This window comes from Alosa pseudoharengus, unplaced genomic scaffold, assembly GCF_046254945.1.
Source record: "Alosa pseudoharengus isolate Yale_2024_CS ecotype anadromous, Long Island Sound unplaced genomic scaffold, YU_APseudo_1.1 YU_APseudo_1.1_scf_3, whole genome shotgun sequence".
Taxonomy (NCBI): domain Eukaryota; kingdom Metazoa; phylum Chordata; class Actinopteri; order Clupeiformes; family Clupeidae; genus Alosa; species Alosa pseudoharengus.
This window is the reverse complement of record NW_027468718.1, coordinates 9,129,867-9,274,045: the sequence shown is the minus strand read 5'-3', so window position 1 is coordinate 9,274,045 and position 144,179 is coordinate 9,129,867. Positions and strand designations below refer to the sequence as shown.

General features: G+C 40.7%; 2 protein-coding genes and 1 long non-coding RNA gene across 12 annotated transcripts; 1 reads left to right on the top strand and 2 right to left on the bottom strand.

Moving 5' to 3' along the window:
- The first annotated feature begins 31,378 nt into the window (after positions 1 to 31,378).
- Positions 31,379 to 88,686, top strand: LOC143100150 (nectin 1a-like). Of its 8 annotated transcripts, none has more exons than XR_012981854.1 (13): positions 36,171 to 38,445; positions 38,984 to 39,074; positions 39,222 to 39,425; positions 53,134 to 53,213; positions 56,284 to 56,625; positions 65,630 to 65,929; positions 66,424 to 66,532; positions 74,632 to 74,789; positions 79,196 to 79,268; positions 79,624 to 79,651; positions 79,841 to 79,900; positions 82,033 to 82,440; positions 88,262 to 88,339. XR_012981854.1 is itself a non-coding variant. In XM_076263104.1 (13 exons), the coding sequence occupies exons 5-13, from the start codon at positions 53,171 to 53,173 to the stop codon at positions 88,331 to 88,333; spliced, it is 1,185 nt and encodes a 394-aa protein (XP_076119219.1). In that variant the 5' UTR covers positions 36,171 to 37,241; positions 38,253 to 38,445; positions 38,984 to 39,074; positions 39,222 to 39,425; positions 53,134 to 53,170; the 3' UTR covers positions 88,334 to 88,686. The 8 variants fall into 8 exon arrangements, 7 of the variants coding, with proteins under 7 accessions (XP_076119221.1, XP_076119223.1, XP_076119222.1 ...); XM_076263104.1 differs by lacking the exon at positions 82,033 to 82,440 and having other exon boundaries at positions 36,171 to 37,241; positions 38,253 to 38,445; positions 88,262 to 88,686; XM_076263103.1 differs by lacking the exon at positions 82,033 to 82,440 and having other exon boundaries at positions 88,262 to 88,686.
- A 9,479-nt stretch (positions 88,687 to 98,165) lies between these two features.
- Positions 98,166 to 109,412, bottom strand: LOC143100149 (uncharacterized). Of its 3 annotated transcripts, none has more exons than XR_012981853.1 (6): positions 109,245 to 109,412; positions 108,813 to 109,124; positions 107,877 to 108,022; positions 107,541 to 107,640; positions 98,769 to 98,814; positions 98,166 to 98,545 (listed from the first exon to the last, which is right to left on the bottom strand). XR_012981853.1 is itself a non-coding variant. In XM_076263100.1 (6 exons), the coding sequence occupies exons 1-6, from the start codon at positions 109,306 to 109,308 to the stop codon at positions 98,441 to 98,443; spliced, it is 711 nt and encodes a 236-aa protein (XP_076119215.1). In that variant the 5' UTR covers positions 109,309 to 109,411; the 3' UTR covers positions 98,166 to 98,440. The 3 variants fall into 3 exon arrangements, 2 of the variants coding, with proteins under 2 accessions (XP_076119215.1, XP_076119216.1); XM_076263100.1 differs by having other exon boundaries at positions 107,952 to 108,035; positions 109,245 to 109,411; XM_076263101.1 differs by lacking the exon at positions 107,877 to 108,022 and having other exon boundaries at positions 109,245 to 109,409.
- A 7,615-nt stretch (positions 109,413 to 117,027) lies between these two features.
- LOC143099599 (uncharacterized) lies at positions 117,028 to 120,039 on the bottom strand. The gene is made up of 2 exons (XR_012981688.1): positions 118,655 to 120,039; positions 117,028 to 117,821 (listed from the first exon to the last, which is right to left on the bottom strand). It is a non-coding gene; the product is annotated as an uncharacterized LOC143099599 (long non-coding RNA).
- Between the last annotated feature and the right edge of the window lie 24,140 nt (positions 120,040 to 144,179).

Here is a 144,179-nt window from a genome sequence, read left to right as displayed (position 1 = left end):
TAGTATATATTGAAACTGAATTCATTAGATTGGAACTGAATCTCAGTCAACTTGAAATTGAATATAATATTTTGAAATTGAACTAATTTGCTCTGATACATAAATTATCCTGACTGAAAATGTCGCTCTTGGAACTTTCACATTCAGTTCTCAAAATTCAGTTTCAAAACGTGAAATTCAATTTCAGTCTACCGAGACAAAAACAGCTGGTAGCTAAGGAAGAGCAATCGAGTGCAGAGCTATTGTGATCGCGTGACAAGTGCCGAGCGCGAAGCAAAGAGCATAGCACCCTCTTAGCAAGCTGTCTCCTGAACCTCCTTACAGTGTCGAACAGAGAAAGAAGAGATGGAAGCGACTGGCACATCAGAAAACGTCCAAGTAAGTTGATATCATATGTCATGTCTGTTAACGTTACTTTGTATATAATGTACATTATATGCTAGCGCTGGCTGGCTAGCCAGCATAGTTTCATCGACTAAGTTAAAGTTTTTTCCATAATTCAGAACCAGTTAGACCAGTGTTTCTCAAACTTTTTCAGACCAAGGACCACTTAATCAATAAAAATAGCCTCACGGACCACCTAGCTAAAAAAAAAAACTATAACGTTACTCTTTGATAGAACAATATGATTGGTCATTGTCATATCATTGTGCCTTTTAGGCCTGTAAGAACACGTTACAATCTCAGGTTAAACAGTATCATTCATGGAAAACTGGATATGTCCCCCTAGTTAAGCTTTTTTCATCGTTGTGTTGTCTGTTAGCTAAGGCTACGTGGGGCAATTTTTTCGTGCCGTGATGTTGCCAGACAACTGGATTGCGATAACTTTGTTAGCAAATGGTAACTAGCTAGCTTCTAAGAGTTTCAAACTGAATATGTTCTATATCGATAATATGATCAAGACTCAAGAGACCCTAGTTTAACAGTATTTCTACAGGCTGATTTATGCTTCTTCATCGACTCCATGCAGATTTTGTAAAAGTTATTGAGAAATAGACACAGTATATTACAATAACCTAATTATTATACTTTAACTGTGTGTTGTCTTGATACTTCTGTTTCAGTAATGTGTGTGTAGATTGCAAATAATGTGTTGTATGACGATAGAAATGTCCTTGGTTCTTAATTAACTCATTGTATTGACCAAGTCGTGTGTGTGCAGAGAAGGTGTAATGATATTTATTATGATGTATACGATCCAAGGTATGAATGTGTGTGTGAGAAACAACTGATTGTCTCTTAGGTGCACAGACTTGTGTATCCTGATTGCCTGATGCTTATGAGACCTCTTTGCGCAGAGATGAATAAACAATTAACGAGAAAGACTCACAGTAGACCTTTAAGCTAAACACTGATTGTTTGTTGGTTTTATTTTCATAGGTTGAGAGGCCTCAATGAACAGTGGACAGTGAGATAGACTGAGGACAATGGACTGGCACCGATCAGACATGGACACCGAAGCTTGATTTCTCTTAATAAATATCTTTGCAAGATGCAACACATATTGTAAAACCCTTTACACACTAATAAACATGTCCACTGTTGTTTTCTCTGGAATTGATTTGTTTGCCATTGGTGGTGATGGATTTCCAAATGGATTTCCAAATGTATGGGCAATCTAAATTTTAGTTTATGTGTGTAATCAGCTGATATTAGATATGATATGATGCAATTGCAAAATCATGTAGGTTTATCCTTTGCAACATAAGGAAGAACAGACCTTATCTGACACAGGATTCCACACAACTTCTTGTTCAGGCCATGGTCATCTCCAAGCTGGACTATTGTAATTTACTATTAGCTGGTTTACCTGCTTGTGTAGTAAGATTGTTACAGCTGATTCAGAATGCTGCCGCACGCCTGGTCTTTAATCAGCCAAAGACATATGTAACTCCTCTCCTAGTTACTCTCCATTGGCTCCCTATTAGGCAGAATTAAATTTAAATCTCTCACTTTGGCCTATAGGACACTGACCGGATCTGCTCCTTGTTATTTTAATTCAATGATCAAGACGTACATCCCCAACTGCCCACTGCGGTCTTCTGAAGAGTGTCTGTTGTGTCGACCAGACATAGGTCAAATTCAAGACTTTTCCTCAGTGGTTCCATGTTGGTGGAATGAGTTGCCCAGTGCTCTCTGTTCCTGTGATAGTTTTGGGTCTTTTAACAGGGGTCTAAAGACGTATCTGTTCAACATGCACTTGAATTAACACTTATGGTTTGTATAGTATTGTTTCATTTTCATTAGGCTGTTGATTAATTTGACATTGTTGTTTATTATTGATATTCTCCATAATGTAGTCTTACCATGCTATTGTTATTTTTATTATATTATTGACTGAATGTACATTATTGTTTATTATTACTATTTTCCCTTTTTTCTCATTGTTTATGTCATTAGGCTATTGATTGAATTGACATGGTTGTTTATTATTGCTATTCTCTTTATTATAGTCTGACCAACATCTTCATTTGTTCCCTGTTCAATTTTAAGTATTATATTGTTTTGTATTTATGTTGCTTTGGACAAAAGCGTAACCATAACCATATGTAATTGGAAGCAAATAAAGGTAGCCTACACATCATAGTATTACAAGAGTGGCTTTAAACGTAAGAAAACGGTAATGATTTGTCCTTTTTTGGTCATTCAAACATGTAGATTTTTATTCACATAATTACTAGGTTGTTGCCTTTTCTATCCAGTAGGTGGCAGTCCAGGATAAGAAATAGAGCAGTAGTTGAGTAGGAAAAACGAAAACGAGAGAAAGTTATGCCCATGACATTTTAAAGAATGACAGGCTAGAAGTTTGCAATTGGTAGACAGTACATTGATGTTTGATGGCTAGCTGAGTAGTTCTGTATGGACTGACAGGCTGGAAGTTTGAAATGTAATACTGTAAAAAATGTTTTAGCCTATTTAAAATTACAAAAACGGTAGGTAAGACCATACATCGATGTTTGATGGCTAGCTGGGTAGTTCTGTACTTCAAGGATTAACAGGCTAGAAGTTTTAGATGTAATACTGCAAAAACATTTTTATTTGTTTAAAATTACAAAAACGGTAGGTAAGTAGGCCTAGGTTACATCGATGTTTGATGGCTGGGTAGCCTAGGCTAGTTCTGTATTTCAAGGATTGACAAGCTAGAAGTTTGAAATAATACTGCAACAAATGTTTTATTTGTTTAAAATTACATAAACGGTAGGTGAGACAGTAGGCCTACAATCGGAATGTGTTTTATGAATCGTGTGTGCAGATCTAATAAGCATGCAAACCAAGTGCCCACACTATGCTCTGCTTCGCGCTCGGCACTAGTCACGCGATCACAATAGCTCTGCACTCGATTGCTCTTCCTTAGCTACCAGCTGTTTTTGTCTCGGTAGACTGAAATTGAATTTCACGTTTTGAAACTGAATTTTGAGAACTGAATGTGAAAGTTCCAAGAGCGAAATTTTCAGTCAGGATAATTTATATATCAGAGCAAATGAGTTCAATTTCAAAATATTATATTCAATTTCAAGTTGACTGAGATTCAGTTACAATCTAATGAATTCAGTTTCAACATATACTATTCAAATTCGGTTTTCCAATACAATTGTTCAAATTCAGCAATTCAAATGCAAATACAACATATTCAAATTCGGTTTAAGGTGGCACAAGTTTTACTCCATACTCCTCCTTCTCGCCACTATTGACATATTCATTCATCATAAATACTACATGATCTGAGTGGGTACTCAAGGTCATAGGTTCAAAGGTCAAGATCATCTTCTGTCCAGGGCATATGGCGTTAGCAGGCAGAGGCATGCCAACCAGCGCTTGGCATCAAGTTTGATCTCATCACCCCTAAAATCCAACTTTAAATAATTACCAAAATGGTGTTACAAAAAAATGCTAATTGAAACTGTCCATTTTTCCAATCTAAGGAGCACTTATACACTTGTATTGTGTCACAGTGGAGCAGCTGGCTTTATTCTGTGAAGACATACTGTACATTAGACGGGTCCAGCTGCTAAAGATACTGGACCACTGCCAGAGTGGTAGTTCTCGGTTGGGCTGGAATGTTAAGAGGCCGGGCTGATTACTGAGATCTTAAAAAGGACATGACATCACTGTTTGCTTAAGTTCTTTGCTGCCCCTGATCGCAGACCCTCACTCCCACTCCCCGAGGCCCCTCCCCACAGCCCTGGTAATAACGTAGTACAATTATGATGACCTGACGAACAGGTATGCACAGAGCCCAGGTGGTGTCATTGCAAGATATTAAAACGTGCACACGATTTACTAAATAGTGCAATCATTTTACTAAATTGTGCTCTCAATTTAGTAAAACGTCCACAATTTAGTTAATTGTGTGCACGTTTTACTATATTGTGCACAAGTTTTACTAAATTGTGCGCTTAATTTACAACAATTAAAATGAGTGCACAATTTAGTAAAATGAGCGCATGATTTAGTAAAATGTGCACACAATTTAGTAAAATGAGCGCACATTTTCTGGATATATACCAAAAAATATCTTGCAATGACCTCTCTGTTCCGTAGGTATGAGATGGGTACAGATTACTGAACATCAGCAGCCGCAGCATGTTTTAAGTAGCCCCTGTTTTCCCCCAATAGGAATCATGTCAAGTTGGGTCATACTCCCATCAACACCTGGTGTCACGACCCCCTGTGCCCCCTCTGGGCCTCTCTCTGTCAGTACACGGGCAGGTAGGACCTGATTAGTTTAATTAGTTGATTGCATACACCTGCACCAGGGTGTGGGTATATAAGGGGTTCTCCTTTAGGCTCTTTTCTTCTCTCTTGTAGGCACCCATTTTGATTTTCCTATGCACTGGAACTTTATTTTCTCTCCCTTTATCTCTCTTTGTCTACCATTTATCCATCTTACATACTGCCACTGCCACTGCATTCACACATACAGTACACACACGCCAACACTAATCTCCCCCAAGACACCTTATGTTTGGTATTATTACTATTTTTGCTTAATCTTAATAAAATATAAATCTGAACCTTGTTGTCCGTCTCCCTTTATGTTGTGGTCTGTTAACGAGCCGGCCATTACACTGGACACACTCCATCCACTTGTGTTATAAGCCATGTCATCTCGCTTGTGTTATAAGCCATGTCATCTCGCAGATGTCTGGATTTTTGTTTTGCCTTTAACTCAAGCCAGTTGTGGCACTGTGTCTATATACAGGTCATTGCATTTTCTCAATCATTTTCTTCAAACCCCAAGTCTGGGAACAAAGTGTTTATTATTGTTGACAACACATTTGACATCATGCTTTAGTTGAGCTTCATATGTGAAAGATTTAACAATGAGGTGCTTGTGTATGCAAAATATTGTACTTAGCAACAGAAGATGCATTCCAAGTGGTGAGCCATGACTTACATTTTGTCAAACCCTGTAAAACAAAGAATGTGCGCATTATGTTATATGTAGTATATGTATATATGAGAGGTGCTACCTATCATATCAATTACATTTGTTTAAGGTGTCTGGGCGGACTGCATACATTCAGAGAATGACAATACAACACTTCATGGACTTTGGAAGGGAGACAAGACTGGGTTTGGCTACGCACACCTTTTCCCCAGTGGGAAGACTACATGTAGCCCGAGTAAAGGGTGCGACCAGTTGTCTCTGTTCTCTTCATTTATTTTATTTTATTTTCTATTTGGCTGACGCTTTATGCACATAGACACTCCCTCCATGCATTCCCATGTTGTGTGTTGAAGCTGGCATTGGTGACATTCTTCCTGACACTCCCACCCCATGTGTCCTGTGGTGGATGTGGTGACCCTACACCAGATGGCACCATATGGTAGGGAGTCTTTGAATTCCACTCACTCCACCTCCACACAATAAATCTCCTGGCATCGCCATTTTGAGTGATGACATGTGGTTCCCGTCCATGCCTTGCCCTTGAGACTCAATGACAGACCCAACATCTGAAATGGATATCTGAATGCTGATCTCCTCTCTCACGTTAAATCATTTATTTATCCATGAAAATCCAAGTGGTGAAACAGTGTCAAAATTGGAATTATTTGTGTATAGGTCAATGGCCAAAAACTGTACCTTTGGCAGTTTTACTGAACTTTTATAGTACAGGGTGTATGTAAAAAAGGTCCAATTCTTTCATAAAAGCATGGAACTTGGTGAACTTCTACAGTTTGGAGCCCTGAACATTTTCAGATATAAAACCATTATCAAAAAACCCTAATAGCAACCATTAAATGTTCCACTATATCTGAATTAAGCCTATATTTTGCATCAGTGAAGTGACCTTAACCTGCTCAATGTCTCTTCCAACTCCAATGTGCTTCAGGTAAGTATAAGTCGAGGTGATGAAAACGTGCCGAGGGCAGCCAGGTATTTTTTACTTAAACATATTTCATAAAATATTATTTTATAAATTAATATTAAATGTTCAAGGATAATTGTGCAAATTGTGAAAAAGGCCAGAAGTATAGGCCTTCTCAAATGCGCACTTTGGACATTCCTGTTCTTAAGACCACTTCCCTAACTGTTTCCATTGACCACTATGTGCCATAATAAAGATAACCCTGCACCTGTCCAAGGCCGTAGCCAGGATTTTTCAAATACCGAGGTCAGGGGCGTCGCTAGAAAGGCTAGGAGCCCCCCCCCCCCATTTTGCCAACAACCATATATTTGTTCAGATTATAACATGTTTTGTTTATAACTTGAACCAACACACTTTTCCACAATATTTTTTTTTTAGATGCACCTGTATCTGAGTCTTTTCCCAAATTGGCTTTGGATATTTATACTGGACCCTGCTCCATCTGTTATTAAGAATTAGCTGCTTCTTCTCATCAGAGTAGCAAATGTTGCATAATTTGCAGGGTCATAGGCTGCAGATCTTGTAGGCTACCTTCTGACACAGTGAGTGACACATCTTGACTCTCACTTAGGAGGGCCCTTCACCTATCATTTCCCTCTTCTCCTCTTTCTTCTCAACTGCCTGATTTCTATCCCCTGTCTCCTGTGTTGGATTTCTTAAAACAACAAGTCTCTAAATTACTGAACAATAATATAATTGATATAATTTGACAATAGGTAATATTTGTGCCATGAGATAATATCCTTCACAACATTATCCATCCTATATAACATTGATATAGCTTCGGTTTTAATGCAGGTTAGCTAACTGCATCTCCACTGAATTTCAACATACATTTTCATTATTTAGCATCTCATTGGTAGCCGCATCTAGTTATTGTATTCAACCAATTAGGCCTACATTTCTCACCTTCCCTCCTTCTCTGTCTGCTCTTCTGCTGGCTTTCCAAACGTTAACTTTGTGACAGCCTTTGTTCAGGTCAGGTGAATTAAGATTAGCCTACTGGCAGAAATTAACAAGACGTCAAGTTTATTTTGAAGTTTATTTTTAAACTATGTGAGCTGCGTTGCGTTCGTTAATTAGTTTAGGACACACTCCGCGATAGCCGACTCGACTCTACTTTCGTTTTGACATGTCAGAGGTAGGCTATCACGTGACGGTCCGTTGATGCAAAGATAATTGTCTCGTCGGCTAGGCCTATTTGTAGCCTACTTAATAAATGAAACGAAACTTGAAGAAAAAAATACCGAGGACATGACCTCGGTGTCCTCTATGGTAGCTACGGCCATGCACCTGTCTACAGTTAAGGCAGGTGTTAATATAATGGTAGCCCTGTAGGGAGTTTCCCACACGAGTGCTATCTTTTTATGGTCTTTGTTAGTTTCACTCCATTTGTTCTCTGTATTCTCAAATTACCCTCCTCAAGGGTATTAATCTCCTACAGGTTTCTGCATTTTCTCATTTATGTAGTTAAGAGAGGCAGCAGGTGAGTGGGAGAGAGAGATGGGATGGGATCGGGAAATGGCCACAGAATCGATCCGGGGTGCCCGTGGACCTGTATGTGCGTGTCTCTCCACTCTTACATGTAGCCTATGTATGCAGGTTGATCCAACACTGTTCCACTGCTTATGGCTGCATATCAAATGAAAACAAGGCTTTGCATCATCATCTTTCTTATTGCTGAATATGGTGTTTCCATTGACCATTATGTACCATAATAAAGATAACAATATATATAAAAATAAAATATATAGCATCCGACCAAAAGCCAGAGTTCGGTTAACGAGTTTATTAACACAAAGCACCAATGCATAGAACACAGCGGGCCGTGTCAGGCCCAGAACCGAAAAGAGGCAGAACTTCCTTGAACCGTAGCCTATATTCCTCGGGGGGTCCCGCCCCCCTCTCGCCAGGCTGCCAACCATGAGCGTGCCCGGGGTTACGCATAGCACGGTCGCTACATTACCCCCCCGCATCAAAGTTCCTCGACCCTGAGGGAACAACAAATACACACAACATAACACAACACAACACAACAACTTTAAACAAAGTCTCTCAGATGGGCCGGCGGTTTTCTTCGCCTCTGAGGCCGAGCAGGCACCGCCATGTCACGGGTGGGAGAGAGTGGCACTGGGGAGAGGGGTGAGGTGGGAATGTCTGAATGTGTGTCTGTGTGCCCATTTGTGGGCGTGTGCGGGGCCCGGTGCCCATCCCGCTGAGGGGGTGCAGGGTGAGTAGTGTTTGGGAGGGGGCTGTTAAGGGGGGTCTGTGAGGGCCTGTGTGGGAGCTGGGGGTTAGCATCTCCGTGGTAGGGGGCCAACCTGTCTCTATGTATGGCCACTCGTCTGCCACTTGGGGGTAGCTGTACTCTGTACACCACCTCCCCTAGACGCTCCAACACTCTACAGGGGCCTACCCAGTCACTGTCCAGCTTAGGGCAGCGACCTTTTTTCCTCTGCGGGCTGTGGACCCACACCAGCTCCCCTGGTTCCAGGTGGCGGCCTTTGTAGTGTAGATCGTAGTTTCTGCGCTGCCTCGTCCCTGCGACTTGCAGCTGTACGCGTGCGAAGTCGTGGGCTGTCTCTAGGCGGTCCTGCAGTCTCCTGGCATACTCTCGTCCTGGGGGCACAGCTGGGGTGTCAGGGGGGAGGCCAAAGGCCATTGCTGGTGGGGTGCGGAGCTCTCTACCCAGCATGAGCAGGGCTGGTGTGCAGGCTGTAGATTCTTGGACGGCGGACCGACAGGCCATCAGCACGAGCGGGAGGCGCTTGTCCCAGTCGCGTTGATGTTTAGCAGTGATGATGGCCAGTTGCTGGATCAGGGTCCTGTTGAAGCGTTCTACTAAGCCATCGCTCTGCGGGTGTAGGGGGGTGGTGCGAGTTTTGTTTACACCCAGTCTATGACACAGGTCGGCGAATACTCGTGACTCGAAGTTCCGCCCCTGGTCACTGTGTATGGTTTGGGGCGTCCCAAAACGGCAGACCATGCCCTCCAGTAGAGCCTCAGCCACAGTCTCTGCCTCCTGGTTAGGGAGGGCATAAGCCTCGGGCCACTTAGTGAAGTAGTCCATTACTGACAGCACGTACCTGTTCCCGCTGTCAGTGACCGGGAGTGGACCGACTATGTCCACCCCGACTCTTTCCATGGGCGCGCCGACTGGAAACTGTTGGAGCTGTGCATGGGACTGTTCAGAGGGGCCCTTCTTTGCCGTGCAGCGGTCACACCTCCTGCAGAAGTCCTCTACGTCCCTCCTGGACTGCCCCCAGTAGAAGCTCTGACGTAGGCGACGGAGAGTTTTGGTGACCCCGAAGTGACCGGCCCCCATGGCCCCATGCACTGCTTTCAGCACGGTGAGTCTCTCTGCTCTGGGGACCACCAACTGCCACCTCAGCTCTCCCGTCGCTGGGTCCTTCCAGGCCTGCTGTAGCACCCCATCAGTGAGCCGCAGGCCCTGGAACTTTGCCCACAGCCCTTTCGTCGCTGTGGAGAGTGGTGCCACCTCCTTCCATGGTGGCCGTGTCTGCATCTCCACCCACTGGAGCACTGGCTGTATGTCCAAATCGGCCTCCTGCTGTTGTCTCCACTGCATCGCTGACATTTCCGTGAGCTCACAGCACACCGCCACCGCGGCCCTGCTGACGACGGCTGCCTCCTGGCCCTGTAGCTCCCTGTCTCGTGTCTCCCTCCTGTCGCAGTGGCGGCACCCTTCCTCAGCGCAGGGTCGGCGGGACAGGGCGTCGGCGTTGGAATGGCGAGCTCCCGCTCTATGCACCACTTTAAAGTCATAAGACTGTAGCTCCTCCATCCAGCGTGCTACCTGGCCCTCCGGCTCTTTAAAGGACATGAGCCACTGGAGGGCAGAGTGGTCCGTCCTGACGGTGAATGGTAGCCCACAGAGGTAATATTTGAAGTGGCGGATGGATGATAACACAGCTAGGAGTTCTCTGCGTGTGACACAGTAACGACGTTCGTGCTTGTTAAAAGTCTTACTGTAATACGCCACCACTCTCTCTCCCTCTGGGCTTAGCTGTGCCAGCACCCCGCCCACTCCCTGGCCACTCGCGTCACAGTCCAGGATGAACGGGAGGGAGGGGTCAGCCAGAGCCAACACGGGAGCCTCCCCCAGCGCCTTCTGTAGCGAGGTGAATGCTGTTTGACACTCACCGGTCCACACTAAGTCTTGGTCTTTGTGCAGTAGCCTGAACAGCGGTGCAGCCACACAGGAGAACCCCCTCACGAACCTCCTGTAATAAGAGGCTAAGCCCAGGAAGCTTTTCAGCTGTTGCTGGTCCGTTGGTGTGGGCCAGTCTCTGACCGCTCGTACCTTTTTATCCATTGTGCCAATGCCCTCTCTGCCCAGCCTGTGCCCAAGGAATGACACCTCTCTCTGCATGAAGTGGCACTTTTCCGGGTGCAGTTTGAGACCCGCTGCTGCTATACGCTCCAAGACATGCCGTAAAGACTGGAGAGCTGCCTGGAAAGTGGGACCATGGGCGAGAATGTCGTCCAGGTACACCACGCACTCACGCCGAGGACTCCTGACAACACTTTGTCCATCAGTCTTTCGAATGAGGCTGGTGAATTGCAAAGGCCAAATGGGAGAACTTTGAACTGCCAGAGGCCACGGCTTGTGCAGAAAGCAGTCTTTGGTTTGGCAGAGGGGGAGAGGGGCACCTGCCAGTATCCAGATCTCAGGTCCAGTGACGTGAACCAGGCCGAACCCGCTACCTGGTCCAGAGCCTCGTCCACCCGTGGCAGGGGGTAGGAGTCCTTCCTTGTCACCCCGTTGAGCCGTCTGTAGTCCACACAGAACCTCCACTGACCGTTCTTCTTTGGGACCATGACGACAGGAGCGGCCCACGGGCTGTCAGACGGCTCCACAATGCCCGCCTGCTGCATCTCCCATAACACCTTGTCTGCTGCTTCCTGGCGTGCCAGTGGGAGGCGACGTGGGCGTAACTTGATAGGCGGGCTGTCACCCGTATCTATGTCGTGCTGTATTAGGTGTGTGCGCCCCACGTCACCTTCTTTGAATGCAAAAATGTCCTTGAAATGCGACAATAGTTGCCACAATTCTTCACCCTGTTGGGGGTCTAGATGAGAACAGTTCCGTCGCCATACACCCCGTACTGCCGACACGACACTTCCCTCCTCCGTTTGGGGGAGCTGGGCTGCCAATGGTTCAGGTGTCCAGCTCTTAGGGGTCTGTATAGTGTGTGCAGGCTGTGGCGCAGGTGAGGCGGCTGGGTGAGGTGAATGGGGTAGTGGGGGAGGCGGCTGGTGTGTTCTGAGCAGCGGGGGCTGCAACATGCCTCTGCTCAGCCGTGAGTGGGGGGGTGGGGGGCTACAGGGGTCTCGAGGAGTGGGCCTCCCGGTCCCTACAACAGGGTCATTGTTGGCTTCAGCGGTGTTTGCTGACACAGTGGTTACCTGGGGTGTTGTAGGGTTGAAGCCCAGGGGGGGTGGAGCCATGTTGACAGGCCGTTCCCCCGGAAAGCACAGGGTGGCCTCTGCAAGATCCAGCCGGCAGCCCGTGTTCTTCAAAAAGTCCAGTCCGAGAATGCAGGGGTCCTGGGCTGACGCCACCCACACCGGGTGGCGCACTGTTTTACCGCCCACAACAAATGTCAGTGTCCCTTTGCCTTTCATGGGTGACAATTCCCCCGTCACCGTCCGCAGGTGGACTGCTGTTGGCTCCAACACAGTTCGCCTGGGGAGCACATCGGGCCGCACTAATGTCACTGTAGAGCCGGTGTCAACCAGCGCCACACACGTTACTCCCTCCACAGTGACTGGAATGTGGCAGAGGTCCCCAATTGAAGTCCGGCCCACTACCGCCACCGCCATCGGGCCAGCCGCGCCCGAGGGTGTATGTGAGGGCTTGTGGTTCGTGGTCCGCGTTGCCCCCTCTATGCGGACCCGGGGTCGTTTCCCTGGTGCCTGGGTGCTTTTGGGCATGAGCGTACCAGGTGACCGGGTTTTCCACAGCCCCAGCACAGTCTAATAGTGCGGTCCGGGCGCTGCTGAGTGCCCAAGGAGGCTGCCCGCACTAGCTCTGTCAGTTCCGCTGCCCATGTTGGTGTTTGCGGAACCTCTGCTGCTGCTCTGACCTGGGGGCTGTTGTGTTCCTGTGTGGGCATTGTGATGTAGGCGCGGGCCGTCTCTCTCTCCGACGCCCTCTCCAACGCCTCCTGCAGGGACCGTGGGTGTGTCAGCTGCACCTCCACACGCAGTTCGGGTGGTGAGAGGGCTTGCATGAACCGGTCGCGGGCTAGCTCGCTTTGTACCGCCGGGGGCATGCTGCTATATGCTCTGCGGGTAAGGCTCTCAATGTCATTGGCTAATTGCCGTAGCGGCTCGCCCTGTCTTCTGTATCTGTTATTTAGTTCATTGCGGAGGAGCCCCGCTCCTGTAAAGTTCCCGAACCGTCGCTGGAGAGCCCCCACCAGTGCGCCGTAGCTCCCTCTGTCACCCACGTCTAAGAGTAGCAAGCATGCTAAAGCCTCATCCGTAAGGCACATCGCCAATTGTAACGCTTTAGTCTCTTGCGACCAGTTCAGTGAGTTAGCAAGCAGTTCGAATTGCGCATGAAAAGCTTCCCAGCTCACCTTCCCGTTGTATTTTGGAGTTTTCACGGAGCTAGCCGCTACCGCTGTTATTGTGGACTGGGCGCCGCCATTGTTGTTTACATCTGAGCTTCCCGCGCCGGAGGTGACGTTAGTGTCTGCGTCCCCCTCCAGCTTTGGCTTGCAGGTCGCAAAAGGTGCACCCCCTCGTCCATCAAAGCCAGTCTCCGAGGCCATCGCTTCCATCGTGCCCCTAAGGAGGTCTCTGCTGTCCTCCAGCCGTCTCAGCTCCCTTTGTAGATGACCAAACATCCATTCTGCGGCTCTGGCTCCTACTCCGTCACTCATCTCCCCACGCACACTGTGGCTACACGGTCTTGCTGACGCTAACTAAACTAAACTTGGTGACTAACTAATCGTGCAGGGTGCACCCTCGGTCTTCCCTAATCACTCCTTCGATAATTTTTACTTCTGACACCAGTGTAGCATCCGACCAAAAGCCAGAGTTCGGTTAACGAGTTTATTAACACAAAGCACCAATGCATAGAACACAGCGGGCCGTGTCAGGCCCAGAACCGAAAAGAGGCAGAACTTCCTTGAACCGTAGCCTATATTCCTCGGGGGGTCCCGCCCCCCCTCTCGCCAGGCTGCCAACCATGAGCGCGCCCGGGGTTACGCATAGCACGGTCGCTACATTATATATACAGTATCTACCATACTGAAACATCAAGCATTCCAAAGATAAGTAGGAGTGTGCAGCAGTATAGAAGGGAGGGTTGTAATTGGTTTCTATCCACCCATCCACCCACACAACACTAACAAAAAACAAGTTTTACCTAGCCTGTTTATATAGTGACTAACTGATAAGGAAACACCTGTCATGGAGGCTGGCCCAACAGTGATGCATGGCTGGGTTCAGGTTGTCAGTTAAACGAGTTCCCCCTTACTGAGCCTTATCCTCCATGCAGCCAACCGCCACTCACCAACGACCAAACAAACTTGACTCCAAGGGTAACGCCACTACAACCCATTCCTGTCTGGGTTCCTGTCTCGCAACAGTCTTTCTAAGCCCCAACTGACTTGATAAGAAAATGAATGAATAGTGGCACCAGGCAGAAACACACAGAGCCAACAATGAGGTACTTTGTTGAACTGGACAAGATTAATGGCAGTTTTGTTGGATCTCAGATTGCCTGAATGCAAAGGGCTTTGGATAGAGACCCCCCCCCCCCCCCCCCGTTTAATCCTACACAGTTGAAACAGTAACTGAAATCCAAGCATACTGATACTATGCTAAGCGGCTTTGCTGCTATCTGACTGTTGTCTAAGTTAGTCTATCAAGTCAGTTGATTTCTTTTCATAATTTAAGTTTTGCAGCTACTTGCAATATGTGTCAAGAGATGGCAGTAGTTACAGGTACATAGAACAATGATCCCTGTCTCATACACAGCTTATTGATTAAACATCCCATTGCCCCTAGCCATGTTGTAAAAGCTTGTTGGAAGGTTTGGGTAATTTCATCCTCTTAAGCCAATGACATGACAATGAAATAAGCCCAAACCCCACCCAAGAAGAAGTGTACTTTATTTTATCTTTCCACGCAATGATCTCATGCTTTTCTCCCCATCCCTTAACCATTTGCCTCCCTGAAATAGGGAAGTTTGATGATTAATTAAAAAAAATATTTCAGATGATAAAGTTTCAATTTTCATTTGGGACCAAAATTACGTCAGTTTTGGCGTGGCGTGTTTTGAGTAAGACCAGAATATGTATTTCAATTAACAAACGTAACTTTCTTTACATGACCAATTGTAAACTTTGGCCAAAGTTTTCAGAAATAATGGTTTTCAGTGATAAAACCTCATTGAAATAATATGCATTTTTCCATATGGGGTCTTAGAAGCCATCTGTCTCCTTCTAGCCACAGCCTTTTTGTTGCAAACAAAATCAACCTAAGCGTGCTCAGATGACGTGATAGACGAGGCGCTGTTGCTCACCTGGTTCTTTTAAAGTTGATTGTATGCACATCCCACCTCACTGAGGCCAGGTGCAGGACAAAAAAAATATCAAGGAAAGAAGAGTAGTTGTCCGCACACTGAAATCTCCCAGAAGAACTAAATTTATTGAGTTAAAAACATAACGCAACGTTTGACCCACCATTGCGTTATGTTTTTAACTCAATAAATGTAGTTCTTCTGGGAGATTGCAGTGTGCGGACAACTACTCTTCTTTCGCTGTTGCTCACCTGTCCATCATCATAAAGCCTGATTTGATTGGTCCAAACAGCTCTGGACTGAGCATAGTTGCTCCACAACGGGGCAATGCCAGACCGAACTTCCCAACCACAAATGTTGTGGGCGGGGCCAGGTTCGGCTAGCACCCAGGCTAGTCTTCTGCTCCACTATGTCTACAGTACATTTGTAGCTAATTGCTAGTGGGAAGTTCAAAGACGACTAAAGACTAAAAGATGGTTACACAGGTGCAATTTTCTGACATCCTATGGGTGTAATACAATCAAACAATACAATTATCTACACAGTAGCAAAATAGGCCAAATAATGTAATTGGCACACGCACACCCACACCACACCCATAACCACACACTCACACCCACGCACGCACACACCCACTGTTAAGAGGAAATTGGAGTTTTAGTCTACTTAGCTTTTAAGGAACCTGATGCAACACACCTAGATGTACGATAGGTGGGATAGTTGCATATGATTTTATATGAGCGGCTGCAAAATGCTTTAATCCCTGGATTTCCCCCTTAAAATATGAATCAGGGTCTCACTCCCATCAACACCACTGACTGGACACACTCTGTGCGTGATGAGCCATACATTTCTGCATTTTTGTTCCGCCTGTGACTCTGGCACTGTGTCTATATCGGACTTTGTGGAAGTATTATGTTTGTGGCACAAACCTCCCCCAACCAAGCTTGGGTATCACATGAATCTGAGTCGAATGAAGTCATTGCATTTCTTTCAGGCTCCAAATCTGTTAAAGCGATGGTTCGGAGTAATTTCACCCTAGGGTCCTTTGCACCATGACCCCGAGCCAAACACCCTCCCAGAACCTTTTTTCCCTTGGTCGAACCCTGGTTGAGTAGCGCTGTCAGAAACGAATAACGTTCTGCAGTCGTAATGGAACCAACTTTTATCTCGTAAATTACCCCATTAATAATGCCCTGAATGGTACGAAACTTCTACAGTAGTACAACTATGACCTTTAGTCTAATAACGAGGCATTAGAAAGTTTGTAAGTGCACCAGGAGTTTTAATGAGTTTATTTAAATAACACTTGCCTGATTATCTGCTATACCGCTGCGTCAACGTTTCTTCCGTGATTTGGGAAAAGCCCGTAGAAGTCCTGGCAGGAAGCATGCATAAGGATGTAGATCCAGGAATGCACTAATATTTTGTTCGTAGTCCAGTTTGCAACAATTATTAAGTTGTAAACACTTCGGAAAAAAAATATTAAAAACTGGATATACCAAAATGTTGATGTAAACACACATTGTCAACATCACATGCATCAGTTGAATGTCAAGTGAATACAAGTACTGTGTTGTGTGTGAAAAAATGTAATGTATGACAAGTGGTCTGCTGTTGTGGATCTCGAGGGTGATTCGATATGGCCATAAGCAGATCTTTACTATTTTGGAGCTTTATAATTGTATGAAACTGTGGAATTATGAAGCTGTTCTTACACCTATGTTGTTCTATACATGCAGTATTTATGAGGGCACAGTCCAGGGAACTTGGAAACACCCTTCCATTCCTCTATACTACACCAATGGTATGTTGGAATGGAATCTGAGATGTAGTGGTAAAATAAGAAGTGGGTAAACTATGAATTCTGTGATCACAGTGAGATGGACTGCGCCATGCGGTATCAGATTTTTTAAAAAGGCATTCAGAACATGTTTGATGATGGTGGAGGTTATTGTGTTGTTTAATGTTTATAACAATACCATTGGTACTAAATGCTTCGTGGAGTGAGTGTACATATTGTAAATGTGGATAATACAGTGTGATTTTAATTTAAAAAGTTGAGGTGGATAAACTCTTAAATTTCAGAGACTGAAACTGTGTTCACTTGTGTTTAGCCTCCGCTACATCCCAGAATGGAATGGAAAATGACAGGACAGGTTGCTTGCCTTTTGCCAGTTAGTTTAGATGATAAAATCATTACTTGTGGCTTCCAGGAACTAAAAATGGCCAAATGAATCTGATTGTCTTGATTTGTAAATGTTTTTGGGTGAACATAATGTTTTTAAGGCTGACTGATGTGTTGCTTTACTTATAGTTACTGAGTCTTACTAGTAAGTTGAAAGTTCTCATGAAAGGTGAATGGCCATTATTTCCTATTCTAAGTGAGATGAAATTCACAGCCTAATTTATATGTAGCAGGTTGGAATAGCGCACCTGTGCCTTTAAGGCCGTTCATCTCCAGTCACTCAGACCGGAGTTTCTTAGTTTCTCTTAATTTGTTCCCCATCTTCTGTGCTTAAATAAAAACAGTTTACTTTGTGGAATTCTGTCTCCGTCTCATGCCTGAACCTGTAAGCATGGGCGGATTATGAACTTTCAGGTCCCTGGGCCCAGATGTATTAAGGGCCCCCCACTAATTGTTATATATGTGGGAGGGGGGTTTGGGGGTCCTCCCCCAGAAAAAAAAAAAATTGTTTGATGTGATTTCCTGTATTCTGGTGCATTTTGGGGATGGCCAATACTAAATTCAATCAGATTCATAGCCTACATCCTGATTTGTTGATACTGAGGCAATGATTCCATGCAAAGGCTTGGGCTTCAGGGCCCCCTGACCCCTTGGGCCCCTGGGCCTGGGCCCGGTAGGCCCGTGCAGTAATCCATCCCTGCCTGTGAGCCTGTTGAGTCTTGGTTAACAGAAACCTATTCCCTGGTTTTGATACTATTGGGTGGCGTAGTCAGCTACTAAATTAAACTTCTTTAGTTCTTGGCAATGCCACATTTGCAAGTGTCATCCACTTCCATGAGTTACACAAACAGGATTATGAAACACAACTGTCAAAACACAACTGTAAGTTCTGCAAGCCATTTCATGTGAAAGATCACATGAAGAAATGATATTAAGTAATGCCCTTCAGTCTCAGAGGGGAATTACTGCTGCAGACATTGTACGCCATGTCACCACACTAGAAAAAAACAAAGTGTACACACATCCTCACAGTGGAAGTGCATTAGTGAGCACTGGAGCGGTTTTCCATGTGGATACGGACACAACCCAGAAGCCCAGCCCCAGCCTAATTTAAGTTGGCAAGGCAAAATGGGTGCAATATACTATGAAGACATCAACAAGGTTACAGAACTTTGACCATGAGTCAAAGGATTCTGGCCTCTCCAGGTCTAAAAAAGGACTTACACACACACACACACACACACACACACATACATATGTGTGTGCGTGTGTGTGAATGTCTTGACTTGACTATATATCATGTGACAGACAGGGTGGGAACTGCAGTAACTCCTTTCATGGATTTCAAAGATTAATTTCAATCTTCAATCTTTCTAGTTCACATGAAATGTCTGAGTCTGTTAAGCTAAACAACGGGAGCCAGCGATTATTATAGTTTTAATTACTATTTTAGATCACCTCCCACACTGTGATGGAATGAAGTCTGTAAACAGAATCTTGTTAGATGTATACTGTACCAACTCAATACTTTCATAGCTGTCATATTAGTAAAAATTCCAGGATATAAACATTTTATACTGTAAATGTGTATCATTAATGTTAATGTAATTTTAAATGTTCCAGAATTTTCTTCATAAATAAAATTAATTAAAGTAAATTAATTAAACTAAGTAATGTATGAATTCCCATTTGATGTTCTGTCAGGAACAACAAAGCTACAGAATGTTCAGGTGTCACAGGTATGCATCAGTATTGATAGATCCAATTCTGCCTATTATACATCTGTGTATCATCAAATGTTTAGAAGCCATGAATTAAAAGAAAGAAAAATGCATGTGCTGTGCTGGTTTTAAAAGTGCTCAGTGCTCCTTGCCATGCTTTGACATGCTATCCTTGCATCACGCTAATCTGAGTTCAAACAAGGATTAGACGTTTTTTTCTACTGCATCCTACAGCTTGCTTGGTTTGATTGTTACCACATCTCCCATTTTTGTTGTGTCGCAACCTTTAGGAAATCACTGCCACACCATGACAGAAATGGAAAGAAATGAGGGGAAAACTGAGGCAGGCTCAAGACATGGGAAGCAGGGAACCTTTTATACATGCAATGAATGTTACAGATTGAACCTGATTTACCAATATTATGAAGAGATACTCTCAAAGGAGAAATGGTTTTAATCCCCTGCCACTGTTGACTAAACAAAGCTGGTTTTATGGTGTTCGGTTGTGCTTATTATACTGCTCAAAAAATCAAGGGAACACTTACAGTTTTCCACAATTGTTAAAACACATTTTTTGAAACCTTTTCTCCATTCTCAAACAGAATGTCTGACAGTTCTTGCAAAATAAAACACTCGCCTCAAAAGTTTTACTTGTGCTCAGAGCCAAACAGTGTCACATCCAGTGTATGATTGAAGTGTTCCATTACTTTTTTTGAGCAGTATATTTATGATTACTTTACTTGAAGGTATCTACATAAGAGTGACATGACACTGTCATGAACATATCATATACATTATAAACAAGTCATAAATGTTTAACGACTTTGTGCTTTGTGATGAAAAGTTAGGGTTAGGGTTCATGTGTCATGACAGTGTCATGTCATTTTTATGCAGATACCTTTAAGTAAAGTGTTACGTTATTTACACAAAAGGGAGCACCCACCTTTCATAATTTGCCTTTATCTCTTCTGTTGAGGGGACTCCTCATTGATGCAACAGTCTCCTACATAGCAAGATTTCCGTTTTGATTTTCTGATCAGTTCATTTAAGTGATATTTGACATTTAACAAACGTATTAGTTAAACTGTGATATTCATTGTGCGGTGTGCTGTGTGTGTATGCATTGTGATCTGGGGCTAATCAATGCAGTAGGTTATAACCATAATAACAAATCATCATATTAATGCATCAGAGTGCATCACTCTGTTTTGCTTATTGCATTTTCAATTTGCCTTATACTACCAGAGAGGACTGAGTGAACTGAGTCACTTTCATACAACTGCGCTATATTTGGTACATCGTCAAAATTTAATCAACATTCCGACGATGATAGCAGCTTAATGGCACATGAATTTAAGCATGAAACAATCCAGGGAGTAGCTGAGAAATGTTCTCGATTCGGCCTGTGATCCATAACAAAATAGCTATGAAAGCATCCTAAATGTGCTGAATACAGTAGTTTACAATTGCTGGATGGAAATGCAAAACACAACACTTCTTTGTTTTGTCATCAATGGTAATCAGGAGGGAATCGGCTGACTCAGATGTATGAGAGTTAAGTCAACCAGCTGTTGTTTTGAATGCCCTTGGCCCCGAATGTTAGATTTCTTACATGGCACCATCACAGGTAGGTCTGAGACTTATTAGTGGGATTGCATCACTCATCTTGACAAAACAATTGGAGTACTGCTATGCAGGGGCGCAGGAGATATTTTCAAAGTGAGGGGGACCAAATTGTGAACACAAACCCATAGTGAGATCAGACTTCCAGATATCGGATCGCCACCTCTGACCCACTTTCGACCATCATATTTTAAACTTAAAATTTTTTAATAGTCAAAACTGTGAGATGAGCACAACGCCATATCTGCCCTCAGACCAGCTTCTTGCTATGTGGGAGGTCTCAGCTTTTAAGATTATGCAATTCTACTTTATTAATTTTCATTTATTTCATTCATTTAGATTTATTTCACACTGCTTGGGCCGATTGTACTCTAAAAGCAACATGGGATTTTGATATTTTATGAATCCATGAATAAACCAAAAGTTCATCATGCCTATGATCCAAACACATGATCAAATAGTTAGTCTTTTTAAATTGTCTGGTATAAACCAAATCAACATGCAGTCTCCACTGTGTATGTCAACTTACAACGTTTGCCTTCTGGAAAAAATATGTGATGCATTTTTATTTTTTTTTGCTGGATTCATTGTGATTCTCCTTGTCCCAAGCTTCAAAGAACACCGTAACAAACAAAGTAACAGTAAATTCTCAGCTTGTTAAGGACCCCACACTGAACGCGTAAGAATGCTAGTAGGCCTATCACTCTGTGTGGTACTGGGATTTATGCACCAAGGTAACTGAAGCAGCCTAAATATATTTGTGTAAATTAATTTATTTTAAATTATGTTTGAAATAAATGTCATAGAACAAAAACATTGCATAGGATCTTTTCTATACTTTATAAATTAGTGAAAACGAGTTGATAGCAGTAGGCTGAGTTTGTTAATATCAATAAACATTACAGCTAATGTCAGGATGAGCAGGAGACTATCCCATAAATCCTCAAATTATGGCCAGGCCTCGGATAATAGCCGGGGCCGTGGTTGATTCGGACAAATCGGTCCCCAAATACAAGCAATTGCCTACCAGTAGGGCTCTAGAGCACTAGAATACATTCTTTCGATTTAACTCAATGAAATAAGACCTCTTCTTAATATTTTATTTTGTTGGTTGGATTAATAGGCTACTGTTGCCAAAGAAAAGTCGTTTTCCTACACCATGGGATCACCATGGGAACACGTCGCCCTCAAGCTCAGTCGCTTGCTGCCTTGCCAGAGCTTGCCAGAGGCTGAATCACGCTAGGCCTACTACATTTAAACACAATTGTTGCCACGACTCGAGGCATTCCAGCCTACGAATTTAATAAAAAGTAAATCATGCATAATTTAAAAATAACTCAATTTAGGCTACTTGGCTACGCAATAAGGTTTCCATTACAGCACAGCGCACGTTCAATGAACACATGAAAGCGGATGCTTTGTCTCCAAGCGGGTGGAAGTCCCGACACTCTTTCAACTACATGAAACGTAATCTTGAACCATCAAATACTCCCCAGATTTCAGTGCCCATCAGTCCCAACATTTAGCAATATAATCAAACAGTCCAAAAGTAAATTAAGTCCCAAACCAAACTGAACATCTTATGCTTTTGATAGCCTACCGGTATGCCGCTCCAAGAAACGCATGTCTCAAAATAAAACTACCGTAAGAAATAAAGGGCTGCCTCAAATACAAGCCTGCCCCAAATAAAGGCGTGTGCTTTGTCTTAAGACCCCGGCCATAATTTGAGGACATTACGGTATCTAAGTAGATAAACTGGCTTCAGATATCCAACCAAGTGAATAAGAGATTGTGCAGTCTTAAATAGCTGTGGTTAGTGACGTGATGCTGTTAATGGGGAGTTTTACGTAGCCTAGCACAAACGTATAGGTTATTATTAGGGGTGTCAAAATAACTGATTCATTTCGATTAATTAATTTGAGAAAAAATAACTGATTAAAAAAATAGCGCAGATTAATCGATTCCGTATGACCTTTGACCCCGAGCCATTCTAGTCAGTAACCATTAGACTGTAAAATGAAGGAGAGAGAAGAAAATGGGATGCCTAGATCATTTACTTTTAAAAAACGGCCTGATGGTGTTGATAAAAATAAAGTGTTGATTAAAATAAAGTCACTAATGCTGATTATTCAATGATTAATTTTAATGTAAATATTTAAAATACTTTCACAGCAAAAATTATATATGCAATTTTTTAATCGATTGACAGCCCTAGTTATTATTTATTTGGTGTACCTATAAGGATTTTTTTCCTTATCAAAAGTGAGGGGGGCGACTGCCATCCCTTACAAAAATAAAATGTTTGCGGCAGATTTGCAGCAAACTTGTGGTTGATTTGTGGGAAACAAGTTTCCCAATGTTCCCAATGAGGCAATCTTCCAACAAAATTCTGGCAACAATGAGAAGTTTGCCACTAGTGGCAAATGTGTTCGCCAGTGATTTGCCACCACACTTAGCCAATAATGGCAAATTTCCAGTGAACTTCGGGTGACAAACCTAATTTGCATATCACATTGCTGCAAATTTGCTGCAACATTGGCAAAAGTTAACCGCAACTGTTTGCCAGAAACCTAATTTGCATGTGAAAATATGACCTTGCTGCAAATTTGCGGCAACTGTTCACCAGAAACCTCAAATTTCTGTAAGGGAAACGTATCCTCCAGGTCCCCCATGCCGCCGGTGCGGTTGCTGCTAAGATAATAATATCTGATATTGGCCAAATTGTTTATCAATTTTCAATTTCAATTTAATATCACTTATAGAGCACTAAAACATTGCACATGTGTCATGGTGCTTTGCAGAGTGTTAAACAATCAGAGAAGGCCCATGAGTAACAGGGGCGAGGAAAAACTCCCTAGAATTGGAGAAACATGTAGGAAGAAACCTCGAGCCGATCCACGACTCAAGGGCCTGACCCATCTGCCTAGGGTCAGTACAGAATAGTAAGGTCTGTTTACATGATGAATGAATGAATAAGTTAAAAAACATGGTGTTTAACACCACCTGAGGTGTATGTTACAAAGAGGTGGGATGGTTACATATTCAGTATGATAATGCATGAATCTTATTTAGTGTCAGAGTTCAAATAGTCCAGTGGAGGAAATTAATTGTCCAAGGGGATTAGGAGTTGTCGTAGGGCAAGTAGTGGGTCGCTAGGCTGCGCAGGCCAGGAATCTGGGCAGGGGGACAACAGTAGTATAGGCAATGATAGGGCAGTCGTAGGGATGGGACTTCAGGTGGCATGACTGAGATGAGGACCAAACACAAGGATGGCTGACATTCTCACCAACCTCATTCAGTAGTTTTAGACAACTCTTAACATTGTTGACATCTTTCAGTTGCCCGTTGTGAGCTACACAATGCTGCCCCGTGCCAGGACATAATTCAAACAGGACCTTTTTGGAGTTTTCAATCCATTCTGATCCAGAGTGAGGCACAGTCTTCGGTTTGACAGAAAGGAAACTTAACAGTTCATCTTCCACTATAGTTTTGCCATCAATAGTGGTGTGAATCTCAGGTTTAATCCTTTGTTTGATAACATGTCGTGCCGCTGTGTCATCGGTATCCATATGAATCAAAGTGGTTATCAATAAGTATATCATTGGTACTATATAGTGTTAGCCTGACAAGCCATACCCACATCAAGATGTAGGGCAGGGGTCTCAAATTTAAATGAGCTGGGGGCCACTTCTGCCAATGTCATCTGATTGGAGGGCCACATCAGTGTTAAAGAATAATACAAACTGTCTCTTTCCTCATGTGTCTGATCTTCACACACACACACACACACACACACACACACACACACACACACACACACACACACACACTCTTTTCACACTTTCATCAGTTGTATTCTGCAAGTTTCAGCGAGTGCAAATACAGATAATACTCCAGTGCTTCTAGACTTTTCGGTTAAACATTAGCTTTTGACATTGAAAGTAAATCTGGGTGGTTGAAGAGCAAAGGCACTGTGCAGACTGGGCCCAGGTTTGTTTAAGAAAATGTCTCATTTGCATGACTTTATATCTGGAGGGTTTCATATGCTTTTATTATACAGCTCCGCAGAATGCTGCAGAACATTGTACAACTGAATGTGCCTTCCCATTACCCTGGAAATTCAGAGTTCTCGCAAGAGTACAATTTGAATTTGCGCAGCGAGTTACTCTGGCGATGAGTAATGATGCTCATTACCTATGCCCATGGAGCTTAGGTTGCTCATTACCTATGCCCATAGAACTTGCGTTCAGAGGGTGCCAGAATGATCTTACACCTCCATTTTTGTGCAGTTTTGACCCTGCCAGCCAGTGATACCTGTTATTATACAACATCTCATGTCTGCTTTTTCATTTTTAACTACGTGGCACTATACATCAAATGAGTGGTTATGGAATGGGTTGACCCTTGAGCTGAACATACAAAACAAAATGTGGTCCTCTAGGCCCTACAGTTCTCGAGATATTCACAAAAAAACTGTATCCGGCCTACCCTCCTTTCGGGGGGTCCGGTCCGGCAGTGGGGCGACAGATCAACACGAAAAACAATGGTTCTATGTTATCCTTGTGGGGTTACATGCCCACCAAGTTTGTGCACATGCGACAATAATCCCTTATGCGACAATTAGTGGGGAGCCCTTAATACATCTGGGCCCAGGGGCCCGAAAGTTCATAATCCGTCCATGTCAGTGTTACAAGCCTTGTCTCGAAGGACCATGTTAAGAAAGATGTTGTCCTATGCTCTCACCATAGCGGAGCCCAGCTAATGTAAAATGTGTTACTTATGAGCTCAGAGTTCAAAGGGTTGAATCGCTCACAGCTGTCAGGACACACCCAAACAGATAAAGCAAGTGGGAGTTGCAAATAACAGATGTGTTTTTGTCTATGCTGTGGTGTTACAAGGAAGGCAGCTCTAAGAGTGACTGGCAGGGACAGTGAGGAAAGCTGGGTCTGTTGGCTTTCCTATGGCTTTGATAACCAGTACACTGCAAAAAAAAACTGCTTATCTAACCAAGTGTTTTTAATCTTATATGCCCACGGGGACCCATGTTCGAATCCGACCTGCGGTCATTTCCCGATTCCACCCCATCTCTCTCTCTCCCACTTGCTTCCTGTCTCACTCTCCACTGTCTTGTCCTTTTTAAAAAATATATATATTTAAAAAAAAAAAAAACAACTTGGTCCAGCCTTGTCCATAACAACTGTTCCTGCCAATCACCGACAAGATGCGTGTTTAGGAGAGTTTCAATTGCACAGGAGGGAGGGGGAGGGAGTATCGAGCTAGCTCTCTGTTTTGTTTGAGTTTGACTCATTTAAATTTATATAAGACGTCTTATCAAAAGACATTTGCACAAAAGACATTACACAAATAGATTGATTTGATTTGATCTGAAAACATGGGAATTTGGACAGGTCTAAGAGTGGTGATGATGGACAGTCTTGTGCTGGAAGGGCAGGTAGCCACACTTTCTACCTCAGGTGACAGCGGTTGCACTCTCATTGGCTCCTGGTTCTGTCCCTCCACTCCTCAGAGAGATATTATCCCAGTTCTGTTAGCAACAGAAAATCATTTGTTTTATTCCCCTACATTGAGCACTTTACTTCCTTTCAGCATGTGATCCTGACAACACACACATTGTCATTTGTCAACATCACATGCATCAGCTGATTGTCATGTGAATACAAGTACTGTGTTGTGTGTGGAAAAAATGTGATGTACGACAAGTGGTCTGCTGTTGTGGATCTCGAGGGTGATTCAATAGGGCCATAAGCAGTTCTTTACTCATTTTGGAGCTTTATAATAGTGACTGTGGAATTATGACATTGTTTCTACATTGTTCTATACACGCAGTATTTATGAGGGAACAGTCCAGGGAGCTTGGAAACACCCTTCCATTCCTCTATACTACACCAATGGTATCTCAAACTATACCAATGGTATATTGGAATGGAATGGAAAGGAAAATGACTGGACAGGTTGCTTGCCTTTTGCCAGTTAATTTAGATGATAAAATCATTATTTGTGGCTTCCAGGAACTAAAAAACGGCCAAATGAGTCTGATATTTGCAAATGTTTTTGGGAGAACATAATTTAGGGTGGGTGCTGGTGATGTGTTGTTCTACTTATAGTTACTGAGTCTTACTAGTAAGTTGAAAGGTCCATTGAAAGCTGAATTTTCCTAATCTAAGTGAGGTGAAATTCACAGCCTAATCCAAACAAGTGTCATCCACTCCCATGCGGTTACAGAGGACTTAGGCCTGATAAATGCATGCTTCAGATAAATGCATGCTTCAGTTAGGCCACATAAACTACAGGATGCACATGTTTGGCTTTTCAACAGACTTTTTTTTGAAGACAATTGATTTTTTTTTATACCATCCCCACTCATTTAGCTGGAAAGTGTTGTTAGGTTGGGAGGTTGGCAAAGCAAGTCTGTTTGCTGTCAGCACATTGCTGGTAGAAGTACAAATATTTTTAGACATCACCCAGTATCCAAGACTTCTGAAATGAAATGTCTTGGCTCAAAAAATGTATTTCCTTTGTCTCACAAGTAGCTCAACAGCACTGCTCTTGTTTCATGATCCCAAGTACAATGAGTTCAATGATTCTCAAAGTATTGTTTTTCTTCGCAATCTATTCTCTCTATTCTCTCACTTTATTCATCCTAAGGGGCCTTTAGGAGAAACAGGTGAGATCTCATTTTGATTTTTGCTTTCCTAAGGTTGTTATATGCACCACAAGTAATATCATAACAAGTTGGCCACTTTAGGTAATAATCTGCTGAATCTACCTTATTTGGGAAATGAATAAGATCCCACTTTACTCTCTCAGTGCTGTTCCATCTACCTCACAATTGCCCGACACAGCTACCCTTTACATTGACAGTAAAGCTGCTGACAGTGGCTGACACAGATGTACTTGAATCAACCTGTACCACTGACATGTCATTGCCACAGAGAGACAGTCATTGCCTGAGACAGACACATTTCCAAGGACCTTCCATGTCTCGAATCTGTATGAGACCTAACATTATACAGACACGGGTGTTGTTTTCAAATAATCCTTTCCACTGTAACACCCTCATCTCAGAAGTGTGTACACATCCTCACAGTGGTAGTGAGCACTGGAACAGTATTCCATGTGGAAATTAATGCAACCCAGTAGCCACAGACTTTAAGTTGGCAGGGCACAATGAGAATGCAATATACTATGAGGACATCAACAAGGTTACGAGACTTTGACAATGTGGTGATATTCTACATTCACACCGTTAGGACTCTGACCTCGCCGGGTCTAAAAAGGACTTAAATATAATAATAAAAATGGCAAAACATAACACAGAGTATTATTATCATCAGAAAACAATACAATTGTCTCTCTCTCTCTCTTCATGTGACAGACAGGGTGGGGACTGCACTTACTCATTTCAAGGATTTCTAAGATTAATTTAAATCCTCAAGCTTTCCAGTGTAGGCTGCTTATGAAATGTCTGTCTGTTTAGCTAAATGATGGGAGCCAGTGGTTATTACTATTTTCACCTCCCACATGGTCATTGGATGAAGTCTGTAAAAACAAGCTTGTTAGATGTATACCTACTCATTACTTTCATAGCTATCTGACTAGTAAAATGTCCAGGATATACAAATGGTATATATATACTGTAACTTATTATAATTGTTTAATATGTTAATGCCATATCAAATGTATCGTGTTCTTGATCATGATCATGTTCTGTCCAGAACAACAAAGCTACAGAATGCAATCTGTTATGCATCAGTATGGATAGATACATGTGCTGTACTGGCTTTAAAAGTGCTCGCCTTTTGTTCGCTTGTTACCCCATCTCCATTTTTTGTGGCAAAAACTCTTACGTTGCTGCTGTTGACAAAACAAAGCTGGTGTTATTGGTGTTCAGATGTGCTTACACAAAACAGAACACCCGCCTTTCATAATATGCCTTTACTTCTTCTGTTGAGGGGAGTCTTTATTGATGTAATAGTCTCCTTAATATCGGATCTCCCCCTATTACCACCAGTCCCGTGTTTCCGTCCTCTTGCGTATATGTGTCACTAACTATTCATTTCTATACAAACCAAGACGGTGGATCCCTAAAGAAACGCAAGCACCCACACCATTGGTGTATCTAAATTAGCTATGTACCAAAAATTACATTTTTGGGGGCAGCTGTGGCCTACTGGTTAGTGCTTTGGACTTGTAACCAGAGGGTTGCTGGTTCGAACCCCGACCAGTAGGAACGGCTGAAGTGCCCTTGAGCAAGGCACATAACCCCTCACTGCTCCCCGAGCGCCGCTGTAGCAGGCAGCTCACTGCGTCGGGATTAATGTGTGCTTCACCTCACTGTGTGTTCACTGTGTGCTGTGTGTTTCACTAATTCACGGATTGGGATAAATGCAGAGACCAAATTTCCCTCACGGGATCAAAAGAGTATATATACTTATACTTTTGTATGTATGTATGTATGTTTATATCTATCATATATATCACTTCCTGTAACATCCCGGCTCAAGGATGAGACAAAAACAAGGGCACACACAGAGAAAATTGACAATTTATTGAGAGCGTTTAACATACCAAACCAAACAATTAGAAAAACCCTGAGTATGTCACTAGAGTCTGTGGTATAGGAAAATGTATGGATGCATTGAGTAAATGTAGTGGTGCTAAATAAATTAAAGAAAACTCAGGTCTGCTGCAGCCACCAACAACCCTACGCTCTGCTGTCTGCTCTCTAACCCACAATGCATCTAAAATGCCTTTTAAAGACACCCTTGACACCAGGGGTCCTAACAATCAAATAATCAATTAGAGGTGCAGATGAGCAGGCCAAGCTGACGAGGACACCAAGCTGACGTGTACTCGTCACACTTCCTGAAAATTATTCATTTTCTCCAAGGGGAGTTTTATCCAAAAGTAACAGGGTTGACGACAACATGGGGACCAATGTAAAATGTTGATTTACATAATTTTAAAAACATTCCAAATAAAATTGTTTAATGATCCATTAACAAACACTTGAGGCTTTTTATATGTGTATTTATTTTTATGATAGTTTGACTTTTTTTTTAATCCTAAATAGCCAGTGATAGACATACCGAGGGATAAGCCATTTTTAAAGCTTTTGAAATATACCTGATACAAAAAGTGCTTAAAATCCTTTAAAAAAGGATTCATTCTTAAAAAGTAAATAATTTATTTTTTACCATTATTATATTTCCTAAAATATAAAATAATTATGAATAAAATATTGTTAATTCAGCTTTGCAAGACACTTTTGTTTGAGGGACATAAAATGGCACATTTTCGTAGAATGACCCATATCCGATTCATATGATGATATTCTCATGATATAGGCCTATTTTCACATGAATGAGGCCTGAAACCTATCTGGAAATATTGGAATCCAATGCGTTTTTTCCTGTTTTACACTTCCATGCTGCACATGGGAATTGTGCCACATTTAACTGATGGTTTAAGTGTTATGGGGCCGTAACTGTTATCTCCACCTGCTTGTTGATAAAAACAAAAGCCAGGTGCAGTTCCACACCCGAGAGGGCACCTAGATCTCAGAATTCCCCTCTTCTGCTGACGTGCAAATGAACAACAGACCAGAAAAATCAAGAAGAAAATATATTCACATATGCTGCTGCATCCAGATTGTATTTGAATAGATGGTTACAATATATTTATTAAATATATATAGTGCAACAATGTAAGTATGGAGCCCAAAATGGTTAATTATGCAATATGTATGGCCAATATAGAATATTTACTCATATTTTGAAATATAGGCCTATTGATACATATATATACTGTACTTTTTTAACATAGATGTGCACACTGAAATATGTCCAAGCTGCATATGTGGATGTTATTTCTATTTTTTCGCGGAAGCCTGCACGTAACCCTTTGTATCATCTGGCTGCACAGCTATAGTAAATTGCTGTTAAAGTTAACCGGTTTTGTTTTGTTTTTCTCAATAAAACGGAGGTGATGGTGACAAGGTTTATAAGGTGTAAAAACTTGCTGGCTGCGTAGCCTAGGCTAGGCTAAACGTGTTCTGCCCAAAAAGCTGTTGGGCCCGTGACTAAGGTTGCCAACCGTCCGAATTGTGCGGGACATTCCGTATTTTGGGTAGGCCTAATTTTGATTTGTCCCGTCGTCAGGGACAGCTCCATTCCCGATTTTCAATCACAGCTCATCGGCCTTGTTAACTTGTCAATATAGGCTACAGTAAACGCACCTGTAACAAAATGTCCAGTGCCGCCGCTACCACGCGCATCTCGCACTGTGCGCACGTCACCAAGGGACAGAAGGGGCATCACAATTTACCCAGAGAAGCTTTACTGCAAACTGCTTTTCACTCTTCTTAGAGAACGATTACAATGTCAAAATGCAGTAACAGCATCTTACATAAGGATGATACTTGTTGGGTCCTCAGTCTCCATTATAGGCTACAGCATATCTAACTTGAACGTTATGCTACTCGATTGAACAAGAGGGAGAGAGGTTGGAATATAAGACACCAATCAATTTAAGAAACTGTTAAAAGGAAATCATGAGAACAACAAAAACAACGCTAAGATATTGCGGGATTATCCGGTTCACATGCTACTGACCATTTATAAAATGTGGGGGCACTTTGATTTGGACTGTGATAGAATAGGCTATGAAGAGTGGTCTTAGCCTTTGTGTAATGGAATTGGTGAGTCTTTAAGTCTTCAATAATCCGTTTCCCTTAAAGGAAAATTATCCACCCTGAGAGGTGAAAAGGCGATTCAAAACGAGTCAGAAAAGTCGAGACAGGACCAATCGTCAAAATTTCGGTGTCCACCACTCTAGTTCATCCAAAACAAACCAGTAAAGGGCCTTAAAGTGCTAAAAACCGGAATTTCCCTTCACGTGACATCGAATTTAACAACTGTCTAACTGTAGCCACACCCCATACTAGTCCAGTAGTAGCATAAAAGGAAGCAAGCATCGGGTGAGTATGCTTAGTCAATTCTGTGTAAGTTATTTACTACTATCGCCATGATTGACTAACTTGACTTTCTTGTGTTGATGACTACTTCCATGACGTCAACAAAAAAACGCACCGCTGCTTCTTGGTAAAGCCAACGCACACCGGTAGATTACGGTTCGGTTCTATTTTTGCCAGGCATTTCTGCGAAGTGTGGCAAGTGACAGAAAACTCGTAAATATACGGAGCGAAAGTTGAGGCATTGTGCGTCACATTGGGATTAATTTCGGAAAAGTTGGTACAGTTTACGTTTTGTTAGGCTATTTAGACGAGAAACGTCGCAGTTTAAACACGTAGCCTAGTCCTAGGCTATTGTAGAATAGCGCAGCGAAATAGCCTAGCCTATTTGATGAAACAATGAAATGTGTCTGAGCCTAGGCTACCTCTGCACAGACGGACTCTGTTGCCATCTTCTGGTTTATCCTCGTCGTCCCTCCTGTGGGATAGGACTATAGGCTACTACGAAGCTCGATTAGTGGGTTAGCGTTAGCGAGGTAGGCCTATGATGTTCTCAAAGCTAGGGAGACACAAAAGTATATGTTGTAGCGTCGCTATATCACCATGGTGTCTTATACTGCCAACCAAACCTGGGGTAGGCTACCGCCGTCTCGCTATCCGGAGAAATAATCTTTGGTCACCGCTATTTACCGATTTCCGACTCCCATTGACTTCCATTGAACACAACACGTCAATTATGTGGCTAACTAACGCCGCTGACTTATGCCAGCAACCATTTCACTTTGATAATAAGCTACATTTTGGTGCAGCATATATAGAGCAGGAATAACAGAATTTGGCTTAAGCAGCGAGGAGACATTTTATGTAGGCAAAAGTGTCAGCCCCTAAGACTGTGCCCATTGCCTACATTTGTGGTCGTTTAATATCGAATGTCAGAGTAATTACATTCCAAAACGTAGCTTAATGATACTCCACAATTTATAAAGGAACGAAGTTTAAAAAGAAAAAACAATATATCAGAGGGATTACACGAATAATTGACGAGAAAGTACAAGACGTACGGTCGCTTCTTTTCTAATAAGTGTAATAGGCTAAATACATATTTCAGGCCACTAGATGGCGGTATTTCACTGCACTTCGGGCCTTTTTTGGATGGAAAAGCAAGCAGCGAAATGGCGTCATCTGGTGGCCGTGCAGCGCAAATAGCGCCATGAAATATTTAATTTACCAGGAAATTACGGTAGACATCTAGACGCGCCCCTAGCGGCAGCAAATTAGATTTGCTGCCAGGGCTAGTCTAGCAACTCTCCGTTGGCTTGTGAGCTCCAGAAATCGAAACTTATTCAGGCCAATGAAATTGTGTATAGAGTCGTTAGGTGGGCTTAACATTATGATTGATGGCAGAGTTGCAACGGTTTGGTTTGAATTCCCTGCTACTTGAAAACAAATAAGATGGATGTTGCTGCTGGCGAACAGTGTGACACGAGTTAAGCTTTTATTAAGTTGAATTAGCCAACTAGCTCCGCTGGTGGGAAACGCATGGGGATCATAGCGCTGCCGCTGTCCTATTGCGTGCAGAGGGAATTTGAAAGACAACTGATTATCCCGCCCCTCGGACTGAGCACTGCGAACGGTGAGTGCCCAGACCCTACATCTTGATGTGGGTCTGGTTCGCCAGGCTAGTAGAAATCTTGTTTTTTCTTACTAATGTGTTTTTCTTTTTAAACTTCGTTCATTTATTAATTGTGCTGTAATATGAAGTTATGTTTTTGAATGTAATTGACGTTTCGCGAAGTCCCGCCCCCCTAGGTCCTGGGTAAGATTTGTATGCACTTCATTTAGCAGAGAATATCTCAACTGTTATAGACTAATATGACCCCAATGAACAATGTGGGATGTGTGCCAAAATCTCTACCCGGGACGAAAGTCCTGAAAATTACCACAACAGATGACACTATTATCACACCACAGGTGAATGGGACTTTTTTTCCCTTTATAGATAGCGCATACATTTATACCAGATTAATCTTCATATTAAGAGAAATACTTTTTGTATTACACTTTGCCTAAAAAATTAAATAAAATATGCAAATGAGGCAATATCTCATTAAATATGTGTACATATAAATTCTTGAAGGTACAGATTTTATGAGGTGATCACAATGTTTACAATGACCATGTAGTGTATGTGTATGAATTCTGGTTTGATATTTTTAATTGTGTTTTGTGCTGTATTGAATGGAAAATGACCATGTTTATTCCATGTTTATTGTATCAGTACCACACTTTTCCATATTTTCTATGGAATTTCAAAGGTTAACGTTAGGAACCTTTTATTTTTTATCAACTGTGACTATTAGGTATACATTTATCAGTGTATTATCAACAACTTTTCATAACATATCAATGTAGGTGTCATAGGAAATGACAAAAAAACTGCAACATTGAACCATAATTGATTTGCATATGGCCATACCAAATATTCTAAGTAGGGAAGCACCTGTATGTGTGAAGTGCATGAGTGTGTTTCATGGAGTTTTATAGAATGGCATTACTATGGTTGAGTATGTGCCCTGACTATCATACCAACATCCATGGCTTTTTGATATTGCGGTGAAGCTGCAAACTTGCTACCCTGTACCCTGTAGCCCCAAGTTTGAGGCCTGACTGATCCCTCTATTTGCTATAGTGTAGGCCTACCCCCTGTGTTTCTCTTTGGAGACAAATTGCTTACTAAACTTTCAGAAAGTTAGGTGCAGGTAACTTGCATGAGTGTGCATCAGTATGCATACATATGCATTGGTGTAAGTGTGCAAACTCATGGATATGTATGTGTGGCTGGGTGTGTATGTATACTATACCGGAGAATGTTTGGGGAGATTTATGGAGCTTTTAACTAGTACATAACAGTGATTTTGATGATTTCCTATCTGTAAAATATTGATTTTCATTCCACAATGGTACAATGTTGCCTGGGGGAAAAAAACTAAGTTTATATCCAACCTTGCTATTATCATTGGAACGTTAAGTCCAGGTATGGGGATGATGACCTCATTTAGTGATAGGATTTTTACAACTATAGCCTCCCTTGCATTTGCAGTACTTGCAACAACGGATACCAGCTACCCGACAGGGACACCCATTCTTGTGTGCACACTTGCCACACGAGCAGGGATCAGGTTTTGAGATTACAATCTCAGGGACTAATAAACTGCCCTTTCTTACAAAACCATAAGCATCTGCATTTAAGATCAAGGTGGTGTCTGTAAATGGTGTTTGGACCCAAAGCTGCTGTAGAATAGGCTCTTTGTATATGTTTTCTTGCATTAGTTGAGGTGCAAGCGGCCCTCTCAAAGTCCATCTTAAGGGCATTACTATCGAATGCGCAGGTCGTCAAATGTCACCATGTCTGTTGATGGTTTGAGACATTTGACCAAGAATTTTTCTGCCATTTGTGTTGCACTCTGTTAGCTGTGGACAGTTCACATTGAGAACCAGAAAAAAGTTGTCTGGTTTGTGGACAGTGTTCAGAGCTACAAGTTTGGTTGATATTTTGCTGGTTGTATCACACCCAGTCAGCACATGTAGTGCTGGGAGACACTGTGTGAGCTATGCAGATATCATGAAGTGGTAATATTGATCTTTTCACTCCTGAGTTGCGGATTAGCCAGAACAATTGTTATGTGGTATAATAGGTACACAAAGACATCTGTGTCACCTGATGACAGTGTCAGTGATGTAGATCCATAAGTTGTTCTCTCACTTTCTCCAGATCTTTTGGAATTTGTAAAATAAGGTTTCAAATATGAGTAATTGGTATGTACCCACTTATCTGTTCTTTGTGAGGAATAACTTCATGACATGAAGACATTGTTACTTCATCAATTTGTCTGAGACAACCTGGTGATGACATGTTCCCCATTTTGCCAAAAAAAAAAAAAAAACACTAGCAGCTAGCTAGCTAGATACAATACACACCAATTTAAATATACAACTGATACAAATTCATTATAATTATTTAAATACACAAAACTACAACTGATAATGACACGTAAGAAGACACATGCCAACACAAAGAATAAAGAGTAGATTTCCTTACTTTTCTTGATCTAACAAGTCATCTTGCCTTACGGCCATGTGCTCTGCTATGACCTTAGGTCACTATGGCTGCCAAGTAAACTTTTGTTGGAGAAAAAAAAGTTGGAGGTGCTGGCGTGATGACAGCAATATTTAGAACAGGTAGGAAATGTAAGCTTTTAAAGTTTAGGTTAATACATAACTGGCAATTCATGTATGTCACTAGTTGTATGTAATAGGTTGACTGTTTTTTAGCCATTTTCTTTATATCAAATCAGAATGCTTACACTCTTCTAAGACCTTATAATTATGGTCACTGTGAACATTGTGATCACCTCAGAAAATCTGTAGCTTCAAGGGTTTATGTATGCACATTTAATGAGATATTGCCTCATTTGCATATTGCATTTTATTTTTTAGGCAAAGTGTAATACAAAAAGTTTTTCTCTTAATATGAAGATTAATCTGGTAGAATGTATGGGGATATCTATAAAGGGGAAAAAAAAGTCCCATTCACCTGTAGTGTGATAATAGTGTCATCTGTTGTGGTCATTTTCAGGACTTTCGTCCCGGGTAGAGATTTCGGCACACATCCCACGCTGTTCAGTGGGGTCATATTAGTCTATAACAGTTGAGATATTCTCCGCTAAATGAAGTGCATACAAATCTTACCCAGGACCTCTACTATTAATTACTGTTGCTAAGTCCGACAGAGTCTAGAGTGACTAGAACCAGAGACTTTCTAATGAGGAGACACAGCACTCAAAAAATCCTCCATAGAATCGATTTTGTAACGCCAGTTGTATATCACACCCTTTCTGCGGCAAAACGTCGACATGTGAATACATTGAGCCAATAATGTGGTGTGTTGAGAAGACATGTGCCAATCATGTGTTGTGATCTCGCCACTGGAGCAAGAGTGGTGTCGTGAAGCCTTGCGCACGCGCATTTCTGCCAAAACGGATGCCCAAAAAGCATTGCAATATGGCTGCCGAGTGGAGGGACTTGCCTAAAAGGACTTTGCTAGAACTTCAATGACAGCTGTAAGTCTGTCTGTAAAAGTTACAACCCAAGAGGCACTTTTACAGAGCCACGGACTCTGTAACAACTCCAGTATGACATGGAGACACGTATACAGATTAATATCTAGGTTTGTTGGGTGACAAACTTAGACGGGGGGCGAGTGGGACTCACTGATATTAATAGCCATGTCATGTAAGGCAGGGGTTCTCAAACTTTTGTGGGCGGGGACCCCTCATGGAGTGGAAAATTCTCCAAGGACCCCTCATAATCGCAACACATAAAACTTAAGCATCTAACAGAAAAAAAAGGCTATACAGCTACATGATTAACTTATGTTATATGTATTTTAAAAACATACACTGAAAAAAGTGATTTTGACATGTAGTAATTTTTTCTTAAATGAAACTGTATTTATATACTCAATTTGTTTGTGTTTTGCAAAAACTCATTTCAGATAAGTAATATCTGCAAGAAAAAAAGGGGTTTGCTTCAGATTTGTTTGTGTTTTACAAAAAACTAATTTCAGTTAAGTAATATCTGCAAGAAAAAAGGGTTTTGCTTCAGAGGCAGTGCTGCGCATGCGTTTATTTGGCTGCCAAAAGATGATTGTCCTCCATTTTGCAAACGGTTCCGTTGGCTTGAAGGGATCTGCACTTGAAATCTTCGCTTTTGACTTTTAACGGTAAGTGGTATATTATTAAACGTCATTTGACAGTCAGTTTACCATTACAAATTTGGAGTGTCTTTAATTGCCTTATTTGACACGATAGAGCTGTTTTCTTGAATATTTAAGAAATCGTCTAGCAAGCTAGCTAAAGTTAACTTCTACTCCAATATAATGTTAACTGGGCTAACAAGTTCATCTTAAAGTTTACTTTTATTACCTCCTCGACATAATTGATTGAATAACTTCAAAATGAATATATACCTTAATGTTAGACAATTTAGGTCGTTGAAACTCAGTGGACCCATTAAAGTTTGTACAGTTAACATTAGCTGCTAACTGAATTGGAACACAGATCTTGCCTGAAATATGGTTGACCTTAACGTTGCTAGTTAGCTAACCGAACACGTTATGCAGCAGACCAAACACGTTTTCACCGACCCCTGTGGAGTCAACTGACACTTAACTTGAGCAATGCCGAGTTTGCAAAATACATTTGTTTGGAGACTCAGAATGCAGGCCAAGGTATGTAAAAAGGAAAGAAATAGGACGCATGTTTTGTGAGTGATTAGGTCAGGTCATAACTCGGACAATGTTGGGCAAAAGCCACATTTACGCTAGGTTTAGAAACGTGTTTATTTATTCTGTCAGTAATGGAGTACCACTATTTCATGTCATCGCCAGCGCTGAATATGCATGGTGGTGGTGGTGGCATTTCTCAAACTCAACAGCAGTGCAAGATCTGGACAGGCTGATGCTACGCACCTGTTAAGCAGATATTGCTTGAACATTTTATTTGTTCCATGGTGTTGAAATTCGAAATGTTTTCCCTTCAAGGGGACAGTCAGACCAACAAGCAGGGCTGTGTAGCTATTGTTGGTAGATTGTAAGATAATGTGTCAAATGTCAATTAAATGAAGTGTCAAAATCGTTTGATTAACTAGTACCATTTGTGTATGTATTAAATAAGTATATTTCATAAATGTATACTTTATATTTATATTATAAATGTGTTTCTATCCTCTTTAGTTACAGGTATTGAGAAATGTCCTTGCTTGATGACTGGATCAGGAAATGCTTGGGTATTCAGGCAAGCTACAGGTCAAAGATGCGTAACCTTGGATGTCCAGTGACCGCCGTTTTCCAGAAGAAGAAGGTCATAAGTTCCAGAAGAAGGTTTAAAGGACATAAAATGACCAAACATTTGAGGATTTTGCAAGGTGTAAGTTTGTATTACTATTATTGTTTACTTCTCTTACATATTACATACAATGATCACATTGGATCTGTTTCTGCTATTTGCAACTGCCATCACTTATAGTCACCCTACTCACACATTGCTCTTATGTTCCTTATTACAACATAGCGACAGATAGAGGCATTATAATTTTGTGTCTAACTATAACTGGACTCCTCAGGGTTGATACGACTACATGAGTCGTCATACATTTACCCACTCACTCATTTTCCCGTTGCTCACATTGTTCCTTCCCCAACTGGTACACTCACTTATTAGCCTGATGTCGTTATACTCAATTCCTGTCAGAATTTAAGTCTGGCGCTGCTTCGTTGGGACGAGATTATGGGGTGTGTTTCAACCAATACAGGGGAAAGAAATGCTTGCCAAATGCCTGTTTTCTGTTGCAAAGCACTCTGAACTGAATCTTCCGTATTAAAAGTGCTTTATAAATAGAGGTTATTATTATTTAGAGTATTGATTGTATTTTCACAAAATAATTAATATCCCTGTATCTGAACAGACAGAGACTGTACATCTGAGGAGGGAGGCAGCCATCAAGACCCCGTGCCTTTATTTTGGTGAAGATGATGATTCTCTCATACATGTACATGGTAAGTAACACTAACCAAGGGCATGTTGAAATTGCAATAAAAATTGCATTTTTATGCCAATTTTTAAGCCAAAAACCTTTAAGCCAGCTCCCAGCTCGTACCTTTTCTCAAGCGTCAACCTAAAGCAGCTTTTTAAATTTTGTACAGGATATCCATGGCAAGGAGGTGTCAAGAGAAAACCACCCCTTGGAACATGAGGACATCGGCATCGTTGTGGATGGAGGCATCATTTTGGAGGAACCTTGGTCTGTTGCACAAGGCTGTGCAGTGAAGCCAGAGACTTTCTAATGAGGAGACACAGCACTCAAAAAATCCTCCAATCATGTGTTGTGAACTCGGTGCTGGAGTAAGGTTGGTGTCGTGAAGCCTTGCGCACGCGCATTTCTGCCAAATAGGATGCCCGATGAGTGCCAAAAAAGCATTGCATTATGGCTGCCGAGTGCAGGGACTTGCCTAAAAGGACTTTGGTGAAGCTAGAGGTCATATACACATTGAATCAATGTTGAACTCTTCAATACTATTACAAATTCATGCAAAAAGTTGTCATTCAGATGGATGGTGATAAGCTCCTACCCAAGGTTCTCAATCTTAAGAACCAAATCATTAGATGGGCAAGTGGGCCTCTTCTTTCTCTTCCCTGCTGTCTCTCTCTTTCTCTCTCTGTCTTTATCGTTCGTCCTCTCTCTCTCGGCACACTTTTACACACACACACAGTCATGATTGACTTGATTTGAAAGATTCAATAAATGGTTGTGAACCTTTCTTTCTTTCTCACTGTCTTTCTCTCATTCTTTCTTTCTCACTGTCTTTCTGTCATTCTATCTCGGCACATTTACTTACACACGCACGCACGCACACACACACACAATCACTCACTGGTAAGGTGTTTGGCTTTGGTCAAAGGTTCACAACCATTTATTGAATCTTTCTTTCTCTCTTTTGGTGCTCACACTCTCTCTCTTTGGCACTACTGCCTTTGCTTTTGCTTTGGTTTGAGAGCGGGAAAATTATTATTTTTTAGAGCAAAGGGTCACAATGTGTGTTCATATGTGTGTTTCTGTGTTGAACATTTGTTTTAATAAAGACAGTTATATCATTTCTGTTTGAGATTTAAGTTAATACTATTTAACCTGAATTTGAAGTTTAACTTAATTTTTACCAATGAAATTATATACAAATATTAAGCAAATTCAACTAAATCTATATGGCTGGATGTAGCTAAATTACATTGAGTGCAAATGGTTACCTAAAAAAAATTAAGTAATTCTTGCATTAGAGCATATTAAGCAAATTCAACTAAATCTATATGGCGGGATGTAGCTAAAAAAAATTGAGTGCAAATGGTTACCTAAAAAAAATTAAGTAATTCTTGCATTAGAGAATATTAAGCAAATTCAACTAAATCTATATGGCTGGATGTAGCTAAATTAAATTGTGTGCAAATGGTTACCTAATACTAATTTTTACTCAAAATATTTGATTGGAGTTTGCTTGGCTTGATTTAGTTGTAACTACTCAATTTAGTTTAGCTTTAATTGCAAGAAAATATTAAGCAAATTCAACTAAATCTATATGGCTGGATGTAGCTAAATTAAATTGAGTGCAAATGGTTACCTAAATAAAATTAAGTAATTCTTGCATGTCATTTTTTTCAGTGTAGAGTGCTAATACCACAATAGTCATGTTAGCAAACTTTGACAGTATGTAGGATTTTTTTAAAGGATTGTTGTTTCTTTGTCAAATGTAGGCCTATTGTGTTGAACACGTAGTGTTTGCTTCACATAACCTTTATTTTGTTGGCGGTTAATTAATAGTAAAGTGTTTTGACGTATTGATGTAATGTATCAGCAGATCAATTGGGCAAATACTGATACTGTAGCATTTTTCGCCATATAAGACAATTTCATATTTTGTAGCAAACTTTGTCAGGGACCCCCTGACAATGTGCTGCGGACCCCTGATGCACCCCCCCCAATGATGTAAGGAACATGGTACTGCAAATAAACGGAAACATAGTCTACGTTGCAGAGCGACTTCAACCTTATTCATTTATGGTGAATAAATGTTACACTACTGTGCACAGCCCCATGCTTGTCTGACGAGGGGATTCTAGCACGTTAACAACGGTTAGCTAACTATGCTAACGTTAGTTACCTACGAGTCTCCTCTAAGTGACAATCATATTATACATAATGCTGGCAGTGCTGAGAACAATAAACGACCTTGTTTATCTTACTTACATTGAGTTAACTGTTTGTCTTAATCCATAGATGTGGTGGAGCACTGTTTCATTGTGGTTTGCTAAGGAATAACCCTTTGCTTAAAATAGGGGAGAGCTGGGAGGAGCTAATTTAATCTAATTTAACATAATTACAAAAAAGCATAATCAAGATTGAAAGCCATTATTCTATGTATCGGTGTTGCGTTAATCCCACACATGCTGTTTGGCCGTCCTTTTTCAATTTACATCACATATACAATCCCATAAAACCGGAAAAAATCACGGCTCCCAATGCATTTCTGTATTGGTGAAGGTGAAGCTAACGGACTTTGTGTACATGTGCGGAGCTGCTGGACTGCCATTGGCTCATCCGCGTTCGATGGTCGGGTCTTGCGATAGGTCAATTACTCTGACAAGTGAGGGATAACGGCCGCCAGAGTAACCTGTTATACGTGACTCATGGGCAATAGACCTCTGAAGTTCGCCTTCAAAAAAGCAGCCATCTTTGACATCTGGTATCTGGCGATTTTTCCTATAAGAAAATAACATGGGGATTTTGAATTATCGCACCTCTGCCTTCGAGTGGATACTGTGATCTCCGGTACGTGAAGGCGGCACACTTAGATTTTTGCTACCCCAGAGCTAACTTGCAATGCAACTTGCCATAGGTGGTTAGCTTCAATTAACAACCGGATCTCCTTATATGGGCAAAGATGGCGTTTTGGTTCTTTTTTATAGGCGAACTTCAGAGGTCTATGGGAAATGCAAAGCACTCCCCGTCACGCAGCGACAATTTTCTTCATCCTGAGATTTCTCCACGTTGCTTGATCCAGATTCTGTTATTTTTGCTGTATATATGTTGTACGAAAATGTAGTTTCTTATCAAAGTGGAATGGTTGTCAGTCAGCGGCGTTAGTTTGAGCCATGACCGGATCTAGAATAGGGCTGGGAGGGCCAATGCCCCCCCCAAATATTTCTTCTGCCCCACCTAATTGGTCAATTTTATCGGAGCAACAGCGTTCCCCTACCATTCCACACTGTGTGCATCGCTTGCTGTTTCATACTTCAGTGGAGAGGGCTTAGCTGTCATATTTCCATAAAGGTTATAGGCTACTAGATGTAATATAGATTCTTGTTGCTGGTTTAAATAAAGACCTTTAACTGTAGTGTTTGTATTATTCTTGTTTTGAATAAGGTTAGTTTTTTTTAGCTAATGTGCATGTTAGCTTTCTAAGGTGATCTAGCCAGGTGGGAATTTTACGGCGGCCACGTCGTTGCCCCTTGCGTTGGCCGTGATGTCCCTTTGAAAATCGGAGGATCACAGGCCACTGTGGCCTTGGTGCCCTTTTCTTTCGATATTCTGCTTTGCATCCGACTAGCGATTTTTATTTAGCCTATGGCCTGTCAAATTAAGCTTAGGATTCACAGCGCAAATTAATTTAGCCTAAGTCTTTTACACAGTGGAGAATGTGACTGCACACGGCAAGAAAGTGTGTCCAAATTCACCCATTTTTTGCTGAACTAGCCTACTCCTGAAGTAGCCTACTCTTCACACAGATATCACATGTATCACATCACACGAAAGAGCTTTTTCTCAGCTTTTAAACGATGTTAGCCGCAAGTTGTTGTGGTAAACGGTTCGCGAGAAAAGTAACTTTAATTTAGTCATGTTACATTCTGCATTGCGTTACATTCTTGGTTCCTCTCCATCTTCAGCGAACTCCAGACAGTAAAAACTCTCAGGCTTGCGGCTTCAGGTTTTGCACTTCCGATATTCACTGTGCCCACCCCAAATTTCTATTTGCCCCCCCAATCTGAGCAGCCTAGATCTGGGCCTGGTTTGAGCACATAATTGAGGTTTTGTTCAATGGGAAGTCAATTCACGTGTGTTTAATGGAATTCAATGGGAGCCGCAAATCAGTAAATAGTGGTGACCAAAGAATATTTCTCCGGCTATCGTGACAGCAGTCTACACAACATAAACACACCCAACCACCTTTTGCTCCCGCATATTGGACTCGAGGTATCCCATTTGGGCAGACTGGTGTAGCCTAACAACTTGTAGGGTAGGCAAGGCCTCATTTAAAATGTTACATACCAAAATGTTATACGGCAACATGCTATAAAACGGCCATAGCCTATCATCCCTGATAGCAAGAGGCTGGCAGACCACTATTGGTCCACTGGAGGCCAAGGTCCGCCTACGACGGTCAGTAAGTCAGTCAGAGATAGCAACAGCACTGATGGGTATGGCGAGTGGTGGCGACCCACAAGGGAGGTCTCTTTAAGATTGCAAGTTTGGGAAAACTTCGGTTTCCCAGTCAGTTACAGTAGTACAGGCGAGAGAGTGGAGGATAAGACTGTGTCGGCATTGTTTCATCAGTTGTTGAGTATGTGAGTGGAAATACATTGAACATGCTAACGCACATATGACTCCATCACCCAGATGTAGGTCTACCAATCACTGGAACAAGACAAAAAACGTCTCCCTGCATTTCTTATCAGCCTTTAAATACACATACAAATAGGGCCAAAACCTAACGCTTAAAATTATTTTGTAATGATGGAAAGCGGTGTAAATCGTGGTGATCACCTTTATGTTAGGGTAACTTGTGTTGTGCTCTCACATGAAGAGCTGGCTGTAAGTGTCAACGCTAACTGGCTAATAAACAAACCATGCGAACAGTCAAGTCATGTGACTTTTAGTTAGTTAGTCCGTTTATAGAGCATCACAGTCCCGTCCACAGCCGAAATGCGGTTAGGTGCCGGAAGTAAGATTCCCATTCATTTGTCCCATTTACATCTGTATCTTGAGAGTTTTACAGCATGTCTTAGGCTAACCAGCTACGGCATAACTCATAAGTGTACAACATATAATTTCGAGTGAAAAAACGAAGAGAAAATACAAAAAAAATCGAAGGTACAAGACTGTGTACATATTTTCATTTCCGAGCGAAGGAACTACTCATCCCATAAACCACCGCGCCTCACTGAATAATATCAGAGCCCGTCTACGGAGAGCCTCCCCACTCTCTCTTAATCCCATACAAATCGAATTTGGCTGCAGTTCACCTAGATGGCGATTGCGGGCGAGTCCAAAATACATGGGGTCCTATGGAGCTACATGGCTACATTTATTGTTTTCACCTATTTAACAACTGAAACCCTCAGATTTTATTTTATTTTTCGCAAAATGGATATGGATTAGGCCTATCAATCAAAAGTGAAATAATCCGGGAGTCATGTCCTTTCGTTTTCTTACAGGTTGGGTCGTTGTTGCCCATAACACGCTAGCATTGATGCTATGCTATGCTATGATCATGCTAATGAATGACATCATTGACACGTTTGAAAAGCTTTTTAGAACAATTAAGTGACTTCAAAAAATATAATACTCAACCAAGTGTATTGTCTTTGTCTCCCCTTTCGAATACAATATTCAAATTACTCAAATCGCAAAACAATTATTTCCCGAGAAAAGTGGATTTTGAGGGGTACAGCTCCATAGACCTCCATTCATTCTGGACTCGCCCGCGAGCGCCCCTAGATGCAGTACCACACCGGAAGAGTTCCGAGAGTGAAGGTTCTCCCCTTATTAGACATTCTCTGATAATATATAAGCAAGGACGAACCAGAGCGAATTGCCCATTTGAACGACTTCCAACCGGCGACAGCACGCAAACCCTTTCCTCCAAACAGTGATTTTTATATAGTGAATGTGCAGTTAATAGCAGTTATTTCAGGAGTAATCGTGTAAATAATAGTGTTTTTATATTGAATTTTATATTTATCATCGTGTATTTTATATTGTGTGTGTGTGTGTGTGTGAAAGCGGTTAACGTTAACGTTAGCAACATGGTGCAGTGCTTCGTACCAGACTGTCATCACCGCTCAGTCGGGCTGATGCATGGACCGGTGCATGGTCTGCTCTTGGACCACCATATTAATTTTATTAACTTGCCGTGAATTATTACACAGAATGTTCATTAAATGCATAAAGAAGTATTCCTAGGTTAATGATTGATATGAATCATACAGTATGAAGGCTACAGTAGCCTAGCTAATGTTAACTAGCAGCATTAACGTTACCAACCTCCCTGCGAAACTCACCACAACTTTGTAGGTCTTGTCCCTCATGCTGGCCCTTACAAAACCCACAAGCTGACTCTCGAACACACAACAGTCAATAATGTGACCCGATTTAAAGTGGCTTTCACCCCTTTGGACACTCACTCAAACATAATATATTTCATACCTGTGTTGCAGCATGTAGGCTAATGTTAGCTGCATTATGTAATGGCATGCAATGTTGGAAATGCTAAAGGTTAGCCTGTCGGCTACCTGAAAAGTTTGAGTGTTTAAACTAACATTTACAGTGGTCTATTTGATAAGTGTATTGGCCCTGACTAAGTTTGTGTGATGTATAAACCACAATCCTTGTTGATACAAGGACCAATATTCGTCAAGAAAGTTTTTAATCACATTAAGATTTTCACAATAGGCAGTAAAAGACTCTGCCATCTTTGTCAATAATTTTCGCTGAGAAAGTTTCAAATTATGACCATAACGGCCTTTCCACCAATCAGAGGCATCACTGTGGGATTGTGGGATTGTTCAGGATTGTGGGTAATGAAGTACTTATCCAACACATTGCGAATAAAAGACATTTATTTCAAAACAAGGTTAGTGCCCCATGAACTTTTGGCGTCTATATGAGCATATACAATCGCTTAGTACAGCCGTAGCTGGTTTTAAGTCTACCATGTGCAGTTACGTTTTTATGGCTTATACCCCAATTGTCAATGGAGAAATTGTATTGAATTCTTACTTCCGGCATCGGCTGTGGGCGGTACTGTGATGCTCTATTTTTTAATGAAAGCAAAATAGTGTGACATTTTCACAGTTAGTAGATTATTACTGTATACACACTGAAAAATATTGAGGCAAACGGTAGACCCTTCCATATACAACCAAACACGAATGTTGAAAGTCTTGCCTAAGTGGATTTTTAAAAATCATTATTCTATGTAATTTGCACTTTCATAAATAAGAGATGCTGTAGGCCTATTTTCAGTTTTATAGCTGATTGTCTTATTTTGTTTACAAGTTACAGATTGAGTCTGTAGATGATGTGGGGTACTTGTTTACTGTTTACATCTTAGGCCTACTTTCCACACTTCAGGCTGTTGCAGCTAGCTCAGGGGAGAGATTTTATCACTAGGTAGTAGGTCCTACAGCCTGAGACATTCAAAATAAAAAAAAATGCCTTCTGCATTTTTTATTTGCTTTTTCCTCCATTGTACCGAACCGTGATGTCTCAACCGAGGTATGGACCGAACCGGGACTTCTGTGTACCGTTACACCCCTAGAGCATGGGATAAAATCTCTCTGCTGCGGTGGTGGTTAAAATTGATCAGCTTGTATGGAGATGATCAACACACAGCAAAATATAGCTGCGAGCAGCAATGAGGGGGCCCCAAACATAATTTCCTGTGTGTGTATGTCTCTATGTGATAGAATTATTATTTAATGCAAATAGTTCTAGCTGGCTCAGCCATAGTTAATCAGATGGCGGCTTAATTTGGCTTACAAAATTATTGGCTGGCTGCGGCTGAAATTCTAAATGGCGGCGGCTTCGGAGTCTAAGCATGTCAGACTGGGAGCATCTCATCCAAAACCCGGTCCATCAGTACAGGCGCCCCACAGGGGTGTGTACCGAGTTTGGTTTTGATACGCGGAAGCCTTGTTGAGATCACCTCACTTCCTGTTTGGCGGCCACCAAACTTGATTGGTTGTCACAGGCGAACTGTTTTAAATATAGGTCCAAAAAGCAATGCGTTTGTGAGGCATGGTCTGTAGATCATTGCACCAAGTTTCCTGAAAATCTGACAAACTTTGTGACCTGTGAAAACTTTTAGGTGTTTTTGAAATCACAAATTCACATCTGGCGGCCTTAGGACCTCCCACGGTATTAACAGACACCACTAGTAAGTTTTAATTCCACACACATCACCCGTTACAAGCCAAAACATAATTTTGCTAATTATAGCGCCACCTATAGGAAACTTGAGGGAAAATTACGATAGTGGTAACCCTGGACATAATGCGCTTGTCAGCAGCATAGCCTATATAAAAGTATGATAAGATATATTATCATGAGCTGCATCCAACTATCGGTTCAGATGCCTAATCAATGGCCTATTCTTAAACCTTCCATTTCCATGAATGGATGTTGTATTGTTTCATGCAAATCTGCGCAGTGAGAAGCTCTCTGTTCACGGCTTTAGTGAGATTTCATTCTTTTTTGCTTGAGTGTAAAATGGGAAGGTGGTAAGGGAAAGCTGTCTGTAAGGAGTTCTGAACACCTGAGAGAGTCTGCTGTAACGTAAACTCTTTGTAACTTCGGCATATAGGTCTATTAAGGAGACTAGTCGTCATGAGCAGCAGGATCACCCCAGTGTTTCCGATACATTGACTAATCTGTGGCGGGGCGCCACGAAATAAAAATCTGCCGCCACAGATGAATATTCTATCGATCTCTCTCGTAGCCCGCTGCCCCTCCTCTGCATGTGCATTAAACAAAATATTAACGATTGTTGAAGGATTGTTGTTGCCACATAGAAGCATTGCATAGAAGACGTCGGGCTAAATTGCTATTAAATCCGCTTAGCATCGTGACCATGCTGCGCAAATTTGTTCAAAACTGCTGCATTGAAGTGAACTCTGCTAAGGTCTCCACAGCATAGTAGGCTACATTGAAGAGACTAAACTAAGTTAAGTTATGAAATCAAGCAGTATCTCAAAGCTAACGTTAGAATACTGTTTGGACTCTGACACTGAATGTTTGCAAAATCCCGATGTAAATGGAAAAGTGTTTTCCAAAATTCAAAAGTGCTTGTCCCAAGGAGAAGTACGAACCTTTATTTGAACTATGTAGAAAACTTTATGAATTGCGCATCCACACATCAGCAGCCTTTCAACTGTTACAATTGCAAGGGTTGCAAACGTCATAAAGTGAGAGGCACCCAATTAGACCTATACACTACCAAGACGATCTTAATACCACCCCCCCCCCCCCGTTGTCAAAGTCAGCTACCGCCACAAATTGAATCCAATTCTGTGGGAAACACTGCACCCATTCTATCAGCTTTTTTTCTGCTTGTCGTTCTATTGTGACATGGAACCCTGTGAAATCATTATTTGATTGGTCAACAGCTCTTTTTCGCATGCAGAATTTTGCTTGAAACAAGATCGTTGTGAACGCATCATCAGACCTGCCAACCTTGAAGAATTTTTTTGAGTAGCACATCGATCCAAGAAAAAAAAAATGCTCACGCCGGCCTTCATGCATGCAGCCAAAAACAGACATAGCCATACTTGCAAGACATGTTTTGGATAGCGACCCATCTTTAATGTCAAATATCTATCTAAATGTGATTCAATGTGTTCCTGAAAGTGAAAACTGAATCTTTTACAGTAGCTCTATAATGTTGACAATCTGTTTTAGAGCCTAATAATCCTGACCTATGCATTCATAGGGACTATTATCCATTTTCTTATATGTGGCCTCTATTCAATCATTTCTGATATTATACCTCTTTTCAATCCATTATTATTACAAAAATATTTTGTAAAGAAATACATCTATCACCCATGTTTTGCCAACATATTTAATTCACCTGGATTTAGGCTACAGTAGATAGAGGCTTATGGGCATCTGCTGTTGTCAGTGTATCCCTTTACTCAAAATAGCCTACACGTTTTGTTTTTTGTAAAACAAAAAACATTCAATGTTCAATTATCACCTGATGACTAATGCAAATTACTGATTGCTTTTAAAGAATTTCACTTGCACATGCATTTAGTTTCTTTCAGATCACGGCGTCTTTCTACCATCTGTGAGGCTGCAATGATTAGGCCTACATTATCCCAACTACAGTGATACAATGCTCGATCTCCGTCTAGAAGCCTATTATTTGTTCTTGCTTGTTTTCACGCTAATAATCAAGAAGAAGGATCTATATGCTCCAAATGAAAAAAATAAATTGAACACTCATTAATGAGCAGCTCAAAAATATTTAGCCTCGGTCCGCTTTCAGACTCGTTAATGGCTGCATTTTGCCTTGGAAAGGTCCGCGCTCCATTAGCACCTTAGTTATGAAAACCTTAACCATCTGCGACACATTGCAAATATGCTAACAACTGGTGAACAAGTAAGTTAATAACTTTCCAAAACAACATCAGACTATTAAGTGAATTTACAATCGCACTTTTTTTTTTTTTTTTTTGCAAAACGGCAGCTGGGGGTACGCAAATCAAGTCTTTAATTTAACCCACCGTTGGCTGAAGAAAAAATAACATAATGAGGGGCCACTATGCTTTGCCTGTCATTCTCACTTGTCGCTTTCTCTTTGTAGCTCATCCTCGAATGAAATATATTAGCGGAAGATTCACACGCTCAAGGAGCTTTCCGGAGAAGTTTGATGTCTGCTCGTTTTGCATGGTTTTAAGTCAAAAATCGTAGCGGCGTATTTTGATGTGAAAATGCGTGGTTGCTAAAATGCGTACAGGTTGGTAGGACTGTTATACTGATTTACTAGATCTCAACTCAATATTTTCAAACAATGCATGGCTTAGCCTACACTATATATTTCTATAACAATACATTTTAATAAAAAAAAAAAAAACATTTTGAAGTAGGCCTAGCCTAATAATGTCCCTGCTGCTGTGTAAGAATAGATGCACACTTGTCAAACTTCACGGAGTAAAGTATGATATTTATGACATGTAATTTGCTATTCAACTTTATAGTTAATATAAGCACACACTTATTATATTATTTTGGACAACTGCTGCACATTTCACTTCAATGTACACTGATGCATGCGTTGTGAACTAGCAATTCAGCAATCACTGTGGAAACGGTGGAATGTTACTGCAGTAATATCGCGTTCAAACCCCTCCGTTCCAGAATATTTGGTTCATATCATCAATCTTTGGTTTAAGTGTTTGTGCAACTGGGACCTGAAGATCTAACATAAGTCTGAGTAGGCCTAGAACCTACGTAGGAATTAGGAAAGTATGTGAGAAGTGAGATCAATATTACCTTGTTTGCTCCTTTCCACCATTTCAGCTCAGCGCAAGAAAAAAATGCATTGCTCCTTCTGTACGGAAAACGTGCAATTTTAAGTGGTCGTCAATTCACTGTGAGTCCTGTGTATCGTAACGAGTACACATGGTGAATCAAGTGGGGAAATGTTGTTCTTGATCTTGTTTATCTTTTTTTTCCTGTGTGTATATGTCTCTATGTGATAGAATTATTATTTAATGCAAATAGTTCAGATGGCGGCTTAATTTGGCTTACGAAAATATTGGCTGGCTGCGGCTGAAATTCTAAATGACGCAAATGGCGGTGCCTGGCGACGGCTTCGGAGTCTAAGCATGTCAGACTGGGAGCATCTCATCCAAAACTCGGTCCATCAGTACAGGCGCCCCACAGGGGTGTGTCCTTTCCCCGCTGCTCTTCTCCCTCTACACTAATGACACTAATGAGCCCATCTGTAAGACTCCTGAAGTTTGTCCAATGTCCTTTACATTCCTGGGATCAACCATTTCACAGGACCTAAAATGGTCTCTCCACATTAACACTATCCAGAAAAAGGCCCAGCAGAGGTTATACTTTCTGAGACAGCTAAGAAAGTTTAATCTGCCTAAGGAGCTGCTGACCACTTTCTACTTAGCCATTATTCAGTCTGTCATCTGCACCTCCATCACTGTCTGGTTTGCGTCAGCCACCAAACGGGACGGGGCCAGACTGCAACGGACATTTAAGACTGCAGAGAGGATCATCGAAGCTGACCTTACCTCCATCCAGGACCTGTACTGGTCCAGGGTCAGGACAAGGGCAGCAAGAATCTCTACAGATCCCTCAAATCCTGGTCACAAACTGTTCAACCTCCTTCCCTCTGGTAGACAATACAGGGCACTGTTTGCCAAAACCAGCCGACACAAAGTCAACTTCTTCCCCCAAGCAGTCACTCTGTTGAACACTCAGAAAAAGCCCCCACCCTTTTACTGAACAAAGCCAATCAACACTGTTCTGCTCATGTACTTCAACCTTACAGTTACAATATTGTTATTAATACATTGTCATTGCACTGAACTGCATTGCACTATATTTATATCTTAAACCTCAGTCTATACTGATATTGTACCATTCCCACCCTCTTTTTAACTGTATATTGCATCTTGCCTGTGTCTGTTGAGGTGTCCACGACTTGCCAACCTTGACAGGGACATTGCATTACATAGTGTCTATTTATTTGCAAATACATACTTATACATAGCCATATTCTACTGTCCTTCATTCTATTTGTACTGTTCTGCTTTTATTCTTTTACTCTTTTTATGTTTTTTATTCTTATATGTTAAGTGAGTGTTGTACTTTGAGAGTCAAATTCCTTTGTTTACGTAAACCTGGCCAATAAAGCTGATTCTGTTTACAAACTAATCATCAGTGTCGGAGACAGGCTCCCATGCTGTGATCACAATTAATCTGCACTCGATTGCTCGTCCTTTGTGACCAGCTGTTTTTGTTTTGGTAGACTGAAATTGAATTTCACAAAACAATTGCTAAAATTCGGCAATTCAAATGCAAATACAAATCAAATTTGGTTTGAGGTGACAAAAGTTTTACTCCATATGTAAGGAACTTTGTTCACGAAATTATGCTGTGAAATGGGCTCGGAACATGTCAATTTGCTCTTTAATACAGAAGCACTGTTGTCTAAACTCTAGAGGCAGGGTGCTGGAGAGATTTTTCAAGCTGAGAAATGAATTGTTGGTGTTTTCCAAGTATGTGAACAAGACAGAGTTTGTCAACTTTTTGTGTGAAAAAAATGTGTCTTTTTGCATCTGTGACCGACTTATTCGGCAAGCTTAATGACCTGAACATAGGTATGCAGACCAAAAACAAAACTGTAATGCAAATGAGTGACTGCATCAACAGATTCATAACTTGCATTATGGAGAGAAAGCCTTTCAGAGGCCAATTCTTGAAAGGTCCCTTCTTTCGCTCAGCTGTCCAACTTTCTAACAGAGAATGGTGTTGTTGACTGTCCCGCACAGATTATGAGAGTGACTACCTGAAACGTCTTGAGGATCACTTTGCCACTTAACTTTCCAGACATAGACACGTCAAAGTTCAACTGGGTGAGAGACCCTTTTCACTGTTATGCAGGCTCTGTAGACCTGCCTACCACAGTGGATGAAAAGCTTATCAAAATGTCCTGCGATAGAACCAAAGAGGGAATACATTCGTGAGTGGGTAAGAATTATGGTTCAGAGTAAAAGAGGAGTATCTCTGAGTTCACACTGTTTGCGTTAAAAACGTTGATTCCTTTCGGAAACACAGTTGTGCCAGGCCGGATTTAGTGCACTGACGTGCATCAAATCAAAGTACCGTTCGTGACTCAATGTTAGATGAGATCCGCAATCTCTACTACACAACCACACTTTGACGGGTTGCAGCGCAATGTGCAGGCCCAACCATCTCATTAACCAGAATATGATATAGGCTATAAACGATCTCAAAAAGGAACATGTACTTACAATTACATTTCAGTTATTTAAAAAAAGTATAAATAATATAAATAACATAATTGGTCTAAATGATTTTGCCTGTCTACACAGAAACAAAAACATATTTTTGGTATGTTTTGATTGATTGTGGTTGCCAACATTTTTTGACATGAAAATGATGGGGTCACCTGCTGAAAAAGATTGGGAACCCTTGCCCTAATATCTTACTTATGTGTAAAACTTTGTTTCCCATTTTAGATCTATTCCATGAAACAATAGGAATGTCGGAAGAAGGATGCTCCTCATTATGTTGCTCTGCGTACTAAGGCAATCTGAAGGTACCTACAACACATTATTTACTGTGTATTTGATCAAACATAAGCCAGACGTAAGCAGTGAATTTAATTTAAAGCTGAGTTTAATTTTGACCTCAGTTTTTGTCCATAACGTTTAACATCATTTGATACGCTACATTTCAGAAAAAAACTTTCTAGGTGATTGCTTTGATGGGATGTATTCCTGATAGTCTGGAAAGCTTGTATTTCTATGTCAGATTCATGTGATGGATAAGTTGATTGATGTCACCGTGTAGCTTGGTTAACACCAGACTGCAATTGAGATTGCAAGTGGGTCTGGCAAGGCTTCACTGACTTGGAATTCCAGAGGTATAACCAGCAGTGAAATTAAACTTAAATTGGTGCATTAAACTCTTACCAAATATTACCAAAACCCACATATTTTTTGTAAACAAAGTGTTTACTTTAAATGCAGTTGTTTACTCCAAAGACAATATGCGTCCACATCTGTTTAACCCTGTACCCATCAGCACATCATATAAAGTCGCCCCCATACTGGATAAGCAATCAGATCCTGGGTTTTGGTGATTTGGAAACAGGCATAAATGTACTCCTTTTCAGATGAACCTGCCGAGCAAATTCAAATTTGCTAACAGGGTCTGTCTGTGTTCACCCAGGCTAGTCGCCATGCCCATAACAACATATAGCCTCACTGTAGTAGCAAACATCTATCAGATTATAAGTATGATCATAGTTAAGAACAAAATTGTTCACACCCCTGGCAAATATTGATTTAATGTTGATTTTATTTTGACCAATATGTTTTTTCTCACTGAACATTACACTGCCTCATGACTAAAGGTTTTAAAACAATGTGGTAGAAACATGGAATCAAAAAAGAAGCGTTTCCATCTTTTTTTAACATTTTTATGAAAATGCCATGTGTAACATTATTCATACCCTTTTATAAATGAGTGGAAACCTCTTTATTTGCATTCACAGCTCTCAAAAGGGTTCTTATAAAGATGTTTCCACTCATTATTTAATAAGGGTATGAATAATGTTGTAACAATCAACCTTTTAACTTTGGCTGTATTAACTAAAACGCACAAGGGGTTCTTTTGAAAGATTAACCAGATTTACAATAAACACTGTCAGTTTGTTATGAGATGCATGAACAATGTACAAATCAAAGTGCATCCGACACTTAATCAACGCTATAGCAATGACAACGGTATCTTCAGGTTACCAGCAGTAAAGGAAAACACGCCCCAACCAATAAACCAGAATCGCACACAGTATAGCGCTTTTATATTTTCACACATTACATGACCCCCACAACCCCAAATTATTTCAATGTCCTTATTTCTTTTAGTCCCGAAAATAAACCTAGAAGTCCGAACTAAACGAAAGATATCCTGTCCTTTGCTAGGACGCCCGCAAGAGTCTGTATAATCCCAACAAGGAAACGAGAAGGCCGCTGCCTGCGAATTGTCTCGCGACGTGCAAACAAAAAAAGGTAATCCACAAAAAAGGGAAACAATGCGATGATCGGTTTGCAGTTATCCCACGCAAAATAGAAAAAAGAGAAAAACAATCGGTCTCACCAAATCCGGTGAATAAATCCAGCCAGCCGACTGCAGAGCCTTTCGTGACGCGTCCTCTTTCTGGTAACGCGCTGGTCTCCCATACAGTACAAGCGGCGTTTAACTTATATAAAGTCCATTTCCCCCGTAGGGATACTTTCTTTCTATTTACCCCTTACAAGAAACAGTTTACGATACTTTCAGCTGCTGCACTGAGTACTGGCGCCACACATTCAAAAATCTCACACTCCCTTGCTACTCTCTTCAGACCGCCCCCATCATCTAGCGCGCTCCACTATATAAGTTTGGGTGCGCGGTGATAGGCGTATCGGCCGACAGTGTCCCCATACAAATCACCCATATCCATACTATCATACCCAGTTGAAATAAAGCATGATAAATACATATAAATAAGTACATATTTATATCACACTGATATTATATGAGACCTACAGACATATATGTAATAAATAATACTTAATTTTAAGTAATGGCACCTAAACTAATGTGGCAGTGTCACAATGTTGGACATGCCATTTTTCATAAATATGTTAAAAAAGAGGAAAATGCTTTTTGATTCCATGTTTTCAACCACATTGTCTTACAAGTTTTAGCCATGAGGCAGTGTCATGTTCAGTCAGAACAAACATATTGGTCAAGAGAAAATCAACATTGAATAAAAATTTGCCAGCGGTATGAATCATTTTGCTCTTAACTGTATATTCCCCATAGCCTGGAAATCTAAACGCACCCTAGCGGCGGCAAATTAATTTGCTCAGCCTGTACGTCTAGTATCAAACCATAGGGATTTCTATTGGCTGACGCTGTGGACGTCATCCAATCACAGCGCTCTATTTTGTTAGAGAGTCTTAAGGCGGGCTTAACAGGATAACGACAGTCCTGCGACGGTGAACAACAAGGAAGGTGGCTATGGCGAACGAAGAGCGAAGGTTGTTTGAATCGGCGTTGGCGTCAACTTTGGAGGAGTTGGACTTGTGCTTTTCTTTGAAAGTTGAGCAACACAATGCACTTAAGTCATTCCTTTCGAAGAAGGATGTATTTGCCGTTTTGCCGACCGGATACGGATATGGTCGTAGCGCTGGCCTATTGCATGCCTAGGCAGTTTGAAAGACAATTCTCTGCCCGCCCTTTTGGATTAAGTGAGGTGAATGGTTCGATTCCAGACTATACATTTCAATGATATAGGATGGCCCGCCGGGCTATATTCCCCAGTGTTATTACTCAATAAATGGCAGAAACATTTTATGTATTACATGTAAAAGTAACTGGAATGAAAATGGAATAACCATTTATTATTTAGAAAAACTAACAGAAAAACACAATAATTTAAAAGACAGTTATTTTAAAAATAGACAACTATCAGTGAAATGCTGGCATCCCCACTGCAATTGAAATACTGTTAATGTTTTCATGCTGGTAATGTTAGTTATATGGTGAACATGTGAAAATAGATTATTTGGGTTTAACAGGTGTTCAGTATGATGTTTTTATTTCTTTCATTTCAGCAACTATTCAAGTGGATGACTGTATTCAAGTCATCATTGGACATGCTGTTGACTTAATATGCAAGCCAGAGGACGTTGGTGATAAAATCATCCAAATTGATTGGATGAAAAGAAGAAACGGAACTGAAATCAAGATATACACAATCTTAAGGAATGGTAACATTATCCCTGAAAATGTCAATGGACTCGAAGAACGTTTGAAATTTGTTGGTAATGCAGTTGAAGGTGTGGGAACGATACAATTAGCAAATGCAAGAACTACTGATGAAGCAATTTACATCTGCAGATTAATATTATTTAAAAGTGAACCTGTCAGTAAAGAAATCCAGCTCCAGGTCCAAGGTAAAATTAACATGTTTTCATTTTTTTACATGATAGATGCATAGTCATAGTAATTTATTTGTCACATGTGGCTGTCAGACAGATATACACACAAACAAAAAGAAAAAAAATTATATTACATGTAAAAGTAACTACAGTGGGGAGAGCAAATTTGGAAATTGATCTTAATGCTTGACATGTTTGAATTTCCCCTTGGGGATCAATAAAGTATCTATCTATCTATCTATCTATCTATCTATCTATCTATCTATCTATGCCTTAAGTAAAACATGAGGAAATATCCAACCTTTAAGGACACCAATTTTCTTTGTGAATGAATAATAAATAAGTAAACGTTCTTCCTTAAGCTGGTTTGATGCTCATTGAGCTCAATGCAAATTAAACCAGCTAATAGGCTAACTGAAAAAAACAGCATGCCAATCTCTAGGAATGGGGAAGGGAATGTGATGATGTGGGGATATTTTAATTCCAAAGGTGAAGGGATCTTCATCAGGATGCATAGTATCCTGGATCCATGAAATAACTAGCCTTAAAAAATAAAAATCTACCTGGCTCTATGGGAATTTAACATAGGGGTGTGAATACGTATGACCCCTGTATTTTACATTTATTTATTTACAGTTTTTCTCAGTCGCTTTGGTGCTTTTCTCAGATCAGAATGAAAATTCTCATAACTATTAGGTCAATATCCACAACATTTAGTCATTTGTGCACATCATAGTAGCAATTTCTCCTTCCTCTGAACAAATTGCTAATGCTTTTGAACATATATAAGTTGCTTTGTCATGTCAGTCAAAATGAACTATACTTATCGATGCTGAATAGTCATTTCCAATAAAACTAATAGTCTTCATTTCATTGCTTGAGTCATTACATACAAAATTGGTGAACTAGTTATCAAATTCTGTCACAATGCTGTAGAATTACAAAGAGCATATACAGTAAAACTGTGAAACATACATATTCAGTGTCTTGTACTCACTTCCCTAACTACAGCGATTTGTAACTTTACTGTAGTTTTCAAATGGCTATACAAGTACTGTATAGTGCTGTCTTGAGCATTTTCAGGTAGTGTCACCGAGTTCTGACCTTTTTTTGCATGGGAAAACACTGAGAGCATAAACTGTCGTAATGAAAACATGACAAAGCCATTTCACTATCTTGTTCATAAACGATGGTGTCAAGACTTCTCATTTTGATGACACTGGCAGTTTCATTGACATAAATTCTTGCTTTTGAGGAATGGACTATCCATTTTGAGCAAGTGACGTGCTTTTGCAGGTTATCACTAGGTTTTGCAGTTTGCACTAATTATTTTGAGAAATGCGGAGGCTAGTTTGTTGGTGTAGTTTTGAAACATAAACGCGGTTATACCAAGTAAATTGATAACAATTGTCTCTTTCGTCATCCCATTGTGTTCTGACCATACTGACAGGAGCTAAGTTAGTTAGCCAACACTAATGTTCACTATGGTTTGCTGATGGAAGATATAGGACACCTGTCTATGATGCCCCCCGTCAACTGTAAATACAGTTGCATTATCAGCCTACCTACAGGTGTTGGGTTTTCTACAGGAATAGCATGTTTGAACGGGCACTGCAAGTATAAACTGCTCACCATGTAATTTATGGCAATATGGTTATCACAGAACAAAGAGCTTTTTTATTCTTTCTATTTTATACAATCTTTTATTTCTTAAACAAATTACTAATCTAGTTAGGCCTATTCAACAACCTTGCTTGATTCCTTTCCTTGATACCTTGCTTGCTTGACTCAACAACAATGCTTATATATATATATATTATAATATAATCCTGCAAGGCGAAACCAGTCGCTTCGGTAACATTTACAAAATTAAGTTATTGTGCTCACACGAATGGCCATAAACTAAGCTTTCCGACGATGTATATCGAGGGTATTACAAAAAGTATCGCTAAGATAACGTAAGTTATGTCCATAACTATGGATCTATGAGACCGACCGATGACCGTCACCACGGTCTACACCTTGAATGATGCCATCCTTCTACCTTTTCTCGAGACCATTATATCAACAATGTCATGTGACTGACCTGGAGGCTGTCCCGCCGTAATATAATGCATTCAGGGACATGCCTCTTCCTCTTGCCTGGAACGCCTCAGCTCGTTCCGAGCGACAAGACATGGTGACGGTCATCGGTCGGTCTCATAGATCCATAGTTATGGACATAACTTACGATCTATTTCGACCTCCCTCAGACCGTCACCACGGTCTACACCTTGGATGACTAGTCCCAACAGTGTCGCGAGGACAGAAGACTACTCATCACCAGTCAGGTTGGCCACCAACATAACAGTGGAGTCGATAGTGGCGGATGTCACATTGACTTGTTAAAGTCTGGCAGGGATCCATGGAGTAGTCCAGGATGCCGCTGCACATGCCACCAAGAGCAACCCCTTTCAATGGTACCCATGAGACGGCCGTACTCCGTGTGGAATGAGCCGCCAGGCTTTAAGAGATTAGAAAACACTGCCCAGAGAAGGCCTGAAAAATTGTCCCCACCAATTGGTGGGTCAAACGGTGTGTAGACACTGGGTGAACCAGCAACTTACCCCCATAGCACCGAAAGCTGTGTGTGCGCCTGTCAACGCAGCCACGTGTGATCAACACAAGCTCCCAATGCCTTGACTGGGCATAGAGCATTAAGAGCCCCCTCAGCTTGGCAAGCTGGCTCAGGGCAAAATAGCTCCAGTTCAATGACATGGTTAACTGACTGAGGGTTCATCCCCTAAGGGAAGAATAATGGTTTCCACCTCAAGCATGTAGTACTCATGGAGGGTGCACATAGCTCACTTGCCATCTTGGCAGAGCATGTGGCCAAAGATGCAGTTTTATTTTTGCAGGTGGCCAAACATGCAGTTTTATGCAACACAAACTTGATGCCCCAGGGGTCCACCTGGGGTTGCACTCAAAGGCCTCACCACCCAGGGGAGGTTGCAGGATTGAGCTCTCAAAAATCTGCCTGGATGCAGGTAGTCAGCTTTTTCAGGAACTGCGACCCCATAGGGTCTTCTCCAACAGACAAACCTTCTACAGTGCCATGGGACCCCAAGGCATAGACTTAGAGGATACTGGATCAGCTGCCCTTCCCACATCCCAAAGGGAGTGAAGAAAGTGTAGCACCAAGCATTGGATGTCACTGGATCTAACTCCAGGCCCTGCCACCATGAGGAGAACAATTCCCATCTCTGCTGGAAATGCTTGGCAATAATCATGGGCTTAGTTACAGTCAGTTTTAACCCTGAGAAGGGCTGAGGATAGCGGGACCAGATGACAGCTTGACAGGAATTCGAGATTCCGAGCTTCTGGCACTGCTTTGAGTGAGGCCAGGCATGGAAATGTCCAAAGCCGAGGTTTCTGAGTAACTTAGCAGCCACGCTGAGCCCTTAAGCCCGCTTTGTGGTTGATATGGTACATAGCAGCAGAGCTGTCTGTCCGCACAAAGACATGCTTGCCTTGTATACAAGAGAAGAGAGCCCTCAGGGTGAAATGCACTGCCCCCAGCTCCAGAAGACTGATGTGCCCCATGTTCCATGGGGGCTCGCAGAGACCACTCACGGTTCTGCCCTCCCAAACTGCTCCCCAGCCTGTATGGGAGGTATCTATTGACACAAATGTACTAGACTGCCCAAGTTCTTGTACACACATCCTGCTGCCCAGTCATGGGGGCAGAGCTTGCAGACATGACCATCCCATGTGGAATCATAACATGCCTGTTTTTCCCATGAACGCCGGTTTGAGGCAGTCAGCCAGTGCTGCAGAGATCTGGCTCTGAAGAGACTGTGTGGGAACACCATCACTGCTGCAGAGATCATCCCCTGGGTTCTCTAAAAGCCAATCGAATCTAATGTTTGCTGAGGCAAATGTCATGTAGGACTGCCAGAACTCTTGCTATCCTTTAAGGGGTAAGAGTGGCCCTCATTGTGAGTGGGTTCAGGTGGAGCCCTAAAAGACTGCCTCCTGAATTGGTTGAAGGTTTCTTTCCTTCAGTTGAGTTTTAGCTGAGGGACTGAACATGGTACAGCAGTGTCTGTGTACTACATGACCTGTACCCAAAAAGTGTATCGCAAGTTGGTAGTGGTGAACCACTTCCTTAGTATTTTGACGGGTAAGATTTGATGTACGTGTTGAAGCGCCGGAGGACTAAGAAGGGTCTGAGCCCGCCCCTCCCGTTTTGGAAACAAGGAAATATGCTGAGTAAAAGGCAGCCTGCTGTTCGCTTAGACTTTACTGTGACAATGGCGCCCCTCTGAAATGGCGTAGCTATTTCCTCTGCCAAAGCATTTGCCTGGACTGAGGCCCCTTACTGTTATAGGGACCCTAAACAAGATGGAGGCCGAAATTGGAAACTCCCATGGGTGGGGGAGTGGCAACGTAGTGGCCAAAGAGCTGGGCCAGCCAGCAGCAGCCCCCAGCCCGACAAGCCTCCTAGCCAATATGAGGACATGGCTCTTCCAATATCACGGGTGAGTTAGGAATGGGTAGACAGCAGCATCCAACAAGTTCTTGGTGTCTGGACCACTAGCGCTACCAGACTTTCTGTTTCAGACAAAACAGCCAAAGCAGTCTCAGCCCAGGCTTCACTATACACATTGTCACTAGCAGACCCAGAGCTCTGAAGCTGGAAGGAACCAAAGTTAAGTACATCCGGCCTCTCTTCTCAATAGGAGAGCCAGTGTACAGAGGAATATGGACTCTGTATCAGCCATATGTGGTTCCTGGAAAGGTGGCAGGTGGACAGGGAAAGTTCCTGCTGCCTAACCTGCCATGGATGGAGCTGGCCCTTGGGAGTGAGACCCTGACGGAAAAATATGTTAACAGTTACAATTACATCACACACACCTTCACTCTTGTATGTGACCATACAAGGGGCAATAGACGTCCACTCCTGCACACGGATGTGCGAGGGGAATATAGCAACAATCTCACCAGTTGCGCACAACAGTTAAGGGAGATAGTAATTTAACCAAACAAAAGGGCTTTGCACCTCCGGTGCTTGGGCCCTAACGCTGGAAAACAAAGTAAAGTGAATCTTCTCCCACCACATGTGAACACACCGTCTAGGATGGGAGAACAGAAAGACCCTCAGTATGCGGACGTACTGCTAGACAGGAGAACAAAGACTTCCCACTACATGTGAACACTTGGCCTGCACGCCATTTAGGCTGAGAAAACAGAAACACTCACCATGCGTGAACACACTGCCTAGGCAGACAAACATCCCCACTGCGTCTAAACGCCCTGTTTAGGCTAGTACACAGAGAGACTTACTATGCGAGAACACACAGCTCTAGCTACTCCTGCTGCATTTGAAAAGGCTGTTTAGGCCGCAGGACCAAAAAGGCTTATCGTGCGCGAACGCACTGCTTACACTGGGAGATGTTAAGGTTAGCAGACTAGAACCGCAGACAAGCTGCAACCCAACGCGCGCTACCACGTCGTATAGGCTAGTAAACTGAGAGACTTACTGTGCGCGAACACACTGCTCAGACAGTGATACATACTGCCCAGTAAACAAAAAAGACTTACTGTGCGCGAACACACTGCTTTCTTTACTCCTGCTGTATTTGAGCCGACGGTTCAGGCCGCCGGACAAAAAAGGCTTACCGTGCGCGAACGCACTGCTTAAACTGGGAAATGTTAAGGTTAGCAGACTACAAACGAAAGACAAGCTGCAACCCACCGCGTGCGAACACGGCGTATAGGCCAGTAAACTGAGAGACTTACTGTGCGCGAACACACTGCTCAGACAGTGATACATACTGCCCCGTAAACAAAAAAGACTTGCTGTGCGCAAACACACTGCTTTCTTTACTCCTGCTGTATTTGAGCCGACGGTTCAGGCCGTCGGACCAAAAAGGCTTATCGTGCGCGAACGCACTGCTTAAATAGGGAAATGTTAAGGTTAGCCGACTAGAATGAAAGACAAGCCGCAACCAACCGCGCGTGACCACGCCGTATAGGCCAGTAAACTGAGAGACTTACTGTGCGCGAACACACTGCTCAGACAGTGATACATACTGCCCAGTAAACAAGAAAGACTTGCTGTGCGCGAACACACTGCTTTCTTTACTCCTGCTGTATTTGAGCCGAAGGTTCAGGCCGCCGGACCAAAAAGGCTTACCGTGCGCGAACGCACTGCTTAAACTGGGAAATGTTAAGGTTAGCAGACTACAAACGAAAGACAAGCTGCAACCCACCGCGTGCGAACACGCCGTATAGGCCAGTAAACTGAGAGACTTACTGTGCGCGAACACACTGCTTCCTTTTTATTACTGCTGTATGTCATGTATCCTGAGTTATTTTAGGCTGCAGGACCGAAAAGGGTTACTGTGCGCGAACGCACTGCTTAGGCAGGGGGACAGCTCTCCTCCTACTGCCTGTGAACACCGCCGTTTAGGCTGGATGAGCAGAAAGCCTCACTGTGCACACAATGCACCGCTTAGGCTAGTTTTTTTTTTTTTTTTTTTTTTAAGGCCATTTCAGCAACTAAGGCTATTTAATGGCCAGATCATTTTGTGTTATAGAAGCTTAAATATTTTTAAAACTATGCTAGTCAGAAATTCTTAAACCTTCAAAAGGTGGGACAATGCACCGCTTAGATTGGATAACAAACTTTTCTCCCACTGCATCCTTACTATGCGCGAACACATTACTCAGACAGAAAAACAAGCTGTATACCCACTGCGCACAAATGCGCTGTTTAGGCCAGCAAACCTAAAGACTCACTGTGCACGAATGCACTGCTTAGACAAAACAACTTTTCTCATACTGCATGTGAACACGCCGTTTAGGCTGGAGGAACAGAAAGACTAACTGTGCGCGAACGCACTGCTTAGGCAGGAGAACATCTTTTCCCATATACTGTTGATTTAGGTCGGAAGACCAGAAGTGCATGCACGACCATTGATTGTGCGCGAACGCACCGCTTGGAGAACAAGCCTTTTCTCCTAACCTACTGCATGAACACACGGTAAGCTAGTAAATTAAAAGACTCACTGTGCGCGAACACACTGCTTTAGCTATACAACTCCAAAAGCCCTTACGTTTCGTAATGAATTTAGGCTGATTACAATCCCTGCACACCTGTGTGTAAATCCTTAACAGGGCTAAAGTTAGTCTTGACCACCCTGCCAATTATCAGCCTTTGTTTTCTAAACAAAGCATCATTCACGCGGCTTGTAAGATCAAAAAGCGCGGAGAGAAACACAACAGGTGTCAACAATTAAACCGGCTACACTAGCTTGCATTCAACAAGCCGCCGGTAACGTTCTACCGTGAAGGCGAAAGTAAACACCTCACTAGAACGAATATCAAAGGGAAAACCAGTTTGAATCCTCAGGGACCAAAGGCACCTGCACGATAACGTGGCGGATTACTGGCTTCTAATGAAATCATACTCACCGGTCTCAGAATTGAGGTGAGAAAGGCAAAGAGGAAGAGGCATGTCCCTGAATGCATTATATTACGGCGGGACAGCCTCCAGGTCAGTCACATGACATTGTTGATATAATGGTCTCGAGAAAAGGTAGAAGGATGGCATCATTCAAGGTGTAGACCGTGGTGACGGTCTGAGGGAGGTCGAAATAGATCCGCATCCAAAGTTGGCATGGTTCTCCTGTCACGATAAACCAGAAGAGGAGAAAATCACCTTTTTAAGTGTCACGTGCGATAGTGTGAGGGCACTGTTATTACAGAGAGGGTTAAACAGTCAAAACATATGTTTTTCCATGAAGTTTGTTCACAATATGAAAGTGTAGACTGTATAAGTACTGTCGAATTACTGTATGCAAAAACGTGAAATTTGACATTTTAACCCGTATGTTTGTTTATCATGAATTTTCTCAAAATAGCACCATGCGCAAAGCGACTGGTTTCGCCTTGCAGGGTCACATACAGTATAGGTTATCAGTTTTTCAATAGCCTAACTCAAATATCGAAATCGGTAGGTTATCAGGAGACAAATTGACATACACACACCAAATGCACACACACATACACATCCACACAATTACACACACACACACACACACACACACACACACATGTGCGCGCGCAATTACACACACACACACACACACACACAGAGGCACGCATATACAAGCATATACACAAAAGTTGCAACAGTAGGGGGTGGAGTAGGAGATGGAGACAAATTGTCAAGCGGGAGAAGATGAGCAGGACTGAGCGGCGGTCATATTTTGTACCGTCTAGTTATACATTATTCAATCACAAAGAAAAATGGTGTCCTTAAAGGTTGGATATTTCCTCATTTTTTTACTTCAGGTAAAAAAGCATTAAGATCAATTTCCAAAAGATGATTTTATATTCCTCTTTTTAGTCAACTTTGGCATGGGTTGAAATACTTGTTCTCATGGGGCAGCCGTGGCCTACTGGTTAGCACTTCGGACTTGTAACGGGAGGGTTGCCGGTTCGAATCCCGATCAGTAGGAATGGCTGAAGTGCCCTTGAGCAAGGCACCTAACTCCTCACTGCTCCCGCTGTGAGTGCCGCTATAGCAGGCAGCTCACTGCGTCGGGATAAGTGTGTGCTTTACCTCACTGTGTGTTCACTGTGTGCTGAGTGTGTTTCACTAATTCACAAATTGGGATAAATGCAGAGACCAAATTTCCCTCACGGGAACTTACTGTGTCTCTATGGACATGGGGGAAAAAGCTCCTTCTCAGTCGGTAATTATATTTGCCCTGGCTCTGAACCATCTGGTGTAGATGTGTATGCATATGCATATTATGCAGTAATCATGTTATGTGGGATGTATTAAGGCTAGCCAATGCAGTGAATGTTCACTTTCAATAATTGAGCCCTTTGGATACAGTCCACTTTATCACATTGTAAAATGATCATCTACTATCTACTCCTTGCAAGTAACATTGTGGTGCATTAGATGCATATTTGAGGACATTTTCAGAAGGGTAAAATATTTCTATTTTTATTTTGCCTCCAGCCCGGCCCAACATAAGTACCCCCAGTGTTACACCTGTAGCAGGTCTGACTGACGTAGTACTCGCAGTCTGCAATGCAGCCGAGGCTCGTCCACCTGCTGAGATTACATGGAATGTGGGATCACTACATGACATCAGCACAACCAGCATCACTAAGGAGAACCGAGATGGAACCACAAGTATCACCAGTCACCTGTTGGGTGTTTCTTCTAGAGACATCTACCATAAGGTCGTCCAGTGTTTAGTCAGACATCCCACCTTTAATTCGGAGCAGATCTTCAACTATTCACTGGACATCCACTGTAAGTAATCATTCTGATTCGGCAAGCAAAGTTACACCATGTCATTGTGTGTTGCGTGACTGTTAATGAACACAGCAAAACACATAAAACACCATATACAGTGATGGAGTAAATCCGACATATACTGTAGGCTACATATATTAGTAGTATTAGGGCCACATATGAAAAAGAAAAAAAACATTGGCACCACGTCATCAAAGTAGGCGTATTAAACTTGAAATTTCAAGAATAAAGTTGACATCATGTCAAAATGCTATTCTCGGATTTTTGAGTTTAAAGTCTGCATGGTAAAAATATTTGTTTTTGTCATACACATATGCTAAGAAATGCATTTCATTTTTACTGTATCACTAGGGAGGCTAGATCAGTAGAGAGAAAATCTGTTCACCTTTGTATATACTTGGATAGAGGCATGGTCAGTTAATGACAATTATTATCATAAATATTTAGCCTAAAATGTGTGTAATAAAATGGACAGTCGGTGTCTCTTTCAGATCCTCCTCAGTCAGTGAAAATAAAGCTCAATGAGAGTACTGGTCATTCCCGAGAGTTTGTGTGTGAAGCAGATGGCAATCCAAAGCCTGAACATTATATTTGGAGCAGGTATGGCAAAAATGGATGTGTGAACAAGGAAATCATCCCGTCCATGATTTGCAAGTGTTGGATTTTTCACCTATTAATAGGGAACATGAGCTTGATTTAGAATGGTGAAACAGGTTGGTTTTTCCCTACTGACGATGTTTTGATTCAGTGAGTTATTTTGTGAGCTTTAATTACCATTAATTGAAAGAATTTGGTAACACTTTACGGTAAGGGTACATGAATTATCATGAATTCATGCATTAATTAAATCATGACTTATGCATTACTTCATTCCTTTATATGTTATGAATCATCAGGAATTTACATGAGTTCATAGTCTCTCATTAATGACCTCATGCATGAACAATACATCAACTAAAGCATTAGGTACGGTGGGTCCGTCCATCATTATGATTTATGATTTCTTAAGCATGATAATCATGATTACATGTACTATGTCAGGTTTATATTAGGCCTACTCATGAGTTCATGTTTGTGGCCCCTCAACTAAAGTGTGAACAATGGCTGTTTAGAGAACTGCACAAGTTGTGTTCAAATCAGAATTTGAGTATTGATGACAACATTCAGAAAAAGAAATCATCATGATCATTCTTAATAAATCATAAATCATAATGATGTGCTCACCATACTTAATGCTTTAGTTGATGTATGAGTTCATGTGTGAGGTCATGAATGACAGACTATGAGCTCATGTAAATTAAATGTGAATGAAGTAATATGTAAATCATGAATTAATTAATGCATGAATTCATGATAATTCATGTACCCTTACCGTAAAGTGTTACCGAATTCTCATTCTCTGATTTGAAATTTTAATATTTATCTTCAGTTAGTCTGACATAGCCACACTCAGGGCCTGTTTACACGTATCTAGATAAAAAAAAAAAAAAAAAACGGATATTTTTGTATGCGTTTGTTTTTTTAATCGCGTTTACACGACATTTGATTAGAAAATATATCCATACACACTAGAACGCAAAATGATTCCAAAGGCGAATGTTTATGTAGAACCTAAAGTGTCGTCTAGGTCATCTACTTGTCTGCGTTGCCCTCCCTACCTCCCCTCCATAGATATATACACTAGATGTCGCCTTCTGCTTCTCAGCATGCGTCAACACCGCCGCCATCTTTGTACAGGGATCTGAATCGCTAAACTAGTTCTCCTGTATTGTCAGCGTTACCTATTTAGCGACGTTTGGCCATCCCCAGCGATAGAAAACCTTTTTAGCGATTAGCGACAAATTTGGGAACTTCTCACAATGATGGCAGATCGGCTTCTTTGTTGTTGAAACGTAAGAAAATCACCTTTCTCATGCCTTTGTCATTTATGAATTCAGCTACATCTCGTTTGCCCATGGCACTGACCCATGATTATAAAAGTAACGACTGGCGTAGCCTATGTAGTAGCAGAGGTAAATGTTCTACAGATCTACAGCAACTTCTGGTGAGATTACAACTTACATGAGTAAACGAGACGAGGGGTATGTGGCCTCAACCAGAGCCTGTCTACGAAGAGCCTGTTTACTTTCATTGTATCGATCCTGGTTGCAGTTTACTCATTGTTCCTCTAGGGGCCGCCGCTAGCTAGTGCAGAATGAATGGGAGTCTATGGGGCTAGACGGGTAAAATGTATCTTTATTATCGTCTTAAGCTTAGTTTTCTGTAGACTCAACCATAAATACATGCCTGTCAGTTGGAACAACCCAAAAAATTAGATAATTGCTTGAGATTTTGACGATTTATGGTGATTTTATTTTCGCTAGATCTTTGCCCAGATTGACGCTAATGCATTATAGAGGAGTGGATCACTGAAGCAAGATGGCGTCTCGATTGACGCATTCGTTCCAATGAACAGCAGTAGTCAAGGCGACATCTAGTGTATATATCTATGCCTCCCCTCAATTAGCCTAATAGCAGGAGTGGAAAGACGCTTTGGTTTACCAGTGCTAGTTTATCAGTTTGGCAGAAATTACATGCACAGTAGGCTATGATAGGCCAACAATACACAATATGAGATGTAGATGAGTTGTCAGTTATGTTATATCGTGGCAAGGAACGATTAAAATGTGCAAAAGCCTACCAACATCTCACTGTTCACTTTACACAACTCGGCGTCTGTAACACGCCAGGCCAACAGATTACACTATCCCAGTCAAAGTTCAATTGCATATCCGAGAATAAACGTAGGTAAATTTAAAATGTACAGAAGGCTACGCGTTTTAGGCTGATTAAACCGAAGGGAAATTATGGCAAAAAGCGACTCATAAAGCAACTCATAGCCTACATGTGGACCGACGAGGTAGAACTAGGCTACTTTCTCTTAGTACAGTATAAAGTGAGGAAAGTTCCTCACCTCAGCCTACTAATAGCCTATAAACATTAGCTCTCGCCCAAAATAGGTTGGCGATGCCTGCTTTATAACAACGCCACTTACACCAAATCATTAATGAAAACACTGAGCTGTTATGTTGCACTGCTTGCTGGAATGACGAATGCCACTCTCATTGGTTTTACACCCAAAAGACACCCATGACTGGTTAAAAACATTAGGCTACATTTATTTAGCTATCCACAACGTAAACAGGCGATTTAGAATGCCGTGCGTGTATACAGTACGCCCACACATCCTGCGATCTTAATTACATCCAATAATAGGCCTAGGCTAATTCATGAGAATATATCTGCATTTTAATAAAGACATGTAATAACACTGCCGTGATGTAAGTGTGGTAGGATATTGAGTATCCATGAGTTGCTAGGCTACTGTCCATGGACAATGATCCAGCTAGTCTGCACGCACACATTTTAACTGAGAAGGTCGGGGGAATGGGGTTGTTTTAATGACAGTGGCAGCAAGCAGAGCCAACATCACAACACGTTTCAATGCGCTAATAACGCTAAAACTCGCACGTCATGCCAAAACTAACCAGAATAGCAAACCCATTTAAAACTCACCATAGCATAACTTCTCAGATACGGCAATTAATCATGCCACAGCGGGCCAGAATAACAAACATAGCCTACCTTATCTTCTACATACATGTACATCCTCTAGGTTTGGAAATTAAGATTACTTAATCCAACATGTTATAATCCATTGAGTAGGCCTAGCCTAGCCTAGGCTATGTTAGCGTCACAAGACGAGACTTACTTAGCTACATGAAGTAAACAACTAAACAACTCTATAATTAACTCAGAAGTCAACAGACAGTTGCTGTGTGAACCTGTGTGAGGTGAGCACGAAATAGTATGCGAAATATTAAAAATAATCGCATATCACGTGTGGTGTGTAGGCTACAATTTGTGTAAAATGTAAATGTTCAGGCAGGCACTGCACGTCAAAAGCTCCGCTCTAGAATCTTTGCTGCACATATGAAATCGAATTGACCCATGACACAATTGAACGCGTCATCGTTTTAAGAAATCTTCACTTTGGAGTGCGTTTGTAAAAGTATGCGTTTGAGGGAGATAAGTCTCCGTTTACGTGTAAACGAAAGGGCCAAACGCATACAAAAGTATGCGTTTATTCAAATATCTAGATACGTGTAAACAGGCCCTCAGTTCTATTCAGAATTTGAGTCTGATACTGTGTGATTGGGACATGATTATGGGGCATATTTCAACCGATACAGGGGGAGCAATAGCCTAGAAATCTAGACGCACCCTAGTGGTAGCAAATGTAATTTGATTGCGAGCTGGAAAAATTAAACTTTGATCAGGCCAATCCCATCGTGTCTAGAGTAGGCGGGCTGATGGCAGAGTTGCGACGGTTCAACGTGAATTCCCTGCTACATGAAAACAAAGAAGATGGATGTTGCTGTTGGCAAACAGTCAATATGACACGAGTCAAGCCGCGGCCTACTGGTTAGCACTTCGGACTTGTAACCGGAGGGTTGCCGGTTCGAACCCCGACCAGTAGGCACGGCTGAAGTGCCCTTGAGCAAGGCACCTAACCCCTCACTGCTCCCCGAGCGCAGCTGTTGTTGCAGGCAGCTCACTGCGCCGGGATTAGTGTGTGTGCTTCACCTCACTGTGTGTTCACTGTGTGCTGAGTGTGTTTCACTAATTCACGGATTGGGATAAATGCAGAGACCAAATTTCCCTCACGGGATCAAAAGAGTATATATACTTATACTTATACAATCGCAAAAGTTTGAACTACTGCCCCTGAGCAGTCGCACTTGTGCCGTTCCAACCTAATTCCAGTTGGTGATGTCGTCAGTGTCTGGAGCGCCTAACCAAAAATCACAACTGCCTAACCAAAAATCATGAGGTAGTTGTTTTTTCTCGTGGCCCAATGATTGATCTGTGCTGTAGCTTAATTTTCATCGAGAGACTGTGACTCCCCTGCTGGGCTCATTTTTGCTATTTATATTAATTTGACAGTTGACTTGCTTTTTGATAGGCTAGTGTTATAATATTTACAGACTTTTTAAAACAGCACGGTGATTAATGAAGCAGTGGCTAAGGCAGGTGGCCTGTTGTCAGAACATTGTAGGTTGGATTCTCTTATTAAGTGAGATTGTCCTCTTGCTTCTGACTACGTGCAGGTGAACTAGTGTGACACATGGAAATACCTTATAAAGCAATGCAACTTTGTTTGAAACAAGTGTTTTTTTACTCGGAAGTGAAAAGGAGAGGGTGGACAGTGTTTCCCACAGAATTGGAATTAATTTGGACAACGGGGGGGTGGGGGGGGGATTAAGATCGTCTTGGTAGTGTATACTTAGGTCTAATTGAGTGCCTGTCACTTTAAGATGTTTGTGATTAACACAGTTAACGTTAAAAGGCTGCTGATGTGGATGCAATTCATAACGTTTTCTACATAGTTAAAATAAAGGTTCCTAGTTCTCCTTGGGACAAGCACTTTTGAATTTTGGAAAACACTTTTCCATTTATATCGGGATTTTGCAAACATTCGGTGTCAGTCAATAAAATGAGCCCTTCAACGAAAATGACAAGCAGCTGTAAGTAGGCTAAGCATGCTAAATTCTACATCCAAACAGTATTCTAACGTTAGCGTTGAGATACTGCTTGACTGCATAACTTAACTTTAAGTTTAGTCTCTTCAATGTAGCCTACTATGTTGTGATAAGATCTTAGCAGAGTTAACTTCAATGCAGCAGTTTTGAACAAATTTGCGCAGCATGGTCACGATGCTAAGCGGTTTTAATAGCAATTTAGCCAGACGTCTTCTATGCAATGCTTCTATGGCTTCAACAATCGTGAATATTTTGTTAAATGCACATGCAGAGGAGGGGCAGCGGGCTACGAGAGAGAGCAGGGCGGGGTAAGGAAAGGCTGCGTGCATAAAAAGCGCAGCTCAATGGCAATGCAAGGATTTGATCTTATAATTAAATTAAATTAAATTAAACATCTATTCATCTGTGGCGGCCGATTTTGATTTTGTGGCGCCCCGCCACAGATTAGTCAATGTATGGGAAACACTGGGTGGAGTCAAACTCTGGTCACGCGTGCTGGGTACCAATGCGCTGCCGTTAAGCCACAAAACTGACAGTAACATCTGCGATACCTTAAGATCTAGGTGTCTAGGCTATGCATTTTTTAACACAGATATGACAAAAATAATGACAAATATTGGTCAGCTTAAGTAAACTCTTTTATATACTCGCAGTATGTTTAGGTTTTTGCTTATGACAATGACAGCTTTAGCCTAATCACTTTTAGTTAAACATGTCAACGTAGGCTGTGACGGATAATTTCTGGGGGTGGGGTATTACCTAGTGTTCATGGGCTTCGGAAAAATCTTTTTCCCAGTGAAAACATCATCATTCCGCATCATTCACGTCACGTAATGTCAGAGGTCGGAAACTGGGGCTAGATTTTGCTAACAGAGTTGCCCAGTTAGGGGCTTGTCATCACTTTTGTCGTCACGTTGTAGTTCGTTTGTAGTCCATGTGGCCTTTGGAATTTGTGTGAACTTGGGAATTTGCCGTTTTTGTCACTTGAAAGCTGCATATCTTTCTTTCACAAGCGTCTTACACTATATTTTAAAGGAGAATTCCGGTGTGATTTTGACCTAAAGTGTTTTGAAACATGATACCGAGTGTGAACGTATGTCTCATAGCTCATCTCGGCTTGTTCCCTGCACTCCGAAAATAATTCTGTGGGAATGCATGGATTACAGTTTCTTCCAGTAGCAGCAACTGGAATCCATGCATTTCCACGGAATTATTTTTGGAATCTGATCCCTTATCATACCTGTTCATTCTTACTCGTCGCTCGACTTATCGTGACTAAATTCAAGATGGCTGCAAACGCTAAACTTCGAGAAGATACTGTCTGTATAAATCGTCTTGTAAGTAAACTACCAGTGCTTTTTCAAAGTTCTCAATGTCTCGTTTTAAATGTCAGGGCCCTCAGAAGTCTACCAATGAAATGTGGATATACATTGAGCCTCGTAAATGGTGTAAAACAGTGATTTATTTGCATGGCTATGCCGATGCCGAGGCACCACCATTGACCGCCTTGTTGGTAGCATCGGCTAACTATCGCCAGATTTCGGAGTGCAGGGGACAAGCCGAGATGGGCTATGAGACATACGTTCACACTCGGTATCATGTTTCAAAACACTTTAGGTCAAAATCACACCGGAATTCTCCTTTAAGCAAATACAGTTGTTTATTTAGGATTAGTGAGTGTATGTTTTAACCTTTGTTGTGGCATCCGTGTTTGTCACACATTCCGACGGCAAAGCACATGAACACATGCTGTGGGAAAAACAAATTAGCCACGGGGGGGTCCTTGTCATTCCGAAGTGCCATGAATGCACCATTACACGTTGCCACTGTTTCCACCTATTATGTATCACTGCATAATCAACAACGTTGTTGGAACTAAGGTGTTTGAACACCAAATGTAGCGAATTGCGTCACAGGTGCGATGCTTTCTAGAAACAGGTGTTACAACGCAGTTGTTTGAGTGCAACTTGCATCGTACCATAGTGGTTCAGCAACATCGTTGCTAACTTTTTTAGAAACACACCCCAATCAGAGCAACAAAAAAGATCATGAATCCTGTAGGAAGATCAGCCAAAACATCCATCTTCTCAACACAAGCTTTTTTTATGTTGTACAACAGATGCAATAGCAAAATCTAAATGTCTAGCTTCTCTAGGGACAGACTTTTTGTTGTAAACAAAATCAATTGAAGCACGCTCAGGTGACCTGAAGGACTAGGTAATGTTACTCATCTGTCCGTCATTGTATAAAGCCTGTCCAGACAATTCGGTGCAAACTGCTCTGGCTTGGATATAGTTGCTTCTCAATGGAACAAGCCTAGACTGAATTTCCCAGCCTCATATTCTATGGGTGGGGTTAAAATCAGGCAGACTTACAGGCTAATCTTCAGTACTTCCTCTGCACCCTACTGAAAAGGATACCATCACAAGCCTTTGAGACTGTTATTTTCCCCTCTGTGCTCCATGGCATCATAGGTTTCAGTTTGGTATGAAAAGTAGATATTTGGTCTGCACTGACATGGTTGTCTTCAGTATTTCTGGCTTGGTTAACAAGCTAATTACTTTAGGCATATGCCTTAATGCTACATACTCATAAGTTGCACTTTACATCCCCAGAATGTCCATATGAATATTTTCAACAAGTAATATTGTTATATTAGGGCTGTCAATGTAAATGTGGTAATTGTAAAGAGATTAAGGACCGCATATAAAACATTAATTTTTTTACATTGTATTGTATGCTGCCCAAGATTCTTTATTTTACACTTAAACTGGTTACTCTGACACTCGTCACTTTTGCTGCTCCTATCAAAGATCCTTGATTACTAACTTGAAGTGCTGAATTTAATTTTACAAGGTGCATATTGCTTTTGTCTTCAAATGATGATTTCAAATCAAGATACACTAGTAAGAATTGTTTTACATTGTTAATATGAACTTAAAAACAAGTTTTGTAATGCAAAATAATGTAATTTAGATTATGGATTATGTGATTAAGAAAAAAACGAGATATATATATATATATATATATATATATATATATATATATAAATAAGAAAATGTGAGATTACTATTTTACAAATGTGAGATTACTATTTGCTTATATGCTTCTTCATAGAGATGGACTTCGTCTACCCACTGATGGAGTACAAACAAAGAACAATACACTGTTCTTTTGGGATTTACTCCCAAAGTTAAATGGCATGTACACTTGTGAGGCTTCCAACAAGTATGGACAAGCAATAGGCTCACTTCATATGCATATAGTAACCAAAAGTAAGTGTTTCATGTCATGGGCCTTTTTAAATGTGCAGGCCAGATACTCCCAGAGATCCCACCCCATCACTCCTCTCTCTCCTATACTCACGTCCTCCCATTCTTTACTGTTTGGTTAAACTGTGTATTCATTTCTGAGGCATTCCATGAGTCATCACGATCGGCAAAACCCCAGGACATCCCTACTCAAGCGTTTTAGCTCTAGTAGTCACCCGGAGAGAAGAAATACTCTTTTCTGATTGGCTGGTAGGGTGGCTATTAATTTTGTATAACGGGACACAAATAGATCTGGTAAAAATCTATTTGAATGGAAACTATAACAACCATAGTAAATGACGGTTGAGTCTGGAAGCAAGCGTTGCAACCAGGGTAGGAATTTCACGACGGCCATGGCCGTCGTAGCCCCTTGCGTTGGCCGTGAGGCCCCTTTGAAAATCCGAGGTTTACAGGCCACGGTGGCCTTGGTGCCCCCTTCTTTTAATATACTGCTTTGCGTCCTACTAATAGCGATTTTTATTTAGCCTGTGCTAAATAAAATTAATTTAGTCTTTTACGCAGTGGAGAAAGTGACAGCGCAAGAAAAAGTGCATCCAAATTCACCCATTCTCAGTTGAACTACTCGCGAAGTAGCCTGTTCATCACACAGACATCACAAGTATCACATGAAAGAGCGTTTTCTCAGCTTTTAAACGATGTTAGCCGATAATTGCTGTGTTTAACGGTCCGCGAGAAAATTAAATAATATAATTCCATTTAATCATACATTCTACTGAAGGTTTTGCGTCCCATGATCTCCCTACCCATTCATCTCGGTGGAATACTTTACGAACCCTTCTTTTAACACATGACAAACCATATATCAGATTAAACAGGAGACCTTAGCGAACACGAAGGTGTAACTGTACAGTCCCCTGTACAGTTAGCCGTTCGAGAGTAATCCAGTTTTGAATTTGCAGTAAAGTTCGACATAAATGGATGTCTCCAAATTTGGGCTTTAAGTTTTACAATGTGTTTAAATTGTTCCACATGATTTCATAACGGGCCACATACAAAATAAATGTTACAAATATCGCCTTGATATTGGTAAATCAAAGGACAGCTAAGAGTTTGTGAAAGTAGCCTTAATGATCACAAAATGCATGCATCTAGGCTATTTGAGTTTCTTAAAGCTGATCTGTGCTTAAATTGTTCAATACATGATTTCATAACAGGCCCAATATAAAATAAATGTTATATATAGCCTAGATATCTGTAAATATTAGATGATCAGATGATTTACAGTTCTATGTAATATGTCATGTTTCATGTTTTTGTAATGTTTCATACAGTGATGCAGATCTACTGCAGTGAATAGGCTAAATACAACTTTGATCATTTTTATAGCCTACTACTGTATAGTTAACTTTGGCCTTGGTGCCCTGTCTTGTGGCCTTTGAGCCCCCCACCAAATATGCCCAACTGAAGGCCAAGTGGCCTTGCCCCCAGAATGGTGAAATTCCAAGCCTGGTTGCAACAATGGAATTAGCTGTAAACAAGCTAACTGCCCACCATTATCACTGTCAGAACCAAAGAAAGTAGTACAACAAACTGAACAAGTTGGCTTTCTTTTTAAACTGAACCGCTTATTTCCTTTGCTTGGCGTAAAGCAGGGCTTTGAACCAGATTTGTTTGCCAATTGGTTTGTTCTGAACAGAAACAGTATTTTAACGTTTCCGGTTTTTGGTCCAACCCTTTACGTTCCTGAACCGGTTAGAACAAAAAAAAATAAAGTTCCCGAACCGGTTAATAACGTTCCATGTCAGCTGCGGGACATACAAATAAGTAGGCTGATCATTAGGACTTTAAAATTATGTTAGTCTACATTATTTTCCTTAAGTCTCTATCCTGTCATCAAACATTAAAAAAGGACTATAGGCTACATTATGTAAGCAGAATAACTGTAATTCTGACATGCCTACAGTACATTTGTTCCAGAACATATGTACATATGTTCTGGAACAAATGTACAACTTTGTTCCGGAACATAAAACAACTTTGTTCCGGAACATAAAAAAATGTAAATTTTCTGGTTTCGTTTCTGTTCCTAGCAAAACATCAAAGGTTTCTGGTTCTCATTTTCGTTCCGTGAACCGGTTCAAGGCCTTGGCGTAAAGGCATAACTATTGCCTATGGTGGCAACCGGGGGATAAGCTGAATACCGGCCTTTGAGGTGTCCCGATATACAAAATTAGTGGACTCCGTGCTCCGCTGTCAAAGGGTTTGGGACTTTTTCCCTTTTATTCAAATTTAAGCAATATGACTCTAAAAAAACGTATAAAAAAAAGTAAAAAAAAAATATACTTAAAAAAATAATCTCACGAATGGGACATCACAGTAGCAACACAACGCAATGATAATTGAATTGTTGTCATATCTCACATCTGATCTTCATTGAATCTCTAGTATAGACAAGCACAATGTGTTGAACCTAGCAATGGTCTCTCATGTCATTCAAAACACCCATACAACATCCATAGTGCTGATGGAAAAATGTAAGCGATCTCTTGGAATTAATTACTGGTTGAACCTCTTTTGAGAGGAAAAAGCTCAATCAAGTGATCCTGGTAACTGAATCAGATCAGGAAATATTCTAGCCCATTTTCCCCATAGTTAAGACATATTTTCCAGATTTCTGGTGTGAATGGCTTTGTTGAGGTCATTCCATCTCTTAGTTAAAGTCAGGTCTCTAACTGTGGCATTCCAAAAGGTAGATTTTCTTTTTTGCAGCAATTCTGTGGAGACTTCCTTGCATGTTTAGGGTAATTGTTTTTTTTTTGCATTACTCTGCATCAGTGTTGAGATTATGTTTTTATGATGCCCTTTTCATGCCATACATGTACATACAGTGTTGTGTGTTCTTGCCAGACAATTGGATCTGTTTCAGCAGTCCACAAACCATTTTCCTAGATCATTGTGCCGTGTTGGGGTGCTCTTTGGCAAATATCAGTCTCACAGCAATGTTTTTTGGAAAGCAGTTATTCTACAGTGGTGTTCTGCTGTGGACATTGTCCTTGTTCAATGTTTTACCTATGGTGAAATCATGAACAGACATTAACCAGGTCCAATGACTTCTTAATGTGTTTAGCTGTTACTAGGGTTGCAAAGGGGCGGAAAATTTCTGGTAAATTTCCGTAAACTTTCTATGGGAAGTTAAGCTGGGGAATTTTGGAAATATTCCAAATTGGAAACTTTCTTGGAATTAAAGTAAATTATGGGAATTTACGGAAATTAACATGGCATTTTGGGTAATTCATACAAACTGTTTCATATACAAACTTTAACATTTTGTTTTGTAATAAGCATTATGATTTGTATGTTTGGATTTTTGCTTAGCTTAGCATACAAAGCTAGCTAGCATGCTAGCGGGAATCCCATTCTCTGCCTATGGTTTACTAGTGTGCTAAACTAGCAACACTGAACTGCCCAAGATACACTACACCACTCAACAACAAAATCCGATTGGTTGGAACATTTTTTCCCCATGCATATGAACGCACCATACATTTCCTTTATGTCTAGCAGCCTATGCCAATTGCTGTGTGCATGTGATGGACATATGTGCAGGGTAGAAATTTGACTGAAATTGCATTAAATCAGGTTGTTTTAACTAATATTATGCTGCAAGATGGGGTTTTGTCCACTACATTTAAGTTCCCTGTTATAGACTAACTTGCCATATTAAAAATTCCCAGTTTATTCCCATTAATTCCCGTTTATTCCTGTTAATTCCCATATATTCCCGTTAATTCCCATGGAAAGTTTCCAACTTTGAAAATTCCCGGAATTTTGCAACCCTAGCTGTTACTCTGTGTTTTTCTTCTTTAACTTGTTGACAATTCTGCATTGTGCATTTGGTGACCAGTTGGGCTCTTGGCTCGATGCCCTGGATGCTGGAAGCACTCTAGTTGTAATACTACTTAAAGTTGTAATAGTTGTAATTAGGGCAGCCGTGGCCTACTGGTTAGCGCTTCGGACTTGTAACCGGAGGGTTGCCGGTTCGAACCCCGACCAGTAGGCACGGCCCTTGAGCAAGTCACCTAACCCCTCACTGCTCCCCGAGCGCCGCTGTTGTTGCAGGCAGCTCACTGCGCCGGGATTAGTGTGTGCTTCACCTCACTGTGTGTTTACTATGTGCTGAGTGTGTTTCACTAATTCACGGATTGGGATAAATGCAGAGACCAAATTTCCCTCACGGGATCAAAAGAGTATATACTTATACTTACTTACTTACTTATACTAAATAATTTCATTGTATGACAATACAAATAATGCAGTTCATTGTAGTTGTGACATGATGATAAATTGTAAAGACTTTGTATAATAGTATTGTAGACTATATTTTTAATCAAATCTTTCTTTTTTTGTAGGAGATCGATATGGTCTTGTTGCTTGTCTTATTGTTGTTGTCTCCCTTGCTATTTCTATTGTTTTATACTTCAGGTATTATCAATTTTCTTCAAGAATACAAAACCTATTACAAATACTATATTACACACACACACACACACACACACACACTCATGTATAAAGGGTGCAAGGAGGAAAAACAGTGATGTCATTTTTAGGAATAGTGAAAAATGTATCATGACATGGTTTCTGTTGGGTACAACAGATTATGGGCCTGATTTACTAAGTGCTTGTGTGTACAAAACAAGGATGTTTGTGGGGCAAAAACCTGGAAATGAAAAAAAAATAGCATCACTGGATTGCCCTTTGTGCCCTTCATTTTTTCCTTCTTTCTCATCAGATAGAAATCTGAGCCTTCTCATCTGAATTACTCTGTTCTTTTCAACAGGTTAGGTCAGGATCTACCTTGTCAACAGGTTGGTGTTACAGTTATGAAGCAGAGTGTTTTCACAGAGTTGTTAGCCCTGCTCAAACTATATTATTTATTGATGTTATTATGTTCTCTTTCCTCTATCATTTATAGCAAGTAAAGCAGGTATCATATATCTCCTTCCTATGATGGCTAAAATGTAAAATTGCAACTGTATTTTCTTTTCATTTCACAGGTTTCCACACAAGAGATGGGAACTCTGTCACATGAAGGTTCTCCTGGTCCATCATGCAGTGTAAGAATCAAGCATGACACATTTCAGTCTTTTTTACCAGAATAGAAGGCTGTTATCCAGTTTGTACTTCGAGATCTCAAGAACTAGCTAACTAGCATGCATAACATCAAAAACAGCTAGCAAGTTAAAGGGGCCATATTATGCAAAACTCACTTTCTGTGCTTTTGTACTTCCATTTGAGTCTCTGAAAGCACTCTGCACTCTCTCGAAAGATCATTTTGACTACATTTAAGAAGACTGACTTATTTTAAGGAGTCTCATCAAGGCAATTTGTTCAAACGCACTGGCAGGCAAACTTGCTTGCTTTTAGGACAAATGTATTTAATGCAGTGGCAGACAAATGTGCTTGTTTTCAGGATGAGACATCTTAAAATAAGTCAAGCTCTTCTGAAATTAAGTCAAATGATTTTACAAGTAAGCGCTAGGTAAGTGTTTTTATAATGAAAACAATGATAACTAGAATTTTTGATCTTGATATAAGATGAATAACACTAGGTTACATTTTATTAGTTAAGCAATTTTTGCAGTGTAAAAACACTCCAGGCACGAAACAAAACCGTATATTAAGTTTTTGGTGGGTTAGTTAGAGGTTGATGTCAGAAACTATACGCTTCTGTGAGCTAGTCAGAAATCTCCCTTATTGAGACGTCACAATAAGAAAATGTGAATGTTACAACCAAAGATTCTAGAGCAGAGTGCTCTAGAATCTTTGGTTACTACCCCCAGAGCCATATGGGCGCTGACTACTCAACCCTATCTGAAAATTCCCACCCACTAGGTTAGGAAGTTCCTTTTGAAGATCCTCCATTTTGGTTGTAGCCTATTGTTTCCAACAGTAGGCTAGGCTACACAAAATATCCAAACGTCTTTTACGCACATGATATCATCCATATTTTAAGTATACAAACAGAAACTCTCCAGGACACATCTCATTCTTGTTGGCATATTTAAAGCCCCCCTGTGTAGGAAATTCTCCCATCTAGTGGTTAGGAGTTAGAAACATTCCACGCTGTTCCGTACAGTCTGCCCCCTCAGGATCGGCGCGCTATTACACGCGCTAATACAGCTTGAGTTGCATGGCCACCTACAACTCGAGCTGCATGGCCACCTCCCTTGCCGCCCATTTGTTGTGGCACATGGGGCAGTACCACTCACCCTCTGGTACTAAGATGACATTGACGCACTGTGCGTGGTACCAGAGGGTGCAGCTGTCGCAGCCCAGCCACAGCACCTGGCCGGACCCCCCAGCAGGTGCCATGCGCCCGCACATGGCACAGTCTGCAGGACCTGCCCGCGCAGACTCCTGGGCCAGCCAAGCCTCCCTAGCGGCCGCCTGACGGGCCTCCCTCTCCTGCCGCGCCTGGAATTGTGCCATCTCTCGCTGCCTCTTGGCGGCCTCTCTCGCAGCGCGTGCAGCCGCCTTTGCTGCCTGTGTAGCAGCGGCCTGCTGCTGCCGGACCACGCGCTGGGCTGCCCGATCCTGCCGCTGTTGTTCTCTGCGGGCTGCCTCAGCCTCCCTCTCGGCTCTTTCCCTCATATTGGCGTCTGAGGTGATGACAGTCGCATCCTCCTCCCACTCCCCCTGGCCGGCGTGTCAATATGGGGCGCCAGCAGGATGTCGGCTAGTGCCGCCGGGATGACTCCAGAACGTACCAGGGGGTTGGGGAAGCAGCGGCAGGTCGGGCACTGTCCAGTGGCGGTGGTGGTCCCAGCGGCTCCCATGATGGTGGTAGAGGCAGCGACGGCTGTGGTGGAGGTGGGGGCAGCGGCGGCTGTGGTGGAGGTGGAGGAGGCCATGGCTGTGGTGGAGGTGGCTGTGGTGGAGGTGGCCGTGGCTGTGGTGGAGGTGGCTGTGGTGGACGTGGCCGTGGTTGTGGTGGAGGTGGCTGTGGTGGAGGTGGCCGTGGCTGTGGTGGAGGTGGCCGTGGTGGAGGTGGCCGTGGCTGTGGTGGAGGTGGCCGTGGTGGAGGTGGCTGTGGTGGAGGTGGCCGTGGCTGTGGTGGCCGTGGTGGAGGTGGCCGTGGTGGAGGTGGCCGTGGATTGATGAATTGATCTTGATGAACTTTTCATGATTGTAGACTGTTTTTTTCCCCCTAACTCACCTTTGACTCGTCCACCTCCATCCTGTTCAGCGGGAATAGGTCTGTCCATCTGAACCCACTGATGATGTTGTGGGGGTTACAGGCCTCCTCCAGCGCATACTTTAGCACCGCCGAGAATTGCCGCTTTCCGATGACGAGGTCACCTCTCACCAGCCCCATGTTGCGCGCCAGCCTGGAGAATGCCGCCTTTAGGGAGCCGTACACCGCCACGTCCAGTGGCTGGAGCACATCGGTGGTGTGCGCTGCCCAACAGAATTCGACCACCCCCGTCCCAACATGGGCCTCATGTTGATCCATGAAAAGGAGGAGGGGATGCTCCTGCCGGGCGTACTTGACAAAGTGCCCCAGCCACTTCAGGAACAGCTGTCCATGTACCCCTTCTCTGACACACCGTAGAGTGCGTTCTGGGGCCCCTCCAGGCCGTAGGCTGTACTGGAGGTGATTGGAAAGTGACACAGTATTTTTTTATAATGGTGCTATATTGTTTTTATAATTCTCTGTACACAACCAGAATGGATTTGAAACAAAGCCATCAAGATGTAAATGTAGAACCCATCATTGTGGATTAAACAAATCTTGGTTTAATCAGTTCTAATTATATTGTTCCAGAACTAGGCAGGTTTTTTTTTTAATGTTTCATAGACAAGTCTAATCTTTTATAGCCAAGTCTAATTCTTGAGTGATGCTAGAATAGAATAGAATAGAATAGAATAGAATATGTTTAATTCATTGGACAGCAGCTGTCTGCAACTCACCCTCAGTGGATACACAAATAAAATGACAGTACCCTTATAAAGGCAAAAGGCAGAGGATGAAAAAAACAATGAATATAATAAATACAATAACTAGATGTACCGCAGAGCGGTACAAAATATGACCGCCGCCCAGTCCAGCATATTTTTTCCACAAAAATAAGTCACCCTTGTCAAATTGTATTAATTTCCTACTTTGTTCCTTTTTTGTGTGTTTGTAATTGAGTGTGTGCAGAGTGTGTGGTTGTTTTTGTGTGTGTTTTTGTGTGTGTGTGTGTGTGTGTGTGTGTGTGTGTGCTTGTGTTTGTGTATGTAGGTGTGTTTGTGTGGGTGCATGTGTGTGTGTGTATATGTGTTTATGTGTTTGTGAGCGTGTGCGTGTTTGTGCGTGTCATATGTGTGCATGTATGTGTGTGTGCATGTGTAGTGTGTGCGTGTCTTTACGTGTCTTTGTGTGTGTGTGTGTGTGTGTGTTTTTATGTGTGTGTACATAAATAAAGCAAATCAGGGAACCACCTACTCTTTGCGATAAGTGCCATGGGATCTTTAACAACCATGGTGAGTCAGGACCTTAATTTAACATTAATGCAAAGGAAAACATCTCCTGCAGTACAGTGTCCCTGTTACTGCAATAGGACATTGGGATTGATATTTGTTTGGTGGTATTTGGGCCACAGGGAAGAGTGCCACCTACTGGCGAGCCACCAACACCACTTCCAGCAGGAACCTACTCTTCCACGGAGGTTTCTTATCCAAGTACTAACTAAGCCTGCTTAGTTCAGTAATTCAGCAAAGTCAGGGTATCTGCTGGTCTGGCTGCTGGCTAAAAACAAAAGGTGAAAGGCATATATGATTCTAACTGTCTCACTGAATTGCATTATGCACACTCAATTCTCCCTGGTATCTGCAAGACAACAAGTACCAAAACATGATTAGTTCATAGATTTCACATGTAAAATACATATTATACAACCCCACCCCCATCTTGCCTGTTCATAATTCTGAGAAAGTCTTGAATTGTGTGCATGTGTGCATGTACGTGTTTATGTGTGTGTGTGTGCTTGTGGGTGTGCCTGTGTGTGTGTGCATGTGCATGCATGCGTACATATGTCTACTGTGTGTGTATGTGTCATACGTATGATTACTGTGAATGTATGTGTGTGTGAATATCTGTTTATGAACATGTGTGCATATGGAATGGGTTAACATGACCTCTGGAGGCAAACATACACAAAAATTGGTGATCCTAGGCCCTACGGTTCTCAAGATATTCACAGAAAACTCTGTTGGTGTACGGTCACTAAATGTACACATAAATTAATTTATTGTATGGCCCCCCATGAACGAAAGTCCACGAAACTTGGCATGCATTCAGAGGGTGTCATAATGATCCTACACTTTCGTGCAGTTTTGACCATGTCAGCCAGAGATATTGTGATTACAACACCTAATTTTTTGCTTTTTAATTTTTAACTAGGTGGCGCTATACATGAATTGAGTGGTAATGGGATGGGTTGACATGACCCCTTAAGACCAACATACCAAAAAAAGGTGGTCCTCCTAGGCCCTACGGATCTCGAGATATTCACAGGAAACTGTGTCCGGCCACCTAGACTAGTTGTGTACAGTAATATAAATTAATTTATTGTATGGCCCCCCATGAACGGAATTCCACGAAACTTAGCGTGCATTCAGAGGGTATCATAATGATCCTACACTTCCAATTTTGTGCAGTTTTGACCATGTTAGGTCACAGATACCTGTGATTACAACACCTCATTTTTACTTTTTCTTTTTTAACTAGGTGGTGCTATACATGAAATGAGTGGTTATTGAATGGGTTGATAGGCCCCTTAAGATCAACATACAATACTGTGCGGCGGTCATAATAAATAAGTCAGATATTGCACATTTTTATTTGCAGAAAGACTGCTATTGCTCCATTATTTGTTCGTGTTCAGTTATTTTATGGCACATGGGTACAAACTGTTCATAAGTCTGGATGTGTGGGCTTTCATGGACCTGTATTGATTCCCAGAGGACATTTAAATTAATAGTAATATAGCACATATATTAGGGCCAGATAAGTTTGGCTCCAAAACGCTATATTCTCCATTTTAATGCATTTTCATAAATCATTTTTTAAATTAAATTATTATTTTGTTTCTGGATCTGTAATTGGGTAATTGTTATTTACTCAATCAAAACAACACAACTGCTCTTTTATTTATATTACCTGAAAAACAATTAAATAACACAATCAAATAACATAAAAAAAATGGATTTATAGCATTTTGGAAAAGAGCTCTTCATATGCTAGGCTAGGCTATATGGTTTTCAAGACAGTCTAGCCTACCCATATCTGGAAAAGTATGATGTGATCATGCTTGCATATATCTTAAGTCAGCCTTTATATTAGGGAAAAATACTTTGTGTCTGCATCCATGCCACCTGAAGCATGCTGGTAGAAATATCTATTCAAAAGCACAGTTGATCTGTGCATGCCATGACCAACTTTCGATTCTTTGATTTGGAAAGCAAGTTCATTATTTTGGGATGCTAATTCTGCCCAAAGTTGGATAACATGTAGAATTTTGCTGCAATTTCAAAACCGGATTACTCGGGATCCGCTTACTGTACGTTTTCGGTAAGGTCTGCTATTCATTTTGATATATGGTTTGCTATGTTTTGACCAAAGTGTTTTTGAGATATACCACTGAGAGTAATGGGTGTGGAGATAGATGAAGCTCTGTGTGAACAATGTAAATATGATTAAATGCCATGTATATCCAACGTTAATTTTCTCGCGAACCGTTTATCACAACACCTATTATTGAAAAAGTAGTCTTTAATCAATTAACCACCTTCCTAATATCAAATGGGTATTTTGATTACTTTCAGTCTGGGTCATTCCATGTCAATTCAACCAGGGCCCACGTACTTAGGTCTCAAAAAATTCTGAAAAAAATTACCAGGTGTACCTATGTTACCCAGGAGACACACTGTAAAATTGCTTTTATGTAAGATCAATACTTTCCAAGATACAGACAGTTTTACAGGGGGAGGGGGGTGTCGATTTTGTTTAGCCTCTTTTTTGTCAAAGTTCACAAGCCCACAGCACAAGAACTAAACCATGTAGGAGGCTCAAAATTTGCATACTGGTACATCAATAGTATGTAGCAAAATTGTCACGTTTGGTCTGGATTATCCTGCATAGTCATAGCTGTCCCTCAAATTTGATCTAAATTGTATTGGAGTTTTTGGCTGGGCTCTGTTTAGGCCTTCAAAAGACACATTTGTACTCAACATACTGTAGGCTATTGATTTATTTCCCTTACTAAGATAAGTAGAAACACTCTCATAAAAAACAATGAACAGAAAAGAAATCCCTTCAGGGTCTGAACAGCAGACCTCACAAAATTATTTTGGTTCTCATTTTCAGAGCACCCAAACACCTTGTGGGAATATACAAGGATTTGTTTTATATTTTTTTTCTGAATTCTGAATCTGCCTTGATAATTATTCTACCTTGTGTTTTATTACTTTTTTACTACTTTTGTTTTTGTTTTTGCTTACTAATTATTCTTTATTTTTAAATTATTTTACCTTGTGTTTTATGTTTTCTTTTTATTATGATCTTTACCTTTTAAACTATTCTTTGACTATAATGCCCTTCTATGCTTTTATTTGTTATTATTGTTTGGTTTTGTTTATGTAAAGCACATTGAATGACCTCTGTGTATGAAATGTGCTATATAAATAAACTTGGCTTGACTAGCTGCTAATATCATGGGAAAGCTCAGGTTCTGCTCTTTCACGTCATATCTGTGTGATTTATGCGTGATAAGTACTCCGTGAGCAGTTCAACAGAGAATAATGGGTGTGAATTTGGACACGTTTTGCGTCCGTCAGCCACATAGCCAGAGTTTATGTTGTGGTGGCCGTGGCCACCCCTGGCCACCCTTGGTGGTGCCCCTGTCAAGGGGTGAAGTTTGTCAATAGTCTAAATATTGGGACAGGACCATAGCCTACCTTTGGTGGAAAACTGGTTAAATGTCGCTGTTCTCCCACTCAGTTTTATGTTGCCTTGTTTTTCGTTTTCTTCCATTATGACTGGCTCTAACTGACATTCACCACCTGTTCTGCATGCACGGTATTCAATTGTAGCACGTTTTTGAAGCGCAAGGCTATGAGAAAGACTGAACCACAGAGAGGGGCAAAATATACAGGCTGCATCAACAAACCTAGTGTCATTCATTGAAACGCGATGTCGCAAATGTTTACTTTTTTGGATGACAATGACAACTGGTAGCGTAGACATACTGATAGCTTTGGTTAAGCCTGAGCGGTGTATATTTATGTGGAGAGCTAGACAGTCGCCCTACTTGACCGATGAGGCACTGAGCCAGACAGGCAGTTGATGGCTGTCGGAGGAACGGCCGCTCTGGACTTTTCCAGAACACATAGATTGTCAGTCCGCCCCTGCTCGTAGGGGGTTAAGGGTTATGGCTGCCAGTTTTCCGGTCGTTAAATGTCTGTATATAAATTCATATAATCACAAAAATTACTAAGGACATAACCGCTGTATTTCTGAGTAGAAGAGGAAAGACTGAAGAACTTGTAGGAAATCGTATTATTATTATTATTATTATTATTATTATTATTGTTAATGACAATAACAAACAGCACTCAGAGTCCGCAAACAGCACTCTCACATATGAGCCGGGGCTCAGGTGAGTCAGATCCTCTCAAAACCCTTCATCACAATTGAAGTGAGAGCTGTCTGTAGTTGTTCAGGCTGGTGATGGATGTTTTTTTGGTAACGGGCATGATGGTGGCAGTCTTGAAGCATTTTGGGACAGTGTGTGTTGACAGAGAGAGATTAAAGATATCACTTAATACCTCCGCCAGCTGATCTGCACAGTGGTTTGTACGCACTAAAAAAAAGGAAATAATTCTGCTATCATCCACCTAAGTTGTCTTTTGTGGTCTTCTATGCCTTTGGTGTTCATAACCTCTCCAGTGAATTCCTTCTTTTTGGGAATGTACCTAAAAAGGCCACTCCAAAATTTCCTGCTAGCTGTCTGATAGATGGATATATTTGTAGAATAATTATGGCCTCCATTTGGAATGAACAGCAGATCTTTTATCTGTTTAACTTTCCATAGAATGATGGAAAACTGCTTGCTGTCAAATGCCCAATTACTTTTGAGGCTTAAATGGGGTGACAAATGTATAACAGATGGCTGTAATTCCTGATCGGTTAATCCAATATTTTTGTTCAACCCTTTTAATTAAAGCTGAAAGTCTACCCTTCAAGCAAGCACTTTATGTGACATCAATTCTTGTAGTGACACTGTCCAAATACTTATGGACCTAACTGTATTGTGGGCTATGTATGCATGCTTAACCAGATCATTTATCATGTTTGCACCACTTGGCAAAATGAAAGAATGTGTTTATATTGGTCACTCATTGTCTCATTTATTTTTGTTTACTTTCTTAAGGGTCAACCAGAGGTTGGAGGCAATCAAGAGGCAAGCTCAGCAATGTCACATGAAGAGGAAAGTCCAATGTAGTCTCCCATTTGTTGAGATACTGCTGCTGCATCTGCTGCTATTTACTGCTGCTGCTGCTTATGTTGCAGCTGTGCAGCTGTAGCTGAGTAGGTGCAGATGCAGCAGTCAGAGTTCCCAAGGCTCCTAAAAATCCTTGAAAGTTTCTGAATTTGAAAATATTTGAAGGCCTTTGTGTTAGATCTAAAAATACTGAAATCCACATCCAATTGTCTGTGCGAGATGATCACTCTGCCATTTAGCCAAACACAAATTGTTTGTTAACTAGATGTACCGCATAGCGGTACAAAATATGACGGCCGCTTAGTCCTGTACATCCGTTCCGCGAAAATAAATCACACTTTAATTTGTCTCCATATTATACTCCATCCCCCACTCTTGAAACTTTTGTGTATGCTTGTTTGGCATGCCTGAGTGTGTGTGTGTGGCTGCACAGAAAGTAGCCTACTGGTGCTGAAAAGGTGAATAGATTGTAGAATAGCCAAAGAAGATGTAGCAATGTTATAAAACCTTTAAAATCTCTAAACAATCACAAGTAGGGCAGTTCATCACAGTTCATCCATTGCAACTGGATTGATGAAAGGTCACTTACACCTGTAGGCTACATTGTATTTGGGAAAAGCAAAAGGTATCAGCATGATGTTATTTATTTATTTAGACTATTTATGTATTCATAAACAAAAACATCTCTGTCAGTTCCATGCCGTTTTCAACAGCTATCAAAAACAAAGGTCATTTTTGGATGGATGGATTTTTTGTGAATGTTTCTTCTTCTACATAAGATTTTAGTCATCTTTAGTTCATGTAATACTTTATTGTCAATGCACAAATTAAGTAACAGTAGTCTGAAACATTATTGTTAATGCACAAATTAAGTAACAGTAGTCTGAAACGAAATGCTGTTTTACATCTAACCAGTGGTGCAAATAACTGACATGTCCAAATGGGCCTTGATGAAATGCGTCGCTAGACTGTTCATACACATTTTAACGGGCCAAAGTTGAAGAGCTGTTGTCCGTTATTGTTCGTGCAAATATAGGCTGATTCATGTTCCCTTGCATTGTGTAACTGAGGTCCATGGCTAGTCTGGCTTTCACCAGACCAAGCTCAATCTTTTAAGAAATTAAAAAATAAATAGCGGGCAGATCAGGCTGGGTTCACCCAGCCTAGTCCATAGGCATCCGATATTGTTTAATTTTCCGATTGAGATATCCACGCTCTGGCTATTCTAAATTAAATGCAAAAATGCATCAGGGAGTTATGACAAAACTGTAACTAACAAACTAGATCCTAATAGAAAGCGGTTAGCTTCCCTAAGCTACAGGTAGGCTTATAAGGTAGGCCTATTTACAACATAAATTGTCAATAGGCTATGCTGGCGACACAAATAAAATCTCCTTGGGAAACCAATGGCTTACGCCTTACAGTATCAAACGGACTTAAACTGCCATATCGTGGCGAAAAGTTGTAATAAAATTCACGCAGCTCCATGAGTCAAGGAAAGCGCGAATGAAGTAGCCACTTCTAAATGGGACCCACTACACAGTAGCTTAAGGTGTGTTGCTAAAGCAGCCATAATGAAATGAAGGTGTCATTGTTTGGATACTTCACACACACGTGCTTTTTAATTTCACAGACTACAACTACCAAGCTGGAATCAAAGCACATTGATTCCCCTCTCACACCCTGCACGCACTTAAAACAAAATAAACAGGCGTCTCAGTCTCACGCATGTATAGGCAAAACTGTATCAGACCGGTGTAACGTTGGTAAATCTTCCATTGCACAGAATGATTTTGTAGCACGTGCAACAAATGACAGTCGAAAGATACAATTACAGTGCTGCTATCAATTTGCTTGGTATAACCGCATTTATAGTTTTCTACAAATGCAATCAATCAAATTGGCACTCAACCAACGCTAACGGTGACATTACAGGTCTTTATTGATATTATAAGATTAACGTACCTGCAGTAAAAACCAATCATGTCCGATAAACATCCTCAGATTTATTTTGGCTTCAAGAAGAAATGGGAATTACATTTCATGTGAACATCGTCCTATCCTTATTAGACGTTCTCTGCGGTAAACTACAGTCCTTGTAGGAAGCGTCCATTGTTTTTCCAACCCACTTTTAACTTCCAACAAAATTACGTCTCACTGCAACGATGCGCCATCTAGTGGACAAACGACTACTTATCGCCAATACTGGAAATGCAGCCATGATGATGATGATGAATATTTATTTTGGCTTTCTTTTAATCCTACTGAATTTGTAATTATGTATTGCCCGTTCTAATGCCAATAGTATGTGGGTGCCTGTGTGTGTGTGCATGTGTATATGTGTGCACCGCCATCTACAGGCCAATGAGTGTACAGTCACTAAATGTACACATAACCTAAATTTTTTTGTCTCCGGGGACAAAACAAAATTTTTCCGTAAAGGTCTAGTGGGGCTACATACCCACCAAATTTCATGTGCCCCGGTGGTTCGGTGTCCCGGGTATCGTTGACCAAAAATTCAGGAAGTAGATGAAAAAAAAAACTTTGACAATCCCTATATGACCGCTTCGCTAGCGGCGGTCATAATTATTCAATATGGTAGATGATCGGTGCGGTCGTAGCCTACTGGTTAGGCCTTCAGGCTTGTAACCGGAAATTTGCCGGTTCGATCCCCGACCAGTAGGAACGGCTGAAGTGCCCTTGAGCAAGGCACCTAACCCCTCACCGCTCCCCGAGTGCCGCCGTTGTAGCAAGGCAGCTCACTGCTCCGGGTTAGTGTGTGCTTCACCTCACTGTGTGTTGCAGTCAAAGTCATAGTTGCTAGAGATGCAGTTAAATAAAAACGCAAGTCAGACATATTGCCTAGCCTACACTGTGCCCTGAAATACAGTCAGGGGCATAGCACAAGATCCTGGGCCTAGATGTGTATAGGGTAATTGGAATGAGTCAGCTTATACCCAGTGGCTATACTACACAACCTGGGTGGCATCCCGTAACATAAACCCTTTCATCCCGACAACACAACAGCCGGCTAGTTTACACACATACATTACAAGTCACTGAGTGATTAACACATAACATTAGGGAGCTTACCCAGTATCTTAGCCGTACATTTATCCCATAATGCACTGCATGAAGGTAAGCATAACAGTAACACATTTCCCTGTCAGCATGTCTGAGCCACGCTGGTTTGTTCATAGTAAATAAGCCTATATCTAAAATATGTTTATGAATTGTTAATATATCTATCTATAAAGCAAGAAGTGTCTGTGTGTCTGTCCGGATGTGTGTCTGTGACACGCATATCTCGCTGACCGTTTGTCAGACTGACCTAAGATTTCGTGTGTTGCTCGCGCGTGGCACAAAGGTGTGCACTCTCGATTTTGAAGATTTTTGAATGCATATTTCAAAATAGGCTTATTTACGTAGGACTTTTATCGCTGCACTGCACTGTTTCCAAGGGGACCAGTTTCAGGGGAGCTCCACCCCATGGATCGTGCACTGACAGTAGCTAGGTCTCACTTTGATGATCAGTCGCAATTTAAAAAACGGATTACTCGGGAACCGCTTGTGGGTTAAGATGCAAGATGATTATCATGTCTGACCTCAACAATAAAGACTCCCTGTATGCAGTTTGCTTGCATAAAATGATTACACGGATTTTGCAACAACACGCCAACAAACACGGGTAGGCTATGTTGTGACCACTCAAAATAAAAGTATGTGCAATAAACTGACGCTTCGAATAGTCCAGGCTACTTTGGACTTGCGACTTTGACTAAACAAACGATAATTCCGACTGCAAGGTCCCAAATTGAAACGAGCGATAGGCTAATGCCACATAGCCAACATTAGACAACAACTTGCAGACTGAGCGACTTCACTTATCACGCCATCAATCAAACATGGGTATGTAGTGACCACTCAAAATAAAAGTATGTGCAATAAACTGAGGCTTCGAATAGCATTAGGAAGTTATTCAGTAAGCTATACACATTTAGCCTTAACTCAAAACAGTTGTTAGGCTTATGTCATTCTGATCTGTAGAAATGTCACATGCAGCCATGCCTAAATTTATTACACATGTAGCCTATTAGAGGCCACATTAATTATAGGCTAATATATTATAATATTCAGTAGCTTATTCATTATTGAATGCTTAGCTGGAATGATGTTTCCCTATCATCCTATTTTTAAAGCAGGCATACCTGTGGGCATGTAATTGAGCTATGGGTTTTCTTCAGGAATGGCATGTTTGAACGGGCACTGCACTAGTTAACTCCAATGCTTAGAGTAGCCTGGTCCTTTGTCTACACACATTTCAAACCTTCTCTAGCCTTCTGTACTATTGTTACTAAGTTTAAGCTAAATATATGGCTAGTCCACAAACTCTAACATTGTTTGTGCCACATGTAGCACAATATTAACAATGATAAGAATATTATAAGTTGGTATAAACAACCTTCATTCCTTTGGAAATAGAAGCATGTAATGAGATGATGCTAGCTAGATATTTTCTGTTTGCAATTATGAACCTGGTAGCACCTACTGTAGTTATCTGAGTGGAATGTATTTCAATTGGCATATTGTGTGCTTCACGTAAATGCTTAGTTAAAGGTAAACAAATTATTGCAGACTTCAAGACTCACCAATTCCAGTACACAAATGCAAAGACCACTCTTCATATTCTATCACAGTCCAAATCACAGTGAGTGCAGCCTGTCAAAGTGCCCTCTCACATTTCATAAATGGTCAGTAGTGGGAACCCGATAACTTCTAATCTCTTCTAGCGTTGTTTTTGTTGTCCTTATGATTTCCTTTTAAAAGTTTATCATATTAACAAGGAGAAATCCATTATCAACAATGACAAGCCAGCTGGAACCTGCCGCGCGCTCAGACACAGTCCCAATTAAAACAAGTAGGATGGATGGATAGATAGATAGATAGATAGATAGATAGATACTTTATTGATCCCGAAGAAGAAATTCAAGGATAACGTTCAAGTTAGATCTGATGCATAATGGAGACTGAAAGAGTAGCCTACCCAAAAAGTATCAACCTTTTGTAAGATGCTGTTGGTGCATTTTGACATTGTAAACATTCTCTAAGAAGAGGAAGAGTAAAAAGAAGTTTGCAGTAAAGCTACTCTGGCTAAATTGTGGTGCTCCCTGAGCAGGTCTGTCCCTTGGTGCCCTACGCATAGTGCGAGATGCGTGTGGTGGTAGCAGCGGCACTGGACACTTTGTTCCAGGTGCGTTTACAGTAGCCTACTATTGGCCACTGAAAACTAGACAAGGCCGATGAGGCTGTGATTGAAATTCGGGATTGGAGTCGCTGACGGGACAAACCAAAATCACCCAAAATACGGGATGTCCCGGTGTTGCCGGGCTGGCCTTACGGCCTAGAAAAGCAGAGCAGCGAGGCGATGCTGATGTTCCAAAAGCTGTTTATTTCCCTTCCCAAACAGGGATATGGTCGTCTCAGAGGAAAAAAAAGAAAAAGAAAAAAAACTCCAAAACCAAATAATCAAACTAAAGTATTTATACTTTTAACTAAACTTGTAAATAAACTTTTCCCAATCAAAATTACTTCAATAATGTAGCTCTTTAAATATAACTAAATGTGGAAATCTCATTTCTCTGGTCATACACAGGTGCTCTCTCTTTTCTCACCTTAACCAACTCTACCTGCTGTCTGGTCTGCCACAGGTCTTCTAGCCCCTGGCCAGAACCAAATCATTGTCCCAAAATCAATCATTGTCTAACAGCCTAGAACCAATACAAAAATATATATAAATACTCTAATAAAATATAATACCTTATCCGGTTACCAGACATTAACACCACAACCTTTACAAACACAATAAACATACATATCCTGTTAACTACACAAACACCCCTCTTCCCACACAACAATGCCCCATTCACGCCTATGACGTTCACTCTAAACTATAATTGTCCCTTGAGAGCTACCGTCGGGACTTCTGATGAACGCAAACCAGGAAGTAAACAGACCAACGTAAGCGGTAAGCCCTGCTCTTTGTTCCATGCTAGCTCGTTTATTGTTCGCCTAGTTTATAAGTTTATTGTCCATAGTACTAAACCTTCAGTTGGCCACTCCTGAAGTTTAAGTAGTTTATTGACGAAGGTGCTTTTGTGTTTGTGTTGCAGATGCTGTTGCTTCCGTGACTGCCAGCTGCATGCTCACGTTTGTGCGGTACAAACAAAATAAAGGCCTGTGTGAAAAACGGTGTCGGTGTGTTTGTTTGTAGCGATAGCTTGTAGTCTGATGTGGTGTAACACTGGTAACGGGCTACCGCACCGTTACACCCGGACAATTCGTGACGGTTGGCAACCCTACTCAGATTACGTATAGGCTAACCAAATTATCATTTGAATTATCATTTCAGTGTTCTGCTCTTTCAGTGGGTTGTCTCTGTTCGTTTTTAGCACTAACGGTTGCGAAGATATTCGTGAGCAGTTTAGCATTATGAATTTTGTTTTAGTTTGTGCTCACCTATCTTTGAAAAGAAGTCATTTACTAATTGTTTCCTGCAATTTTGTTCTCTCTCATGTCTTTCCTTTCTTTTTTGATAGCCTGATTTGGCTTTCTTTGAGAGACATTTCCACAGCAGAAGTTTGCGCTCCACCAGATGCTCAACTGAACTAACATAAACAAAATGCGTGCAGATGGACTAAACTATTTGGCGCAATAGCAAGGGGTGGGTGAGACCTTAGTCTTTTTTTGTATACAAAATGTAGTCAATCAATCAACCAAGATATTCAGCCAATACACTTACTTTACATTTCATCTGACATGCATTATGAAATCTGATTAGGAAATGAAAATATCCAGATAAAATAAAATATATTCCAGACTTTTCAAGGGCTCTCTCTCCCCTTGGACCCCTATAATCAGTAGGGGTTTTACCCCCAGTCCGACGCCCCTGCATACAGTGTCCATGCCCTGACATGCAGTGGTGAAAAAAGGGCCAAATTACCTTCATGTATAAACACCAGTCATTCAATTAAACACTGTTTGATGGTAAATTGCAATCAGTACGCATATAAATGTTTGATGCCATAGATAGATTTCTGTAATCGTATATTAGGCGTAAATTAAAACAATTTTTTTTCTTTTTCTAAAAATGAGGACTGGAGTGATTGCAGACACATAAATTTTGACAAGTAAACCTGTTTTTAAACATGGCTAGGGGCAGCCGTGGCCTACTGGTTAGCGCTTCGGACTAGCAACAGTGCCGCTGTTGTTGCAGGCAGCTCACTGCGCCGGGATTAGTGTGTGCTTCACCTCACTGTGTGTTCACTTTGTGCTGAGTGTGTTTCACTAATTCACGGATTGGGATAAATGACCAAATTTCCCTCATGGGATCAAAAGAGTATACTTACTTACTTACTTTTACCAAATATTTCCTTAGAAAATATTTGATAGACATGCTCATGAACTCCTAGAAAACAATAGCTGTTTGAATTAGTGGCAACGTGTGAATATAAATAAAGGGATGTTTAATTTTAATTATTAATTGTTTTCATGTGAGGCTTTTACTTTTCACCATTTTGTGTTGAGCTATTAAAGCCAAAGTCCTTTTAGGCAAGTCCCTCCACTCGGCGGCCATATACCAACGTTTTATGGGCACTCATCGGGCACAGTCTTTGGGTCGAACTGCACGTGTGCAAGGCTTCACGACACCAATCTTGCTCCAGCGGCGAGATCACAACACATGATTGGCACAATGTCTTCACAACACACCATATAATTGGATCAATGTATTCACATCACACTACATGATTGGCTCAACGTATTCACATGTCGACGTTTTGCCGAGGAAGGGGTGGGATATGTGTAGACAACAGCCATATTGGCGTGACAAACTAGCCCCATGCATTTCTATGGAGTATTTTTTGAGTGCCGTGTCTCCACATTAGAAAGTCTCTGTTAAAGCTCATTGAATTAGTAGACTTAGAATATCTTGTCACATTTCAGGTTTGTAATACAAAACAAAATCAAGGATGGACAAGTTTGGACAACATGTAGGTGTATCTAAAGTGTGATATACTTAAGTCTGATGAAAGTTTTCTTGATGTTTGTTTTGTATGGTTTTAGATCATGTGTTAGCATTTGGTTCATTATAATATAATGTATCTGTGCATAGTTGTAGACTAAGAACTACACTATAGTCATTAGGTCTGAGATTCACAAAAATCACATCTACACCACACCCACAGTTCTCAGGTAAGAGGTCTTGTTGATACGGGGGTTGCCCGGATGAATGATATAAGAGGAGATGCTTCTCAGCTCTGGCTCTTCTGCTCTTCTTTCTTCTGCCATGGCTGTTGGGGGAAGCTTAGGCTGAACTCTCAGCCTTTCTCTGTCTCTCTCTCTCTCTCTCTCTCTCTCTCTCTCTCTCTCTCTCTCCCTGGGGTTTATTATTTTTCTTATTTGATACTTTGTTTTATCTGGTGTATTTGGTTTTCTAACTTTTTTACAGTTAAGCTTGTTGTTTGGGTAAGCTTCCTTTGTTTTCTCTGTTACAGTAGGTTATGTATACCTACCTGAGTTCACTTTTACATTCAAAGTGATATTGGTAAAAATGAATGTCTAATAAATCGTTAAGTTACCCACCAATTGCATATCTCTAAGTTTTGTATGCCATGCTTTGCTATAGTTGATAAACTAGTTACTTGGTAATTTATTCAAGATATGTTCTTAACTCATTGAGTGCCTTTTCCTTCCCACGCATTGAGTGCCAAAAACGTAATATTACGTTTTTAGCTTTTTTTTTTTAATTACGAAACTAGACACTCTAACACACCTTATATGTGATTTTGGGAACTCTGTGATGAATGGAAATGAAATATATGACGATCGAAAACTCATGAAAATGCACAATCTGGACATTTTATCATAACTCGGTTGCCACTTTGGGTCGAATCAGTGACACATGCCCGTCAGCTCAAAACCAGGCCATTTTCATGGGTTTATCACTAGGTGGCAGTCTCGCCAGGTCTCGCTAGGTCACTTCCCGGAAACTTTACAGGCAACACTTATACACATATTTCATGAACGTTATATCTCCATTTCTAGAAAAAAAAACAGCGATTTTGATGAAAACTAGCCACTGTTTAGCTTAGGATTTTTTCAAGAACAGAGGCGTGTAGAAATACACGGTTTGCACCCACCGAGAGCTTAAAGTCTCACCTTTTAAACGAGCCATTGTATGTGTTCATAGCTATAACACAGAATATGCTGTGGCTGTACAAAAATCATCAACAATGGTCTAGATTGCTGGCACTCTAGGACAAAGCTTCCGAAAACAGCTTGGCATTCAATGAGTTAATTATATGGAGTCAGATTAAATGACTCATAACATTACCATTTTAACTCAACAGCCTATCTGTCCATTGTTCACACGCGATCAGGAGAGCAGGCCAACACACTTTGTGCATGCTCCCTCCTTTTAAAGAGAGAGGACAACCCAAGAACACCCGGCGGCGCACAGTAGAAGAAGAAATGAAATCTATGAACCTGACATGGGAAGGTGTCCAGAAAACAGCCCAGAATCGACCAGAGTGGAGAACCTTTGTTGCTGCCCTACTTGCCAAGAGGCGAGTAAGTAAGTAAGTAAGTAAGTCAGTAAGTAAGTAAGTAAGTAAGTCTCCTTTCAGTGGAGGAAGCCCGACGTGTTTTCATGTAACAGATTTTTCCCTCCGTTCATAAGTAAGTAGTTGCCCTGGCTGGGGATCAATGATATTGCATATAAATACCCCTTTGTATTGGCAGGATGGATGATGTCTTCACAATGTAAAGAAAGAAATTTGCTATTTACTTATAATATTTAATATAGTTATAGGAAAACCAGGTTTTCAGCTTCAAACATTCAAATGGAAGTGCACAGAATTAAAAAGTTCAATGGCACAACAAATAGGTCTATTCAAAGAAGGGGTGACTGGAAATAAAGTTGAGTCTCAGTCTGCTAATGAATAAATGTACATGTAAATATAGCTCTCTGTAGTGTTCATATCAGTCCATTTGTCTAATCTAATCTTCATCCTGGCCACCGCATGGGTTTTATGTTATCTTACATTGAAGTCAAAACTGGCCATATACTGAGTTATATCTCTCAAAGTACTGGCTGCTCTGGTGTCTCCTAACCCTGTGGTCTTGTCCTTGGTCAGGGTGTGCAGGAGCGCTGCTCTGTGAATGTGAAAATACGAACATGAATGCATCTTTATAGTTTCCATTGATATGAAGTTGTGCAGCCATTTAATTACTTTGATAGTGGAATTCACCATATAAGCAATCATTACGGGGCACTTATGAAATTTTTAAGCTAGAATTCTTAGCCATTGGGCTAGAGAGATCACAGCATGATTATGAGCCCTTTATATTGTAGTAACATTTACTAGTAGTAACTCACTTCATTGGGCTCCTGGGGACTAGATGCATTCTGCTTTTTCTTCATCCTGCAAACAATAAATTTTTTCCATGTCATACACAAACATGATAACACATTTTTTTTTACTAATGAAAGGGCTTTTAAATATTAAAATCAGATTAACTCACTACTGACCAATGAAAGGATCTGGCCTTTCATGGATTTTTTTGAAGTATACTACTTCATAAAATTACCTACCTTATCTGTTTCAATCTGCATATCAGTACTGATATTTTAGTGATATTTTTGCATTGCTGTTTATTTATTTTTTTATTGTTGTCTTTGTTTTAAGGTTTTAAGCTTGATTTAGTCCACACGCATAGGATATAAAGAACAGTCAATGTGTATGATGATGTACTAAACTAGATGTACCGCAGAGCGGTCAGCCAAATGTAATGTAATGTAATGTAAAAGATAAATTTGGAAAAGTCTGTTTTGATGCTCCTCAACAAAATATCAAAGGTTGTTAATATACCCCCATACATCCCTATCAAGGATTCTTTCACATATTTAGACATTCAAATTTGACCAACAATCGCGCAAATTGTGAAGGACAATTTTGTCAAGGTCATGAAAACTATCCAGTGTGATATCCACAGATGGAATAAGTTACCAATGTCTCTGCAAGGAAGAGTGAACATAGTCAAAATGAACATACTACCCCGAGTTAACTTTTTATTTTTATGATTCCTTTATCTCCTCCTCCCAATTATTAAAAGGACATTCACTCTGCAATCTCTCAATTTCTTTGGAGTAGTAAACGCCCAAGAATAAAGCTAACTACATTACAGCGTCCTAAACTACTCGGGGGCCTTGCCCTACCAAACTTCTAGTTTTATCATAAGGCATCAGTCAAAAGTACCTTGGTAAAGCCTGATAGATTACAGGATTTGCTTTTTACTGGACTTGGTCGAGCCAACCAGAATTTAAGGTTGGGTTGTATAATTACGGACTCTTTGAATATCTGGAAACAGGCAGGGAAATGCATGGATATTCAATTCTCCACCAGCGCACAGACACCTCTCTGGCACAACTTTAAACTCTTGACAGGTGCCAAGCCATTTCAAAATCCATTGTGGTCCTCCCAAGGCATAAATGTATTCAGTGATTTATATGATGATAATGGCCTATGTTCATATCAGAATCTCCAAAACTCATTCAACTTACCGGTACCTGATTTGTCATATTTTATGTTTCTTCAGTTACGCTCTGCACTCAGAGCATATGGGGTACCGTGGGACCGACCACCAAGATCCAATCCAATGTTAGAATGGGTTAAACCTTCTAATCGCTTGAAAGGCAGAGTCTCTTTTATCTACACTGCCTTATAGATCATTCTGCCAAATGTCTATTCATAGAGAGACTTTGGGATAGGGAACTCTCCACATTCAATCAGGACCTAGACTGGGAGACAATTTGGCTTAATTTATCTCAATGTTCCAAAAATGTAGCTCACCATTTGATCCACTACAAAACTATACATAGAGCATATGCAACTCCACACAGAAGATTTCAAATGAAAAGGGTTCCTAGCTCTACTTGCAACATTTGTAATGTCTTACCTGGGACATTTTTACATATGTTTTGGGAATGTCCCACAATTGCAGAGCTATGGATGTTTGTAGTGGAGGAACTGTCAAAGCTCCTTGATCTTAATATCCCCAGAACACCACACATTTGCCTTTTAAATGATGATTTGGACCTTGAATATTCCATAATCCAAAAGAAAATGCTGATTGCAGGTTTCACAGCATCTAAAAAAGTTGTTTTACAATTATGGATCAACCCTCGTATACCATTCAAACGTTTTTGGCTATGTAGATGATATTGTGAATTTAGAATACCATACTGCTCAGCTGAAGGTATCCACCTTACATAAATGGGGGAGGCATTAATATGCAGGGTCAAAGATGTCATACCTCTTGTATGATGAGTTGCTTCATTGTGTAAAATACATGTTGCTGTTGAGTGCTCTTTTTCTTCTCTTTTTCTGTAAATATCTTTTTTTTATTTTTTTTTTATCATTTTGCATTTTTAATCTCTTCTTTTAACATGATTTTGTGTATGCCCCCCCCCCCTCCCTTTTATATATAAAAAAAAAACATAAATAAATTTTTTGGTCAAAAAAATAATAATACAATTAATATATTTCGGGGGAAGTAAGGGGAGAGGAAGTTCTGTGTACACAGATTGTGTATAGCCTACTTTTAAAATGCGCTAGTCGATGGAAAACTTCTCCTGGTCCCTAAAATGACGCCAGGATATTTCTAAAAGTTTGTGCTTTTGCCCTGAAAGGCAAGTCTTTCACATTCATATAAGGTTACATCTGCCAAGAACGACAAGAACGAGCTGACACATTGAGTACATTTTAGCTCTACCATAAACCTTAGTGGCAGGGGAATGACTGCTAATGTGTTGAATCTTCACCTAAATAAAGTCAGGATTTAAAGGGACACCAGGCAACGTTTTCGTGTTAATTAATCATCTTCGTAAGTCGGTAGGCTATATGGTTAAATGACTCATTACGGGGCGAATGAAGGCTCTCTCGCCCGCCCCTACTGCCTGTAGGAAGAATATCCCACTTGCAAGTTCGGTGTATCCTACCTGCCGACCGAAGCAGGATCAGTTTACAGCACAGAGGCAGACTAACGAAATGCTAGAGATTGTTGCAAACGTGTGTATAATGGCAGAGCCGGCTAAGAAGCAGCGAAAACCCTTGACGGAAGACGCAAAGAAAAGGAAAAGAGCTTCAGACCGAGCGAGGGTTTTGTAGAGAAAAAGCATCAGGCTTGCCTGGTGTCCCTTTAACAGTCAAAACGTATGTTTTTCCGTGAAATTTGTTCACAATATGAAAGTGTAGACTGTATCAGGCTTGTAATTTTACCACTGTCCTTCAGTGGGGCATATTTGGTGGGGGGCACCTTATGTAGAATTTATGATTAAATTTAATCATATTATTTACTTTTCTCGCAAACCGTTCACAACAGCAATTGGCGGCTAAGATCGTTTAAAAGCTGAGAAAAAGCTCTTTCATGTGATGCGATACTTGTGATGTAGATAGATAGATAGATAGATAGATAAATAGATAGATAGATACTTGTCTGTGTGATGAGTAGGCTACTTCGCCAGTAGTTAAACTGAGAAGAATGGGTGAATTTTGACACACTTTCTTTCTTGCAAAGAAATAAAGAAAAAGAAGCAACAGGAGCAACCGAGCTGGCACAGGCAACACTCAAGCATAGAATATCATGGGCGGAGTGGCCTTGGCCTTGGGACCAGAACACCATCCTGGAACAATGGTGCATTCATGGCACTTGGGAATGACAAGGACCGCCCCCATGGCTACTTTGTTTTTCCCACAGCAAGTGTTTGTGCTTTGCCGTCGGAATGTGTGACAAACACGGATGCCACAACAAAGGTTAAAACATACACTCGCTAATCCTAAATAAACAACTTTATTTGCTTAAAATATAGTGTAAGACGCTTGTGAAAGAAAGATATGCAGCTTTCAAGTGAGAAAAACGGCAAATTCCCAAGTTCACATTAAAACTGTTGGACATGAAAGGCCACATGGACTACAAACGAACTACAACGTGATGACAAAAGTGATGACGAGCCCCTAACTGGGCAACTCTGTTAGCAAAATCTAGCCCCAGTTTTTCGACCTCTGACTCACACATTACGTGACGTGAATGATGCGGAATGATGATGTTTTCACTGGAAAAAAGGTTTTTCTGAAGCGCATGAACGCTAGGCAAGACAACCCTTGCAGAGTCAGACTTGTGGTGCAGGAGACACGTCAGCAGGAGGAGGCAACAAGGTGTGCAAAGGCCATCACACAGGTCAATGGATGACATTAGCCTACTGACAACATACTTTCTTTTTGTTTAAATTTAGTGTATTATTTTGTCTTTCCCATGTTGAAAAATGACTTGAGGTGGTTTAACCTCTGTGTCACTTTATGTTTATACCTTAGTGAAAATGAAAGTTCCCAGACAATCGGATTAACTTAAAGAAGTTGAATATAAATGGAAAATGATTCTGTTATATTGTGTATGTAGGGTTTTCTAGGGGTGCCAATATTTGTGGCCAATGTGTTTTTGTTAAAAATATTTTTTCTAATTATTTCTCAGAATAAATTTTCTTCCCTTCAAGGTTGGATTTTTTCTCATTGTTTCCATTGTGTTTGTAATAAACAATAAATTACCAAAATATGATTTTTATAGCTTTTTTAGTTAACTTTACCAGGGGTGCCAATAATTCTGAAGGGCACTGTACCATGTGCAACCACAAGATGGCAGTAAAGGCAAGACATCAATAAAGGTGCAGTCAGTGATTATGCAAAATTTCAGACCCATAACATTTTTTTAGTCACATTTAGCCATTATGGGGATGAGGGATAAGCGACCTCTCTGGTGTGTTTTCTTTGGTCCTTGGTTAAAATATAATGCATGTTGGAAAATATCTGCTAATAAATTTAAACATTAACATAAACTGTTCATAAATTCTGGACTTCCTAACCAACAGACCTCAATTATGTTAGATAACCACACCTCCTCAACCATCACCCTGAACACTGGCGTACCACAGGGATGTGTGCCTCTTCACCTACGACTGCACACCTGTACATGGCTCTAACACCATTGTCAAGTTTGCAGACGACGCTACAGTGATTGGTTTCATCAGCAACAACGGAAAAAAAGGCCTACAGGGAGGTCCAGCACCTAACATCATGGTGCACTGACAACAACCTGGTTCTTAACACCAAGAAGACCAAAGAGCTCATTGTGGACTTTAGGAAGTCTAAAGCTAGCACATGCACCCCCATTCTCATCAATGGGACTGAGGTGGAGCGTGTCACCAGCTTCAAGTTCCTGGGTGTCCACATCTCTAAGGACCTCTCTTGGACCCTCAACACCTCTACCCTGTTTAAGACGGCTCACCAGCGTCTCTTCTTCCTGAGGAGACTAAAGAAGGTCCACTTGTCTCCTCAGATCTTGGTGAACTTCTACCGCTGCACCATCGAGAGCATCCTTACCAACTGTGTCACAGTATGGTATGGCAACTGCTCTGCCTCCAACCGAAAAGCACTGCAGAGGGTGGTGAAAACGCATCACTGGTTCCTCACTCTCCTCCATCGAGACTAACCAGGGCAAGCATTGCTTGTGTAAGGCGCGCAGCCTCATCAAAGACTGTTCTCACCCCAACCACAGATTGTTCAGCAGGTTCAGAGGAAGCTTCTTCCCTATGGCTGTCACCCTACTTAACTCTAGCTCTACTTAACTCATACCCTTCACCATACCTAGAGAGCATGGAGTACTTTCAGTGGCGATTCTAGACATTTTTAACAAGGGTGGCCCTAGTGGGGCACTGATTAATTCAAGGATGGCATGAGGCAAAACATCCAGATAAACAGAAACAGGCTCAAGATGCTAAATTAGCACAAATACATTAGGAAAACCATGCACCAAACACCATACTCATCAATTGAAGGACAAAGACCATACTCTCACATACTGTAAAATGTATTTCTATTTGAATACAATGCAAATACAAATGAACAAACATATTAAATCTAAGTTGTCTATCAATGGGTTGATGCTGAGCTAAAACAAATTCCATCATGGGGACATTAAAATATATTTTATTCTATTATATGGCTATCTATGGCCATCTATTTTTGTAGCTGTTAAAATAATTTGACCTGCCTTTTTTGTCTGAGCTGGCAAAGAGCTATAACAAAGTAATCCAAAATCAACAAACACCTCTCAACTAAATGCTTAAAATGCTTTTGTATGAAACAGGAATGAAACACCAATTAAAGACTAACCTTAATCTAATCATAACGTTACATTCATAATGCCACAGACCCTAAGGCTCAATCCCATTTGTTATTCTTCCCCTTCCCCTAGCCTACCCCTTGTCCCTCGAAACAGAGTGGCAATACATAGGGGTGAGAATATTCCCCTTGGATATAGGACATCATGCACTAGCCTATAGGGGACAACTGGGACGATAAATACGCGTTCTAATTACACATAATTTACAAAGAGACCACACCGAAAGTTAATATTTTGTCACTAGCAATAACTTAGATCTGTCTTTTGTCAAATACAGTTGCACTTTCAGCTCTGAACAAAACCGTTCAGGATTTTTTTAAGCAAAAGTGGAATGTGCACAATGTTTCATTTATCCCTCCTGGCCGGGATGAATAAAACAGGCATGGGGGACGAAATAAACATACAGTTTAGCCTAAGCTACAGTACGTAAACTTCCCAAAATGTAAATATTTCACAACAAATCCTTGACTGGTTGAATGGTCACCAGAATTCATATCTACATGTAATATATGAACTACATATTCATATATTACATTAGGACCAGGCTTGGAATTTCATAATTTTAGGGGCAAGGCCACTTGGCCTTCAGTTGGGCATGTTTGGCAGGGGGCACAAAGGCCACACGTCAGGGCACCAAGGCCAAAGTTAACTATACAGTAGACATAAAAATGATTAAAGTTGTATTTAGCTGTGAATACTAAATACAAAGTTGTATTTAGTATTCACAGCAGTAGACCTGCATCGCTGTATGAAACATGACAAAAACGTGAAACATGACATATTACATAGAACTGTAAATCATCTGATTTTACAGATATCTAGGCTGTATTTAATATTTATGCTTTATTTGGCCTGCTATGAAATTTAAAGCCCAAAGTTGGAGACATGCATGTATAAATTTGCTGCAAATTCAAAACCGGATTACTCTGGAATGGCTATCTGTACAGGGGGATGCTTTACACCTTTGTGTTCGGTAATGTCTGTTTATTCTGATATGTTTGTAGGTATTGTTTGTATATGGGAAGAGTTCGCAAGGCATTCCACCGAGATGAATGGGTAGGGAGATGGGCGCAGAACTGTATAATAATATGCTTAAATTAAAGTTACTTTTCTCGCGAACCGTTTACCACAGCAACTAGTGGCTAACATTGTTTAAAAGCTAAGAAAAAGCTCTTTCATGTGATGTGATACATGTACTGTAATGTCTGTGTGATGATAGGCTACTTCGCGAGTAGTTCAACAGAGAAGAATGGGTGAATTTGGACGCTCTTTCTTGCCGTGCGCTGTCACTTTCTCCACTGCGTAAAAGACTAAATTAATTTGCACTGTGAATGCTAAGATTATTTTGACAGGCCATTGGTTAAATGAAAATCGCTATTAGTCGGATCCAAAGCAGAATATTGAAAGAAGGGAGCACCAAGGCCACAGTGGCCTGTGAACCTCCGATTTTCAAACCTTGATTAGGACAGTATTATCATTAAACGCTTTTACAAAAGTACAGTGTAGCCCACAGTTAACACTTAATGACCTAGCAAGTATTGGCTGGGCAGGCTAGGTACAATAGGCAGGTAGGAAAATTAGTCTAGGATGACGTGATTCAACAAACGCAACTTGTGTGTGTGATTAGATAAATAGGCACTGGCGGATGCGATAGGTAAATAGATATCTTTGCTTGTTAGCACAAGCAGTAGCCTGTAGGCCTAAACTCACATGCTAAAAACAATAAGTCATGTATAATGGCAAGTGTGTTTGTCACTTTCCGAAGTCTGTCTGACACTTTAAACTAGCGCTGCAAATGCGTCAAGAAAGGTCCCGCCTTAGACCGTCATAATGGCCAATCGGAGACTAGGATTTCGGGGTGGCACCTGGGGTGGCCAATCGAATTTCAAGGATGGCCTGTGCCACCCAAAGCCACCCCTCTGGCTCCGCCCCTACTTTCCATAAGATCATCTCTCAATGCAAATCAAACCATTAGGCTAACTGAAATAAAACCATGCCAATCTCTAGGTATGGTGGTGAAGGGTATATGATGATGTGGGGCTATTAAGGCCAAGGGAACTTCATCAGGATGCATAGTATCCTGGATCCATGAAATAACTGGCCTTTAAAAATAAAAAAAAACCTGCCTGTATGGGAATTTAACATAGGGGTGTGTATTTATTTATTTATGTATGATACATTATTCATTCACAAAGAAAATTGGTGTCCTTAAAGATTGGATTTCTCCTCATTTTTTCAATTAAGGCATTAAGATACATTTCCAAAAGATGATTTTTTATTCTTCTTTTTAACTTCAACTTTAGCATGGGTGAGTAAACTTATTCTCACAACTGTATAATGTTACTGCTACTACACTGCACATAGCAGTACATGTTGTTCATACCTTGTTCATACTACATAGCCATATCTATTCTGCTCTTATAAGGTTACTGCATATACGCTACACATAATTATATATACTTTATATTATTGTAAACCATAACACCTCCTTAACTGTGTACTACTGTCTACACAGCACTATATATCTTATACTGTTTATGCACCACCTGCCTATACTTTGTATATCACAATGCACTTGCGCTTTTTTGCACTTCAGGTTAGATGCAAACTCCATTCTGTTGTTTTTGTATGTACTCTGCATAATGACAATAAAGTTTAATCTAATTTAATCTAAAACATAAACAAACGTGACTTCCTGCTCAATCGCTGACTGCATATTTAATCCAGATGATGCGTCAAGAGACAAAAAACATTATGTAACTAGTTCAAATACAGATAAAACCACATTATTGTCCAAACAAAAGACTTTTGTTGGACCAAAGGACATTTTGGTCCAACAAAAACATGAAGCAATGTAGAGCAATATCTTCCTCAAAACCATGCTGGGTAAAAAATATATACATTTTATACTCACCCATAAATACATAATATTCCACAGCTGATGAGAATGATGAATATTCCTACTGAGGTAGCAGTTATTATGTAGGTGTGTTGCTGTGGTGGGAGCTTGTCATCTGTTAGGTAATAATAATAATAATAATAATAATAATAAGCTTTATTTGTATAGCACCTTTCATACACAGAATGCAGCTCAAAGTGCTTTACATTTGAAGCATGTAACAAAATAATAGTCAGTCAGTCATTATCAATCACATTTCTTCATTGCTGGGGCCGTTTATGATCCACTCAGCAACATATCAAAAATATAGAAAATGACATGTCATAAGACTGGCAGCCTTAACCCTCTTACCCCCCACAAGCACGCCATATGGCAACTGTGGCAAGGAAAAACTCCCCTATTCCAGGAAGAAACCTTGAGCAGAACCTGACTTAATAGGGGGAGCCCATCTGCTTCTGGCTGGCTGCGCCCTCCAATAGCAGCAGATGTAGAATAATCTGAAAAAGTAGTCTACAGGATAAGACGAGTTAACTAAAAGCTTTCCTGTACAGATATGTTTTCAGATCTTTTTTAAAAATATTTACTGAACTCGCCTGCTTGATGTACAGAGGCAGGGTGTTCCATAGTTTGGGGGCATAATGGATAAAAGCAGCTTCTCCACTTTGTTTGTGGAGCACTTTGGGTACGATTAAAAGATTAGAATTGGATGATCTAAGTTTCCTTTGTGGTTGATAAGATATTAAAAGCTCAAGAGATATATGAAGGTGCTGTGCCATTCAGAGCTTTGTAAGTAATTAACATAACCTTAAAATCAATTATATAGGAAATAGGGAGCCAGTGCAGTTCAGCCAACACAGGGGTGATGTGTTCTCTCTTCTTAGTCTTAGTTAAAAGTCTAGCCGCAGAGTTCTGTATGAGTGCCAATTTCTTTAGATGTTTTTTGGGAAGACCAGTGAAAAGTGCATTGCAGTAGTCTAACCTGCTAGTGATAAAGGCGTGAATTAGTTTTTCTGCATCTTGTTGAGTTAAAAAGGGCCGCACTTTGGCAATGTTTCTCAAGTGGAAATAGGCTGTTTGAGTAACTTTACTGATATGGGGCTTAAACTTAACTCTGCATCTAAGATGACACCGAGGCTTGTTACTTTTGGTTTGACCTGGTGTGCCAAGTTCCCCAGATTACTAAGAACAATATCTCGCAAAATGTAAAATGAAGTATTGAATATTGTGATCATGTGTTACAGTTTACCAAAGTGTTGAAAGCACAATATATAATAAGAAAGGAAATACCTGGATAAACGGTCAGGTTCCATGTTTGTGTTTTCCACAGGCCTCTCTGAGTTGCTGTTTGACATGTGTATATTCCTTCATCAGACTCCTGCACATTTGATATAAGTAGAGTTGTTGGAGTGGCAGAATCAACACTCATCCTGTCTGAGGTGAAGTGTGTTTCTGTTTCATTTATTGGTGGACTATGTGCAAAAATCAGGGTTTCATCCTTTTTCCATCTGATATTACTTAGGTTACCAGATGTATTACAGAGAAGGGAAATATTTTTTCCTTGAGGTTCTATGAGGTGTATTGCCATAATTCTATCTGTACCTAAAACAGAAGACAGAAAAGTTCATGGTGATTAACAGGTTAAAGTTGTGTTATATTATGCCAGTACGATGCTAATTAAGACCAGATTAAAGTACCATCATTAAAGCATGATGGTTTTACCTCTGCAGCTCAGCAAAGCTAAGCAGAATCCCACACCAAGAAGCCCAGTAGATACCCTTGCCATACCGATACGTCCAGTGCCGTGAGTGAGAGTGGCCGCCTGTGAAGTCAACCAGTCCAACTACACAGATCTCTGAGGAACTGCACTCAGTGAGAGTAAGAGGAAGTGGTGGTTGCCTGCGCATGAGAGAGACTATAGTCAGAAGTCGGCTTTTTAGGTCTTCGGGGTGGGAGAAGACTGCATGATAAGAAATTTACACCACAAATTGTTTACCATGATTTATAATGCACTGTCTTTCTTTTATGTGTCATGGGATTCACTTCACTTTTTACAATTCAGTATAAAATGCATAAAACACATAATTTATAGTTAATGTGTTAAAATACATTTTTATGCAAAGGCCTTAGAAAGTATGTCCTTCACAAATCATGTGCTGCAATGCACAACCACACAAATCATTTAAACACTTTAATATTATTTATTTATTTACACTAATGTAGATTTTTACATTTACTTTACAGTAAAAATATCTACCGTTTCATCGTTCAGAACAGTCAGATTAGGAGCAAAATTATGTTAATCGGATGAGTATTGACCGTTGTTTGCCTCAGCAATGAAATGATTTATAACGTGTGGCCATGGAGCATAGAGCCACATCAAAATAAATAGCTATTTTCCAACCACTGACAAGACTCAAAATAGCCTTACACACAGTGGTAGCATGGACAGGGTCACTACAGCCTTTGACTAGGGCTGTTTCTGAAGGAAGCGTATTGCCTTACTTTGTGTTCTGTTAGCATCAAGTCAGTGAGCAGGTTCGACTTGCAGTGCTGAGCAGATCTGGCTGAATCTTACAACAAACGCATCCTGTTCTGCACAACGCTGGAAGATGTCGTGCAAGGTTGATGTCCTTTAATAGTGTATTTTAAAGATTATAAAAACTATACACAGATGCACACACACAAATACAAGACATTCGTATACAACCCCAGTTCCAAAAAAAAATTGGACACTGTGGAAAATGTAAATAAAAACAGAATGCTATGATTTACAAATTCCATTAACCCTATCTTCTTAATCATGTTTCTCATCCCATTATGCACCTAATGTGACAGGTCTGGACTGCAGACAGGCCATTTTAGTTTCTGGACTCTTCCACTATGGAGCCATACTGTTTTACGTATTATGTGCAGAATTCACGGATAACTTCGGCCCTGGAGTGGTAACAAGCTCCCTGTTCTCCGACTAGGTCAGAAGAAAAAACAGTAAAGGTTAACGCTATCAAACAAACCCAGAAACTACTAGGCCTAACTACAATATGAGAATGAGATATAGCCTACCTGCGAGCCGATAAGCCATATTTGTCATCGGATGACAGGGGTTAGTGCAGAAGTGAAGTAGGCTAGACTACGCCACGTAACCTCCTCTCCATTTAGGTGATGGGCTTACTTAATGTTCCTGATTGATTAGCTACGGAATAATACAGATTTTACAAGTTTTATTTGCTACTTGCTAGATTGAAAAACTTATAATATAGGCCTACATTTAACTAGATGTACCGCCGCCCAGTCCAGTAAATTTTTTCCACAAAAATAAATCACGCTGAAAGGCCTACAGTATATGATTTTAACTGTCTCACTAAATTGCATTATCCACACTCAATTCTCACTGATATCTGCTAGACAACAAGTACCAAAACATGATTAGTTCATAGATTTCACATGTAAAATTCATTTTATACAACCCCACCTCCATCTTGCCTGTTCATAATTCTGAGAAATTCTTGAATTGTGTGCATGTGTGCATGTACATGTTTATGTTATGTGTGTGTGTGTGTGTGTGTGTGTGTGTGTGTGTGTGCGTGCTTGTGTGTGTGCCTGCGTATGTGCCTGTGCATGCAAGCGTACATATGTCTACTGTGTGAGTATGTGTCATACGTATGATTACTGTGAATGTATGTGTGTGTGTGTATCTGTTTGTGCACATGTGTGCACATGAAATGGGTTAACATGACCCCTGGAGGCAAACATACGGAAAAAAATGGTCATCCTAGTCCCTACAGTTCTAGATATTCACAGAGAACTGGGTCTGCCCTACCCTCCTTTCGGGGGGTCCAGTCCAGCGGGGGGGCTACAGATCAAAACGAAAAACGATGGTTCCATGCTATCCATGTGGGGTTACATGCCCACCAAGTTTCGTGTACCCCGGTCTTTCAGTGTCCTGGGAATCATTGACGAAAATTTGGGCATGCGAATTCGCTGCGCGGCGGTCATAATAAGTGTTCAAAATCAATCTATTGGGATTGGGGTTGGTTGGTGCAGCCAAGCTCGTCCAGGGCGGTAACAGATGACTTCCAGGACGGGCCTGGCCCCCCAAAGCCCCCCCATGACGCCGGGACTGCCCTCTCTATCGGCTGGTTGTTGACAGTCAGAGTGGGGATGGTGGGGGGGGCCTTTCTGAAGTCTATTATTAGTTCTTTTGTTTTAGTGATATTGAGATCAAGGCAGTTCCGGCTGCACCAGTTTGAAAAAGTGGCCAGCTCAGACTGTAGCTGATCGGATGAGTTTGTGGAGTCCATGATGACAGTGTCGTCAGAATACTTGATGTATGTAATGTCTGGGTTTGTGCTTCTGCAGTTGTTGGTGTAGAGAGTGTAAAGAACTGGTGAGATGACAGAGCCCTGTGGAGCACCTGTAGAGTAAAAATTCAGGAAGTGAGGTCATATCTCAGCAACGCTTTGATGTATGAAGTCCAAACTGTAATAAAGACAGTGAGCTCATATCTCAGCAATACTCAGATATATTAAAGCCAAACTTGGTATAGGGACTTGCCACTTGATTGTGAGAATGCACAAGGACTGTGCTATAATTTAACCTCTAGGGGCGCTGTAACAAAGTAAATGAGCTGATATTTCAGCCATTCTTTATGCAATTGCCATGAAAGTTGCTGTGAGTGCTTGCTCATGCCATGGCAACGCCATTTCTGCTAGTGTACTGCTAGGCCCCCACATTGCTGCTTGCACCTATATTTTTATGTTGTTGCATTATTTGGCCACACAGGTTTTTCGCAGAATGATGAATGCCTCGGCACCTTTACTTCTCAGAGACTCTTGCTTGTTTTATACCAAATCATGATGCCAGTTAACCTAATTACTTGTGAAATGTTCCTCTTTCTGTTGTCTTTACACAATTTTTCCAGTCTTTAGTTGCCCCATCTGAACTTCAAGCGGCTTTTTGGTCACTCCTCAGTCTTTACGCTTACACACACACATACAATCATACACACACTGTTTTCACTGGAGTGTGAAAAAATTCCAAGGTGAAGTTTGTCAGCCTGTGTGTCTCTGACCCATATGCATTGGCAAGATCTAACCAAACCAGATGCAGGTCTCTTTTCTCCCTCTTTGCACGCTGGATTTAATCCTAGATCTAGATAATCCTAGAAGAATGATCAATGCATCATGGGAACCTTGGGATTCTGGCCCTCTGACAGCTTGTATCGATGTATCTACAGTGTATTCCTCATGAGAAAGTTGGCCAATCTCCTTGCTAGGATGGAGAAGAAAATCTTCCCCTCTACATTCAATATCCTCCTAAACTGATGGAATAGGAGTTCTGCGCTTTGGGAATGAACACAGCCAGAACTTGCTGCTGCTTCCACGCCGTTTTCATGAGCTTCCACAGTTCCACCACCACTGAACCCTTTCATAGCTGCTTTGTTGAGAATATTCAGTAGAGAATATCTTCCAATAAAATCCATTGTTTCTTAAATGTTTGTCAGTTAAAGATTTCAGCCAGTATGCAGGGGGAACTGATAGAAAGTGCCAGTGCACTCATGTTGGTGCCTGTGTGCAGCCCACTTAAGAAAGGGAGCAAGTGGTTAGCAAAGTGTAATAGCAACTTTAAAGAGACATGTTCCTTGCTTCAACAAATCATGTAAAAACTGTAATCATATGTTTTTAAAAGAAAATTCAACATGGTTTGACATATTTGCATCCTTGCTTAAGTTTCCAGTGGCATATATGTAGTTAGAAACAAATATAATTGGATGGAACAAAAGCAAGAAAAGATGCACTGTTCACATGGTTATATTTATGACCTTCATCAACTCAAAGTACAAATAAACACTGTGAACCCATCTATCTACACTACATTTTTCTCCGATTTTCCTAAATAGTTAATGCAAATGACAGTCAGTATAATTTTCAAGTCATCAACCGTAGTATAACCGAGTATAATTCAAATTGTATTGAACAAACCTCCCAATGATAATATTTTTTTCAAAAATAAAAAACTCAAAATGCACTGTTCCAAATTATTATGTACAACAGAGTTTCAAGACATTTTATAGGTTGTAAAAAACTAAAAATGGTCATTTGTTGAATTTGCAGCATTAGAAGGTGATATAAATTAAATCAAAAGTTATTTCAATCAAAACCATCTTAAAAGGCCAAGTTACATGTTAATATAGGACCCCTTCATTGATTTCACCTTCACAATTCTTGCATCCATTGAACTTGTGAGTTTTTGGAGGGTTTCTGCTTTAATGTCTTTGCAGAATAGCTTCCCAGAGCTGCCAGAATGTCAGAATAGCCTCCCAGAGCTGCTGGTTGGATTTGAACTGCCTCCCACCCTCATAGATCTTTTGCTTGATGATGCTCCACAGGTTCTCAATAGGGTTGAGGTCAGGGGAAGATGGGGGCCACACCACGAGTTTCTCTCCTTTTATGCCCATAGCAGCCAATGACCCAGAGGTATTCTTTGCAGCATGAGATGGTGCATTGTCATGCATAAAGATGATTTTGCTACGGAAGGCACGGTTCTTCTTTTTGTACCACGGAAGAAAGTGGTCAGTCAGAAACTCTACATAATTTGCTGAGGTCATTTTCACACCATCAGGGACCCTAAAGGGGCCTACCAGCTCTCTCCCCATGATTCCGGCCCAAAACATGACTCCGCCACCTCCTTGCTGACGTCTCAGCCTTATTGGGACATGGTGGCCATTCACCAACCATCCATCTGGACCATCTGGGGTTGCACGACACTCATCCGTAAACAAAACTTTTTGAAAATTAGCCTTCATGTATTCCTGAGCCCACTGCAACCGTTTCTGCTTGTGAGCATTGTTTAGGGGTGGCCGAGTAGTAGGTGTACGCACACTTGCATACGCACACTTGCAAACTTCTGGAGGATCCCACACCTTGAGGTTCGAGGGACTCCAGAGGCACCGGCGGCTATTTGCTGCTTTGCAACGGCATTTTAGCAGCTGCTCTCTTAATCCTATGGATTTGTCTGACCTTCCTTATTATGCCTTTGTCTGCACAAACCCGTCTGTGCTCTGAATCAGCGACAAATTTCTTCACAGTATTATGATCACGCATACGTTTTCGGGAAATATCCAATGTTTTCATACCTTGTCCAAGATAGTGCACAATTTCACGCTTTTAATTATTTCCCATATTGCTTGAAACCTGTGGCATGCTTAATAATGTGGTACATCCTTCTTAAGTTTTTTTTTTCATTTGATTGGACTCACCTGGCAAACTAATTATCTGAGATTGATTTCAATGACCCAAAGAGCCCTGAGACACAATACCATCCATGAGTTTAATTGAAAAACAAAATGTTTAAAAAAATAAATGTTTATGACACTTCCAATTTGCATAATAATTTGGAAAACGGTGTATCTGACCACATGATGATGATTTTACAAATGTTTTGAAAGATAATGCATCATATACTGTAAAACACATTATGTTTATCTATAAATGTGTCCCGTATGAGAAAAATGGGCGTAATGGGAGTGAGAATAGATGCACTGTTCACATGGTTATATTTATGACCTTCATCAACTCAAAGTACAAATGAACACTGTAGACCTATCTACGTATGTATCTGACCACACGAGTACAGCAAGAGCACCTGCAACCTCCCCCAAGACCCTCACACTGAGGTCTCATAGCAGAGACAGGAAGTACTTACCATTACATTCCTGCCCACTTTAAAAGGTCACTCAGATGCAGTCAAGTTTTCATGTCACAAATGTCATGAAAGATAATGTATCACATTAAACACTATTTATATAGAAATGTGTGTCCCATGTTTATTTTGCTTTAAATTTAAAGAAGCAATGTAGGCTAAACTAAAATCCTCACATGGGCACATAATAGTCATTATTTTGTGTCTAGTGCATGCGTGCATGTGTGTGTGTGTGTGTGTGTGTGCGTGCATGCATAGGAAAAAAGAGGTTGACTGAGACACTGACAGTTTTCTTCTTTTGTTTTTGCTTAAGGCTGTAGATGGGATTTGCATACAGATCAATTTTAGCTCACTGTATAAAACCTGGTAGGTAACTTGACACTGATCGTAAGATTGCAGTTTCATTGTTCAGTAACGGCAGTGAGCATGCAAGAGGACTGACCCCTTTTCTAACAAGGTGATTGATGATACATGCAGACTTTGCAGTGTTTTGCAGACACTGTGCTTTCCTAGTAAAGGTAAAGGGACATTTTTGTTTTGTGTTTGAAAGTGCATACCTTATATACACTGTACTTTGCTTTGATTACAGACACCTCATAAAATAACGTAAATATAAGAATAGGCTTCACTTAGAATGCAGTATGCCTTGTTTAATTGTGCATAGCTATTACCAGAATAAGGTGATCATTTACATATAATATATATATTATGCAGATGATATATGAGTGCTTGACTATCATATATCATCTCATTGTTGAACTCATTGCTCAACTCATGTTTGGCCTTTAGGCGAAAGCATAACGCCCCCATATAGTCACATACTAAACGTAGTCATGCAATCTACAAAGTCAGTGGTCTTTCAGCTTAGGCCTCTGTTTGAGGGGGCATGCAGGATAAGCTGTGTAGCAAGGGGTAAGAGGAAGAGAGATGTAGGGGGGAGGGAGAGAGAGAGAGAGAGAGAGAGAGAGAGAGAGAGAGAGAGAGAGAGAGAGTAAACTTTAAGGTAGAGTCCCTGCATAATACACTACAGAGAGAGGCAGACCGAATCCCTCCTTTCATAGCATACCACCAAAGGTTTCAGGGGATCATGCTTTTTAATATATGACTATTGATTTTTTTAATTAGTCATAATTTTTTCTTTGGGTTTTCTGGCCTGAAATATTTTAAAGTGTTTCTCTGACTCTGATGCATCCTGTGGAAACCGCAGTGGCCTTGACAGTGACAGTTCCACCTCACAACACAGTTATCTGCTCCTCTGTAATTTTAAGCATCTTTTACAATGAATACTTTCATGTCCTGTTCTTACGGTGTGAAACATTGGGCAATCTACGGTTGTAATATCAGTCTTGATCACGTTGTACTCTTGCAGGTGGTGGCTTTTTGCTGCTGTGGGCTTTGCATGTTTGAGTTGTGTACAGTACAAGATAATTATATTTGAGACTTTTTTACTCTAAACTCTCACATCCTTTGAGGAAGAGACCAAGGAGGGATTTTCACAAGTGGTCAGGTTTCGTGTTTGTGTTGCTCTGGTTATATAGCTTCCTGTCTTACATGTGTTCTTACAGTGTATTCCCTCATCGGTTCCTCTACATATTTACTATCAGTAGTGCGACTGGACTAGCAGAGTAATTCTTGTTCTCTTGTAGTAGGTAGTAGCTTTTATCTGTAGGAGATCTCTAGGGAGAAGTGTGAATTTTAGAGCCAGAGACCTGCACTTCCACAGATCTTACAGTAAACACTCTACAGCAATGTACTGTAGCAACTCACAGATAGATACAGAGAGACACACACACACACAGAGAGATAGAGATGCATTTACAGTATGTCCACATTTATTGTACAGCCGCAAAACAGAAAAAGTTGTCACATTATGTAAAATGTGAAGGAAAAACAGAATGTAATAATCTGCAAATCTCTTAAACTCATATTTAGTTTGCAAAAAGCGCAGACAACATGTTTAAAAAAAAACTAGGGTTTTGGCAATACCATTGGGTATGAAAAAGAGCATCCCAGAGAGGCAGGGTCTCTAAGAAGTAAAGATGTAGGGATATTCATCACTCTGTGTAAACCTGTGTGCACACATGATGAAACAATGTAATTTTAATGCTTCTTAACACAGAATTGTTTAGTATTTGGGAAGTTCGTCATCTACAGGACAATTATTAAAACATTCTGAGAATCCAGAGAAATCTTTGCAAACAGGGGAAATAACTGAAAAACAAATTGGATAGCTGTGGTCTTTTGGACTTCAGATGGCACTGCATCAACACCAGACCTGTTTCCAGTCCTGTCATTGTATGGGCTTAGGAAAACCTCTGATAACCATTGTATATGTGCACAATTTGATTCTCAATTCAAAAACTGCAGCCACAATTGTAATAGCCAAAATTGTATTGAGACATGATACAGGAAATACCACCAACTTATCTAGGGCTGAGCTTGATTAAAATGGACTGAGGTAACATGGAAAAAGGGGGCTTTGGCTTGGCCCCAAAGAACTTATAGGTCGATGTAGCTACTGGTAGCCCAAAGATACCAATGAGAGTTGATAACCCATCAAGCAGTTGAATAAAGTACTGTAGTCAGATTAGATGGAGCCTGAGAGTGAGAAAGTGGTTAGTACAGTATAACAGAAACCTCACACACAGACTTACTTTTACACCACAGCAGCATAAGACATGGTTTGGACACCTTTGCTCTGCGATTGTGATTGCATATCAGCATGTATCAAGCAAATTGTAACGTTAAGTATCAGGAGTAATGCGTTTTACCTTTGTAATTCACATAGATTAGAGCAAAATATCTAGACAAAAAGTTAATTTACTTTGCTATAACCCACTGGCTTGATAAGGCATATAGGGGCCTTTTTATTTCTACTTGTGAAAATCAGCACTGTATCTGTGTCACTGAACCGCAAGAGCAGAGCAAACCCACCAGCAGCCCCCTCCCTCCTTCTCTACCTCATACCTAAAGTTCCAGTGAAACACAGAGAGGAAACATTTTGTACATTCAGTGAAGCCGTGGAGAGCTATTCACACTCTGCTACTGATAACAACTATCACAAACATAACCCAACTCATAAATCAACATAAATCAACAACTACTACTACTACTACTACTATACCACTACTACTGTACTTGTACTGTATTAGTAGTAGTAGTAGTAGTAGTAGGCCTACTTAGTAATCCCACAGATGTACAATCGGTGTTTGTGTGTGTATGTGTGTGTGCGTGTGCATGTGTGTGTAGATGTGTGTGTGCGTGTGCATGTGTGTGTAGATGTGTGTGTGCATGTGCATGTGTGTGTATGTGTGTGTGCGTGCGCATGTGTGTGTAGATGTGTGTGTGCATGTGCATGTGTGTGTATGTGTGTGTGCGTGCGCATGTGTGTGTAGATGTGTGTGTGCATATGTGTATTTCTTTCTTTTTACCTTTTTCCTTCACATGTATGCTTCATGGTATGGCCCACCTTTGCGTATGGCATGCAATGACTTGTCCCTGCAGAGAGCAAATGTTGTTTTCTCTGCATGTGCAAATGTGTGATACTGAGTGTAAGACAACAAAGTAAGAGAATGAGAAATGTGTGTGAGAGAGAGAGAGAGAGAGAGAGAGAGAGAACACTCAGAGGAAACTCTTTGATCACACCTCAGAGGGGGGATGTCAAAGAGAGATAGGGGGCCTCTTCCATGTCAACATGATATAGATTACATTCTTTCCGTAGGTACCATGTCGGAGAAGATTAGTTGTCTTGAAACTCTTTAAAGAGTCTGGCCATTTGAAAAAATGGAATCAGTGTGTTGATCCAAATACAAAATAATTTTCCAAATCTAGGAAATTAATGCTTGTAATTAAATGGCATTTGCTACTTTGTTTATAACTTCTAAATAGCTGCTGAAACAGAAGTGCATCTCTCTCTCTCTCTCTCTCTCTCTCTCTCTTTCACACACCCACCCACACACACACACACACACACACACACATGCATGGTGAGAAGGAGAGGAAGAGGAAGAGAAACATCTTATTTTGGCTGTTTCCAGTCTGTTTTAACCCTGTGGGTGAGGTTGTGCTGTAATTCCTAGGCTGTGGTGTCTTGGTTCCTTTTTCAGCCTGGAACTGAGGAATGGGTGGTTAGAATAAGACATTACAGCAATGATACATGCACAGAAAATGGCCCATTTACTGGTAAATGACTAAAACTTATAATGTAGGCTGCTAATGCTATCAAGTAATTATGACCGGCACTATAGCGGTCATATAGGGATTGTCAAAGTTTTTTTTGTAGCCCCACTAGGTCCCCGGGGTCACTTAATGAACATATGACTATGATTTACCTCTAACTTACTGGAATTGTATGAAATGTTAAGTTATTAAAACTCAGCTGGAGAACAAAAGTAACACACTCAAGGCAATTCAACTATTGAACAGATGTTATGAAAGGCTTATGTAAACTGCCATAGTCGTTCTCACCATGAACTGTGGGATACAGTGATGTAGACACATAAAAGCAACACTGTGAGTGCTCACATCAAACACATCAAGTATGTTAAAGTACGTGCAGGGAAGCTAGATAGGCAGAAAAAAGAAAAAGATCAATTTTGATCGATGTGGTGAGAGATAAGGCATGGATAATTACTGGCATCAATGTGCTGAATGTTCAGCTGGAATAACTGGAAAGTACTTACCTGAAGTAATGGAAAGAAAATGGAAGAAAAGTTCCACGTTTCTGCCTTTTGGGTTTGATGAAAGCTTGTTACGTCACATGTGTACAGTATATTCCCTCATCGAACACCTTTTTCAATTGGGAGCATGCCTATGTTCCCACAGCCCTATGTTACCAAACCCTAACCCACAGCAGCCCTCCTCACATCTGACCCCACATTATAACAGCCCCAAACTCACATCTGACCCCACATTATAACAGTCCTCACATCTGACCCCACATTATAACAGCCCCAAACTCACATCTGACCCCACATTATAACAGCCCCAAACTCACATCTGACCCCACATTATAACAGTCCTCACATCTGACCCCACATTATAACAGCCCTCACATCTGACAACACATTATAACAGCCCTCACATCTGACCCCACATTATAACAGTCCTCACATCTGACACCACATTATAACAGCCCCAAACTCACATCTGACCCCACATTATAACAGTCCTCACATCTGTCCCCACATTATAACAGTCATCACATCTGACCCCACATTATAACAGTCCTCACATCTAACCAACATTATAACACTCAGGCTCTGTCTCAGTGGCCTGGTCTGGCATGATGTGAGCATTGACTGGGCCTGAGAAAGAATGAAAGGGGAATTTCTCTGAAGAGTAGACATGTTGAGAAGTTGATCTCTGCATCTGTGAGAAAGTGGTTAGTACTGCATAACAGCAACCTCAAAGACAGACCTACTTTTAGGTCACAGAAAGCAATGATGAGTTTTGAAACTATGGTTTCATGTTGTTCAATGTATTTTTTTTCATGACATCATATTGTCCACCAAGTGAACTCAAAGTTATAAGTAAAAATGATATGTTATGTCAAATCACATGCACTGGACTCAAACATCTATGGTCCAACCCACAGGCTTGATAGTTCCCATATTGGCTTGTGTTTCTCTGTTACAGGGAAGCTACATCAGGAGCGTAACTGAAGCATTCTATTTGCAACGCGTAAAAAACATTTTATAAGATTGGTCTATTTTTTTTAAACATACGCGCCGCTATCACGTCTGGTGTAGCTACTTCCATTGATTATAGCGTTGCTAATTCTTGCTGCAGATGCAACGTAACCCAAACGCTTCAGGTACTTCAGACCTGGTGTAGCTTCCCTGTTCAGCATTGCATCTGAGCCACTGAACCACACGAGCTCAGCAAACTCACCAGCAGGCCCCTCATACCCTCCCCCCTGCTCTACCTCAAACCTCAAGCGCCAGTGCTGCAACATACAGGAAACACTATAAAGATGCATTCTAAGAAGAAAGGTAAATCATCCAACTCACTTACTACTTCTGTATATATAACAGTATTATTATAAAAATGACTAATACTACTACTACTAATAAAAATAATAATTCATCATCATAGTCAGGTAGTAAGAATAGAGAGAGAGATAGAGTTTGTGTCTCTGTGTGTGTCACGTCTGTCTGGCCCACTTGCTGAGTGATAAACTTGTGCAGTGTGAGGTCTGCTTGTGATGGAATGTCATTTTTTTTCTCTGCTTGTGACACTATCTGTGAGACAACTAAGTGGGCTTTCCACAGTTGACCTTTTTGGATGTGGTGTTTTGTTGATAGAATTGTTCATCAACATACATGTATGTACTTTCCAGTGACTTGTACTCTTGCTTGACATGTACAATGTAACTTGCAGAGCTCGAAAGCTATCCCTTCAGCAAAAAAATAGTGGTCAGAAAGTAGAAGTTACAGTCAGGTGTCATGCGTGTGGTTTTAAAATCTAGAGCAGTCAGTGGTCACTCAGTTCAGGCCTCCACATTGCAAAGGAAGAAGGAGGGAGAGACAGAGTGAAAAGAAAGAGATAAGTGTGTGTGTGTGTGTGTGTGTGTGTGTGTGTGTGTTTGTGGTGTGTTTGTGCAGTGTGCATGTGTGGGGGAAGCTCCTCAGATCACACCACAGAGGACAAGCGGATGCAACACAGAGAGAAAGATGAGCAGTCTGTTCTATCTGATACAACACACCAAATGCAGTAATAACCAGCTAGTTGGTCAGTATTTCCAGAAGTATTAACCAATTTTGATTTCTTGCCATGATTGGTTACTGGACAACTCTACAAAACTAAACCCCCTTTGCCAGTGATATCAGGGCATTTGGAAATCAGATCACGTTGATTGAGAATAAATACTTTTTTATACAAATACTTTTATATTCTTCGTCAACTTTACAGAGTTAGACCCTCACATTTTACCATTTGTGGAGAAGGATGGTTTGGATGTTTTTCCTACAGGATTCACAGTAGGGTATTTCTATTTAGATCTATCCAATTGAGTGCAGAGGCAACCGTTAAAATAACTAGATGTACCGCAGAGCAGTACAAAATATGACCGCCGCCCAGTCCAGCACATTTTTTTCCACAAAAATAAGTCACATTTGTCAAAATGTGTTCGTTTTTTTGTGTTTGTAATTGAGTGTGTGCAAAGTGTGTGGTTGTTTTTGTGTATATGTGGAAAAAATGTGCTGGACTGTATAATATAATAATACATCGATAGAACGAGTTTGTGTCTGTGTTTGTGTCTCTGTCTGACATTTAGACTTCATCGTCTGGCCCACTTGCTAAGTGATAAACTTGTGTAGAGAGGAGTGTGAAGTCTGCTTGTGATGGAATGTTACACTTTTTTCTCTGCTTGTGACACTACAGTAAGTGTGAGACAACTAAGTGGGCTTTGCACAGTTAACCTTTTTGGGTAGAAACGGTGACATGGAACCACATTTACAGAAGTTAAATGTCAAGCTAAAAGGAAATTCAGACTAAACCTAAAAGAAGTGACTGGTCCTGCTCTCTATTAAGATTATTGTATGGCACCCACCAGAAACTTGCCCAACTGAGAGTTAGTTAATACAAGTAGCCATGGCAGTATTGTATCATATCACTCATCTCTCCTCAAGGGATGAAAAGGAACCATTCCAGTTATTTCATGCTAATTATGTGAGGATGTGGTGTTTTGTTGATATAATTGTTCATCAACATACATGTATGTACTTCCCAGTACAGTACAGTCTAGCTTGACTTTATGTAAACATTACATGTAGCTTGCAGAACCCAAAAGATAGCCCTTCAGGAAAAGGCCTAGCAGTGATCAGAGAGCAGCAGCTACAGTCAGATGTCGTGTGTGTGGGTTTAAAATCTAGAGCAGTCAGTAGTCACTCTGGTCACTCAGTTCAGACTGATTATAGATGATGATTGTAGTTCATTTAGAGACTTTTAAGTTTTTGTCAGAACATATGGTAGCCTTTGCTGAAACACACAAATCCGACTGTTAGATCAATTAAATGACATAGCCTACTGACATAGGCCTTTATCACAGAAGCCCACAGGCAGCTGAAGCAGGGCTGTTCACTTCCTGTTGGCAGGCAAACCACAGGTGTTCCTAAAAACATTAACGAGGCCTCTGGTGGAAGTAACTGTGGCCGAATCTGACACTTAATTAGAAACACCTGTGCTCACACAGGAACAGGGCTGTTCACTTCCTACTTCGGCTGCCGTGCAATAAAGGCCTATTGCAGTTTCTCTGCCAACCTATTAAAATAATAATAACTAGATGAAAATATGACTGCTGCTAAGTCGTGTACATTCTCTCCGTAAAAATAGATCACACTTGTCAATTTGTCTCCATCTCCTACTCCATCCGCTACTCTGTGTGTGTGTGTTTCTCTGTGTGTGAGTTTTCACTTGTGAGTGTATGTGTGGGGTAATGGTGTGTGAGTGTGTGTGTGTCTGTGCGTGTGTCTGCTTGCCTGCATTTGTGTGTGTGTGTTTTATAGCCTATGTCTGTGCGTGTGTGGGAGTGTGTGTGTGTGTGTTTGTATGTTCGGAGTGTGTGTGGGGGGGTAATGGTGTGTGTGTGTGTTTGTGTCTGTGTATGTGTCTGCGTGTGCCTGCTTGCCTGTATTTGTGTGTTGTCATATGCCTTTTCAAACGTTTTCTCTATCCCACCTTGGTAACTTAACTTCCGCATTTGCACTGCACATTAAAAACTTCTTTTCTCCGCATTAACAAAATATTCGAGAGTGGAGACAGAGAGGGTAAAACAGCATTTCTCAAACTGTGGGTCGCTGGGTCACGGAGACTTGCCAGGTGGGGCGTGAACTGACGTGAAAAACAGGAGGTTTTTTTTATTTTTTTTTTTATCTGTTGCCTAGGCCCAGGTAGCACCGGATGCGCAATGGACGCACTGTGTTATTCATAGGGAAGCGCTCGTGTCAAGGCAGCTTAGTTAGTCCCGACCTGAATGAGATTTTGAATGAGGTTGTGAGAGTGGTGAATCATCAAGACCCGGCCCTTAAAATCGTGTCTATTCTCCACAATTTGAGGAGATGGGAGCTGACCAAAAGGCTGTACTGTTTCACAGCGAGGCAAGGTGGCTTTCCCGAGGTAAAGTGCTGTCGTGTGTTGCTCCGAGTCGCCTCTTAGAGCGCATGTTTGAATCTGCAAGCACGTTCACTAATGAACATTTCTTGATGAAGCTGGCCTATCTTAGCGATATATTTGGAAAGCTCAATGAGTTAAATCTCCAGTTACAAGGCAAAGACAAGCACCTAGCAAATGGGGAAAAAAAAACCCTGTCAGAAAATCATCCCAGTTGAAAGAAGTCACCTGCTGTCGGGACAAGCTTTTCAGGTCAAGACACTATCATAGCAAATCCTAACTCTTGACGAGAGGTCTGATGCTAGCCAAACCAACATGGACAGTGATGGAGATAGGGAGACACAGACTCTTCCCTCGAGACAACAAGACGAGTGTGTGTGTGAGATTAGGTGCAGATCTATTTAAAATCATCATTATCTTCAGCACATTTGTAGGCCTATTATATGTTGACTATTGATGATATTTGTATCATATGCTTATGATCCTATTCACTATTCTCGACAAAATTGATAAAAATAAATATTAATAAAACAATTAAAAAAAAAAACTTGTTAACAATTGGTGGTATTGGGGGTACTCCAGAAGATCATAATGTCTCAGGGGGTATGCCTGTTAAAAGTTTGGGAACCACCGCTCTACGCTAAATTCGGTTTAATGCTGACGTGCATGGGTAGGCTAAATGTAAGTTGCTTGCAGACGTCTAGCTTGTTGAAAATGTGTTATTTTACCTTAATTTATTAACGTGTTTTGTTCTTTCATAGCTCATATGACGTCTTCATACCTTGAATTACCGGTTACTTGCCTGCTACTTACCCATTGAGGCTTTACATTGAGGTAAAATCAATTGTCATTTCCAAGGAGATGAACTTCATAGCCTAGGTGTCCATTCTCATTTTATCTTGAATAAATTATTGTGCCCTTTTGAAATTTGTTTGGCATAGATCCTGTGTTGTTTTTATATTATGCACAAGAGGGTCTGATGTAGCTAAGCCTACATAAAATCAGTGAAACCTGTGGATGGAAACCTAAAAAGAGCCAAGTAGCCTAGGCTAAATAGTACATAGTATTTGAATTTGTTTTTTAATGGTTAGTATTGTTTTTACATTCTATTATTTCATATTTTTAGTTTGATAAATGTAGTTTCATCTGAGAACCCTGATAATATCTTAATGAAACTAGGATTTGATTTTATTCACAGAGACACTATGAGGAAAAGGAAAGGGCACACAGACATCAGGTACTTCTTTGGTGCTAAAAGAGTTAGCAGGAAATATTAGCACTAAGATCTACAAACAATTACATTAAAAGGTTTTATACAATGTTCATATGTGTTAAGGAAATGTGTATGCATGCGTGTGCGTACCTATGTGTGTGTGTGTGCGTATATGTGTGTCTGTGCTTGTGTGTGTGTGTGTGTGTGTGTGTATGTATAGTGTATATGTGTGTATCATGTGCGTGTGTTTGCATGTGTTCATGAGTGTGTGTGTAGTGTACAGTCACTAAATGTACACATATATTCATTTATTGTATGGTCTCCCATGAATGGAATTCCATGAAACTTGGCATGTATTCAGAGGGTGTCATAATGATCCTACACTTCAAATCTTGTGCAGTTCCATCAGCCAAAGATACTGTGATTACAATGCATTGTTTTTGCTTTTCCATTTTTAACTATGTGACGCTATACATCAAATAAGTGAATATGGGATGGATTGGCATGGCCCCTGGAGGCCAACATACAAAAAATGGTCATCCTAGGCCATACGTTTCTTGAGATATTTACAGAAAACTGTGTTGGGCCATCTACAGGCCAGTTGGTGTACAGTCACTAAAGGTACACATAAATTAATTTACAAAATTCCATGAAACTTGGCTTGCATGCAGAGGGTGTCGTAATGATCCTATACCTCCAATTTCGTGCAGTTTTGACCATGTCAGCTAGAGATATCTGCGATTACAACACCTCATTTTTGCATTCATTTTTAACTTGGTGGCACTATAGAGTGGTTATGGGATGGCTTGACATGGCTCCTTCAGAGCAACATACCGAAAAATGGGACTTCTAGGCCCTACAATTCTCGAGATATTCACAGAAAACTGTGTGTGTGTGTGTGTGTGTGGGGGGGGGGGGGGGCTACATGCCCACCAAGAGTTCCGTGCACCCCGGTCTTTCAGTGCCCCGGCCCCGGGCGGGAATCATTGATACGAAATCACAGAAGAAAAAAAAACTAAGGGACCGTTCGTTATTTATAAACAGGATCACCGGAGGAATTTTGGGTGCTTCAAACAAATGTTGCATGACCCTCCCCTACCTGCAATATAATTTTCAACGACCCTCCAGCAGCATTTTCAAAAATGACATAACCCTCCCCAGCCAATTGTCGACGTGTTCCGCCCACACTCTTACACGCTATGGTAACACATCAACATATGATAAAATCAACCTCTGCTTTCTGATCTTACACATCACACTTCACCAAGATGGTGGCCATTTCAGTAGATTTACTCCCTAACATTGTTGTGGAAACACAATAAGCATGGAAACTAAATACACACTTCCTGCAACTGCATTAGCCTACTTGAAAAGTTACTCCTCTAGTAAGTATTCACATGAAATAAAACAATAAAGCATTGAGACCATTCAACAAAGCACACTGGGTAATAACTAATTCAACACATGAACTTGTTGCTATGGACTCGTCTCTAGGCTTCCTCAGTCATTGTAAAGCTGCCGAAGCTGAACATTATCCAAAACTCAATTTCTCAGACGAGCGTCAATTTGGGAGCTTGCTACACTCCTTCCTTCTCAAATGACTTGAAAAGGCCGTTTGCACAATTTCACAAATAATCACAGGGACCGAAAAATACCTAACATGCCAATTTTTTCCGGGTTTATCATTTTAACGTTTCCCTGCTGTCTTGCCGTTTTAATATTTTCCCGTAGAATACCCCATATTACTGTAATACTCATAACATTAGTCCTGCATTCTGGCCTGTCTCTGTGTTGTCCTGTTGTTACCCCTTGCCCTTCCAGTGAAACAGATGTATTCAAATCATCGTTTTGCTTGCTTGAATGCGAACTCAGAGTGATGTTAACCTAGGCCTATTTAAGTTAACGACGTGGTTGTCATGAGAGCAAGATTCATTAGCGCTTGCGGTGTTCGGCCGTAGGCTATGCCTACGTGCGCACCTGGCAGGCTACTCAGCTAGACAAAGAATTCCCCCTGTATATTCACTCCAAGTTGGCCTACCATAACTTACCAACTACACTGTAGACCATAAACTGGCTATTTATATGACCAAATGTATTTGTTCAACTTTATGAAGCAGAATTACGCACTGCTACTTGGAACGTAGGCCTAACACATTTTTGTTGGCAGGAGAGAGGATGACAGCGATTAACAAATTGCACTTGTTGCTGATTACCAATAAATACTATATATCTTTTGCAAACAACAAAAACAGAAAGGATGGAGACATCAAAGCTAGAGATGGGCAGGAACAAGGTCAATTAGTAGAAATGCTTGTCAAAACGTTAGGAGCTGGATGTGTGGATGAATGAAGCACAAGTAGGCTATGCTTTGTGTTAAGCATGCACACTGTTTAAAGTTAGGCTACACGGTAAACTACAAGTAAACCAAAGTTAAATTTAGTTTTTTTAGGGCTGGATAAAGTTGACCAAATGGATATAGGCTGTTAGGCGTGAATAAAGTTGCCTAGGCTATTTGTTGCTCCAACCCTTCCAACGTTAATGGGGACGAATGTTGACATTTTCCGTAGTTTGCGTGAGAAACCCGGGAAATCTCCCTTATTTTCATTGTTCAATGTTGACAGAGCTATGGAACGAAAGAGAACGTTATATGGCGACAGAAATCAACAATCAAACAAGCCACTTTGATTTTTTGCAAAATATTAATACAAAAGATGGGTGACCCTCCCTCCTAGACAAAAAAAAGTTAGGTGACCCTTCCCTCAACAAAGAATAAAAAGACATGACCCTCCCCTATTTTCCTCCGGTGACCCCGTTTATAAATAACGGTCCCTAAAACGAAAAAAAAATCTGTCTAAACATATATGACCACCGCTTTGCTGCGCAGTGGTCATAATGAATGAATAGTTCCTGTATTGATGGCATTCTCTTTGACTATAGATGATAACAGGCGTAAACCTGTGGGCAGCATCACAATGAAAGCTGTGTCTGTGTGTCTCACTGTGCGGTTTTCTATGGAGCTGCACTCAAGAGGCCTGGGAGCAGCAATCAGACAGGAAATAGACCCCACATTATAACAGTCCTCACATCTGACCACACATTATAACAGCCCCAAACTCACATCTGACCCCACATTATAACAGCCCTCACATCTGACCCCACATTATAACAGCCCCAAACTCACATCTGACCCCACATTATAACAGTCCTCACATCTGACCCCACATTATAACAGTCCTCACATCTGACCCCACATTATAACAGCCCCAAACTCACATCTGACCCCACATTATAACAGCCCTCACATCTGACCCCACATTATAACAGTCCTCACATCTGACCCACATTATAACAGTCCTCACATCTGACCCCACATTATAATGTTCAGGCTCGGTGGCCTGGTGTGGGCACTGACTGGGACTGGAGACTGAGAAAGAATGAAAAGGGAAGTTGGCTGAAGTTGAGACATGTTGAGAAGTTGATCTCTGCATCTGTGAGAAAATGGTTAGTGCTGCATAATAGCAACTTCAGACTCGCCTACTTTTAGGTCACACAAGGCAGAGATGGGTTTTGAAACTGGCCTCGGTTTGTTAAAAAAACAAAACAAGTAATGACATCATAGAGTCCACCAATAATACTAATAATAATGCTAATAATTATAATTATAATACATCATTTAGTAACAGTACTCTTTGTCTGTGTGTGTGAGAGAGAGAGAGAGAGAGAGAGAGAGAGAGAGAGACAAAGACAGAGTCAGGGTTAGGTGCCTCCCTGGGTATAATTAGAATGATAAACCCAAGCGGATGTAACACAGAGACGAGCAGTCTGTTCTATTTGTGTCACACCTTTTTACACAAGATGCTTTCCATAAGTATTGATCTTCTACTGTGGCTGCGGAAAATAAAATGTGTGCTACACTCTGCGAGCATTTTCAAAATCCTTCTCCCTTTGCTCATGAACACATGCTTCAGGTTTCTTTTCCCCTGGTCTTCGTCTGGTGGTGTAAACTGATGCTCAGGGTCTTTTGTTACTTCTAGTACATCCATTCACTTTAAGGATCTGAGTAGTTGTGGTCTCAAAGGCCAGTGGATATGAGAGCACACACACACACACACACACACACACACACACACACACACACACACACACACACAGATAAACATGAACAAATAATGCATCATCCTCCTGGAACAGACAAACTTTGAAGAGAGGAAATAAACAACTGTGAGGAGGATATCAGTGCTGGTTACTCACAAAACCTAGAGAGACACACACACAGAACAAAACACACACACACACACACACAGAACAAAACACACACACACACACACACACACACACACACACACACAAATATAAACAAATGAACAAATAATGCATCATCTAACTTTGAAGAGAGGAAATAACACAGTGAGGAGGATACCAGTGCTAGTGTGTCATGTAAAGAAATAGGCTACTCCACTACCACTCATGGAGAAAGAAACACAATAATGTCATCAAACAACAGTAGCCAATTCTTATTATCCTGCAATGATATGGTACTGGGAAAGTAAGAAAGACTCTGCTATCAACTCCCTCTGCCTGTGATATCAGGGAATTGTTTTTTTTTTGTCCAGATCAAAGTGAGATTACATTGATAGAATACTTATTTCATACAAATACGTTCATATTCTTTGCCAGTTTTTGAGTTATGCAATCAGACCCTCACTGTAAAGCCCATGGACCCATGAGGACTGTGGCAAATGTACAGTACGATATAACAATGATACATTGAACTGGTGGTCATATCGTAGTTAGTTTATTTGAAAAAACTAAGAGTTTCAGTGGAAGGTCACAATGCACAACAGCCATAGAAAAAAAAGTATTAAAATAATGTATTTCTGCAATGATAAGCGTTTATATGCACATACTGTAGGCCAAGTCTACATTAGCAGTACACTGATGATTTGTTTATTTTAGTTTTATTTTAATCAAATAGAAATTAGCCTTAATATTGAACATACTATGTTAAAATTTCCTCCATTTATTTTCGAAACTGGTTGGTCAGATCGATTTCAATATTGATAATCTGTTTTTAAGTGACAGCCCTTACAAGCACATAGTCTACATCAGCAGTGCACTGTTGACAACCCTGCAGTTGCAATGTTGATTTTGTCCTGCTAAAACAACTTTATTGTTTACAAGGCATGGGCCCTGGGATGTCTGGCTGTCTTTCCACTGTGTATTGTCTCTGTGTAGTAATGTATGGCCACCTTTATACGGCCACATTTACATAATGTGGAGGAGCCGTTCTAGAGAAATGCCTCCATCTCGTGGTATTTGAGTGCAGGTTATACATAACAAGTAATCTAATGAATAGAATGGTAATTACATGTAACTGTAACAAGACATATTTTTATTTGAAATTGAATAATTCATTCATCATACATCCAGGGGAGCTTCACTTCTGATGGTGCCTTGTTGCGTAGCTGAGAAAAACACTTCCGTCATGACATCTTCAGATTCACGTATGGCAGGTTTGTACAGGTTAGAGAATTTAGAGCTGTAACAAAGTTGTCAGGGGGTGAAAAGCTGTTAGAAGATGATATTGTCACAAACTCAACAAAATATCCTTTCCATTTAAAATTATAATACTGAATCCGTTTAAAAGATGCCAATACTAAATATTTGTTTGAAATGTTTTGGTTAATTAGTGTGTACATAGTTGTAAATACACAATATGTTGCCAAGTTTAAATATACTAAACAATTGAAATGCACTGATTGTTTAACTATACTTAAAGGTATTTCTTGTTGTCTTTGATTTAAGGTACTAAGCTGTCCTTCACGTGACCATGTACCATCAAAATGAACATGGAGATATTAACATAACTATAAAAGCAGGCATCAAGCTTATTAGTACATCACTGCAGAGTGTTACTTTAATGTCCATCTCTGAATTTTACAATTTGCAACCATATGCTACGGTGGCACATTGCATTCACATCACAAAAAAAAAAATCAGGTTCTCATAATTATAAGATAATTATCTCATAATTACGAGATAGTATCTCATAATTGTGACATATTATCTCATAATTACGAGATAACTATCTCATAATTACGAGATAATTATCTCATAATTACGAGATAATCATCTTGTAATTATGAGATAAGGATAGGGTCCGTGCTGAGGATCTAAACAGCCTTTCAATAAAACCAAGCACATATTTCCTACTGACTTCCTGCTTTGAATGACTTTCGTACTTTGAGAGATTAACATGTCTTTAAGTGGCATGAAAAATAAGCCTGTCAAATCGCCAACAACCCCAAAGCAAAGAGTATAGAAGCTTCTATAGGCTACTCTTTGCCCAAAGGCAATACAATGTTGCACGTTACAGTCCTAACCAGTAGGTGGAGGTACTACTACGCATAGGGCTACCTCCATCCACGTTGTCACACGCACGCCTATTTATTTTGTGCAGCTAGGCTACTTGTTCAAGTGGCATTGATGAGTCATTGAACAGTCACATTTTTCTTACACGTATTATATTGAGAGAAAATAGTCAGTTGTAAACAAAGAACTCTTTTTATGTAACCCTTTCGTAAATGAACTGAAGTTGGATCTAAATATCTACTTTTATTGATTATGCTAACCGTTAGCATCTCTATGGGATTTCTCATATACATTAGCCATAAGCTAACACATTAGTTTCTATTTTGTAACTTGAAATGCTAGTCTACATGATTGCTCTTAAACAAAACATCGAAGGAAATGACAGATGTACTCTGTTGGTCTGCATAGTTTTACAGTGAATCCTAAGTAAAGGTTTGAAAGGAACTTCAGCTTCAGACTTTCTCTTGGGAAGCTGTTAGGTCTATCTTCTCTAAAGTAGGCCTAGCTAGCTAGACCATGTCATTGCCACACAGAAGTGGGGGCAGAATTGTAAATGTGTCATAAATCATAATTATCTTGTAATTACAAGATAATTATCTCGTAATTATGAGATAACCTGGTTGTTTTTTGTGTGATGTGAATGCAATGCGCCACCGTAATATGCTGACAGTAATGGCAAGACATTATTTATCTCAGTGATGCATCAAGACAAAGCAACCATTGTGTGACTAATCCAAGTATTGCAACACTTCAGATAGCATGACATAATTTCACCCATATACAAATTGCGAGAAGACCATGACTTTAAAGGCACACTATGCAGGTTTTTTAGCTTAAAGGAAAATTCTGGTTTTTAGCACTTTAAGGCCCTTTTCTGGTTTGTTTTGGATGAACTAGAGTGGTGGACACCGAAATTTTGACGATTGGTCCTGTCTCGATTTTTCTGACTCGTTTTGAATCGCCTTTTCACCTCTCAGGGTGGCTGGCAATGGGCATACTGTAGTAGGCTACTCAAACATGTCCTAAAACAACCCTTAACGTTCGTTTTCAAAACTGTGCAACTCACCGAGTGGTTAGTGGTGTTGAAGTGGTTGTGAAGAGCCTCTTAGAGCGCATGTTTGAATCTGCAAGCACGTTCACTAATGAACATTTCTTGATGAAGCTGGCCTATCTTAGCGATATATTTGGAAAGCTCAATGAGTTAAATCTCCAGTTACAAGGCAAAGACAAGCACCTAGCAAATGGGGGAAAAAAATCCTGTCAGAAAACCATCCCAGTTGCGTCTATTTGACAAAGAAATAATTTCAATCGATGGATAAATGGCTGAAACGGGTTCAGGTCAGAGCCTACCCAGAACGACAACTTGAAAGAAGTCACCTGCTGTCGGGACAAGCTTTTCAGGTCAAGACACTATCATAGCAAATCCTAACTCTTGACATGGACAGTGATGGAGATAGGGACACAGACTCTTCCCTCGAGACAACAAGACGAGTGTGTGTGTGAGATTAGGTGCAGATCTATTTAAAATCATTATATTCAGCACATTACCGGTTACTTGCCTGCTACTTACCCACTGAGGCTTTACATTGAGGTAAAATCAATTGTCATTTCCAAGGAGATGAACTTCATAGCCTAGGTGTCCATTCTCATTTTATCTTGAATAAATTATTGTGCCCTTTTGAAATTTGTTTGGCATAGATCCTGTGTTGTTTTTATATTATGCACAAGAGGGTCTGATGTAGCTAAGCCTACATAAAATCAGTGAAACCTGTGGATGGAAACCTAAAAAGAGCCAAGTAGCCTAGGCTAAATAGTACATAGTATTTGAATTTGTTTTCTAATGGTTAGTATTGTTTTTACATTCTATTATTTCATATTTTTAGTTTGATAAATGTAGTTTCATCTGAGAACCCTGATAATATCTTAATGAAACTAGGATTTGATTTTATTCACAGAGACACTATGAGGAAAAGGAAAGGGCACACAGACATCAGGTACTTCTTTGGTGCTAAAAGAGTTAGCAGGAAATATTAGCACTAAGATCTACAAACAATTACATTAAAAGGTTTTATGCAATGTTCATATGTGTTAAGGAAATGTGTATGCATGCGTGTGCGTACCTATGTGTGTGTGTGTGCGTATATGTGTGTCTGTGCTTGTGTGTGTGTGTGTGTGTGTGTGTATGTATAGTGTATATGTGTGTATCATGTGCATGTGTTTGCATGTGTTCATGAGTGTGTGTGTAGTGTACAGTCACTAAATGTACACATATTCATTTATTGTATGGTCCCCCATGAATGGAATTCCATGAAACTTGGCATGTATTCAGAGGGTGTCATAATGATCCTACACTTCAAATCTTGTGCAGTTCCATCAGCCAAAGATACTGTGATTACAATGCATTGTTTTTGCTTTTCCATTTTTAACTATGTGACGCTATACATCAAATAAGTGAATATGGGATGGATTGACATGGCCCCTGGAGGCCAACATACAAAAAATGGTCATCCTAGGCCATACGTTTCTTGAGATATTTACAGAAAACTGTGTTGGGCCATCTACAGGCCAGTTGGTGTACAGTCACTAAAGGTACACATAAATTAATTTACAAAATTCCATGAAACTTGGCTTGCATGCAGAGGGTGTCGTAATGATGCTATACCTCCAATTTGTGCTGTTTTGACGATGTCAGCTAGAGATATCTGCGATTACAACACCTCATTTTTGCTTTTTCATTTTTAACTTGGTGGCACTATAGAGTGGTTATGGGATGGCTTGACATGGCTCCTTCAGAGCAACATACCGAAAAATGGGACTCCTAGGCCCTACAATTCTCGAGATATTCACAGAAAACTGTGTGTGTGTGGGGGGGGGGGGGCTACATGCCCACCAAGAGTTCTGTGCACCCCGGTCTTTCAGTGCCCCGGCCCTGGGCGGGAATCATTGATACGAAATCACAAAAGAAAAAAAAACTAAAACGAAAAAAAAACTCTGACTAAACATATATGACCACCGCTTTGCTGCGCAGTGGTCATAATGAATGAATAGTTCCTGTATTGATGGCATTCTCTTTGACTATAGATGATAACAGGCGTAAACCTGTGGGCAGCATCACAATGAAAGCTGTGTCTGTGTGTCTCACTGTGCGGTTTTCTATGGAGCTGCACTCAAGAGGGCTGGGAGCAGCAATCAGACAGGAAATAGACCCCACATTATAACAGTCCTCACATCTGACCACACATTATAACAGCCCCAAACTCACATCTGACCCCACATTATAACAGCCCTCACATCTGACCCCACATTATAACAGTCCTCACATCTGATCCCACATTATAACAGCCCCAAACTCACATCTGACCCCACATTATAACAGTCCTCACATCTGACCCCACATTATAACAGTCCTCACATCTGACCCCACATTATAACAGCCCTCACATCTGACCCCACATTATAACAGCCCCAAACTCACATCTGACCCCACATTATAACAGCCCTCACATCTGACCCACATTATAACAGTCCTCACATCTGACCCCACATTATAACGCTCAGGCTCAGTGGCCTGGTGTGGGCACTGACTGGGACTGGAGACTGAGAAAGAATGAAAAGGGAAGTTGGCTGAAGTTGAGACATGTTGAGAAGTTGATCTCTGCATCTGTGAGAAAATGGTTAGTGCTGCATAATAGCAACCTCAGACTCGCCTACTTTTAGGTCACACAAGGCAGAGATGGGTTTTGAAACTGGCCTCAGTTTGTTAAAAAAACAAAACAAGTAATGACATCATAGAGTCCACCAATAATACTAATAATAATGCTAATAATTATAATTATAATACATCATTTAGTAACAGTACTCTTTGTCTGTGTGTGTGAGAGAGAGAGAGAGAGAGAGAGAGAGAGAGAGAGAGAGAGAGAGAGACAAAGACAGAGACAGAGACAGAGTCAGGGTTAGGTGCCTCCCTGGGTATAATTAGAATGATAAACCACCCATTTTTCTTTTCCCTTTGGCACTGAACTGAACTGGTCAGAACAGACAGTATACTGTGTGTGCTGTCTCGCGGTGTGTAGAGATACAGTTTGTGTGTCTGTGTTTCACACACCATGATCACACCACAGAGCACAAGCGGATGTAACACAGAGATGAGCAGTCTGTTCTATTTGTGTCACACCTTTTTACACAAGATGCTTTCCATAAGTATTGATCTTCTACTGTGGCTGCGGAAAATAAAATGTGTGCTACACTCTGCGAGCATTTTCAAAATCATTCTCCCTTTGCTCATGAACACATGCTTCAGGTTTCTTTTCCCCTGGTCTTCGTCTGGTGGTGTAAACTGATGCTCAGGGTCTTTTGTTACTTCTAGTACGTCCATTCACTTTAAGGATCTGAGTAGTTGTGGTCTCAAAGGCCAGTGGATATGAGAGCACACACACACACACACACACACACACACACACACACACACACACACACACACACACACACACACACACACACACACACACACACACAGATAAACATGAACAAATAATGCATCATCCTCCTGGAACAGACAAACTTTGAAGAGAGGAAATAAACAACTGTGAGGAGGATATCAGTGCTGGTTACTCACAAAACCTAGAGAGACACACACACAGAACAAAACACACACACACACACACACAGAACAAAACACACACACACACACACACACACACACACACACAAATATAAACAAATGAACAAATAATGCATCATCTAACTTTGAAGAGAGGAAATAACACAGTGAGGAGGATACCAGTGCTAGTGTGTCATGTAAAGAAATAGGCTACTCCACTACCACTCATGGAGAAAGAAACACAATAATGTCATCAAACAACAGTAGCCAATTCTTATTATCCTGCAATGATATGGTACTGGGAAAGTAAGAAAGACTCTGCTATCAACTCCCTCTGCCTGTGATATCAGGGAATTGTTTTTTTTTTGTCCAGATCAAAGTGAGATTACATTGATAGAATACTTATTTCATACAAATACGTTCATATTCTTTGCCAGTTTTTGAGTTATGCAATCAGACCCTCACTGTAGAGCCCATGGACCCATGAGGACTGTGGCAAATGTACAGTACGATGTAACAATGATACATTGAACTGGTGGTCATATCGTAGTTAGTTTATTTGAAAAAACTAAGAGTTTCAGTGGAAGGTCACAATGCACAACAGCCATAGAAAAAAAAGTATTAAAATAATGTATTTCTGCAATGATAATCGTTTATATGCACATACTGTAGGCCAAGTCTACATTAGCAGTACACTGATGATTTGTTTATTTTAGTTTTATTTTAATCAAATAGAAATTAGCCTTAATATTGAACATACTATGTTAAAATTTCCTCCATTTATTTTCGAAACTGGTTGGTCAGATCGATTTCAATATTGATAATCTGTTTTGGTAACACTTTATAATAACTACACACAATTCATCATTTATTAAGCCTTTGTTACTTATTAGTTAATGGTTTGTTCATCATTAGTAATTTCTTGTTCATACATAATTTATCATCAGTAAAGCATTTGTTCACACAATTATAAATGGTTTGTTCATAGTAAATAAGCCTATCCAAAAAATATGTTTGTAAGTACATAATTTATACTTAATAAGTAATGAAACAACCACTTATAATGAAATCATTTTCTTATTATAAACCAGTTGCAAACTATTACAAAATGCTTTGTTCATCATTTGTAAAGCATTGTTCCTATGTTAATTCTCATAAATAAAGTATTTGTACACACAGTTATAAATGGTTTGTTCATAGTAAATAAGCCTATATCTAAAATATGTTTATGAATTATTGTTAATACTTAATAAATTATGCAATATACACATGCACTAATGATTAGTTAGGGTGAGGATACATATTTTATAAACCACTTCCTAATACTATAATTCATGATTAACTCAGGGGTTACAAGTGGTTAGTCAATGATATTTTGTGAGCTTATCTAAAGTGAGGGCTTTCTATGCCTTGCAACACATTTTCAAATGAGTTGTAAAGATTACATTCACATTCATTCATTTAGCAGACAAGCGACGTACACATGTCAATTAAATTGAAGGCCATTGACATAACAGTGAAGGCCGGGAATCGAACCCCCAACTTTTCAAGCTACTGCATGCTAGTCCAGCTCCTTATCCACTACACTACCTTAGCCCAGATAGAAACCCCTACAACTATGCAAGAGTTTCTGTTTTCTTCTACTACACACTGTTATTAAACATAAACTATTATTAAATGCTGTATTCTTCATTTGTAAAGCATTATTCCTACATTAATTCTCATCTGTAAATCATGTTTACACACAGGTAAAAATGGTTTGTTCATAGTAAACACGCATATCTATATTATATTTTTGAATTGACTGTTGTAATACCACTGGGCAGAGGTAGTGTAGTGGATAGGGAGCCGGGTTAACTTGCAGTAACCCATAAAGTTGGGGGTTCAAACCCCGGTGTCCACCAATGTGGCCTTGCACTTTAATTTCACTGACATGTGTAAGTCGCTTTGGGTGAATCTGTTGGCTAAATGAATAAATGCAAGTGTAAACTTTATAACTCATTTGTAAATGTGTTGCAAGGCATAAAACGTCCTCACTTTAGATGAGCTCACAAAATATAATTAACTAACCACTTGTAACTCCTGAGTTAATTATTAATTATAGTATTAGAAAGTTGTTTATAAAATATGTATCCTCATCCTAACCTAACTAATCATTAGTGCATGTGTACTGTTAAATAATTTAAATATCACTTAATAAAAAACATATTATTGCATCATTTATTAAGTATTAACAATAATGTATAAACATATTTAAGATATAGGCTTATTTACTATGAACAAACTATTTATAACTGTGTGAACAAATGCTTTACTGATGATAAATTAGAAATTACTAATGATGAACAAACCATTAACTAATAAGTAACAAAGGCCTAATAAATGATGAATTGTGTGTAGTTATTATAAAGTGTTACCTCTGTTTTTAAGTGACAGCCCTTACAAGCACATAGTCTACATCAGCAGTGCACTGTTGACAACCCTGCAGTTGCAATGTTGATTTTGTCCTGCTAAAACAACTTTATTGTTTACAAGGGATGGGCCCTGGGATGTCTGGCTGTCTTTCCACTGTGTATTGTATCTGTGTAGTAATGTATGGCCACCTTTATACGGCAACATTTACATAATGTGGAGGAGCCGTTCTAGAGAAATGCCTCCATCTCGTGGTATTTGAGTGCAGGTTATACATAACAAGTAATCTAATGAATAGAATGGTAATTACATGTAACTGTAACAAGACATATTTTTATTTGAAATTGAATAATTCATTCATCATACATCCAGGGGAGCTTCACTTCTGATGGTGCCTTGTTGCGTAGCTGAGAAAAACACTTCCGTCATGACATTTTCAGATTCACGTATGGCAGGTTTGTACAGGTTAGAGAATTTAGAGCTGTAACAAAGTTGTCAGGGGGTGAAAAGCTGTTAGAAGATGATATTGTCACAAACTCAACAAAATATCCTTTCCATTTAAAATTACAATACTGAATCCGTTTAAAAGATGCCAATACTAAATATTTGTTTGAAATGTTTTGGTTAATTAGTGTGTACATAGTTGTAAATACACAATATGTTGCCAAGTTTAAATGTACTAAACAATTGAAATGCACTGATTGTTTAACTATACTTAAAGGTATTTCTTGTTGTCTTTCATTTAAGGTACTAAGCTGTCCTTCACGTGACCATGTACCATCAAAATGAACATGGAGATATTAACATAACTATAAAAGCAGGCATCAAGCTTATTAGTACATCACTGCAGAGTGTTACTTTAATGTCCATCTCTGAATTTTACAATTTGCAACCATATGCTACGGTGGCACATTGCATTCACATCACAAAAAAAAAAATCAGGTTCTCATAATTATGAGATAATTATCTCATAATTACGAGATAGTATCTCATAATTGTGACATATTATCTCATAATTACGAGATAACTATCTCATAATTTCGAGATAATTATCTCATAATTACGAGATAATCATCTTGTAATTATGAGATAAGGATAGGGTCCGTGCTGAGGATCTAAACAGCCTTTCAATAAAACCAAGCACATATTTCCTACTGATTTCCTGCTTTGAATGACTTTCGTACTTTGAGAGATTAACATGTCTTTAAGTGGCATGAAAAATAAGCCTGTCAAATCGCCAACAACCCCAAAGCAAAGAGTATAGAAGCTTCTATAGGCTACTCTTTGCCCAAAGGCAATACAATGTTGCACGTTACAGTCCTAACCAGTAGGTGGAGGTACTACTACGCATAGGGCTACCTCCATCCACGTTGTCACACGCACGCCTATTTATTTTGTGCAGCTAGGCTACTTGTTCAAGTGGCATTGATGAGTCATTGAACAGTCACATTTTTCCTACACGTATTATATTGAGAGAAAATAGTCAGTTGTAAACAAAGAACTCTTTTTATGTAACCCTTTCGTAAATGAACTGAAGTTGGATCTAAATATCTACTTTTATTGATTATGCTAACCGTTAGCATCTCTATGGGATTTATCATATACATTAGCCATAAGCTAACACATTAGTTTCTATTTTGTAACTTGAAATGCTAGTCTACATGATTGCTCTTAAACAAAACATCGAAGGAAATACCAGATGTACTCTGTTGGTCTGCATAGTTTTACAGTGAATCCTAAGTAAAGGTTTGAAAGGAACTTCAGCTTCAGACTTTCTCTTGGGAAGCTGTTAGGTCTATCTTCTCTAAAGTAGGCCTAGCTAGCTAGACCATGTCATTGCCACACAGAAGTGGGGGCAGAATTGGAAATGTGTCATAAATCATAATTATCTTGTAATTACAAGATAATTATCTCGTAAAATTAGATAACCTGATTGTTTTTTGTGTGATGTGAATGCAATGCGCCACCGTAATATGCTGACAGTAATGGCAAGACATTATTTATCTCAGTGATGCATCAAGACAAAGCAACCATTGTGTGACTAATCCAAGTATTGCAACACTTCAGATAGCATGACATAATTTCACCCATATACAAATTGCGAGAAGACCATGACTTTAAAGGCACACTATGCAGGTTTTTTAGCTTAATATGCAAGCTTTTTAGCTTCATTTACCTTCATTTACCAGCTTCAGAGTCATTGGAATGGTTATATGACTTTTTTCGGGTTGAATGGTGGCCGTGCCTGTGAGCGGAAAAAACACCCTTGCAACTTGGCAGCCTGGAGACCATGGAGCAAATTTTCGCCTGAGATAGGGGACCAATCACAAAACAAGGGGGAAAGCAAGACGATGATGAGCTATGCACAGACGCATTTGATAGACATCCGTGGCACCCAATAAACGGATCTGGGCATTTTTTTCAAATACGAGAAAATGAACGTTTGGTTCCCAGACCACGTCTCATTGAGAAGTGGTGGCGCTAGCCAGGCTAGGTAGCTGCGTGGAAATTGAGAGAATGAAAAGGAAAGTTGGCTGAAGTGTAGACATGTTGAGAAGTTGAGGGTCTCTTCATCTGCCTTACAATAAAATAATTTATGTGTACATTTAGTGACGTACACCAACAAGGATTCCCGGGACACTGAAAGACCGGGGTACACAAAACTTGGTGGGCATGTACCCCCACATGGATAGCATGGAACCGTCATTTTTCGTTTTGATCTGTAGCCCCCCCCCGCTGGACTGGACCCCACGAAAGGAGGGTAGGGCAGACACAGTTCTCTGTGAATATCTAGAGAACTGTAGGGCCTAGGATGACCATTTTTTTCCTTATGTTTGCCTCCAGGGGTCATGTTAACCCATTTCATGTGCACACATGTGCACAAACAGATACACACACACACACACATATATTCACAGTAATCATACGTATGACACATACTCACACAGTAGACATATGTACGCTTGCATGCACAGGCACATACGCAGGCACTCACACAAGCACGCACGCACACACACACACACACACACACACACACACACACACTCACACACACACACACACCCACACACATAACATAAACATAACACAAACAATCAAGAATTTCTCAGAATTATGAACAGGCAAGATGGAGGTGGGGTTGTATAAAATTAATTTTACATGTGAAATCTATGAACTAATCATGTTTTGGTACTTGTTGTCTAGCAGATACCAGTGAGAAATGAGTGTGGATAATGCATTTCGTGAGACAGTTAGAATCATATAGGCCTTTCAGCGTGATTTATTTTTGTGGAAAAAATGTGCTGGACTGGGCGGCGGTCATATTTTGTACCGCTCTGCGGTACATCTAGTTATATAGATATTGTAGTACTTTTTTATATCAGTCTTTGAAAACTGAAAAAAAAAAAATGTCAATGTCAAAAAATCATTTTCGAGAATGAGGATTAAATACTGGACATAGATTAAATATTGCTGTTTTTCCTTTGTCTCCCTCACATTTTCATCTGTTCTTACGACTAGTAAACAAAACCATATGATTTACTTAATGTTATACAAGATCCAGGGCCGTTTCAAGGAATTTGGGGGCCCCAAGCAAAATGGACATGGAGCCCCCCCCACCCCCCCACCCCCGCACGCAAAGCCTACAGTTCACCCACAGTTTATATAAATACAAAATTTTGACAGTGCAATACTGCAGTTGCATATATATACTGTGCATTAGTTTTGAACATTTGCAAAAACACCACCGTACCATAAAATCCAATATAAATGCAAAAAAGTGCACAATAACTAAATCCAACATAAACACACACACACACACTCACATTAACATTTTTCAGTTCTCACAAAGTGAGAAAATAAAACACTGCCATCTTATGCAGAAAAAGGATGCATTGTTCAAACTATAGAGTGCAGGTTGTATAGCAATTTAAAAATCCAACATAAATACAAGTACACACACACACATAAGATTAACCTTTCAGGCCATCTTCATCAGTGGAGGTATCCTTAGGAAGAGCCGGAGGGCTGAGAAATTTAAGCAAAGCACCTTGAGGGAGAAAGAAAAGATATGTTAGCATTTCCATATTTTGATATTTAGAAGGGATGCAGCTGCTTTCACAACTACCAATGCTTACTGTAAAAACATCCCAAGCTAATGTTATACATTGACCTAGGCCTACTTGTAGCTTAACATAGCATTTAAGCATTCTGCTGTTTGAGAATTAGACAGACGCACCTGATCCTTTAAGACAGTAAACAGCTGGCGTGCATGAATACTACTAGACATGAATGTTCCAGTCTGCTTTGATGCACGGAATTTATCGTGTGGTTTTCCTAACCCCCATTTGGTAAATAGATTATCACGGTCGAATAGTTAGTATAGCAGAGAAGCTATGCCACTTTCATCAAAACCTATTATAAAGCTATAGCAATGTTATGTCATTAAATACGAATACGATCTGCGTCTTCCTTATCCCGTTAATAAACATATTACAGTATGTAACCATATTCCGTCCGTTCGAAAAAAAAAGTTGCGCTAACTGTTCTAGTTTATTACAAGCAGTGTTGGGAGGGTTACTTTCAAAACGTATTCCGTTACTGAATACAGAATACATGCCCAAAAATTTAATCTGTAACGTATTCCGTTACGTTACTCAATCTGAGTAACGTATTCTGAATACTTAGATTACTTCCGCATTGAATTGCATTTTATAAGTGTAGGAATGCGGCCATCAAATCCTGCTTAGGCCTACTAAACAGGCCTATTCTGGTGTGTTCTTCTGTTCCAAATGGCTGAAGTGTTAGGCCCACATAGGAGAATGTAAAGTCAACTAAGCTACCTGATACAACTTTAAAATAGCAAGGTGACCACTAAAACTACTGTACAGCAGGCGACAAGGCTAATTAAAACAAACTAAATAAATAGGCTAGGCTACTTTAAGGGCGTAGCCAGAAAATATATTAGTGCCTGTGAGATTTTTCGGTGGCATCAACCCAGTACAAGTGAGGGGCGCATATGACAGGTGGAACGCAAATGACCTGTAAATGTAAACACTATCTATATTAGTGCTCTCAAAATGAACGTGATTGCGTAATGACAATCAAAAACCGCACGTTAAAATATGCTAGCCTACTCGCAAGAATAATTCTTCAGAATTACTGCACCATATAATTCATTTTAAAACGTAAATGTAGATCTAATTAGAAAAAAAATAATCCATAAAGCTATTTTAAGTTAGAATAAAAA

Coding starts and splice junctions, on each gene's coding strand:
- LOC143100150 (XM_076263106.1), top strand. CDS start 53,171: ATGCTCCTCATTATGTTGCTCTGCGTACTAAGGCAATCTGAAG. Junction 53,214..56,283: donor CGTACTAAGGCAATCTGAAG/GTACCTACAACA, acceptor CTTTCATTTCAG/CAACTATTCAAGTGGATGAC. Junction 79,269..79,623: donor TCTATTGTTTTATACTTCAG/GTATTATCAATT, acceptor TCTTTTCAACAG/GTTAGGTCAGGATCTACCTT.
- LOC143100149 (XM_076263100.1), bottom strand. CDS start 109,308: ATGGCAAGGGTATCTACTGGGCTTCTTGGTGTGGGATTCTGCTTAGCT. Junction 109,125..109,244: donor AGCTTTGCTGAGCTGCAGAG/GTAAAACCATCA, acceptor CTTCTGTTTTAG/GTACAGATAGAATTATGGCA. Junction 98,546..98,768: donor GTCCCCAGGAGCCCAATGAA/GTGAGTTACTAC, acceptor TCACATTCACAG/AGCAGCGCTCCTGCACACCC.